General features: G+C 38.2%; 2 protein-coding genes across 5 annotated transcripts; both read right to left on the reverse strand.

Moving 5' to 3' along the window:
* Positions 1 to 565: 565 nt before the first annotated feature.
* GCG (glucagon) lies at positions 566 to 20,693 on the reverse strand. Of its 4 annotated transcripts, none has more exons than XM_025172600.2 (7): positions 20,574 to 20,691; positions 15,836 to 15,939; positions 15,312 to 15,473; positions 9,365 to 9,418; positions 5,828 to 5,938; positions 2,751 to 2,894; positions 566 to 1,114 (listed from the first exon to the last, which is right to left on the reverse strand). In XM_025172600.2, exons 2-7 carry the CDS (start codon positions 15,928 to 15,930, stop codon positions 1,090 to 1,092), a joined length of 591 nt encoding a protein of 196 aa, XP_025028368.1. In that variant the 5' UTR covers positions 15,931 to 15,939; positions 20,574 to 20,691; the 3' UTR covers positions 566 to 1,089. The 4 variants fall into 4 exon arrangements, with proteins under 4 accessions (XP_025028368.1, XP_025028363.1, XP_025028356.1 ...); XM_025172595.2 differs by having other exon boundaries at positions 5,801 to 5,938; positions 20,567 to 20,688; XM_025172588.2 differs by having other exon boundaries at positions 5,801 to 5,938; positions 20,574 to 20,686.
* An 11,488-nt stretch (positions 20,694 to 32,181) lies between these two features.
* LOC103051238 (prolyl endopeptidase FAP) lies at positions 32,182 to 90,165 on the reverse strand. The gene is made up of 26 exons (XM_007421524.4): positions 89,943 to 90,165; positions 89,598 to 89,682; positions 77,396 to 77,491; positions 75,927 to 76,018; positions 75,763 to 75,837; positions 74,421 to 74,473; positions 71,622 to 71,694; positions 69,722 to 69,842; positions 67,456 to 67,610; positions 66,377 to 66,480; positions 65,785 to 65,920; positions 63,264 to 63,308; positions 61,163 to 61,267; positions 60,997 to 61,067; positions 59,268 to 59,321; positions 58,654 to 58,778; positions 54,544 to 54,591; positions 52,624 to 52,722; positions 48,671 to 48,740; positions 47,539 to 47,733; positions 40,277 to 40,331; positions 37,433 to 37,532; positions 36,349 to 36,413; positions 34,415 to 34,487; positions 34,035 to 34,108; positions 32,182 to 32,481 (listed from the first exon to the last, which is right to left on the reverse strand). The coding sequence occupies exons 1-26, from the start codon at positions 89,946 to 89,948 to the stop codon at positions 32,383 to 32,385; spliced, it is 2,274 nt and encodes a 757-aa protein (XP_007421586.1). The 5' UTR covers positions 89,949 to 90,165; the 3' UTR covers positions 32,182 to 32,382.
* Positions 90,166 to 103,155: the final 12,990 nt, after the last annotated feature.

Here is a 103,155-nt window from a genome sequence, read left to right on the forward strand (position 1 = left end):
TAGCTAGGCACTAAGTCTTGATCACTCAAATGTCTGAGACTATATCATTAAAAAAGGCCCTTTTCACTAGTTGTAGCATGTGTGGGTCTTTCATACTGTGGCCTACAAAATGGAAGAAAACTATTAGTGAATTTCCAACAATGAAGGCTTTAAAAGTTCATTATAATTTAATGTAAATGCAATCTGACTTAAGATGTGTGTTGGGGTGTGTGTATGCGCGTGCGCACATATAAAAATATCTATATCTAAATATCTAAAACATCAGCCAAATACAAGAGTAGATTTCCCTCTTTTTAGGCTGTTGGATTTCAACTCCCATAATTCCCAGTCTGCTCGTGGTTGGAAATTATGGGAGTTGATTCAACTCTTTCGTAGGGTACCAGGGTGGAAAAGTGCTAGCAACAATAAGTTGTTCTTGAAAGAAGGGTCAGTTGATTGTTCTTGAAAATAAGAATGGTGAACTGAATAGATTTTGAGAAGAGTTTTTATTATTCATGTGATGTTCTTATGAGACTTTTAAAAGAAGCAGCAAAAGTTCAGTTAAAAAAAAGTTGGACACCAAAAAAGCAGTGTAATTTGTTTTATTTATTCATTTATTTATTCAAGACTATTCACTGATGGTCTGGAAAATGGAGCCTTTTTATAACAAAGGTTTCAAGAAGGAAATTTCCCCACAATTTTAGCTGTCAGCCTTGTTGATAATGGTTCATACTAGTTGGGTGCATTGTTTTTTATATACATATTATCTTCATAGAAAAAAAATAAAAGAATGGTCTTGTGAACACATTTGCTTGGGGCCTTTTTGAGAGCTTCCTTAAAGATCTTTCAGAAAGATCTGAAAACATAGAACAAACATTTTGACCAGTAATATTGTGATTTTAGCTATTTCCAGCTGACAAGGGAACACTCATTTTAAAATCCCTCCATAGTAGGATAAAATAGTGAAATTCATTTCCTTGCATGTCAAGATCTGTGGTTTTAGAATACAGAGAAAAAATATTAAAATTCAAAAATAAAAAATAAAAAATAAATTCCAGTGGCTGAGAGTGGATATAGAGAAGACCTTGATGCCATGCTTTTTTCTGCATCTTATTGGTACTCTCCCTGAAGGTCCCTAGAATCAAAAGAAAACAAAAAGTTAAGGACAAATATATTGTTAAGAACATTGATATAATTGCTGTGGAGGGATAGATACAGCTTTTCGATTAAAATCTAGTAGTTCATATAACTTTTTATTATAAGATTGTAGTGGTTTCTTCAATTTTGTATGCCTACAATTGCCCAACCTTATTTGAATTCTAAAAATAATGTGTGCAATCCAGCCAAAGTTAAGTCCTACTTACAGCTGTTAGGCTGTAATCTTGTATAATTTTTATCCATAGTTATGTTGCTGGTGGTAGTAGCAAATAATTAGGACCGAGCAAATTCCAGTTTGAAGTACCAACTGAAATTGATCACCGCAAGGTTCAAAACAGCAAAAAAAAAAAAAAAAAACTTAATCAAAAAGCATGTAGCAAATGTAAAGAATCCTCTGCTATCAGGGTGATTCCTTTAAAAGGATAATTAAAAAGTCACAGAAAATAAGTTTATTAACAGCCCCAAGGCTCTGGCAGCGTGGCTCTAGTTACAAGGGAACAATAACAAAAATAGCTATTGTTTGGAAGCCTAGCTGTGGACTTCCAGAGGCATTTGATTGGTTACCCGCTCCTGCTCTATACGTGAGGCTAAATGAGTGGACTAAGGGATGCATGCGTTCGGCGTGTAAAAATGTAGATTGGTGGATGGATGTGAATGCAGTCTTGGTCCCCCTACTGATGACATATCTTCCCTGAAAGATAAACCATGAGGAAAAGCTTCTCTTGGCTGAAAAAGGAGTGTACTCTGGTTCTACCTAATGATAAGACTGGTATTATCATCTTCTAGGAATCTGAGATCAAATATCTATTCAGGCCAAATTTCCATTCAGTGATGAAGATCACTCTGTGACTTTGGGCCACTTAGTAGCTTTCAGCCTAACCTATATACAGGACTGTTGTGAAGATAATATGGGGAGTGGGAAATATAGGCCACCATGACTTAATAGGAAAAAAATGAGATATCAGTATAATAAATATGCACAGAATATCTGGGAGCATTCTTGATGGTTTCTTCGTTGTTTTCTTTCTGCCAGAAACTCTTACCACAGCCTTTTCATGAAAAAATAAGAAAACTGCTTTTTTATGTACATTTAAAAAAATGGTTGGTTTGCATAAACCAGACTGTAGCTTGGAGCTACTGATAGAAGAAAACACACGGAGTCCAGATGAGGTTCTGGAGAATAGCTGTGCTCTTCTTAAAATAGCAATTTTAAAGAATAAGAGCCATCAGTTCAGGGGTATCGGGATGGGAGTGAGAACAGGATAAAAAAAAGAAATCAAGATGGGAACTTCAATAGTGCTGTTGTGGCTACCATGCTGAGGTTTTTTTTTTCTTCCCTCGTGGATGCCCCTGCCCCTGGGATCACAACTTTCTAATGCAATACAGGTACATGGGAGTGGATCCTATTTTATTATTTATTTATTTAAATGATTTATATGGCCACCCATCTTACAAACATGATTCTGGATAGGGTAACTATACTATATTCGCTAACAGTACTAAGAAAGTATTATAAAGCAATACTAGCGAAGTGGAAACAAGTGACGTTTTTCTCTCCACCATGAGGCAACCTAAGAACAGCTATTAGCCAAAATTAGCCAAAATTCAGGCACCTCTGGGTCACTTTTTGGTTAATCAGCCACTTCAAGAATTCTTGGGTAGCCATGTCATCCAGGAGTTTGTTGTAATCACTGGTGAAAGTGCCATCTGCATGTCTTCGACCAAGATCTTCACCTGTATGAGCTCCTTCTGAGAAACTTAAGAGGGAAAAATGGACAAATAATATCTTTACAGGTTATAAAAAAATAGATGTCAACGGTCCACAGCAGAAGTATATAGGACTGGGTTTTGTATCTTCTTAACGACCACCCTCCAGTAAAATAATCCCTGGATTACTATTTCATGTATCAAAATCTGTTTCTTTTTAAAATGTATAACGAATAAAGAGAAATGTTGCATGCACTTCAATCAAAATTAAGCTCTTTTAAAGTCCAGCTGATTTCACAGTACAGATTAAAGCTCATGCCCAGCTATTTCATCCAAATGAAAATATTTTTGCTTCAACTAAATCACATTCAGAAGAACTGCTAAATTATATCAAATCCCCCCTGTGGAGATTTGTATTCCCATTCTTAACTAGAGAAAGAGATCAGTGACATTGTTAACTCCAATGCATCCCACGTTCTTCTTCCTGTTGGCTGACCTGGGGAACACTCAGCCCATAGGCCCTCCTTTAAATTGGAATAAATAGTTTATAGATTGTGCTCTGTGCTCAAGACATAATCATTGAGAGAGGACATTCTGTACTAATCCATTAACACCTAGGGAAATTTGTTGCTGAATACTTTAAAAAATGTTGCTGCATTCTCTGAGATCTGTCTTCCCAGAGGACAAGGTTATTGTTCTTATCAGTGAAGACCTTCTATGTGATATAAGAAAGCTTGAACTTTTTAATTATCATTGCACAATAATATTTCTCAGAATCATATGTCCCATGTGATACCAGGAATTGCACCAGAATTAATATTTTATGACAAAAGTTCCAAATTCCTTGCTTATACTTTTAATCAAGGTCAGTAACAGAAAAGATACTTTATCAGTCTGACAGTTTCAGCGTTACTATTGGAAGTGGTAATTATAGTAAACAAGCTGTGACCAAAATACTCTAATCAAATATTCTTCCATCTGAGCCAAAGATTCCATTCATCAACGTATTTTCCAACTCCAGATTAAAAACAGAAGATGGGGAAGGAGGAAAGATGTAGATCTATCTTGCTATTAGCAAAATCAGAAGGTGCTAATACCTTTGCTGAGAATTTGTAATATGCTGCTATATTGTTTCCTAAATACTTTTGAAGATTTGTAAGATAAATATAAGAAGAAAAAACCTGATTCTCTTTTATGAGCCTGGAGAGTTTCTTTTAACAGGCATATAAATGGAATACACAGCTATTTGTGTATTCATCAGATTTATATCTTAGATTTCATTAATGCAGAGGAACGAAATTAATTTCAGAGATTTGCCAAGCTGTCTTGAACTTATGTGAATTAAGCATATTGTATACATACAAATAGTGCAAAAGAAGCCAATACTAGTAATAGTAGTACTAGTAATAATACATGTGGCAGAGATCAAACTCTTTCCCCCTAGGACAAGGAGTGAGGAAAGCTTTGTATTCCCAGTGTTCTCTTAGTTCCTCTGTTAAAAATCACTACTTTCTTTTAACAAAAAAGGTTCATTATAATCATTTATGTGCAACACTTAGTTGTTCTCTCAGGGATGTGTCCCTAAGGAAGATCAAAAGTAACGAAGTGCAAAGAAGGGTGTACTGTAATTGCCTTCCAGTTCTTTATTAGATCAAGGGGATTGATTTCTCATATCTAGCCAAATAAAGCAACAAAATGTCTAACCTTTGCTGATGCTTACAAAACTGCTTCTTCGCTTTTAATAAAAAACAAAGGCATTTGGAGCCACTATCCTTCTCCTCCAACCTTATTCTAAGAAATGTTCTCAAAGGATGCCCACTGGGGTATCCTAACCAGATGTTTCAGAAATATCTTTTCTCGGCTTTACTCCTTAATTTCCACACACATAGTTGACTCTCAGAACTTATTTTATTATGATGATGATGGCAATAATAATAAAAATTTATAGAGTGCCAATGACATACATGGTACTTTTACAGTTGGCAATGTAGAAATGGAGAACTGAGTTCAAGGGAGAAAGAACGTGAAGCCTTGCTCCAGAGAGCTCACAGTCTAAAGGTGTAAAGTACAATGATGAGTTGACCTTCAATGGCCAGGTCCTTTAAGCAAGGGTGTATGTATGTGTGCGAGGACTGTGGTGAGTGAGATTGGTGGGGTGCAGGGATTGAAGCCAGAAAAATGTTGTTCCAAATGTACAGTTGCCAAGAAAGATCGATTAAAGTCAGCAGTGGGTATAACAATCCAAGGAGCAAAAAGAAGGGGAGGTTGTTTTCATGAAAATGGTGAGAACAGGATGTAGGTGGTTACTGATGGAGTACAGGTTACTGACAGAGGTGTTGGCAGTCTAAAGTTATGGGATGCTTTGAGGCTGGGTAGGGGTAAATATTCAATATATTGCAGAATGAGAGTGGGAAGGTAAAAAGAAAACATTAAAAGGAGTGGAAAGAGACTGACAGTGTGCTAATGAGCTTAACAGCAACTTCTTGAGGGTATTGGGGGGAAAGAAGAAGCAGCTCAGGGAGGAGGAATCTGCACAAACTTTGGGAAACAAACAAAAAACATTGGGAAAAGCAGAATGCTGGAAAGTAAATAAAGATCTTGGGAGAGATTTGTGGGAACAGATCTGGTAATCAGGAAGAATAAGTAGAGCATGCACGAGCAGAGGAAGAAATCAGACAAAAGATGAGAACTTAACTGGTCTTCCGTACGACTTGGCCTTATGGAGAAATTTGACCTATTCACGTTTGTAACAGCACAGTAAACCGGCAAAGAGCTACATTTTAATGGGCACTTAAATCATTTCACGCCTGCAGAACATCTTTGGTTTCAAAAGTGAAATATGAAATACAGCAAGCAAAGGAGGGAAAATACATTGCAGTTCCATTGGGTTTTGATTTGCAAAAACTCCCAAAAGCTAAGAAAATTTTAACAATAGTAGCAACAGATGGTTTCTTACTCTCTTCTTCCTCGCCCATTCACTAACCAAGCAATGAACTCCTTAGCAGCTTGACCTTCCAAGTAAGAGCTGATGTCACTGGTATAGGTGCCGTCAGCATGTCTCTCATATTCAGCATGACGCCGGGCAAGTCCATTACTAAAAGAAGAAGAGTTATTTGTTTAGACTCTTACCTCATTCCCGCTTTTCTTTCCCAGCATCTTCCCTCCCTCCCTTTATAATTAGTTTGAATATGTCCTTGCAATGTAGCATGATGAAGATATAGGAGAAAGGAAGAAGAAATGAGATATGCCTGTTGGACCACACATTTCCCAATGGCTGATGTTCCTGAGCAATCACTAAAGACTAGGAACAGGTTTAGCCCATACCTTACCAAAGGACAGTGGCAAAAGTGAGAGAAAAAAAGAAGTGAGATGCTCAGGCTGGGTGTCTTTCTGGAAAAAAAATGGGATTGTAGGTCTGTTAGAGAAGATGGGGGATAGCATCATATTTTGTCTTTTATGTATTGTCCCAAGACAATCTCCATGGGTACTCTTTCTTTGCAACCTACATAAAAAGTTATTTCCATTCTATGTAGAAAAGAGAAATGGTACCATTAGCAAGCTTACAGCAATGACAGCAGAACCTGCTCCCTGCATCTCTTGACAAGTTCTTAGATGCCTTAGATGACAAGGTTCCTGAAATGGGTTTCACTCCTTCCAGAAATTTTGCAGTACATAATTCCATGCTCAATATACACTACAGCAAGTATTCTGCTGGTATTCTTATAGCAGGACTTAAAAAAATTAGTACTCTAGTTATTTTTCTAAACAGACACATAGTAAAGGGATCATGCAATTACTTCCTGGTGAAATGATATATGACTCTCTGCCAAATCACATTCCATTTGCTTTCTCAAGTTTGTTTGGCTGCCCAAAATATCATGAGGTGATTGCCTGGCAAAAATTTTTCCTGGTATGTGAAAGGAAGATCCATTACAGGTCAAGAGCTCACTTGAAGGTCTCTAATAAAGAAAACCCAAGCACATTATTCGTAAGTCATAGTAGGTTCATATTATATACTGTAGGTGTTCACTAATACCTAACTTGGTAAACTTGTCATGGGAGCAATGAATCAATAACTTGTTAAGAGTTCATGTGTGTTTATGAGACATTGTTTATGCCTCAAGTATATATCCGCTTTGATCTCTTTGCAGACTCTGACTTAGGCTAATTTATGGCCATGGTGCACAGTTGTCCAGAATAAGATGTCTTTCTCAAGAGACAAATAGCTCTTGATGAAGATTAATGAGGCTTCAGATTAGAGAACAACTTACATGGCGGAAGGTTCATATGGTAAATGTAATACATAAAGTTCTGGTTTGGTGTTAGCTTTTTGAAAGTTTCTGTTTTCCAATCCATCCTCCAGATGACCTTCTGCTGAGTCAAAGGTGTTATAGATTCAGTGCCTCTCACCCCTTCATTTGACTTTGGATTTGATAGTTGAGGAAAAGACCAGGAGAGGGAGGTGGTTAGGGAAGCATTATTCCCAAGGAGTTGAATTAGCTGTAAGGCTGCTCTTTCCTAAGACATCAGAAATGCCTTGTATGTACTATGTGGTTCACACAAAATCTCCTTTCCCTCTTTGTCTTGTCCTCTTTCAATTCTCGATAAAGTTATTTGCATTGCAAATAACTGTATTTGTGTCCTTTTGGAATTTTATTAGTAAAGTAATTACTGCCCCAACTGTGTGGATTATATATATAAAAAAAAAGCTGGATGATGATGCCAGGTTTCACTCCATGTGTTTTAGAATCCTGTTTTTTTACTTTGTCAGTGACATATATACACAAATTTTCTTTCTTTCTTTCTTTCTTTCTTTCTTTCTTTCTTTCTTTCTTTCTTTCTTTCTTTCTTTCTTTCTTTCTTTCAGCAGGGACAGACAGAGTTGATGAGTATGTATGCATTTAATTCATACATAGCATATTAGTTTCTGTTTTGTGTGTATTCCATTTGGAATTGTTGATGTAAACCTGTATAAAATTCTGTAAAACTTTTGACAAAGGATTCCTTTACACATTATGTGTTTATCAAATACAACAAGTATAAATGTAAAGAAGTGCTCATGGCAAACATATTATACAGATACACATTGGGGTCCTGGCAATAGTTCTCTGCAGCACGTACACAGTGGATGAGAAGCACTGTGCAACATTCCAGCATTTGTCTCTCCATCATGTGTCATGTAGCAATACATTGTGATCATCTGAGAGAACATATTTGCAAAACGAAGGTGTAGATGGTTGTTGAAGCCAATTTAACTTGTACATGCCCAAAGTATAATACTTGGTAACCTGGGCTATGTGCTAGGAAAGGAGTTACCTCAGGGGTGGCGTATATACTTGACTGCAGGAGGTTAAAGATTCAGAGCACTTCCAAACGGGGTTGGGCGTCACTCCCAGATCAAAGCTGTGATTGTACACCTTCCTTGACATTGGGCAACTGAAATGATTTATATCCAGCTGACGTATGGCTCAAATGCCAATGGCAAAACTTCTGTTCTGCAAGTTACAACACTGGTGTTCTGCAGAGCTTGGTGGGTGGGAGTGGGGGAGGTACCATTCTCTCATTGGCAGCGGCTCCCACCAATCTCTGCTTTCTGGCTTTCTTTCCTCTCCACAACCTTAATGCCACCATGTCCTTGCACTGGACTTCAGCAGAGCACTGGGGTGGATTTTCAACTAATGAATGTTTTTTGTTTCATTTTCTTGCATCACAAGAATAAATGTGGCAAGGGAAGAATTGGGGGCAGGGGGAGGGCTCGATCTAGATACCAGCTTTTGCACTTTCCTATTGCTTGGCTGGAGAAAGTCTTAGTTGGGTCATCTAGAATTCTCAGTGGCGGTAGAGAGGACTATCTTTATTAAATAAATAGGCAAGCAAGCAGAATATAGACCATAAAGCTGTTTTCCACTACCTAGGACCACTGAGATGTGGAATTCAGCTCCTAACATCTACTTGCTAATACTTGCTAGAAACTGGGAGTTAGTCCAACTCATCTGGAGGGCATCTTGTTGACGAACGCCACCCTAGGGAGCCACTGCTGATCAGAATACATTATGCTGTGCTAGATTGAATAAGGTAATTTCCACTATAAGAATCGTGTTTCTAGACTGAAGTATGACTGATTGGAATTTGTTTATTTGATCTCCCCCCCCCCAGATTCACTTGACTGAAGTAGCATAAAAATGCAATAAATGAATAAAATGAATAAATGTTCATCATCAGTGTCACCAACTTAGGCAGTGCCATCAACCATTGAGATAATTTTTGTCCAGATGCCCCTTTTCCCCCACTACATAATCAGACAGCCACCGTCAGGGCTGGCAAAGGCAGGTCTTTATGTGCACCTGTATGCTGCAAACATCTCTGGAATAAAGCCAGAAGTTTTAGGAATGTGCCAATATAGTTGCAGTTAAGGCATCAGCTTTTCCCAGGCTTTAAAAAAACTGGCCCAGTCAAGTCAGCTTATGATCTATTTTTGTTCCATCCCCTGCATTACACAATGTATCTTAACTTAAAATACCTTGAGAGCTGGTCCAGGAAGTTTTCTTTCTCTCTGTCTTCAAGTCCTTGTTGTCTGTGGCAGAGACCCATCGCAATTATTAAAATGGCATTTACACAAGTAGAAAAAGACATACTATATCCTTAATTAAACATTTCTGTGATATTTAAATGACAAGAATAATTTTTGGATAAGAATCCCATATATGAATCCTATCACTTCTGCATTTTATTCCAGACAGACTGTAAACATTTTGTGTTTTATTAGCTACAATATTTATGCTTGGAGTAAACTTAATTGATCAATCAATCTATCCTGTAGTTAGGAATATTCAGGCTTATAATGTTTTTTCTAGATTAGAACAGCTACCAAAAAACAAACAAAACAAAAATAAAAAAACAAAAAAACCCACAATACATAAGAGCTTTAATTCCCCTTCTCTGACACATAGTTTACTCTCTATAATAAAATGAATATCCAAGGAAAATGTCAAAACTGACAAAAATGTTATAACCTAAACTTGGAATTAAAGAATGAAATCATTTTCTGACTGAAGACATACTTGTTTCCATTTTCAAACCGTTGTTCAGTTGCTCATATGTAACTTATTATTGAGTTATTCATTATTTCACAATTTAGTCCCTCCTGCAATACATTTGAATAAACTGACTTATTATTAACCAAGTCATATAATTGCTTAATCTGTACTTAATCAACCACTTTTCCAGCCTGGTGGTGGTGACCAAGTCTTGAATGAACTTTTGTGAACTGTTTGCCATGATCATAGGTTGAAAGTTTGTTCGCAACCATTTCCTCTATATTGTAGATTTCTTATGAGAAGTAATTGTTCCAAATGATTGAATGATCCATATTCAATGAACATGGAATGCTGGAAAATACCAAAAAACAGCCAACCAGAAGATGTTGGTTCTGTGAATCAGTTTGAACAAAGCTTCTCCCCTAGAATTGTTCCGACTTCTTCTCTTATTGATCCTTAAAACCAAATAATGGTTCTAAAGCAGACACTCATCTTGTAGTGGATTTGTCCAAATAACATATTGAGGATAAGACTATTACTTACTTATTTCATGAACCACTCAAAAGGGACAGTATAATCCCATCTCTGCTAAATATATATTGAAAATGTCAGAGTGTAGAGGTTCTGATACAACCATGGACACTAGGAGCCAGCTTGGGCCGATAGTGTGCATTTGTACCTCATTAGGAAATCCCTACCATCAAACCACAGTTATTCCATACTCAGGGATTTGGCACTCCCAATTTCATGTGTTTTTTACTTATTTGCAGAAGAAATAAGAGACCAGGGATCAAGTCAGCAATCTAAATTAAGAGAAGGCAACTCACTACAATTCCCAGTTCTCTTATCATTGGCCATCTGACTGGGGCAAATATGAACTGAAGTCCAAAACATCTGAAAGGCAACAGATTTGATGCACTGGTCTGCATACATGGGGCTGTGATCTATTCAGGAGGAATCCTTTCAATCTTTCACCAAGAACATGCTGGGAACTGGGAACTATTTACTGGGAATCTGTCCCCACTTGCCACTGGACATGCTGCTGGGGACTATGGTCCCACATACCTGGAGGGCACTAGGTTGGAGAAATAATGATGCAGAATGATGGCAGGGAGGTCCCAATAATCAACTCAGCCACAATGACAACCTTTTATTAATTCAGCTTTATTTAATTAATTGATAATGGCCAATCACTTCCCTCCTGTTGCCAAGAAAAATGCATGGACAAGTCCATGTGGTCAACAGGACAACTATAAGGAATTTGACTTAGGGAAACTCAAAGAAGATTTTTAAACCAACATCTAATTAAGGCATTGAGATGAAACAATTGTGTTGCTGAAACTGAGAGAAGACATAAAAGAAGCAAAATAATATACACGATAGTGGAAAAACAATGGAGGATGAAGTATTTGGACAACAATGAACCAAATACTGATGAGTGAAACAGCAAAGTACCAAATTACTTTGACTGGCAGCATTAGAAATGATGAATGAAACAAACATCTGAAGAGGTGGGAAAGAAAATTAAAATCCACAAACTGTACATTTAATTTCAGGAGTTGCAAATAGCACGTTATTCTTAGTTCTAGTAATATAGTCTACCACAGAGGTTCCTCAGGCTATAACTTAAGGAACTTTGACATGGCCTGGAAATGTCCCTAGGATCCTCAGTTAAGATCAATAATGGCAGATCTCTATATCATATTAGTAGTTCATGCTGGGCAGTAGTGTGGCCCAAGAACCTTGTCTGGTGTCTACATGAGCAGAGAGGATGCTGGGGAACAATCCCAGGATTCTCTTGGGCAAGAACCTCGTGGAAGGAAAATTAGCTTCCTCTAATTGTGCATGGAGCTTGGTTTTAAGAGCTCTATATATATGCCAGGGCAGAAATAAGATTCAGAGGGCCCAGCAGAGTTCAGTGATAGAGCAAACACTTTTCATTCCATCCTTAATTCAGTCTAAGACATCTCTAGTTATAAAGGTCATTTAGCAGCTGATAGAAAATGCACCTGCTCAAAATCCCAAAAAGTCATTGTTAGTCTGAATGCATCATGCTGGGATGGGTGAGCCAGTTTAGTGTTCTAGTTTAATAGACCTTTCTTTTAGGAGAAAGGCCATACCATGGGGTAGACATATGTTTGACATATAAATTGGCCCCATATGAAAGACTGGAAAAACAATGCTACAATATGACAACATTCAGTGTTCTAGATTGTAACCCAAATGCTGTATTGTATTACTAAATTCCAGTATATGTTTCATACATACCTTGCTCTGCTTGAGAACGATACACAGCCAGTTCAATTGTCTTCTATTAAAACTCAAGCAGGTTATTAACTTGAGCCTACATTTGAGTTAGAACATTTGGGAAGCTTTTTCAATCAATTCTTTAAAATGATACTCTTTCAGAAATAGTTTCATTAAGACCATTTTTTTGCCATTCTTCTGATAGAACTCTGATAAAATACATTTTAGGACAGTGGTTATAAACTATTGGGGAGCATATCTGTGTGTATATACCTGCATGTATAAAATAAAGGATCATGAATATACTGAGCTCTGAAAAAAATCTACCAAATTGGAACAATAGGCATTAAAATAGCAAATACTATTTTTTTTTATACAATTATAGCACACAAGTCAGTGTGATATACGGTAAAACTCCTCACCCTATCTACATTATCCTGTTATTGACTAGGAAAAGGATGTTGTGATCAACCAGTGTGTGGACATTGTGGAAAGGATAAATTCTATGTTAAGGACCATCTGAAAATTGTAACTATGAGTCCCACAGTGCCAATATACCCATTTATGATGATGCCACCATACTTGGAATGCTGTGTACAGTTCTAGCCACTTCACCTCAAAAAGGATATTTGGGAAAAGCTGGGAAAAGGTGTTTTAATTTTATATTCTCACTCACTAGTTCTTCCCTAAACAGAATACACCCACACAGCACACTTGGCTAATTTTCATGCTCTAAGAAAAGCCATTATAGAATAGACTGGTACAGGCTAAATTATGTCTTAGCAAGCTGTGAAAAAGCTGTGAAAAATGTGAATTCTATGTTAGAGATCATTAGGAAAGGGGCTGAAAAATAAAACTGCCAATGTTATACTGCTTTCATAAAAATCTATTGTGCAGTAGTTTGGGCTGCTAGAATCCCAAAATGTCACAGTAACACTGAGGAAGTTGGAGGAAAGACTGACTAAATGATCAAGGAGGTGGAGTCCAATTCCCTAATGCAGAAAAAATGGCAGAATTTGTTTGTTTTTAAGTCACGCACAACTGAACTTTGGCCATGGTATGAGGAAATGGACTCCCCCCACCCTGCCTGCAGTATTTCAACTGCAGAACATCCAGTGAAACTGAATAGTATAAAACTTAGGAGAGATCAAAGAAATTCTTCTGTGGAATTTTTCTTTTACCAGAGATTGATAAAAATCACGGCCAACAATTTGGCTAATTGTATCAAAGAACGCTATTCATAATGGGTACACTGTATATGACTTCCAATGTTATAAACGGTCTGTTTCTAAATTCTAGGGGTGAAGGTGAACTAGAAGTCCCCAAGCTTATGAGAATTGCTAAGTCAACATGCCCAGTCTTTCCTGATAGCAGTGAAGAGAACAGCCCAATATCCATTGACTTGGAAAGATGGCAGGAAAAGCTTAGGATTTTAACCCTGGAGGACTGACCTATAAATAGGTGCACTTGCTATATTCTGAAGCAGGCAAATCTTCTCTGTATCTATAGCCTCATTCTTGTTTACAATGAAGAAACTAATCATGCCACTAGAATAAGATTTCTACCAAGAAGCCAGTTTCTGAACATGGAGTTAAAGGCCTAGAAAGATTTAGCACAAAGTCTGATATAAAGTCTGACAGTTGCTGGGTTAAAGAATCCTCTTAAAGTCTGCTTGGCCTTTGTGGGAGAAAAACATACCAGAGTAGTTAAGCCTTTACTTTGAACCAAGAGGGTTGTTATGTTTTTAATTTGCAGTTGAGTGTGTGGGTGTGTATTTGTATATGTAACTCCTAATGCAATGTTTTCTGATGTAGTATATTGTTATTTGGAGATAAAATCAGTGAAGTGGAATGTATATGTTTATATTGTTTTATATGAAAATCTGTATATATTTAGCAGTTAATATTTCAGATATACTGATTACAAAATGGTGTTAATGGGCTTACAGTATAAGCAATACACTTTGCTTCAGACCATAGGAAAACTGAACTGAATGGGAGTTTATGGCTTTAAACTAATCCCTAAATTACGTGAAATGTAACTACCTTGAAACAAACTTTAAACTCTAATAGTCAATGCCATTTTGTATAACAACGGACACTATGTCTAAGAGGAAGGCTGAATAATTTGAGCTGCTGTACCTGGTCTAAGGTATATAAAGCTGAAGAGTAAGTTCTCCATGTCCTAGCAGTGCAGTGTTCAGATTAAGAACTAGTGATGCTTATGTCAGAATTGACAACATAGCCCTCCCTCAAACAGGTAAAGCAGCCTTTACTAAGCTTCAGCCTTCTAGAAGGCTTGGACTTCAGATCCTATAACACTCCACTCCGAATGGTGGTAACAGAGGGCTATGGGAGATGAAGCTGAACACATCTGGGGAGCACCAGGTTGGGAAGGCTGTGCTACCATCACATAACTTGCACTCATGAACCACATGAAAGTCTACTTGTATAGCATTGAATTCCACCCTTTACGGCCCATGTACACTGCTGCTTTTTTACTTTTCTAAGTTTACAGCCAATAATATAAGGCCTTATTTAACCCAATCTACGTAAATCCCAACTCATGTCATCAAGGAGACACGCTATGTCCCACCAAAATGTGAGTACCTTTACTTGGGCTAGTGAACAGAGGATATGTCCATCAGAATATTTTCTTACCTACTGCCCTTTCTTATATATGGAAGTTGCACATATGGACAGTAGCCACTATTGCATAATCCCCATTTATTTTAGTGAATGCTCATAATCCTTCATTAACTAATATTTGTGTTTTTCACATTGAAATGTACCCAATATTCAAATGTTAGGCTAGAGAATGAGAAAGTGATGCACGTGAAGAAACAGTTCCTGGGGTGACTCTGTAATATATACAGATGTCACTATTTGTCCTGACTCCAGAATAGGATAGGTTGCAAAATTAGAATGAATGGATGGATGAACAGATGGATTGATGGAAGACTTTGGATGAACAGATGGATGAACGGATGGATGAATAGTGAAGCTCTTAAGTCTTGCTTAAGTTCTGTGAAGCTTGTGCAAAACTTAATAAGCTAAAGAGTATCTGTTCATATATTTCATCATGCCTTTCTTTGAGTTTATATGTTATCAAGTATTTTGTGTGAATTTATTTCCCAGTGAGGCAGTTTATAAGGGGTTGGGGTTGGGTGTCCATTTTGCTTACCCGCTTCTTTTAGTGTTCATTAACCACTGTACAAAATCTTGAGCTCGTCTCGTGTCCAAGTACTTGCTGTAATCGCTGGTGAATGTACCTTGTGAGTGGCGTTTCACTTCATTCAGCTGTCTAGGGTCATCTAATGGTTCAGCCTGGGAAGCTTTGAATGATCTATAAGTGTGGTTTGTAACAAATTAATTGCACTGAAGATTGCACATTTGAAAGGTGCTGCACTGTGCATCGACCTCCTTCAAAGATAGAGATGCATTCTAAAAATAACTGCTATTAGAAAGGGTCATTAGTCGCCTAATTACTACTCAGTAACAGGAGAAATAGATGCTGTTTAGACAACAATAAGAACTACGGAAAGAATTAATAACTTGACAGGCTCTGGACTTATCCAGTTTTCAAAGGAAGAAAAAAAAATAGCGTTAGTCTCTTAAAAGCATTTCCATTTCTGTTTGCCCTCTGATATAAGAACAATCCATTGGCCACATTTAGGTTACTACAACTTTAAGCATTCTGACATTTACCTGGATTTCTCTTCTGTATCTTGAAGGGGGCTTTGCCAGGTGCTTTGAGCGATCATTAAAAGCAATCCAGCAACGAGGTACCAAAGTCTTTTCATTTCTGTTACCTGTGGACAAGGATGGAGGAAACAGAGTCAGTGCAACTTACTTCCACCCCACTTGTATATACAGGTGATCCACCTGTAGTCTGACCTCAAGCCGTTTAAGGTTGATTCAAGCATCATGTTGTCATATTGAAGCCACCCAAGCTGCACAGGAAGCAAACTTGTAGTAGATCGCGCTATCCACTCTTCTAGCTCAATACTGCATACTCAGACAGCCAACTCTCTGGGTAGCTCTCTTTCCTATTCCATGATACCTGATCCTTTTAACTAAAGATGCTGGGAACTTGGTACTTTCCACTGGCTAAGCCATGGTGACAACAATCACAACCATATGACGAATCTTCATGCTAGGCTCTGTAGTCTTGGCAGTTATCAGCACAGAGTAAAGCCTTCCTATCCAACATCTCTAAATGCCACCTTAAGGCAACATGTTTTTTTAAAAAATTTCCAAGGACTCCTTATCAGCCAACATAGCTAACGGGGGGGGGGGGGGGGGAAGAGAGGGGAAAATCCAACTAGATTAAATATCTAACTTGACAGTGGGTTTCAAATATTATAATATCAAGAAAAAAATATCCAGTCACAATGGATGCAATGCATTATCATTACATAACCACCAAAATCAGTTAGACAAGTTTTCCTGCATTTAGGAATTCAGCACTAGCCTGCCTTTGTGTGAAATAAAGCTGCTTACCTATCAGAAAACTGTGAAGAGATGGAGAGTGTGACAGAATACAAACTATTTGGTTTCCATTTCTTCTGCCTCCAAGCAGTAAGACTCCAAACAGAATTTTCATATCCTCTTGAATGCCAAATGCTTTCTCTAGCTTGCTATAGATTACTACCAACAAGAAGCAAAACTTAGCAAGAGGTGATTGCATCAATATAAATTGCATTCATTTAAAAGAAATGAAACTGGAGTATATCACTCTTGGCTGATTTATGCTTTTTTAGTTTCAGTAGACCTTAGCTGTGACTTTTTGCTAGTTTATTTCATATACTAGGCTCTGTAATTATGCATTGCACACACTGCTATCAATGTTCACATTCTCTTTCTTCTCACCTTCAGTTATAGTGCTCAATTCTGGTTTCATTTCCTGGTGTCCTTTAGTGGTGCAATGCTGCCTCCCAGCGCTGCTTTATAAGAGGGCATTTTCTTTCTTTCTTTCTTTCTTTCTTTCTTTCTTTCTTTCTTTCTTTCTTTCTTTCTTTCTTTCTTTCCTCTCTCTCTCTCTCTCCCTCTTCTCCTTTCTCTCCCCCCCCAAAATAGTGCAAACATCTTGAACCCTTCCTATATATCACAGCAGCTCCACAGAAAAGAAAAGGATAATTTTCATAATTGTATTAAAAAATCAGACATACTGATCCAGAACAGGTGGTCTGGGAAAAAATATTGAGGTTCAGTTCTCAAGATCCACATTTACACTCTATGGTTATATCAACATTTCATGCAGGAATTCAGAATTTTCTGGAAACTGTTAATAGCTGAAGGTACAGAGTTGGCCCTGACTTGTGTTATATCCCTGCCATCATGAAGCTCAGTATCTCTTAAAGTAATCACACCCTTAGGTTGAAATGGAATGTAACTATCGTGTTTTATTGTTTTGAAGTCTATAGTGGGAAGAAAAGGGTATAAGTAGAACTGGAAAGATATATGCTGGATGGTTTCCTTACATTTAAAACACAACAAATTTAACATACATTTAAAACACAAGAAATTTAACATCTACAGTCATCCTCAGACAAGATAAGAAAAACAGGAAAGGCTTGACTGGCCTAACTAATTTAATCATATAACCTTTATAAAGAGGAAAAAAAGCCAGACGTATACAGTACCAACAGCAACCCAAAATATTTTAGTTGTACTGGTAAAGACCAGATGACATCTATTGGTTCAGGGATGAAAGAAAACCTGACCTTTTCAGAAAGAGAGTGGCCCCTGTTCAAGCAACTGTGCATGCAGCATAAGGCCTACTGAGACTACGATTCCCCAGAAAATCATGCATTGGCTTTCCTTCACAGAACAGAACCCTGTTTTTATCCATAGCTGTTTCTGCTGCTATATCTCAGAAATCTTGTTAAATCTAAGAATAGCCTAAGTGAATGAGTTAAATCAAGATGCCTTGACTGTTTCTATGAAAGTGTATATGCTTTGATCATTCTGGATTCAAATACTGGTACTGCCTTCCCCAACCTAGAAGCTCTCCAGATGTAGATTTTTAGACTTTTATTCTAGGAATTCTCACCAATGGTTATGCTGGCTGGGGGATTCTGGGAGTTGAAGTTTGCATATGAAGCAGGCATCCAAATTAGGGAAGGCTGCCCAAGCATCTCCAGACAACTGCTGCTAATCAGCAGAGATTAAAAATTCCAGATGGATCAAGGTTGCACTTAGTCCAAAGCTGTCCCTATGCTTCTATAACCATTCAGAATATCTGGACAATTAAAAACAATAATATACTTATTATATTGATTACTTTTATGTCTTTCTGGTCCTTCAAAAAGCTTGGTGTGATAATGAATTTCCAAGAATTTTTAGTCAAGGCACTGTATTATGGACAGATTGGCTTAGCTTTTACCCCAAAATCTGCCTTATCTTTTTTTTTTTTATCCATTGTTGGTAAGATCAACATTTGTAATTTCAGATTGTAATTATATTCATAATTAGTATTTCCTTCAGGTTGTGTTTTTTCATCAGAAGCACATCTTTATTTAATCCTTCACAGAGAAAAAGAAACGTTGAAAGGGCCCATTTTTAATAGGAAATGAGTTCGTACTTCTGTTTTACTTGTTAGATTTTTTTAAAAAGACAGATATCTCTATATCACAGCTAAAGTGCAAATTAAAAAAAAAACTACAAGAATCTGTTCCACTTTTTATTTTAAGAAATGGGTGCCTGCTGCTTTTGCTTAGAATCAGGATTGCAATAATTATTTATCTGGGTTCCTTTTTATTGTGATTCAAGGCTCAAATCTGAAACATATGTTTACCAAATAAGATCCAAGGACTCTAAAGTGGCTAACTTATCTAGGAATTACAGTATGGATTGCATTTCTTACTGAAATGTAGCAGCAGCAGCAGACAATCTGATGCTACCCAGAAATTTGAACTTCTCATCAGGTGCAGCTCCAAAGACTGTGGAAGTTGCACCTGGACAGTAGCAATTTGCCTATCCCTAGTATAGTACAATTATTTGCCTATCCCTAGTATAGTACAAGTATTAATTAATTATTAATTGTAATATATAATTTATCTTGATTTAAAGGTTTATGGAAAATTGACTGTGTTAGTCTGCTGCAGCAAAGTCAACCAAACCTCTTATAGTATTTCAGCAAGAATGTTTGATTCTAAGTACTTTCATCCTAAATACAACTATTTGCCATCCCCGGTGATTCCAATAGAATTTACTTTTAAATATTTTTTCCCAAATGATAGGCTCTACACTTATGTATATGTATTCAGCTGATACTGGAATTTGCAGGCATGGAACAGCTAATACACAGCAAAGGAGATGTTTCATATGATCCAGCATCCATTAATAGATCATTGTTTCCAGTGGAGCTACTATACACTCTACCAATATTCTTTAAGTATTATGTGACTTAATTGTATGAATTCATTTCTGAAAATAAACTCAGGTTAAATGATCTTCAGGAGAAATTACTACTCTGAAAAGGAAACTTTGCAAAATCAAAGCAACAATAATTGCTAGGGGGAGTATTTTCTTAGAGCAAATGCTATCAAATTGTTGTACACACATCATCATTTGGGTTCAAGGCACGTTGTAGGTGAAACTGAAGCAAAGTAACTGCTTTCTTTGCTGGGAGCCATGAACGAATACAAAAAAAGAAAAAAGTAGTTTGGATTTTACTATCGCCTTAAAGCATCCAACACAACCTTACTTAAACTAAGCATCTCTGGTTTTGATCAGTGTCTGGAGGGGAATCTCCCCTTGGAATACCGTTTTATGCAATCCTATTAATAATAATGGTGGCAGGAAACATCCTTGTTCATTTCTAGTCTGGGATTGACAGTTTGCATGCTAAGCATAAGTTGGGCTATAGTTTGGGAATAAACAAAAAATTGGATTCTTGTTACATATAACTCTTCCTGGAAGTTAATGCCATTGAATAGTGTTTGCCTTTGGCTAAAATACTGTTTTCTTCTGGTTTATAAAAACAGTATTTTAAAAATGTTTTTTTTTTAATTTAAATAGTAATTTTAGAAAATTAGGAGAGTTTTATATCTAGAGGAGCTCACATTTATTATTTTCCAATGAAATGAATAAAGTAAGTTTAACAAGTAAAATATTGGGTTTACAATGATTTTTTGTTGCAGTTATAGTTAATTTCTCTCTCTTTGTATTCTGTTTGATTACCTAGTCTTCCCACTACCTCAACAATCTCTTCCATGTGAACCATTTTCCGTTCCCATTAAATGAAACGGAATTTTAAATAATTTTGAGTCCATTGCTTGATGCAATGCTTATTATCAAGAAACGTCTACCTGATTCTCTCTAAAAACATTAATAAGGACGTGCAGATATTTAAAAGCAACCTGTTGATGCCCTGCTAAGTCTCTAAAAATGACTCTTTATTCACCAAATTAATGCTCCAGGGAACTCACCTACCTCTTACCTTTGGATGCCTGGAAGGGATATGAAGAAGCAGGAAAGGCAGCACCGTTTCTCTTCCTTTGGCAACTTCTGGAACCCTTGAGAATCCTAAAACAACTGCCTTCTAGTCTTCTTACACAGCCTCATATATAGTGTTCAGCTCCAGTAAGCACTTATGAGACTGCATCATTGCTGACAGTTTACTTACTCAATTTGAAAAAAAAAAACAACAAATGAACAAATCCTGTTGTTTGCCGTTCGACAATTTTTTACAACTGATTTCACACATTTATTCTATTTACTTTGACATCAGTGTTGACATAGGCCCTACTGTTAGAACAAAGGCAACCAAAGCTCACTGTCAAAAGAATTATCTGTCCTAGTGATATCGGAGTGATCCGTTGTGGAAGTCAAGTATCCAAGGAACAAAGTACTACTTACTGTTGCTTTTAAAATAAAGCCTATTTAAATATACTGTTCATTTCACCATATCAGTTCTAGAGGTACAATCCTGCCCCAATTTGGCTTTTAACAAGAGTTGTAATGGTGCTCATGATCCCGTGGTAGAACTTTGATATATTGAACCTTGGCTAGATTGGGGGACTAGCGGTCCTAAAAATGTAAGGACAATCCTGGCAGCTTCAGGAAGCAGGACCAATGGTGAAGGACTCTGGAGTTGCCCTTCACTGACAACAGATTGCCCCTCTCCATCCATCTGGGCTACATCATGGATTTGATTTTTAGCATTAAACATTAGTTGGGTTTCAAAGTACACATTCTCAGCTAAATTCTGAGTGAATTTCTTCATATTTGAAGTGAGAAGACTGCTAAATAGCACTTTAATCGAGTGAGCCTATTCATGCTTGGTTCAGAACAGTTCTTTTATATTTAATATTCAGGAAAGTGAGAGCAACAACTATAACCACATTTTCAATTCTTCATGATTTATGATGATTTCTCTCTGTCCCTTTCATATTCTCTCTTCCTTTCCCAGGTACATTCATGGATATGTGCCATATAACAGCTGCATATCCCACTGAATCAGCCCAAGCCCCAGAAGTTGCTCCATCTTGTATCAACTTTACAACGTGCACATTCATGTACCAAGATGGCAAATAGTTACATAGGAGATTGTTGCATTCTTTTGCCCTATCTCCACATGACCTGCTTTTTTCCACCTACGCTTCAACAACCATCCAAACCTAATGGCACAGAAGTCCAAACGGCAAAATCAGCAGCATATTTGAGTCTTAAGATTGAAACTGGAAGATACTTCCTGTTCTTTGGGCCTCTTTGTAATAACCAATCTTCAACATTCACATCTTTCATAATGATCAAATGAGCAAACTTCTCATATATTGCAAAGCTGCTTATCTAATTCCAGGGGCAAGACAAATATCAACAGGGAGAACAGGAAGTCAGTGATTGCAGTTTAGCAGCCTAAAGGAAGCTATTAAATGCGATTCTTGAATTTACAACTTTTGGAAATGTGACGATGTCTATTAGCTGGCTGTAACGTCAATGCTTTTTCCCCCTAAAAATAGTCCTTTTAATAATTATGTAAGACTATATAGCACTATTTGCTCTTGCAGTCCTAGACTATGTGGACAGCAATGATCCATGAAATGACGACATTGATAGATCCAAAGATCTATTTTATAGGCTGCACTCCACCAGATAGATTATTTGTCAAAATGATTTAGCTTACTTTTCCCATATTTTAAAATATTCCTTTCCCCATGCCTATTTAAGGGAAGGTTTCCATAATTGGGGGGGGGGGAATGCTGTGAAAAATCTATTTTTTTTACTTCACTGTCCAAACCCTGGATCCTCAATATGCACTCACAAATGTCTCCTCTGGTAACTGCCAGGTACCATATCCCAATTATTTTATTTTATTTATTTATTATTTATTTTAAATTACAAAAAAATTAAATGGGAAGCTAGCATGTGGCAAAAAAAAAAAAAAGTCAAAATTTCAAGCATGATTTTTTATTTGAAGTACTATTTTTGCATATATTCCAGTGGTATTTTCAGAAAATAAACATGATAGTTGCGGTCCAGTGTTTTATTTGGAGGTGTTCCTACCAGTCCCCCGAAAGGGGATATGCTGGAGTGATAGAGGACATCTTGAAAGTTTACAGAGGAGAAACTTCACCAGTTTGCCTTCCAGTAAGTGTTTGAGGATTGGTTATGCCCATAATAGTAGCCAACTTTGTGGGAATGCGCATAATATACTCTCAGGATTCTAGATGTGCCCACTGGAATACCACTGGAATATATGCAAAAATATATTTTTATGGGCTCAGAAAGATTGGAGATCAATCTGTCATCCAGACAATGGCTGACTGTCACAAGAATGGAAAGCAATTCCTAGTGCACTTCACTTGGTTCATATGGGAAGAAATTGTCTGAAAAATGAATTTTGCAGGCTGTGGAAGAGTTCATATGTTAAAAACATCATTTTGAATTGGGCCCAGAAGCTTAACTTCACAATATACACATGAAGTAGGTGGCAATGTACCTGGCATAAAATGAATTGAAGTGTACATATATCCCAGGATCAATGAGGACATATGTAACAATATGTTGTTATAATGGAGCATACAAGACTTTGGGGCATAAGTCCAGGAGTCTGTGTAGCAGAATCAGCAGGAAGTTCCCCAAATGCAGCAGACCTGGCTTAGCACATGCTAAAAAGCGACCACTGAAACAAGGACCACATTTAGTAAGACTATTAAGTCTGAATGAATAAATCCTATGATACAATTATGTCCATAGTCTAAAGTTATCAAATTGGAACATTGGTGACCAGCACAAATTGAAGTTTCTAATTCATCTTCCTGAGAAGACCCAGAAAAAAATACACTGTAGTGATCAAATCTAGCAGAAATCAAATTCAAAAGTTTGAGTCAGCATTGCAAGATCTGACCTCAAAACTGCCTTATGAACTGAAAAGATACTTCGAAGAGATAATCCAATTCCAGCCTGCTTCTCAAGCAGGGTCCATGTCTGGATCAATGAATAGCCTCATGATCTCCTGCTTCAATGGGATCAAAGACACTCTAGTCAAAGGCAGCTGATTGTCTTCAGGCAGAGATATGTTGTACCAACATTTGTCATGGTTCGTCCTAAATTTAATATCTTTTGAACACTCAATTATGGTACCCAAACACTAATTCAGGACACTAGAAGTGACTTCTCTCACTGAGGACAGCTATATATAAAAAATAATATTCATTAAAGCAAGGGTATGATTGACAAAAAGTACAGATAATTTGTTAGCAGATACACATATACACACACATGTGCACCTACTGAATCAGCGTTGATTCAAAACATTTTGTTACTTGATAAGGAAAGGATAATGCCATCACCCATTATAGGCAGAGAAGCTGACTAGACTTTAAGGCATATCATGCATCATAGTTTTCTGCTGTACTTGGTTACAGCAAGTCATCTTTGAGGGTGTAGGACAGGTAATGCAGAACACATTGCTCATTGGCACTTCCTACCCACTGGCATCTGCTGCCTGAGGTGGCTTCCTCCTTCCTCCTTCCTAGTGAGAACACTTAGCCTTGTAAATTCCAGCCTAAACACTCTGAAGAAGTTTTCAAAATTTCTTCTATGATTGTCTGGCTCACTAGTCAGCTACTAGAAAAACAAAAGATCCACTTAGGGATTAAAAATATTTTTTCAATGTTAGGGTAAAGTACCCCCCCTCCCCTAATGCAGTCACCATACATTTGCTTATTTTTTTAAGCTAACATCTTTTTAAGCTAAAGCTTTCCTGGATGATGACTTCTTTGTCTACTTTCCATTCCATTGCTATTTCAATCTGCAGAGTTTTCCCCATGTTTTTGTTGTATTTGTTGTATTTTGTTGTATTTGCTGTATATCCTTCTCCCCTTCCTCATTTCTAAATCATGTAGTACAATGCATCTTCATATACCTGTATTACCATCTGCTTCTCTTTAAAACATTGGGATTTAAATGTATTTAATATTTGGGAACTCACTTTGATTCCAAATATTTATATATTATTTTCAACAAAATTGATGATCTGTAAAACCAAGCTGAGTTTTATCAACATAAACATTCTAAGCAGTGTAAGTCCAAGCCTGAAACAAAAGACAGAATGATACCCTATCTTTCCCAGCACAGGAGCTGATAGATTGGCAGTTAAACCTTGTTTCAATAATAAGAAAAGGACAGCGTCTTGCAGTGAGCTCTAAGAAAACAGGCTACTGTAATTGCAAGTTTGCAAGGCAGATTGGGTGCTACATACAATTCTGTTGTCACTCACTACTCTACTTGTTTAATTCTGCAGCAGTGGTGGTATTAATACCTTTCATGTGAACATGATCTATACACGTTTGAGCAAGGCATATAAACATACAATATTTTACAACTGTGTTATTTGAATAGGTTATTTCTCTGCCCATTCACTTGGACCTTGTGCCAATGTTGGGAGTAAGTGATTAAGACAGCCATCAAGAACAAGCAAGCATCTTCACAGAGCACCAACTGAGGGGCAAGAGAACAGTGGGAGGGAAGCTGGTCCTCACATCTACCGTTTGAAGAGGTCATCTCATTCTGCTAATAGTGTGGCCAGACTACCAGCTACCTCAGGAGTTTTGAATTCTGCATGTAGCATTCCATAGTTCAGAGAAGTCCATTTTAAACTGAATAAAATTCTATGGGTCTTTCCTCACTGCTGAGTTAGAACTGAGTTGGCAGAAAACTATAACGGCATGAAATTTGCCAATCTCTATCCAGCTGTGAATATTGAGACTGATCTGGAGAGAGTGGGAATGAGAGGAAAAATAATACCTCAATACTGGTACAATAAAGTCAACGTAATGCTATCAGTCTCATTTATGGTGAGGATGAGCTAAGGCAACATCTCAGGGACAACACAGAAGAATGATGCTGGCCCATGCTTAATTACAAGTGGGAAAAGTACCATGAGCAGACAGCCAGAAATGAGATCTGGTTTGAAATGGTTATTTATTCCCTGATTTTCATAATTACTTTTTAAATGCCAAAACAGTATCATTGTGTAACTTTTAAAACTAGGAACAAGTGTATTTTTTAGCATCTTTGCAGACCTTCCTTTCTCCTTGTATATTTGTCAACAAAGATAGGACTCTGGAGTTAGACAGCAGAGGGCGTCTGGTGTGCAGACTTTTTCAGCCAGTTAGCATTTCCATGAACAGACATCCTGGTAGGAACTACTGAGGGGGGCTCTCATTGTCAAGACACAGATCTGGAAACGCACACACAAAACGCACACACCTCACACCATCCCCACTCTGTGCAACACAGTAAGGTGTGACATCGAAAATCTAGAGCTATAATTATAAAGACGTAGGCAACATTAGCAAGGTACAGTAAGTTGTGTTTAAACATTTGGATTTATAGCCCAGGCACACGTACAAGCCACACTAGAAAAGTATAGGTAGGAATGCTGCTTAGATATTGCATAAACACCAGTTGCTCAGTCCAGTATGAAATATATAGGTTCAGTTCTGAAGGTGAGTTTATCCTCCTTCAGTTTATGCGAGAAAGGAGAGAATTTTTTTTTTTACTGCAAAATACTTCTGAATGTAGTTTGAGACTGCGACATTTCTAATTGAAAGTAATGTATGATGCCATTACAGCACAATAGGAACCATTCAGCTTAACAACAAGTTATTAAACCAATTCTGCAAAATATACTAAACATCTGCACCCTGTAATTGCAACTTGTTTGGCACTGGAGAGGAAAAAAAAGAGAGATACAATTGCAATATAGATGTAATTTGTGTTTCTCTTAATGGAAAAACATGAAGTCAGTCACCACTTGTCTGGCTGAGGATTATTTTTTGCAGTTGGTATTGGAACAATGGTGTGTGTGTGTGCATGTGTGTGATGTTTGGAGCCCAACATTAAGCATGCTTATTCAGAGGTAACCTTTGCAGAGGTCAACAGAAATGCACAAGGCAGGTTTAAGAATCCAGAGTCATTGCACGAGCCTGAGCATTTAGTTGGTATATATCATGGTTTTGCTGGGGTGCTGCAAAGTTGATTTCATGGCTTTAGTTCTACTGGGGAAGAGGAGAACTATAGCTTGCTTCAGGCGTCCCTTTCACATGTTCAGTTCAAAATTTGAAGAGCACTAGTGACATAAGGGAAGTGGTGATCTCCATGCTTTCAGTGCAATTGTCTGGGGCAGGGAACCTAGCCCTCCACCAACTGCTTTCCCAAGAACTACAAATCCGGTAGGGAGGTTCCAACCTACATGCAACCATTGCAGGCAATTGTGCTAGAAGGATGATCTTCCCTTCACTTAGGTCACCGGTGTGCCTGGGGGGAGGAAGGTTTGCAGAAAAGTTGTATATACTGTAAATGAAGCCCTTAGTTGCTCAACAGAATGCAGAAAGCATGCCACTCTACCTTAAAAAAAAAACAAAACTGAAATTTGAGCATGAGTCTCTTGCTTGCTGCTGCCTTTGGTTTGCGAAATAGAGATGCTGCTGCCCAGTTATATTATAGTACACAAAATCCAGGATTTCTCTGTCGTTCCAAAAGACAGCTTCCTCTTCTTAGTGCTTGTCCTGCTTTGTTGTAAAGTCTGCTTAGTTTTGCACTGTCCTTGCCTAATTCTCACAGAAAAGCTGATGATGATACAAGGGCTTTTCTTTTTCAGGCAGCTTCCCACATGCTGATTAGGGCTGAGAGGCGGTGACTGGCCCAAGGTCAGTTATTATATCCTAGCGACTTTGAGTTCATAATTATTGTGGGGTTAAGAATTCAAATGTTCTATTATTTTATGTTCAATAATTTGACTTGTATCATGCATACAGAATGACTTTATTATAATTGCTATTACTGAGAAATAAATAATGAACTAACTTAAAAGAATACATGAGGAAGGGGCACCTTTTTCTAATTTACACAAAGGCGCTCTTTGGGCTAGCAGCAACCCTGCCCAGCTGGTTTCTGTGCCTAAAAGAAGACTAGAACCTGGGACTCCTCATTCCTAGTCTAGCATCTTAAACAGTCCATTACACTGGTTCTTCTAGGAGCCATAAGTATATGATATAAAGCAAGAATCAGGTCTCTAGGCATCCAGATATTCCTGAATTTGCTCTCATCATTCCTAATCATTAACCATGCTGGGTGGAATAGATAGGAAATGGAATTCCCCCCCGCCCAACCCCCATTGCTTAAAGGAATTTGGAAGTTGGCAATCTATATAAATCCCTACTTGCAAGTCTACGCCCTTACTCAGTTACTACCTTGTTTATAGTCATGCAACATAAACAGCTTTTGTTAGAGGCTTAATCTATTACATCACATATTACAAAGCTTCCTCATTAAATCTGCATTGTCTTATTTATACAATTCCTTCGAGCTCTCCAGGCAAGCATTTATTCATTTATACAAAAATTTGTATACCATCCATTCCAGAGACCTGTAAACAATATGGCAGTTTACCATAATAATAGACTACAATAAAACCATCCTTACAAACAAATTAAAACATCCCAATAAAAATAAAATAAGTGAAAATGAAGTCTAATAAAACTAACTTGTGCCAAAAAAGCTGCACTTTTAGCATTCAAATGCTCAGTGGATCAAGAGAGTCCTATCAGCCTTGTAAGCAAGTTGACTGAATTAAATCTACTCTGTGTGCCCAATAGCATCTTGCTCAGAACTTTGAGCAAACGTGGTCAGATGAATGCTTCTTCCTGTGTAGTGAAAACTCCAAAAGACAGCATGGACTCCAGGCAGGTTGTATTAAAGGACTTGGAATATCAGCGCCCTTCTGATAAACCCTTCCCTCTAATCCAGTTTACATTGGTACCAGAAAGTTTTGCAACCCCATTGTTCCCCCTCAGTAAGATGACCATGGCTTTATCTTGTTTCCAGATGATTTAAACAGGCTTATGCTGATCCTTCGAATAACGCAAAACAACCAACTTTTTTATTTAAGCTGTCACAGGTATTATGTGTAAACTTCGTTATACTTTTCCACCCCATCCTTCAATGAGGTAGGTTCATGTGAGCTTTGATCACTTATTGGTAGCATCCCAGAGAAGATTCTTAGATGGGAGGCTAGGAAATATATGTCATTGGCTTCACCAGTCAATCCATAGCCTCAAAATCAGCTCTCTCTCCTTTTTAATAGCTCAACAAAGGGGCCAAAAAGTGATATGGCTAATGATCATGGATGCTCGCTTCAGACTAAACAAATACCAGCACACCACAGACAACCTCAAGGAACAACTGGAACAAACCACGACCCCAGAATGCACAAAAATGCTGACAACCACCATCATGACTACATCTCTAAGACAAGCTGAAAAAAGGAAAACAAAACTCCAAATCAAACTGCTTAAGCTAAACCCCAGAAATAAAGAGGTACCTGAACCTGAATGGGTAGTCAACTTGTCCAGCCCCCCACTATCCACCACAGAACAATATCCTCCAGAAAGGCCTCAACTATAACATGGACGATGCTAATCAGTTAGAATTCTTTGCAGCCTTAGAAGCAGCATTTAAAACCCCAGGACCTGCCACAGAGACCCATGAAAACATAAGACAGACAATCATACCACAGACCAGAAGAACACAAAATCAGAACCAACTCAAAGCAGAGGACAGAACAGCCCTCAAAAACCTAAAGAAGGACCAAACCATCATCATCCTCCCAGCAGAGAAAGGCCAAACCATGGTTATCATGGACAGAACACAAAAAGCCAAAGAATTACTGGAGGACAAAGAAACCTACATCCCAGTAAACACCAACCCAGTACAGAAACTAGACAACCTGATCAACAGAACCCTTAACAACATAACCAAGAAAGGTCAAATCACAAAGGAAGAACAGTGGCAGATGAAAAATAGCGGACCATTCTCCTACGCTTCTATGGACACCGAAAAATATACAAGCCTGACATACCTCTTTGTCCAACTGTATAGTTACCAGGGACTCCAACATACAACATAGTGAAAGAACTTACAAAAAAGCTTGGACATTTCACAGAGGGGATCGAATATTCTATCAACTCCCCACTACAGTGCCTCCAGAAAATCAAAGATCTAAAAATAGATGAAGATGAAATTATGTTTTATTTGATGTCACAGCACTCTTTACATCCATAGACCCAGAACTAGCGAAAGAATCCATGGCAGCAATATTAGACAACACACCCAACCTAACCAAATACACTGAGATTGAAATACCCAGAATCATGGACCTCATCAACCTCTGCCTCACTACCTACTTTCAGTTTGATGGACAAATACACCAGCAAATCAGAGGAATAGCCATGGGATCACCACTCTTAGGACTCATAGACTGTATGAGTGTTTAGAAACTATAGCACTCCCATACATACAACCAAAAGTATGGATCTGGTATGTAGACGACACCTTTGTCTTAATAAAAAAGGAACAACTAGAGAAGACACATGAAACAATCAACAACATATTCAAAGGAATAAAATGCACAAGGGAAGAAGAAAACAACAACACATTACCCTTCCTGGATATCCTCATCAGCAGAGGAAATGATGGCAAATTAGAAACACAAGCCTGTTGAAAAACAACCCACACTAACCAAGTGCTCCATTACCAAAGTAACAACCCAACCTGTGTAAGAACATTATTCAGGCAAGCACAAATGCACTGCAGCAACCCAGAACAACAGAAAAAGGAAACAGACTGCCTATATGACATCTTCCAACAAAATGGACACCCATGCAACTTTATCAAAAAGCGTCTGACCACTCAACCCACTACAGCACAACCGACATAACTATGAAAAGGATAACACTTCCATACATCAGAAACATCTCAGAAACAACCAACAGACTATTACAACCACATGGTATCAGTGCAGCACACAAACCTACTAAAGCCCTCCAAAACGTCTTAAGTAAACCAAAAGACCCAGTAGCCCAAGAAGAAAAAAAGAAAAACAGGAGTTATCCTACAGCATACAGTGTAAGGAGTGTAACAGCCACTAAGTAGGACAGACAGGCAGAAGACTGGCAGAGCGCATCCATGAACACCAACTAGCAGTCAGAAGACATGATAAAAACTCCTTAATCACACAATACATGGACAGACTCAACCATAGTTTCAACTGGGAAACTGTGAGCATCCTAGACCAAGCTAAATCCAAAAACACTAGGGAATTCCTGGAAGCTTGGCACTCAGGCACATCAGCTATCAATAGACACATAGAGATAAACCACATTTTCACACCATTCAAACGAGGCAGTAAGAAAGCTAAGAAGGAAACAGAAAGACCAGAACACATCCTCTCTAACAACTGTACCTAGATAAGCAAGGATTAACACCAGTCAAATAATCAAGCCAAAACAATACTCTAATCAAGGAACTACCAAGAAGAAAACTCAGGCACATCAGCTATCAATAGACACATAGAGATAAACCACATTTTCACACCATTCAAACGAGGCAGTAAGAAAGCTAAGAAGGAAACAGAAAGACCAGAACACATCCTCTCTAACAACTGTACCTAGATAAGCAAGGATTAACACCAGTCAAATAATCAAGCCAAAACAATACTCTAATCAAGGAACTACCAAGAAGAAAACTACACCTGCACTAACACTGGCAGGGCAAGCTACTGTATATAAAGAGGGAGCAAAGCCGACACTCACTAGTACTGATGATGTTATTTAGTCAGGTAATGAAAAGTCTACAATCGAACAACCAAGCTCAGAAAGCACCAAGGATTCCACAGTTCAACCCTGAGCCACATATATTCTCTTCCATTAGTAAAATCTAATACAACTGAAAAAAACTAAAAGAATAAAAAGTAGAAAGTTCAGAAAACAAAGGAAAAAAAGGAAGAAAGAAAAAGAAAAAAAAGAAAAAAAATATAATAAAGAAAAAGAGGAGAAATATATAAAGAAGTGACTTCACACCTTCATCACAAGTATAAACAATTTTAGTAACTTATCACCTTCTGTTAAAATACAACAAATTATCTCTTCTTCCCATAGCCCATCTCTTATCTATAAACAAATCAACATAACCTTGTCATTTCAGTCCTGATGTCAGCAAAAGTCCATTAAAGGTTACCAGAGATAACAACATATCTATTTTAGTCTTGATCAAATAAACCAAGTTAATATTCCTTCCTTTTACTTCTAATAATCTTGATGGTTAGTCCCTTCAAATAATGTCATAGAACTTGATTTCTTTTCATTTTTTCTTTGTCCCTTCTCACAAAATTCTTCAAAACTTTAACAAGCCTCTACTGGAGATCCAAATCTTAAGGCCAGTCTTACCTTGGCCAATATCAAAACACACATTACACTTTTAACTGAAAAGAATGATCTCAGTGAGATGTAATTCTCCACTGGTAATCTGAAATAGCTGCAGCCAACAGTGTTAAACAGCAATTTTGTTGACTTTAATTTGCAGTGAAATTGTCTCTGACCCTCATGAAATATTATTTCCAGTGAATACTAGGTTGAATAGGCACCCAGATACAGGACTGTGTCCCCAGAGCACTTTTTTCAGACTCCCTCATACACTTGATTCAAAACGAATGCCTGTATTTGACATGTGAGACAAGACCGGCATTATAGGGAGAAAATAAGCAAAATATGCATTCTTTAATGTCACAGATTTATTTTTATTCATTTATTTCCTAGCTAATGAAAATTCCTAAATAATACACAGGGGTCAGTAAGAAACATTGATACCTCTTTAATTCCCATTTTTATCCTACATTTAGAATGTACATAGTTTGTGTAATTAACATTGCTTTGTCTAGGTATTGAGACAGAAGAAAGATCTCCTTAAGGCAGAGAAAAACACTGTTTCAGGAAATGTGTCATATGAATGTAGAGATGCTTTAAAGAAAGGCCTGGAATTGCATGGTTTTGGTCTGTGTACCACTGAAAAGGAAGAGAAATATTAAGTTATCTTAATCCCATGATTCTTAAGCAGATTCAGATGAACACTAAAAACCCTGATAAGATGTGTCTCGGCTGGGAGACAGAAAAAGGGATTTTGATTTCTGTATCTCATCTTATGCTCTCACCCTCCAGGGCTGCAAAGCAAGCCCCTGCTGTTCTGGCATGTTATAGGTGGGGGTCTCCTGTTCAAAGAACAAAAGTCAAAACCTGCATGATTCTCCCATCCATAACAAAAACCATTTCTGTCCTGAAAGAGCAGTGGCAGGGTTACAACAAACCTCCAAGCTGAAGGAGCCAACCTGTACTGATTGTAATGAAGACAGCTGGGATCAGCATCAGGCTGTGTCCCAAAATGAGGTCTTCAGAGTTGCAAAATCAGCCCACATTTATATCCTTTTCTGCTGCTTGTGTTTTGACAACTGGGATAAACATGCTGGTTTCCCATCAGAGGTAACCACTCCCCCTACAAAGTTTACAACAATTTTGGCATTTACAGGCACATCTTCTCCCTTTTACTCTCCACCCTCCTCTGTATTGGGAATAAGACGTTAGCAGGCTTTTGCATCTATGACTCCAGTTTATATGGAAAACTGGTTTTAAGGACACTGAAGATGCTTTAGGACAGGAGTTTCCAGTCTTGTCCTTTGTCCACTGGAGGAAGATTTGAGGCTCCCCACATAAGCGAGGGGTCAGCAGTACAGCTCCTGCAGGCACCATGGTGCACATAATACTCTGAAAAGCATTGGCTGGATCCAAAATTCAGCCTAAAATTATCTTACTTACATAACAAACAGTTTCATAAAATCAGCAAGAGTTGTGGCATTTTCATGTTCCCACATAAAATCTTGCAACGTTTTAGGTGAGGAAGTGAAAATCTTGTGACAGTGATTTCCCAAGCTTTAGGTCATTTTTAAAACAAATTCTATTGGGCACATTTTGGACTTGCAGTGTCATACCTACTAATTTTAATTAAAGGCTTATCTGAGATTAATTACATTTTATTTAATTATATTAAGTATTTGGAGGCTTGGTTTTAATTTCAGAAGCCCTCCCATTCTTTCCCAAATAATGTATTGTGTGGCTGTGCTACAGCTCCTTGTCGTCTCAGCTGCAGTATCAAATTTATTTATTATATTTATAGCCTGCTTTTCATTCAGGAGTTCAAAGCAGCATATACAGCAGTCCCTTATCCCATTTTACCATTGGAAGACCTGAAAGAGAAGTTAGGGACAGATAGCCATGGAGAAAATCTTTGTGATCACTAAGAGTTGATACTGACTTGATGGCACATAATCAAAATCAATCAATCAATCAATCAATCAATCAATCAATCATCCCATTTCTCCTCACAAGAACAACTCTGTAAAGTAGGTTGGACTGGGAGAGAATAACTTGCCCAAAATTAGCCAGTGAGCTCCTATGGCTGAGGGTGGACTTGAACCTGGGTGTCCCCACTCCTAGTTCAATACTAAACAACTATCCCAAATTATTAGGACAACCCTTTAATGCTTAAATAGCTTGATCATATCTACCATTGCTTGAAAATCCACTTGTGCATTGACTAAGGCTTTGGAGATCTGTGCCGAGTTCTGAAAATGTACATTATCTGAAACATTAAGCAAGGAAGAAAAGAAATCAAGAAAGTGAATGTGGCTGATTAAAAACAAAAATCCTACCAGTCTGACAAATACCAGAAAGCACGCAATAGTAGAACATTAGACTCATGTCATGAGTTAACAAGCTATATCGCAGAGATGATCAACAATGAGTCAGCACTGTTCAATGTGCCGGATAGAAAATGAAAATATGTCTAAACGTATTGACCCTGCTCACAGGAACAGAGAAACACTTAATGTTTCTTTAACAAAGTGGTTCTCTCTCAGGATTGGTACCAGTTTTTCATAGACCTCACCATCTGCCGTTCCATGGATGAGAAGGTAATCCACATTATGGAAATTCTGAGCCCTTGCCATCACTGTTGAATTCTATAATGGAAAATAATCAACAATTACGGAGTTGCCAAATGTAAAAATGATAGGCGCCTTCATTATCAGTTGTCCTATGGGCTTGTGACAATCATCTATCAGTCAGTAAAAAGTTCTTCTCTACTTTCTGCTAATTACTCTTAAATCACAGGCTTTGCCAGTTTTGTTTAAGGAATTACCTGCAAATATCTCACAGAAACTTTAATGTAAGTCTTACAGGAGCTAGAATTAGGAGATATAGCCATCAGCCAGATGCCGATGGTCAATAATAAATTATGATGCAAGTTTGAATCATTGCTACCTTAGGGTTAATTCAAAGAAATGACTTCCTTCTTAAATAGCCCAGAAAAGATGAGCTCAGAAGAGCCAAGAAATCAAAACAAAATGGACCAATAAACATTTCATTTCAACTTAGTTTCTCCTTTTCCTGACCACAAGCTCGGTTTGCCCTATTTCCACATCATAAACAGTCTGCATAAACAGCCCAAAATGTCCACTGTACTATGGACAAGATTCCTGCTGTTCGGTTTAAAATTAGAGGAAAAAACCCTATGGGAACAATGCGATGTAAAGTCATGCACCTCATCTTCCCAGTCAAATTAAACTATTGCCTGCCAACCCTTGAGCCATCAACAAACCATACTGGCACAGAATTGGCTGCCCTCACTGGCAATACCTATATTGCCAGGCAATGGCATTGCCTTTATTCATTGTGTACAGGGCACATTAAAAAAAAAAAGATTGGAGGATTCCTTCAACTTTGTTTCCTTCCCCACGCCCAAGCATTAGCAGTCAATGGGAAACATCTATCAATCCCTGGAACACAGGCTGAGCAGGGGAGGAGACAAGTTGTGACACAAAGACTGGCAGGCTTAGCATCTGTCAAAACTCACCCTGTTTTTGCTCAAGGGGTTTGTGTGGGTACATCTAAAGGGACTTCAACCAGCGTCAGATAGTCAAGCTCCTTTTGGACACACATCTAATGCTATTATGGAAGAGCATTAAGCTTCTTTTTGAAAGCAGATTGAATCACCATGGAGAAACCCAGAGAGAGTCACATTTTGAAGAAGCAGAGGAAGAGGCATCTCTCTCTCTCTCTCCCTTTCCTACTTTACCATGCAGCCCTTCCTCTGAATGTCCCCACTGGTCAGCTGCCTTCAGGTCAGCCCAGGTCTCTGAGCCAATCCCTGGTAGGTACAGGGGAAGAGCCTGGTTTGATTCTCCTGGATTCAACTGGATTCTCCTCCTGCCTAAAGAAAGAGCCTGGGGACCACAGGGAGTATGTCTGCACCAACTTAGTGGCTATTGTGTGCCCTGTTGACCCTACCTGACTGTAACACCAACCAACAGAATTGATGAAGCACATCAGCTTGCACCCATGGCAAAACTGCTGCAGCTTTATTGCTGCTGAAACACTGGAACTGCTCAGGGCATTTTGAGGTGTCTCAGGAATGGTTTGGGGATGAGATGAAGGCTATGTTATGAGGGCCTGGCAGAAAAAAAAAAAGGTTGTTTTTCTGATCACCATTTTCAAAAGAAGTGGAAATTGGCTGCTAAGTACAGGGAAGCCATCTCTTGGAGTAGTGGCCTAGCTTTTTTAGTTTAAAAAGAGACCTTTAATTTCCTTTGTAAAATGAACTGTTAGTCTCTGCCCAACCCCCGCCCCCCCCCAATCCAGATAGAGAAGCCTTCCAAACTACCCTCAAATATCAATTTAAGACAATGTCTGATGGAAGAACCAGCAGAGACAGGAAGAGGGCAGCCCACACACTGAGCCAAGGAGCAAAAGGCAGGAAAAGGAAAGTTGAAATTAAACTGTAAGAGTATAATTAAAACACAGGAATGTTTACACAATTCTTACTCTGTAATGCTCAAGATTGTCAGATTCAGTTGGAAGACTCATAAATCGTTCAGTGTAGATGGATGCTGTAATATACAATAAATGCTGCCATCATGATGCACAGAAACACATTAACACATATAAGAGCAAATATATTGAAAAGTATATATTTACATTAATTCATGCCGGGCATTCAGGGGGATGTTTGGGCAGTTTTCTCATAATTTCCCATAAAATGGGCAATTGATTTTAAAACTGGTTGTGACCCATTGGCACATCAAAAGAGCCACATCCAGATAGGATACTCCACTGGGGGCAGGCCTACTATTAGCCAGAGTGATGAAATTGCCTTAGACATCCGATTTTGTGTTTTAAGTGCAAAACCATTTTGCAGGCCTCCTTATTGAATTAATTATGAAAATATTTTTGGCTTTTTGCCAAGATAGCAGGGAGTTGTCAAAACAATGCTGTTTGTACCTGGATTTGATGGTTACATGGAACTATATGCTCTTCCTCTTTGATATGCATTCTATGCATCTTGATTTGTGGACAGATGACCATTTCCTGTTGTTTCTTCAGAGCAAAATCTTGCAAAGGGTCAAAAAAAGGTTGCCTGAGATGGCATAAATGGGGCAGTGAAGGTGGAGGAGTGTTCAAGAACTAGCTAGGCATGATGCCAAGCTGCCAGCTTCCTGGCCACAAGATTGCGTGCAGAACTGATTGAGATGAAGAGCAGGCCCAGCCAAAGTTTAACATTTGAAGCGACGATTGATCTTAAAAAGGGCACCTAATAATTGAAAACAGGAGGTGTTTCGTGGACAACTGTGTCTTTGAAAAGGGTTGTATTTTGCTGTGTTTTAAGGACATCTGCTTTGAAAACATAATACTCAGCAGCTCTGCAAACCATTTCAAAGCAAGCTTTGCCAAAGAGAAATTGTATGTGTTTTTAAAAGAAAGTGTTTTTTGAAGAATGTGTTTTTAGATGTAGTGTGTCTCAAACATTTTTTTCATATGAGCAAAGACCTAGCAGTGACCTAATTTTTAAAATAATCCATTTTTTTGTATCCAGCTGTCAAAACCTGGTATGTAAGTTGTTTTTCCATACCATAATATTCCCAGCTGGAAACAGGAGCCACAGCTATTCCACACTTAAACATTCCAGTACCAGACCCAAGTGCCAGCGATGTGACATATCCACCATAGGACTAGAAAGAAACAAGAGACAAGTGAATATTGGACAAGGAAAGTATTTGCTCTCTAAGAATCCAACCAATAAAATAGTGAAGCCAAAGGAAACATTTGTTTTGGCACCTAAGAATACAGACTAATCAACAGCTTCTCCTGAATAATTTTCTATGAGTCATTGGAACAAATGGGCCTTTCAATCATTTCTCTCCAAAAAGTGCCTCTCTTTATTTCCTCTAGGAGCTCAAAGTGATGCACCTGAGGATCTCATCTTATTTTAACCTCATAACAACTTTGGGAGGTGGACTGGGCTGAGAGATACCAGCTGAGCCCAAATCAGCCAGGTGAGTTCCATAGTTGAGTGGGCACCTGAATCTGCATTTTCCCTTCTGCAATGACAGAAAGAACAAAGAAACTCTGATTAGGTTCTCACATCGCATTAAGCCATATTATGATTTGGGGTTGGCTTTGCATGTTATACACACGCAGCCATTATGGTTTGCGAACCAAGATTTATGACTCAGCCTTATCTGTGAATCAATCCAATTGTGGTTTATCAAACAAACCATGGTTAATAATGTGGCATAACATGATATATGAACCTAGCCAATGTTTACTGCAGATTCAGTTACCCCTCAGAAACAGAAAGAAAAGTTGCTGTGTCACAGATGTGCATGTCGCTGAAGAGTAACCCATTTACATTACAGCTGAGCTGTGCCACCTTTCACAATTTTTCATGCCTTTCATGCTCTTTTTAGTAATTCTTCATGCCTCTTTGAAGATTGGCACACATCTTTTACATATATGAAGGAGACTAAGGAATGCACTGGTATTAGGAAGAGTTGAAAAACTAAGATATGAACTACTTTGTTCGGAAATAAATAAATGATTACATAATATAGCACCACCATCAAGGGACTGGGGTCCTCACAAAGTAATACAGGCAATAAGGGGAAAAAAAAATCCTGCCCAAGATGTTTATAGTCTGAATTTATACTAAAGGAGAAAAAAAAAATCAGGGATAGCTCTCCCACTGTATAGAGCAGTGTTTCTCAACCTTAGCAACTTTAAGATATGTGGACTTCAACTCCCATGCTGGCTAGGGAATTCTGGGAGTTGAAGTCCACATATCTTTAAGTTGTTAAGGTTGAGAAACACTGGTGTAGAGTGAGGTGACTGCCTCAGCAGCAGAATTAGCATGTCATTAAAGGGCAGCATATTATTAATTACTTCATTTGTTAAAAGGTTTTACCTTTTACTGCTCTGTCTCAAGGTGGGAACATATGCAAAGGAAAAAGAGGCAAACCAGAGAAATGGGGCCACTCAGAAGTGGGTGCCCAAAGGAATATGCACACAGGTTATGGGCTTTTATCCTGTGGTCTGACTGACAGAAGATGCAAATTCATAATGTGCTTGCTTTGGATTTAGCATGTGGTGTGAACATGTTTTTAAGGTAGGATTTATGATGTGGCAGGTTGTGAAAACCCAGGGAATTCATTCATTTAACCAATAGACTGTGATCAAATAAACCATACATTCCTTCAGTCAGGGTATGAGGCATGATTCTGCAGTTGTAGAGAAATATTTGGAGTAAAAGCTTATCTGCACTGCCTGGTTGTCCTGTCACCAGATCCAGCAGGCAGGCGTGGATGATGGTTGTCCTCTGTTAATTCCCTACTCACCTTCAGGGTGATCTCAGGGCACATTTCTCTGCTCTACTTTCTGAAGTACAATTTTTCCTGTTATGGCCCTGTGAGTGCTCCTGTCCTGAGAGAGGGAGTGCTTGTTTGTTGCAGGCTAACCTCAGAGGAAGCACCCCTTCAACTAAGCCAATGCTTATCATGCAAGTCCTTTAATATTGTTATATCTCCGTTGACCAGCACTGATTTTTTAAAAGATTAATTTAACAAGTAGGAAGCTGGAATGCTGAAAAATGAAGGGCCAACATCCAAAATCATGTTTATTGCCAAGCATGTTTTCTCATCTCAGTCTTAAAATAAGAAAGCAGATTACTTCAGTCCAGTGCTCCATTTAGAAGTGCCCATCTTCATAGGAAAAATGACAAAGATAAGCTGGGGAAGGGAAGCATGACCGGGTGAAGAGGGGTAGAACCCCAATAATTTGAATTCTGGTAAATGTGTACTTTGTGGAGACCTTCATGCACCAAGGCATCCATTTTGTGAGTGTAACCTCAACATGCTCTGGGTTTGAAGTGTTCCCACCTGCCATAAAGGTTGGGGATGTCTGGTTTAGATGATGGACAGCATTCATGTTGTTGATACGAAACATTTCAAGAGAGCTTATAGGGGAAAAGAGAAAGAGGGAAGCTTTGTCCACCAAAGGGCTTCATCAGGCATGAGGAAGGAGATGAATTGTTTTATGAGCTTCTCTAGTAATAACCATTGTGCTCTTCATGTATAATTTATTTCACCTGCCATGAACTCCTGGGATTGGGTGGGCTTAGAAAATATATCCATAATATCATTTAGTCATAGCATTCTATATATAGTTTTGTCATCACTGAAAAAAAAAATCTGCTAATACAAGAATTTAGGACAACGATGGTACCTGATCTCAAACATCAACAAATGCATTCTGTTTCAGACATTTTCACTTAAAGAAAGTATGCTATGCTGTATTTTTCAGCAAGCTGCTTTATGGGGATCCAGGCCAAGGAGGAACATAAGAAAAACAAACTGCAAGTGACAGGCTAAACAGAACATGATTATTCAAGATTTTTTTTTTCTTTTTAAAGTATACATACCCAGCCCCATATGGCTATTCGTTTTTCATCAATAAACCCCATGTCTATAAACTTTCTGTTTGGAAGAAAAATGCATACAATTAATAAAAAAACACACACATTGTAAAGTACTTTGGGGTGCTAGAAAAAATGAGAAGGGTTATGTGGCAGAAAATGATTTTAAAAATCCTCTAATTCTTGCACTGTTAATAGACATCAATTACTTAACCTAAGTTAGAATCTAGTAAAGCCAAAGACAGCTGGTCATTTGAGATATCATCTCAAGCCACAGTGTTACATGTACAAGTCTTGGTAACTTTTGCTTTTTCTTTCTTTCTTTCTTTCTTTCTTTCTTTCTTTCTTTCTTTCTTTCTTTCTTTCTTTCTTTCTCTCTCTCTCTCTCTCTCTCCCTTCCTTCCATTTTATTTTATTTTATTTTATTTTATTTTTAAATTTTTATTTTTAAATTTTTATTTTTATTTTTATTTTTATTTTTTAATTTAATTTAATTTAATGATATTTATTTTTAAAATTTCTATTTTAGAAGCAATACAAAAATTCTGCTTCTAATTTTAAATTCCCCTTTTCATCCCAAGTTTAAACAAGCCAGGATAAATTCCTCAATCTCGGGTCCTCTACCAGAGGCCTGGGAGTTTGAGGGTTCTGCGCAGTATCTGAGCTATTCCTAGCACTGCATTTTTCTGGACAGAGCGCTCTGATGTTGTTCCTGGGATCTGTTGGAGCCACTCTCCCAGCTTAGGAGTCACAGCCCCGAGTGGTCCTACCACCACTGGGACCACTTTGACCTTTACTTTCTACATCCTCTCTAGTTCCTCCTTCAGGCCCTGGTACTTCTCCAGCTTCTCATGCTCCTTCTTCCTGATGTTACTGTCACTTGGCACCACTACATCTATCACTACCGCTTTCTTTTGGTCTTTGTCTACTACCACAATGTCTGGTTGATTGGCAAGTACCTGCCTGTCTGTCTGGATGTGGAAGTCCCACAGGATCTTACCCATGTTGTTCTCCACAACTTCTGTGGAATCTCCCATCTGGACTTGGGAGGGTTTAGCCCATACACTGTGCAGATGTTCCTGTACACAGTGCCAGCTACTTGGTTGTGCCATTCAGTATATGCTGTTCCTGCCTGCATCTTACACCCTGCCTCTGAGGCCTCTTTGCACAATCTGCACCTTGGTCCTGTCTAGTGTGGTAGACCCTGCTTCTATGGATCTGGTGCTTAGTGCCTGTCCTTGTGCTGCTATGATCAGTGCTGTGTCCAGCCCTTTCCAGCCACTGATAGGATTTCCCAATGTCAGCCATCTCAGCTATCTGTCGATAGTACATCCCATGCAGGAGTTTGTCTTGCCATGGCACTTCCTCTGCTTGAACTTCCTCCCATGTCTGCTGCTTCCTCAGGCATTCTCTCACAGCTCATCTTTGGGTGCCACCTTACTGATGTACTCCTGGATGCTCTGGGTTTCATCCAGGACAGCGGCTTTGACACTCACCAGACTCCTCCTGCCCTCTTTCTGGCTGGTGTAGAGTCTCTGGATGTTGGGCTTGGAGTGGAAACCTCCGTACATTGTGAAGAGCTTCCAAGTCTTTGCATCAGCAGCCTCCATGTCCTCATTTGGCCAGCTCACTATACCAACAGGGTGTCTGATGACTGGCAGGGTGTACATGGTGATGGTGTAAATCTTGTCCTTCCCATTGAGCTTGCTTTTCAGGACCTGTCTTATGCTTTGGTGGTAATTGGATGTTGCTCTCTTCCTTGCCTCCTTATCATGGTTCCCATTGTGACTGTGGGATACCAAGGTACTTGTAACTGGTCTGTATGTTTGCTATGTGGCCCGCTGGTAATTCCACCCCATCAGTCTTAACTACCTTCCCTCTCTTTACTACCATCTGGCCACACTTCTCCAGTCCAAATGACATCCCAATGTCCTCACTGTAGATCTGTATCATGTGGATCAGTGAGTCAATGTCTCGTTCACTCTTAGCATACAGGTTGATGTCATCCATGTAGAAGAGGTGGCTGATGGTCATTCCACTCTTGAACTTGTATCCACATCCAGTCCTTGTGATTATCTGGCTATGGGGGTTCAAGCCTATGCAGAACAGCAGTACATCATCTTGGTATATGCCGCACTTGATAGCCATTTGTGTGAGCTGTCTTCAGTTGACTTCCAGTGTTGTCTTCCACAGACCTACTGAGTTCTTGGGAAAGTCCTTAGTGTCTTGTTGACTTTGTATAGTGCCAGGCATTCACAGATCCATGTGTGCAGCATTGAGTCATAGGCTTTCCTGTAGTCAGTCCAGGTTGTGCTCAGATTGATCTGCCTAGACCTTGAGCCTTGGGTGACTGCTCTATCTATGAGCAACTGGTGTTTTGAGCCTCTGGTATTGTTCCCAATGCCCTTCTGAGCTGTACTCATGTATTGACCCATATGGCCTTGCAGCTTGGTGGCTATGATGCCTGATAGAACTTTCCATATTGTGGGGAGGCAGGTTACTGGCTGGTAGTTGGATGGTGCTGTTCCCTTGTGAGAGTCTTTCATGATCAGCACTGTCCTTCCTTGTGTTAGCCAATCTGGGTGGGAGCCTCCTGCTAGCAGCTGGTTCATTTGTGCTGCTGGGCATTCATGCACTGCTGTTAGTTTCTTTAGCCAGTAGGTGTGGATCATGTTTGGGCCAGGTGCTGTCCAGCTCTTCATGTTCTTTACCCGCTATTGGATGTCTGCTACTGTGATGATGACTGGTTCCTGTACTGGGACATTGTTGTGGTTTGCTTTCAGGTCCTGTAGCCACTCTGCACTGGTATCATACGTCTTCTCTTTCTCCTGTATATTCTTCCAGTACTGTTCAGTTTCTGCTGCTGGTGGCTCTGCTGTTACTGTGTGGTTGCACTGCAGTTGGGAGTACACCTTGGATGGTTCTTTGGAGAATAGAGCATTTACCTTCTTGGCCTCTGCTTCTCTAGTGTATCTCCTTAGCCTGGCAGCCAGTGCTGTGAGCCTTTGTTTAACAGTCTCTAGAGCTTCAGATGGAGTCAGGCCCTTGTATTTTTTCAGTAGCTGAGTCTTATCCTTAATCTCCACACTGTTCTGTAGTTCCACTAGCTGACTGACTTCTCTCCATGTTCCCTTGATCTTAGCCTCCAACCTCATTTTCCAGAGGGGGTATGTACTGATGTTCTTCTTGATTGTGCAGCCAAGCATTTCCAGGATTACAGCAGCTGTAGCATATACCAGTTCATTGGTTTGAGTTACGGTGGTAGTAGAGATTGTCTCTACTGGCATCTTCTAGCATACTATCTAATGGTAGTTCTCCACTGAGCCTTGGTAATCAGTCTCGAGGTAAGTAGTTTATCCATGATCTTATGCCTCATATCAGCTGCTGTGTTCTGTAATGGAGGGGGTGGCAGTGACATTCCAGCTTCAAGTGTTGGCTGCACATCCAGTTGTTCTTCCAGGTCTGCTTGAGTTCAGGTTGTAATGTGTAGTTGGTCTATCTCAAGTTGTAAGAGCAGCTTTCTCTTCACTATGTTGAAGTGTTGGGTAACTAATTGTTTCTCTGTTAGTGTGGATGTAGGTCTTCTGTCCATCCATAGTTTCCTCATACGTTTCATATATCCCCTCTCATTAGGTCTACTGTTGTAGTAGCAGTCCATTAATTCCAGGTTCTCTTGTCTTGTCAATGTATGGTTTGTTCCAGTAGCCCACTTATCGTCAGATTGTCCTGGTTCCCCAACATCTGATGCGGACCTTGTTAATCCAAGCGATGTCCAAGCTGGTGTGACTTTCTTAGTTCGTGTCATATTTGGGGTAGGCAGGTGAAGCATTAGGGGGTCTTTGTGCAAGGACCCCTACTGGTAAGGTAGGTACCAGCTGGGATTTGAACCCCTGTCTCCTGCATCAAAGGTGGTGCTCTAACCACTACACTATTCAGCCGCTATATATACAGTATATATATTATATGTATATGTATGTGTGTGTGTGTATGCATACATGCAGATATACAGCCTCCAAAGAGTCCTGTTTTATATTACAGCCCTGGGATTTCTTGGTGGTGTCTCATCCAGCCTCCTTATCCTATTTTCAAATCAAAATTCTACTTAAAACTGTGAAGCTCCAATGGACAGGGACTACTTTCCTCCATTCCAAACTAATCCAGCTTTTAGGTCTGAACATGAGGGATCCTTTTTGATGGATACGCCCAGCCTCCAGAACAACTTTTTCAGGTGGGTCTATTTAGTACCTTACTGAAGGTCTTTTAGAGACAAGGGACACCTGTTTTTATTACCTCTTTCTAACTTGCCAATTTGATGGACTTTTTTTCTTTTAGCTGTCTGTTTTGTAAGATTATTACATTACATTACATTATATTATAATAATTGTTACCTGCCCTGAGCCCCACTGTGTGAGTAGGTGACAGAAGTACTTAATAACACTTAGCTTTTGTTTTGCACTTTCACCTATCCAGAGTACTTTCTGTGCATTTTCAAGCTGTAATCTTCACCTACAACTTGTGAGCTAAATCAGGCATGTTGCAGAATTGAGACAAATGAATCTGAGGCTGAGGCAAAGTCATTTGTCTCAACCTCACTGTGTATCTGTGGGGGAAGCAGAATGTAAACTGAGGACTTTTAAACAATGATCAAACGTCTCCTACAAAAGCCCCTTTGCTTGGTATCCAGTTGACAGCAACAGATGGAATCTGGGCTTGGATATGGGAAATCCAAATTCAAATCTCAGCTTATGAATGGGCAGCCAATCTGCTCCCAGCTAGGCTACATCACAAGGCTTCATGAGGCTATCCCACAAAGTTGTAGCTCTAAGACCTATACTGCCTGAAGGTGCCTAGACAAGAGATTGAAGAAGCAAGACATTTAGCACCTTAATGAGAGCTAACATTCTTTGGGATCTTGCCAGTGAGCTGTAAAAATTCAGACTGTATTTCCCCCAAGCAGTCACAGGAAGAAAGGAAATCAGGCACTCAAGAAGGCTAGTTTTTCACATGTACTACACTTAAAACAAGAAGCAGGTTTATGGAAAGGTAAAGATAACTCCATTATTAGAAAGTCAAATTAATGAGGATCAACAGGGGAAATAGCAACAGAAAAGCAGAAGAGAAAATGACCAAAACATCAAGTAGGTGGAAGGTTCCTCCTGTTCATGATTAAGATAATACCTCACTTTTTGGTTGGTGTATTATTATTTATGTGCAATTAAAAACTAAAACAAAGCAAATGTCTCCTTTCAATCAATCTAGACACCATGTAATTTTCTTGGCAACAATGCAGAAATGTTCTCCCATTGTCTTTTTCCAATATATATATTGGAAATATCTATCTATCTAAATATCTATTGGAAAAAGACAATGGCAAATTTCCTATTTGACTCTACAGCCCTGGGATTTCTTGGTGAGGTCTCATCCAAGTATTAACTGGGCCTAACCCTGCTGAGCCAGAGGCATGCAAATGGTAAAGAAAACAAACAGGGACAGTTTAACATCATCATCCTCAATACATTTCTTCTGATGAGGAGATCACACAGAAATCACTGGCCTTATTTTTACAAATGATCAATTTCAGTAAGGTAGGATCATGATCACAGTCAGTGGAAATATTAATTCGGACTCCAGTGCTGTTGCCAAAGTATTTTCCCCCCAAAAGTCTTGGCTTTTGATAATATTATCTCTACTTTCAAGCTTCATACAGACAACTGTACAGATTGATTCCAACAATGGCAAAATGGAAGATAACAATGTTTTTGTATACTTTTTTGCCCAAAGTCCATCCAGTTTCTACAAACTTCCATGATGGGTTGCCATGCAACTTGATGATTCCTCACAATAGCTAGATGGAGACTTAGCCAGGGCTAGGGATCCCAAGGACTTCATTCAGACCACACATTGTACAGAGGGATATGATCGAGTAACATTTATCTTTTGATTTTTGCCCTTCTCTAAATTTTGGGGGAAACTTATGGATTCAAAAATACTAATGCAAATCTTTAAATAAAATGAGTACAAAACAATACAAGTAAGACATGTTTTTGCTGGTAAAAAACTGATAGTTACAGAAAGATGAAATGCACTTATGAATGAGTATATGTAAAACTAACCTAGATCACATCCATCATCCCAGTAACTTCAGTTTATTACTTTATGACACTAATTTAAAACTTTTATGGTTACTGTAAGGCAAACAATTCTGCTATTGTGTTGTACAAAAGAAAGTAAATGATAGCAAGGTGGAAGTCAAAATGGTAAATTATACCATTTACTCGATTTTTTTTCCTTTGCATTTAAACAGCAAGGAGGAAATGGAAGCGTCAGAAAGTAGAAATAGGATGAAAGAGATAAGAGATTTGTATAGTTGCGGGTACATGCAAGCAAGATGTAGAGGTGAGAAGCTCTAGGTTCTATTCTTAGTCCTGCTGTTCATTATTTGTCAAGCCATAATAATAATCCTTGCTCAGCTTAAAAAAGGTCAGTGCAAAAAATTACTTTCACATATATGAGGCATCACATTTATATCCTTCCTAACATATTCACAACTCTTTACCTCTTAACCACTGAAAGTGCTGACTTCTGAAACAAATCCACGGGCCCTTCCAAGAATTCCACCAAATCCTGAAGAATATGATAGTTTTTCTTCGGGATTTGGTGGAATTCTTGGAAGGGCCCGTGGATTTGTTTCAGAGGTAAAGAGGGATAGGTCAATAATATTCGGATGTGCAAGAAGAAATCATAATAAAAGTTCTGTGGCATCTTAAAGACTAGCATTTACTGCCACAAATTTACTTTTTCCCCCCCCTATACGTTCAATCATGTCTGATTCTCAGAGACTACCTGGACAAGTCCATGCACTTTTCTTGGCAAGGTTTTTCAGAAGTGGTTTGCCAGTGCCTCCTTTCTAGGGCTGAGGGAAAGTGACTGGCCCAAGGTCACCCAGCTGGCTTTATGCCTAAGGCGGGACTAGAACTCTCAGTCTCCTGGTTTCTAGCCTGGTGCCTTAACCACTACACCAAACTGGCTCTCAAGTTTACTTTAAGTTTTGCCAAATTCCCAAATCCAAATAGTGTTCTAGCATGACTGTTAGAAATATTCTCATATGTACTGAATTGATAGCAAATAGTACAATTATAACAATTTCATTAATGTATATTTCTTTAGAATCAAACATGATCAGCATTGAATAAATCTCAGGTGCTATACATGGTCTTACTCCTAGAAAGCCTATAATCTATGCTATAGAATTCTCTTCTTATTCTTACCTTACAGCTGAGATTTGATCTTCAACTTCATAAATCCCAAGTTTTCGATAGACTGCATGCAACATCTTATCACCTTGGAAAGCTGTTCCTCTACCATCCACAAGTGCCACCACAATTTCTTCTTTGCTTGCAAGATAGCTTATCCAGCTAATACTAAAGGTATGTTTCACATTTTGGCTACAAGGCCCTCCATACCTACAGGAAATATTACTAGAATTTAAAATATTCTACTTTATCATAAGACAGTAAAATGTTTAATGAATAGCATAAGAAAAATGGAATGATGAAAGGCTTCCTTGTTAGAATTTGGGAATTACCTTTAAGAGACAGGATGACATAGTGGTTAAAGTTTTGGACTATGATTGAGAAGACTACCTTCAGCCAAGGAAGCTCAGAGCTGTTATGGGAAAAACTGAAAGAAGGATACTATGCATGTTACCTCAAGCTCCTGGAGGAACACAGGTGGTGGTAGTAAGTATCAGCTGAAGGCAATAACTACTGCATTACTTTGAGCTATCCTGCTTGAGAAGGGTGACCTTACATGGAGTTTTTCCCGGAGATGTGGAGGATTTCACTTGGGTCCTTCTGCATATTCAGCATGCATTCTAATCCTGATATGCTGTAGCCAACTTTGCAAGTCACTCTTTTTAAAGCTTTAGATTTTAAAGATGTCATGCAGCCAGATTCCCCAGTCCTACTTGGTAGTCTAACAACCCTACTTTGGACCAGTTGCCATTTTCAAATATATAATACATTGTAACAATCACTTCCCTTCCATTTTATCACTTTATTGTTGTATTTGAGCTTGCTCCTGAGGCTGATGTCCATCCAGGTGTTTCCCTAATCTGTTGACTATCGCACACATGAAGAGTTCGCAGTTATAGAAATAGGTAGATTGGGTAGTAGTTTATAAGCTTTTGGGGGACTCTTTTTTTGAGGATATATGTTAAAATCCATGTTAGCTATTTTCTAGGTAAGATAATTGGTGATGTAACCTATTTTACAGCAGTACCATATATTGATGTACCAGCTATTGATGTCTTTGACGGTGTACACAAGGTGATTATTAACAAAGTGAGGTGTTTGTTTTTTTTTTTAGAAAGGGAGAACAACTGAAGAAAATGTTACATACACCTGTATAAGAAGAGGATACTTCTTGGATCTATCAAACTTTGGAGGTAGAAGCATCTTGTACCATAAAGCTAGAAAGAAAGAAAGAGAGAGAATGAATGAATACATGAATGTATAGCATAAGAAATGAATGTAATATTGGTCCTTCATCTAAGAATTATAGTTAGTTTAGGTAGGCTGTTAGGTTATATGATTATTTCAAGAGCAAAAAATAGAAGTATCTTAATTTAGGGAATTAGATATGGTGTCATTATTATTTGTAGGAGCAAAGCAGCAATTATTATTGTATTAGTATGACAATTATTTATAGTATTAGCAAATGATAGTAAAAACATTGTGTTTACTTTTATAAAAAAGTAGTACAGCCCTAGGAAAAAGGAACTGGCAAACCACTTCTGAAATCTTACCAATAAAACTGCATGGACCTATCCATGTAGTCCTCAGGAGTCAAGATTGACTTGAAGGACCATAGCAATCACAACAGTTACCAAAGGAGACAGGGAATGTATGCAGCTGAAATCTGATGCTACCCTTAAATAATATGTCCCTGCAATAATGTGCAAACACAGACTTTAAAATGTACTGCTGTGTGTGTCTTCATAAAGGCTACATAGGATATTGCTTGGGAGTAAAAACTTGGTGTGGTGGTATGATTTGTGTGTGTTGAAAGGTTAATAAAAATACAATCCACAGATACTAGCTTCAATTCATTTCATTACATTATTAGCTAATGTATGTAACTTGTTATGTCCCTGCCTTTATCTCCCCTTACATTAAAATCTCCATTTCTCATTAAAGTATCTGAGTTTAAGGCAGTTTTAGTGCTGGATTGATTATAACTCTATTTGAATATATATGAGTGGGTGGGAAAGTGTTCATATTTCATATATTTGCAAGCTGATGAGACAGGAAAAAACCTTCACCCATTTGCAATTACTAAATCTTGACTAGGACAAAAAGAAGAAACTAATGCCAAGTACATGAAGGAAGGATATTCTGGATAACACCTGATGCAAGCTTAGGCAGGCATTCGGTTAATTAGATAAGTTTTTTTTAAAAAAAAAACTAGGTTCCTGAGAATTTGATGGGGTTCCATGAGAGACTAAGGAAAAAAATAAAATCACTCAAAAGCAGCCAGGCACGTCCATGACAATTTCTCTATGGCACAGCACAAAGGGGAGGGCTTGTTAACTGACATTCAGAAGCCCCACCCCCAGGGGTATTTGTGCTTTTGATAACTCATCACTCTGTGTCTGAGGAGTGCTAGGAATTTATTTTTAATTTAAAAGGTTCTGCAGCCCAAAAAGATTTGAAAACCCCTGGACCATGGTATTCATTACATATAAGATTAAATGGATTATTGGAAACCAAGTGGTAGCTAGTCCCTACTAAAATGATAGTGACTAGATTCACACATCATGTTAAATCAGCATGGATTACTTAAGCATTTTAACTGAATAAACCTGAATTATATGAGTTTGTGCAATATACTAAGCAATTAATCATGGTTGAAAAACTATAGTAGCAGGTTCACACAATGTGCTATGCCAGAATTAAATAAATTAGATTATGGTTCAGTGCAATGTGCTATACAGCCAGCTTATGCATAGCTGTGACCACTGGAGGAAATATTATCTATATCTTCTGCACAAATGCCATCTGCTCATGGGATCTAAAACATTTGACGAAGGGGATAGGATAATGCTCAGAACAGTTCAAAGCTCCATCTGGTCCAATATCCTGTTTCACACAGTGGCCAATCAGATGCTTCTGAGAAACAATGAGAAACTAGTGAAGCTAGAGCTTTCTCTGATTGGTTGTTCCCAAGCAACTAGCATTCAAGGCAAGTGTGAGATTCCATCTTGCATCCTGACTATTAACCACTGAGAAACTTCTCTCTTATTCTATTTCCTTTAAAAGCATCCACTTGCTGATTGTCACCACAATTTAACTATGTCGTGTAAACAAGTTTTTCCCAATTCCATTTTTCTGCATATGAAAAACAAATTCTCCTTCAAGTTAAATTTGACTTCTGAGTCTGAATGCTCAGAGATGTTCAGCAACAATTCTCTCTTCCTTTTTCTCTAGAGGAGCCCAGTATGGATCAGCTCCTTTGAAACTTTTTGAAGCCAAGCTGCTGGCACAGCTCCTGTATAGAGCATAGTTAAATCAAGGTATCAACTATGAGAAACTGGAGAGAGTCCAACCTGGCTTCCTAAGAAAGGATTATTTCAGGTAGCAAAATGTGTGCTGTAAAATTGAAATGAGGGCATGGCTAGGTGTATTCAGATATTGGCTAAAGCTCATGTTCTGCCCCAAGGTCTGCTACATCTTATCCTGTCAGATAAATATTATTCTTCTTGGAAACTCCAATGGCAAATTATATAAATTGGGTTTCTCAAGTGAGAAGCTAATGCACCTGAGACAACGGTAGCTCTTAAACAAAGAATTCTTGACAAAAATGACAAACAGAATACACCAAGATGTCAGTTAGCGCTCAATTGGGGCACAGCAAATTTCATGTTAAACCACATTATATCTGGCCCAACTTATAAATAATAAATTTCAGATGGATTTTACACTATTGCAATTTAATATCTTACCATCAGCAGTGCTGGAGGACAAATACCACAAAATCCCCTATGCTTCATCTTGTAAAAATGGAAGCAACGAATCATGGGATCATGTTCTGTTTCACTGTAAGTTTTAGTAAGATACAGGTGGTCTTCCACCTCTCATTCAGCGACTGTTCAAATTTGCAATGGCGCTGAACAAATGATAGTTATGACTGGTCCTTGAAGTTCTGGCCATTGCAGTGCCCCCGCAGTCATATTATTGTGATCCAGCAGCTCAGCAACTGGCCCATATTTCTGACTGTTGCAGGGTTCAGCAGTCACGTGATTGCGATTTGTGACCTTCCTTGTTGGCTTCTCACAAGCAAAGTTAATGAGGAAGCTGGCAGAAGTTGGAAGTTGGGATCATGTGATGTCTTTGCTTAATGATGGTAACCAAGGGCTGCCAGAACTGCCATCGCTAAGCAGCACGGTCACGTGATGTCGAGCTTTGCGACTGCATCACTTAGCGACAGAAATTTTGGTCCCAGTTACCACCATTAAGCGAGGACTACCTGTATTCACAATGAGTTACTAACACTGCTTCTTAGCCCACTTCCAGGTTGGACAGAAGAATTCTATGTTCAACTTTCTTTGGCAGATTAAGATCCCAAGACAACATTTGTGGCTGCAAAGTTTGTGTAGTTGATAGCAAAGTAGACTAAACATGATTGCAGGCCTTTTTATCATGCGTGCCACATTGTATTTTGGATTACATACTGTATTTTCTTTTATGAAATATGTGGTTTATGATGCTTAACAAAGTTTAATTGACTGACTGACTCCTGAGAACTTCATAGATTTGTCCATGTAGTTTTCTTGGCAACTATATAGAATTAATTTGCCATTGCTGCATTTCAGGGTGTTTTTAAACTTGCCAGTTTGGCCTATGGATCTGGGATTCCCTATCCAAGTATTAACTGGGCCTGACACTGACTAGCTCCTGAGCTGGGACAAGATCAGCTAGGTGATGCTACCTGGTATGCTGAAAGAAAAACATTCTCCCTATTCACTTTCTTCAGATCAAACATAAAGTTACACCACTCTTAACATGTCCTTTACTTCATTTTATTCTAAGCCAAAGAGCCACGGGGGAATTGCTCCAGTCTCCTCCTCATTTGGTTGCACATCTCTGTGCCTTTATAAGCTATATGGTCTCTCTTTGGGAACAGACTATTAATATATAGGATTCCAGTAACTAATTTCTTAATACACTGCTGAAGAAAACACTTTTTCTTGATCTGAACTCAGATATCACACAGTAAGTTTTTAAATAGCAACTATTTAGTTCTTGTTCATACACTGAAAAATTAGGTGTGAAAAACAACCTAAATATACTTACTTATACCATCCACTTCAAGTTTGTTAATCTTCTGTATTGGTAAGCTGATTTTTTGCAGAGCAGACTCCAAATCTGCATTGTCTTCCAAGACTTTAATTTCTGTATATAAAAGTTTGGGATTAGCAATACATTTCTCATTGATTCTCTGTTCTTGAATTATTACACAGTTGGATTCTAATACAAGATTAAATGCCAAGTCTATTAAAGTTAAATGAATAAGTGAATTTCCTAAGTTTATAATTATGCAAATACAAAAAGCTTCATGATGTAATGAAAACAGAGTTCAGATTTTTCTAAGAAATATGGAAAAATGGGGGCAGCGGAAGTGAAGTTTCTTGGAATTAAGACAGACTTTTTTGCGGGAGGTAGATTCAATTTATTAAGTAATCTGAACATACTGTAAATAATGTAATATGTGACTAATTTCTTATACTCAAGTGTTTCGTTGACTGAAGGAAGTTCATGATAAAGTATTTATATCATGGTTTTGCTGTATGTGTATTTAACCTGAGAAGTAAACAAATAAATAACAAAGCCAATATTATAATAGTTAAACAGTGTTTCTGTCTTTTTCAGCTTTATGTGGCATTTAGGCAAACTGCTGATTAGGGATACCAAATGGTTTCTAACCTAAGTAGAGTCTTGTCTTTTCTTTCTTGCAAACAGGGAAATACCAGTCAGCTTTAGACAAAGGATAAACACATTTTATCCCTCTGGCCATCAAAATTGGTGATCTTTTCCCCACGTGCATTTAACCACAGCACAAATGTGCTCTGGCAATTTTTTTTTCATAGTGTCCCATGATGTTACCTTTATCTCTTCTCCAGCCTGAGTGAGTCATGAGTAAGTTGGTCTTTGCTATACTAGTGTTTAAGTAGGACTTTTCCCCTTACGCCCACAGCACCTAAAATTAGCCTCAAGGTGTATAAAACTGGTTAGGCTTTGACACCCATTACCTTGGAGGGAAATCAAGTGACTGGCAGTGACAGGGAACAAAAGGCAGAGAATAATTTTTTTAAAAAATAAATTATTTCAAGATTTATAAGGCTAGCCAACTCGAACAGTGTGACTCTGAGTGGTGAGAGGGACATTAGAGGGACCGGAAATAGAGACAGCAAATGTCATGCCTGCAGTTTTTGCTGCCTAAAGGATGGGTGGAGAGGACTTCAGCTCAGAAGCAGAGAAAGATTCTGAGACTGATAGGCAGCTTGCTCATTAAAAAAAAAAAAAAAAAAAGTGAGGTCACACCAGGACTTTGAAAGATAAGAGATAAAAAGGAGGAAGGCAGAGCTATATTTTTTTAAAATGCAGGACTGGTGACTATCCATTGATTTTTATTTTTTTTTTGCAATATATTCAACTAGCTAGACCAGATATTAGCTTGGGATATAACAAATGTGCATTGGAGATAGTATCATCTATGGATGCTTCAATGATCCTTTTGGATCTGAACTGGCTATTCTTTAAGTCAGTGGATGTTATACTGCTATAACAATCCCTCCCCTGCTGTGTTCGTTTGGCCCTAAACATAAGTCTGAAAAGGTACTCTTTTTATTTTCTGATTGCTCTAATATTAAAAATGAGTGATCTACCTTTTGGAAAATATTTTATGAAAATTTTATGTACAGAAAAGCTGAGTGAGAGTGATTTTGGGAAACATTTGGACAGAAATGATCAAAAGGATTTCTAGGTAAAATCTGAAATTCTTTTTACTTCTTATGTATTGCCTGATCTCTGGGTACATATACTTGGATGTAAATTCCACCAATTTCAGGAGCACATATTCTTACTTAAGCGTGCACAAGGTATATTTAGACATCCATCCCAGTGATTGTAAATAGACTTATTCCTACAAAAGTGCACACAGAATTTCATACTTATGCTATCATTAAGCAAACAAGCATGCATCATAAAAGGTACCTTTGTTATGTCTGTTATCATATATAGTAGAAATGGGGATGCCTGGGCCTGTAGTAATAATTAGAATAAAAAGATAATCTACATTAAACAAAATATCTGAAACATATAATTTTCGGTAGTCCTGCAGTTTTCATGAGTAGATTTGGGAAGATGCACTCAAATGGCTACAGAGGGAAGGCGGGGAAGAGGAGAAGGTGTAGTTGTTTGAGCAAATGTATTCTAATTTCTACATGTCTTACTCTTCTAATAGGTTTAGCCTGGCCCAGAATAATAGTAGAAGACAGAAGGGACTATACTGAGCTATTATAAATCATGTAGCTATTTTGCAGCCAGGTTGTTGTCCAAGTATATAGCTTTGTCTACAGCTTAAATGTTTGTTCCTTTCAGACCAGAAGCCAAAAAACTTTGCTTCTTTCTCCATACTCCTGTGTTTCCAGCACAAAAGGCCACGACGGGAAAATGATGAAACATGTATCATAACATCACAGCACAGATGCAAGTATGTAAGTCATGTGGTTTGTCTCATGACACACATTTAACCATTTGCCTCCTTTTGCCCCTTGCAGATGCCCTAATATTTCCATGATCCTGCTTCCTTCTCCATTCCAGCTATCATCTATCTATCTATCTATCTATCTATCTATCTATCTATCTATCTATCTATCTATCTATCTATCTATCTATCTATCGTATTGCTATGCTGCCACAAAAGAAAAAAAATACCTTCAGGATGTGCTGGCGAAAGTTATTCAAGCCCTCATCATTCTGCAGATGGATTGTTAAATGTGCCCTACTTGACGCTCTTTAGGAGCTAAACGCAACAGGGATCCAACCCACAAATGTCTGAATTCATATTATAGAGAACAGTGTCCAGTTCCTTGGATTCCACAGGTACAAGAGAATCCCTGATAATATTGCATGCTGTAAGATGCAGTAAAACCTGAAAAGTAATGTCACTTTGCTGCTCTTACTGCCATGGTTTAGGCCTTACATTGGGCTTATACCCATGTTCAGAAATGTTCATTTTTTTTCTGCTACTGATGCTGTAGATGTCTCTATTGTTGCTTCATTCCTAAAGGTCCTCCATGAATCATGAGGCACCAAGGATTGCTGCACAGAAAGGGGCCACTTGGGGAAAATCTCTTCTTGAAAGCATTGTGGAACTGCTTGCCTAGTGGCTAAGAAATTCCCCAAGAGCTTTCTGAAAATCCATAGGACTCTTGGGGCAGACCATTCTAATTGGTCCTCTCTCCCTGCAGAGATTAGTAATGGTGGCAAGCTTCAGCATGACCAGGCAGTAAATCATCCATGACAAAAATCCCACAGAAATGTCTTCCACATTCAATTCACAGATTACTTCAAGGTAAAAACTAGGTCTAGGATATGTCTGTTGGTATGAGTCAGGAGATGTCCTGGGACAAGCCTATTAAATCCTGAACCACTCCTGACCTGGCCTGAAATGCATGGAGATTGAAATCCCCCAAGATCATACACCTGGGAGACTCAACCACCAGTTTGGAGAATATTGTGAGTAGCTCAAAAGGAATGCTGCTAACTTGTCCTTAATGCCCAGCTTCAAATACATGAGGAGCAGGGCATCTTGTCACTTCCAAGGTTTTCCTCAATAAGGAGGTCTTATTACAGAGACAGCTGGCATTTTTAGTAGCAGCTAGAGACCAAGGCTTCCAGCATTTTGGCATCAAGGCTCACAGGTCATGGGGTTAGGGCCAGAAGTGAAGACTTGCACCAAAATACCCATCTCTCTTCTCCTGCAACATCCATACCCAAAACCTCCCATCATATCTCTTTTCCCATCAATGTGTAAATCTACACCCCACCACTCTATGTGATTACCTGGTTACCCAGTCAGTTGTCACTATAACCAGACCCATACACAAACAGTTCCTTTTTCCTATTTGTAGTGGGAAATGTAATTCTCTCTGTGTGTTTGGGGTGGCATCTGTAGCAAGAAATGTCTATATGCGTGTGTTTGTGTGTACACCAGCAATGCTGCTGAGAATAATCCAAAATATTAACCTTTACATACTATACAGTTCTCTTCACTCTCCCAGATGCTTAGCTAATGGTTACATAACTTGAGCACAGAATTAACCATGCACAACAGAATCTGGATAAGTTGTCTTAACTCATTTCTCAAGGTAAGCACATTCCCTGTGTGACGCATCCTTGGCTCAGATGAATGATGGAAGTTATTATTTAGTTATGTTTGCATTTTTGCTAGTGATATAGTCATTATTTGCATGCTTGAATACTTGTATAAATCATAAATAGAAATGAGAAAAACAGTACAGTAACTGTATTGTCGAAGGCTTTCACGGCCAGAATACGATGGGTTATGTGGGTCTTCCGTGGCCGTGTTCTGGAAGTTTTGTTTCCTAACGTTTCACCAGCATCTGTGACTGGCAGCTGAACATGCTCTCAAGCACACTGGACACAAAATTCTATTTGAAAACACAGAGATACTGGACAACACCAACAGCCACTATACCAGGCTATACCGGGAAGCCATTGAGATTCACAAACACCAGCACAGCTTCAATAAAAAAGAGGAGAGTCTAAAAATCAACAAAACCTGGCTACCAATCCTGAAAAATACAGCCTGCAAAAGGTCAACCAACTCAGCTCAACCACCAGGACATGCGAACAGTTCACACAATGAACTTGCTAATCACCCCCAGCAGCCCCTCGTTAATAATTCAATAGAATAAAAAACCCTGCCTAATCCCCAGGAAGATACACACAGATTCTGACACCAAAACAAGCAGCCACTCAGTAACCCAACCCCCCACCCCCAATCCCCCCTCAGATCTCTATAAATACCCACAAAAGGGTCACCTCATCCTGGGCACAGAGAGAACTGCTCCTGTCTGTGCTGCTGTTCTCTGAAGATGCCAGTCACAGATGCTGGCGAAACGTTAGGAAACAAAACTTCCAGAACACGGCCACACAGCCCGGAAGACCCACACCAGCCATAGTACAGTAACTATTTTCTCCCTAATATGATCCTAGGAAAATGTACATTGCTATCCAAATGGCAGTTTTATTCATTCATATAATGTACCAATATGTATATGCCCAGATTTCTCTCTTTACATCTGATCTTCGTAATGCATTTTATAATCTATTTTATTTTTACTTTGGTTCGGATTTTAAATTCCCTAACAAGCAAAAAAAACCCTACTTCTTTGAGCTTATTTTAGAAATGCATCTAACATAGAGCATCTTGTCTGACAAAGCCTTTCTTGATTCCATAAAGTCAAAGCTCAACTGCAGACCCCTTGCACAGGGTGAAGAAAGTCCTAGGTTCAGTCTCTAGGAGTTCCAGAGCAGGGGAGAAAAGTTCCTGTCTGAAACCATGGATAGATGCTGCCTCTCATTTTCAGCAATCCGTGTTTGATGGTTCCACATTCTGACGGCATAAGCCAGCTTCCTATATTCCCAAACCTGTCCATATTGGCTTTAAACTCTCCCATGCCAAGACCTACTCATTCATGTAATCAATGGCTGTGGCCTTAATTTGTGTTAGCAGTTTGTTTCAAAGGGTGAATAATAATGCTGCCAGGTCATACTTTCAGGGTCTTTGCCATTTCATGACTAGAAAGTGACATACTGTAGATGATTTATAACCTTTAAAGGTGACATCCTAATTTTCCAAATGATTATTTAGATTATACATTAAATTACCTTTATAATAGAAAACTGAAGGACATTATTTTATAAAGGAAGTATGTATATATGCATGATTAGTTCTCTACTCACCAGGCCCAATCCAGAAAGGGAATCCGAGTCCAGATACAGGATTCCAAACATTAGAACCATCTATCAGGAAGGGGGGAAACTGTTCTCTGGTGAAAAGCCCATAGTAAACAATCCCCCCCCCCCGCCCCCAGCAGCTACTGTAACTTCTGGATGGTGCTCTCTGTATCCACATATGTAAGTACCATGATATTCACTGGGGCCTACTCACAGATAAGTGTACCTAACATTGTATGCATACATTTACTGGTATTAAGGTGCTCTGAAGTAGAAGTAGTGAATTGTGACTTGAGATAACCATTGGGATTTTATTTACCCACAAATTTGACATACCATAACAGATTAATGCATAATAGTTGGCATTATCATTGAATCTTGCTGCATAATACTGGCATCTCTCTTTTCTTAAATTGCAAGTAATGCACTGCTTTGTTACAGGATTTCTTCCAATGCTAATTCTGTAAAAGAGGCAGATTTAGAAAAAAAAAATTAAGTCTATATCTGGAAAGATCTTCCCAGTCTCAGATTTCTCCAATGTTTCCTTACTATAGGGGGTGTGGAGTTTGGATATGATGTTCATGAAGTACTTTTCATATGGACTAGCATGTTGAAAGCTTTTTTTTTTTTTTTTAACCAAAATATAACCACTTTATGTGGAGTATTGGCCAGAATGCTTCCAATATGTCCAACACTACTATACTGGATCCAACTTAATACTCTTTATGTATATGGAAAATGGGATAGTGATTATTCCTTGGAATCTGTGGCCCAAAGTAACTATAATTCTGATGATGAAGTTGAATGGTACTCACTAACAGGATTTATTTATGTTGCCAAGAAGACTACTAGGAGTTGAGGCTAACTTGAGACACTCTTTACCTTTTTTACATTTAATGGTAAGATTTAATAGTAAGGCTTCTATTGCAGAAATTTTGATGGTAACTTACTTGTAAATGTTTCTTCTTCCTGGGTAACCTTCAAATTCATTGCTTGAATAAAATCTGGAAGGCAACATCCATTAGCAAATAAACTATGCTTTCACTGAGGAACAAAAGTATGTTACTTATTATGAAGGATTCTGTAAGAAAATGCTCAAACAGCATGATATGTTCCTGTTCAAAATTCCAGCCAGCCAGGAAGTTCCCCTTCTTCCTAGGTTCTTGTCTTTCCCCAAAGAATTAGCCTTCTATGCCTACTAAGGTTTGTTTTCACTTCCCTGCCCAGTTCTTCTGTTTTCCTGTAAACCTTTGGATTTGCCAGCGCTTTGAAGTAGACCAGGTAAGGAAACAGACATCATAAGAACAAGGATGCAATAACAGAATTTTGAAAGCCTGATGGAGATTCTCTGTCTTTCCCCTCTGATATCAAAAAGAATCAAGGTAGGGCAATCTTGAGTTTCTTTCTCACTCCTTCCTCCCATTCAGGCTAAGCTTAACTAACAGCTATTGAATTCCTTCTTCAAGGCTATCTCCATATTCCCCTACAGGATTCCCTGAAGCTGCTACCTTCATCTTTTTGTGTGGGTGGCACCTTTTGGCTATAAACATTTTATTAGGTCATTGGAGAAATGGACAATGGAATTCTTAGAAACCCCAGAAACCTTAGCATGTAGCAGCATGTTGGCTGCCTGCTGTCCTTGGAACCTGTATCTTTTTGTTTTTTGACTCTGCTACAGAGGGGGAAACACAATGCAGGATTTTTTTCAATGTTCACTGAGAAAGAAGGGCTTGCAAAATCTCTCTCTCCTAGTATATCCACCTTTGCATGTCTTATATGTATGCATGTTTCGCTTTAAGGAAGATAATTGGATAATTTAAAACTCCTGAAGTTATGAGTTCATGTTATTGAAGAATTCAATACACATCTATTCAAAAATAAATTTTACTATATTATCTTGGACATATACACATACACAAACACCTGTATTCTGAATTCCTATTCATTCAGAGACTGACTTAGGTTCCTATATTGCCTTAGACCATGGCTTGATATTTTGAATAAGCCAAGATTGGCTGAATTCATATATCTTGTTAAGCCAAAAGCCAAGGCTAAGATCAAACCTTAAAGTAACTGAGGTCTCTCTGCCTTAGTTTTTAACCAGATCAATACGTGAGCACCTGATGGTATGGAGCTCCAAGTCCTTCTCCCAAACTCTTGTGCTCTGCAAAACTGATTATAAAAAAAAAAAAAATCCATGATAGTGCCAAGAGGAGGAAGAACAGGCTGAGTTTCATTCAATAAAAATGATAAATTTGATTGTTTCTTCTGTAAGGGCCTTTGTGTGCAAAAGCTTACCAACAGATTGGAATCTGCTATTATGCCCAAATATGTAAATGATGCAGGGCATAGTAATACAATATATAATTGTGATTATATTCTTGATTAAGATGATGTTAATGTTTCTAGTCATGTCCAATGTTCATGACTGGATGCACAAGATAAGGGAGGGGGAAATTCTTTTGTCTTTACTCTGCAGGCTAAATCCAACATCAAGGCCTTTCCAGGCCATAGCTGTTTAGGGGAATCCATTGTATCTTGTCATCTGGAAAGACTCTCAAAGACCTTTAAAAATGGGGTTCAGCTGCAAGGCTAATGGAAAAATCATTCTTGCATTCTTGTATATAATTTCCATTGACAGGCGACATAAGCAACATACCAAGCATGTGGGATACTTACATTGCATCATCTGTTACTCTATAAATATAGATGGCCTCCCACTCTCCACTAGTGATCTGGATTGCTTTTTCCTACAAAAACAATACATTTAAAGTCAGGTGCTTTGTTCCACAGCACATCTCTTGCAAGGGAAGAGAACTTTAGCTCAAGTCTTTGTTTGACATACCACTGAGTCAGTGATGTAGTGAATGTGTTTGTAGCCATACCGGTCACTAAAAATTTTGTAGTATGACATGGCATCTGAAGTAAAAGAGGGTGCTGAAACAAAGAACTGAGGGGGAAAAAAGGAAACCGTAGGTGAAACAGAAATTAATATCCTTTGAGACATGTCAAATTATGCAAAATACAGTAACGCTAGACTTTTTTTCCCCTTATCTCATTAAGTGGAACATCTCTCATATTGCGGTGAAAACACATTCATTAGGGATTTACAATGAAACCAACATTTCAACTTGGAGGTAAGTCCCATCAGGTTCTCAAAATGATAAGTGGATGTCTGTGACACTCCCCTCCTCAAAATAAATTAAATCTTAATAAACAAATAAATAATTACACTGCTGTGGTTGGTGGAAAGTTTTGACAGATGAATAGACCCACCATTTAGCTATCTCTATGAACTCACGGGAGCTTTTCTCTGTGTTTTACCTGTGCAAGTCTGCAGTGGGACTGCCCAAGCAAAGCTGGACTGAACTCTGACACAAAGCCAGAGCACTGTCAAAACTCACTTCTGGCTTTGCTCCCTACTTTACAATGTCAACACTTGCTCCTGACTTTGATCCCCCTCTGCCATAGGTTTAGCCATTGAGCAAAACTTGCAGATGCTTTACTCTTCACTTTGCCAAGGAAGCTGGTTGCTGGCTTGCCTAGGCAAAGTAGGGAGGGGGGCAAAGTAGGAGTGAATTCTAACACCTCTCCAGCTTTGTACAGATGGCCTTGTTCCAGTTTCTCCGAACCCTTCCTAAAGTGTGGTGCTCAGAAGTTGAAGTGATGCCTTTTCTCTAACCTGGGATTGTTTCCAAACAATTTGCCCCTACAAGCAGTGTCACAGGTAGAGGGGTCTGTGGCAGCTGTACCAAAGCCTTTGTAGCCCTGGAAGAACCAGCTGCCTTTTTTCCCCCCTTCAATCCTTTTCTCTATTCTGTTGTCAGTAATAATTTTAGCATCTGACGAAGTGGCCCACAGAAGACACCTGCTTCTCTTTAAGTTACAGAAGGTCTTTTAGTCCCTGCTCTGGAGCTGTCTGAAAGATTCTCCCCAACAGGCAGGTGGAACATAAATGGAAAAGAACAAGTACAAACAAAGTGCAAAGTGTGGCCCAAAGTGCATTTCTAGGGGAAGCAAATGGCTTTGCTGAGCACTGGAGAAAGAAGGCAGGATGATTTCCTCAGCTGGAAGTCTACCCACTCAGATGCTCCTAGCTCGGGTTTCTTCACTGCTGGTCTCCTGAGTCAACCATGTAGGATACCGAGATCACTTCTATCCATATTGCAAGACCTGAAAATTATTTTCCAGGGATAATTTAAGGGGTAATTGTTAAACTTTAGCTAAACAGACCCCCCTAATTGGTTAAAGGCCCAGCTATTAGTAGGACCCCCTTTCCCATTATGAACATGTTGAAATACTGAAATGTGCAATAGATGCCCTTTTAAAAATTCCCATTTTCAGAATTTATTTTGTCAGACATCTGGGAATAGGTCCTGTCTTTTATCATTTCATTTTATCATTGATCAAATATGGCATGCAGTCCCTAGTTACAGTTAGTTCCTGTCCTCCTTCTTTGAGAAAAGTAATTTAAGATACATCTTTTCATCCAAGGCCTCTGATACATTTAAGAGTGGTTTTAGTGTTTTGGGAGTATTGCTAAAGTATGTTTAATTGTGTTTTTATTTTAATATTTTTATTTCTGTATTTTTATTATATTGTTATTGATTGATTGGATGGAAATGCTGCTGCTTATTATTATTAACAATAATCAAAATAATTAATGGATATATTAAGTTTTTTTATGTTGAAGGCAAGGAAAAAATGGGAAAGTGTTCTATTTATATACTGTATACAATATTGTAACATTGAATACATCTCTCATTTGTTCCACGAGACTTGATTTCAATTTATGCTTTAAAGACCATCTGGACTTCTTGTCAATAAGCAAAATAAGTTTTTACTGAAATCTTACAGATGCATGGTTAAATAATCATGAAAAGTCAATAAAGAACAAAACAATTCTTATGATAACACCAAAAGTTGAAAGAGCATAGAAGCCATACTCCACCAGCCCATCCTGTATGGCTCTCTTCTATGTGCTGCCGATTCTGCCAAATTAAAAGAAAGTAACAAGGTTGGGATGTAAAACAGAAATCTGACATATTAATGCTGTAGAATTTTCAATCAGACAGAAAAATTATAAAATGAGGACCTATTCAAACCCAGGGTACTTCCTCAGTAATGATTTGTAGTATCCTCTAGTGCCATCATTAACTCAGCCCAGCAATGGCTATTGGGTAGCAAGTCTTTGCACTTATCTATCTGTATGGACCCTTTGTAAAAACCTGAACATTTGTTATTAAAAATCAGGACATTCAGTGACAGTCTAAAAGCATCTTGTGAACAATTCGCCTTCTAAATTTGTAGTGTAGCCCCAGCATTTTAAAGGCATGCATGTTTCAGTTGCTTAACATTCTGACCACTAGATGAAACTTAATTATTAGACAGCTATAGTTGACAGTGCTGCCAAACACTGATTTACACCAGTGTTTCTCAGCCTCAGCAACTTTAAGATGTGTGGACTTCAACTCCAGAATGCTGGCTGGGGAATTCTGGGAGTTGAATCCACATGTCTTAAAACTGCTGAGGCTGAGAAACACTGATTTATCCTTATACACAGGTTTACATATTCTTGATGAAACCTCTCCTGAGTTTGGAGTCCTGCATAATACTTTCATTAATTCAGTCTCTAACAAAGATACTCTGCATGTTTACATTTTATAACACTGAATCTCAACAATCAGAACTAAAAAATTTCTCCTTCAGGGGCTGAGTATTGCATCACAGTTGACAGTAACAATAGTTTTATTGAACATGGAGGTGGTTTAGGAAGCTCCATTCATTTGGGTTAGCAAATTACAGTATTAAGAAAAATACATTCAAACCAGCATTGGCAAGTAGTTGCTGCGAGGCTTCCTGAACTGCTGCTACTCCTGTCCAGGTACTCTTTTCTGGTGTTCAAATTAGCCCTCTATGGTTCCCACTGTGATTTCTTATTGTGTGACACATGATGGGTTCTACTATTACATTCACATGCCCTTCCCTATGATTGTACAGAACTATTTCAAAACTCGAGTGGGGGGAGGGGATTGCTTTCTGACCAGGGAGGCACCAGGATGTGGGCACAGGAAGACTGCATACCAGCTGCACTTCATAGAGTGTTATGGGACAGATTTTAGGATGAAAAAGTTGCAAATGTAGCTTCCTGCGTGGAACCTGTGTTAAAAATGTGACAACCCATATTGTTTCCTGGTAAGGCTAGTTAAATATTTTAGCAAAGCTTTCAAAGCAATGGTATAGGTTACTGATCCCTCTTCCTTTGATGTACTTTTTGCAAAACTCCTTCCATTCAACTAAATTAAAATAAGCTCAAGTGATAGACACATAAACTTCATTAGGATTCTATAGGTTTGCTCATGCTTGGAAACTTGAGGAAGAGTAGGACTGCCCATCAAGACTGCAAGAATCTGGATGACCATTAGATGGCAGCAAAATACCCCAACCTTGCTGCCACTGAGTGGTCATCCAGAATTTGTAACCCAGATATGGTAGCCTTAAGCAAGGTCACTATTTTAACCTGTATTCAGTTTTTATTTGTTGGATATATTTGCTGATTCAGTGATTTTAAGTATGAAGTTTAGAGTTGTTCCCTGGGTTTGCAGAAGGGATCTCCTATCATTATTTGCCCACTGCAGTTTTATTATCTCCTAGTACATGAGAAAGTCCACATTGTTTACGCCTTATTACTTCCGGTTTAATCGGAAAACAAAGTATGAAATGGAAATTTATTCCCCTGAGATCTTTTCAGCAAACACAGCTTAATGGAGTTCTCCCATCTGCTCGCACTCCTGTTAACTAACCATTGATGTGCAGATTGATATGGTAAAAGCACTTTATAAACAGAAGATAATAGTGGTTTTATCTGTATCTTTCATTAGGTAAGAACATGCTGAGGCATGCAATTTTTACTGCATTTTGGATCTTCCAGTGCAAAGTTGCTGATCATTTTGATTCCATATCTATTACAATATTTCAGAGGGACAAACTCAAAATGAAGTATTGGCCTTATAGGTTTTCAGTACAGCAACTTGAAATCTAATACTTATTCACACATCATGATAAGCCCTAATATGGTTGGTTTGGGTTTGGTTTCACATGAGGTATGATCATACTCTTTGCAGTTTGTAGCCAATGATGTATGGCTTAATATATGTATAAACCAGGCCACTGAGGATCAGTAGAGCCTCTGCCAAAGATTAAAATGAAACAGTTCAGAGCAGAGAGGAAAGGTTGTAATAGGGATGAGCCCAAACCAGCTCCCTATTCTCACCATTAATAGGTGCCAGGAATATTCTTTCTGAGAGCAGAACTTCACTCATGGCAACTTAGAATCCCACCTAAAATTTGGAAGCAACCTGTTCTCCTTCCTTTTACACAGTAGCTATACAATTACTATGAATGTTCACCAGAATGTTCACTGACAGAGTTTTTAATTTAAATGTTAGCTTGATGGAAAAATACTACCTCTGGGCAATCCCAAGTTCTGGAGTGGTAATTGTAATCACAGATTGCTGACAGGGAGAAGTTTTGGATCCTTTTCAGCCACTGCACACAGATTCTGTAATCTGTTACCCAGGTAATCCAAGTGACATAGTGATCGCTGAAGAAAAAGGGAAGAGAAGGGAATCAGTGAGTATAGGGAGAAGACAAGAAGGAAATATATCATTACGTTAATAACCTATCTATGATACGTAGTCCAGATTAATAATACAGATACTATGTTAGGCCAGATTAATAACACATCTATTGGAGGTGTACTAGGTTTTAAAGCACCACCCAAATCCTTGGAACATGTGGGTCAGGCTCATTAGCTTAGCTAGTCTTGTATTGCTACAACCAAGTGGTTGAAACGGTTTCTATCATTAATGAGAATTACACCTTAAGTTTTCTGATGGGTAACAGGAAGCTAAAAACAAGTCTTTATAGCAATCCTTGATCCAGAGGCTGTACTACAAATTCTACATAGAAAGCAATGTTTCAAAGAAAAAACTCCCAAGTCAAATAACTGAAATTCAGTTGAAAAAAAGAGGAAATGAGGATTTTAAGAAAATACTACCTTGATGCTATGACTGGTGGTGCAGGTACTTCCTTTGGTCCAAAATCTCCAGGATTTGTAGTGTCTATAATCAACACTCTAACAGTCGGGTTTTTAGCTCCAGCCTTCAAGGAAAAGTATGAACAAATTCATCAAACTAAACTCTAATGACTTTATTTACAATAACGTAAAAGAACTAAGTAAACACAGTTCTATACAAGAAAGTTATTTTTATACATTTCAGGCACACATAGGGTGCTTTTCCATCTCCCAACAATTTTGAATCCTGTTGAAAATGTGTCTTAGAAAGTTATTCTGAGAAGTTCAAAATAGACTCACACTCATTAACCAAGCCAGTTGTAAGCACTAAACAAATAATACAAAGATTATAATCTCACGGAAGTCTTCTGCCCCATTCTCTTCAAAAGTATCTGAGGATATCTAAGATCTGCTACCTCAGATTCCATCTCCTTCCTTCTGGGTCAGCTGCCATCTTGAACGTTAATATTAGGAGGGAGGCCAATAATATTCAATAGGATGTATATGTGAAGGGAATGGATTAGGCCTTTCAGAATGTTGTTTTAATAATACAGGATGCTTAAGATGGATTTCCATTTAAGATAGGCATAAGCAACACTTATGCCTATCCTAAAGGCTGTGTTTCTTTTAGATTTGTATTATTTTGTCCACCAAAAGCCACAACCAGAGGCCCGTGACATTATAGCACCAAAGGAAGAACCAGCCTTTTTCCCAATTTGTTTTCATTTTGGAGAGGTAGTGGTTACATTTTATAGGTGTGTTAGACTTACTGGGAAGGTAATGCACCTATTACATTTCATTTTCTACAGAAAATTAGCAGGAATCACATTTTGTTATTTGCTGGTTGGCTGTCATATTTCAGGAATGTAATCTTGGGTGGGGGAGGTTATATATAGGGATAAAGGCTTCAGGCTACCCACCCCCTTTTAAAAACTACTCAGCAGGGTTTTAAAAAAGTCAGTAGTTACATTTGATACATCTAAACATTTTTTTTAATGTTCAAAAATACAACAGAGCCAAGCTTAATGCTAAAAGAAAAATAAACAAACAAGCACACCTACCTTTGGATATGGAAGAGTTATTTTTCTAGGATACTGATTCTCGCCATAATATGAATACTCAATCACTGGTATTTCAGTATCATTGAATTCTATGTATGCTATGTTCTTGCCATTTGGTGACCACCACAGAGCATATTTTGTTCCAAGCATTTCCTCTAAAAGAAACCAGGTTAGAGGACACTGTTGTTCTGGTTGCAAAATTGTATAATGTATTATACGATTTAGCACTATCTTTAAAACCATGCCAGTATCTAGATCTACCTCCACACCCCTAAGATCATTGTTCTGACAAACCACCAGTCCATTTTGAGGTAATTGAGGGAGAGAAAGCAGAGTCACTGAGAAGAAACTATGAAGTTGCTGGGAGAGGAGGAAAATCAGAGCAGAGAACTATCCAGCTGGAGCAGGAAGGTAGATAAATTGTGGGAAAGCTGGTCAAAAGCCAACACCTAAGAGTTGTCTTGGAATGGATAGACAGATTTGAGGGCAAGATGTGAACAGTTTTCCATTTTTTTCTGTTTTCTAGTGCAGATCAATAATGATTGAAAGATGCAAATAACCCAGAATTAAATTATTTCACTGAACTGCTTCACAGAAATGGAGGCTGGCCTGCAATTAATGGGCACAGGGGTTAAGCAGCACCAAAATCACACTTTCCAGAGGGCTATAAGTGGGGAAATATTTCTCTTTCCTTCTCAGTGTTTGTGGCTCATGATCGTGTGGTGAATGTAACAGATAATGCACATATTCATTCTCACGAGCTCAATGAGCAATAATGGTATTCTGAATAGCTACCATCACTGTGGTGCCTTGCTGATAAAAGTGTAAATCTTATCCTAGTTTCATTAAGAGTTATTTCAGCCTTCCTGATCAGATATCCTGGGGAAGCAAGTTGAGACCATAATTTCTCATCTCTCCAGTTTCATGTAAAATTCATATGAATTCTCACTGAAAGAAAGTATGTCACATCTTACCTCCACCCTTCCACACACAGATACTGGGTGGGATTGATGGGGGGAAGAAATTCATTGGGATTGTATATGATCAGAACTAATTTCCACTTTCCAAACTAATATGCAATATGGAACATAATTATCTTTCAGTTTCCGCATTTTCCAAAACATTGTGCTGTAGTTCTTGCATGTGCGCGTGCGCACGCGTGCACACACACACACAGAGTATATATATTTGGAGAATGCCAAAAAGAAATGCATCTATTGGTAAAGGTACATACAAAATGTATGTATGAACCATTTTATTTTTCATGCAGACTTTTTAAATTTAAGCCTTCCTCATGTCCAGGGAGTTCTCTCCAGTCTCCATTCCTGGAAACCTTCAGAGATTAGGTTGAGCCAAGGCCACTAGTTGCTGATCCCTAAGACAGTTATTTTGTTCAGTAATCTAACATGTTAACATGCTACAAAATACACTGTATAGTATAAACCCATGGCCCTCCATAGACTCAAAAGGAATGAGGTCCAGCAGGGACTTGCTTTGAAGGAAGGAATGGTGGTGAGTTCTACTAACTCCCCCTTCCTTCAGTGCTCCCCTATGACTATGATGGGATTGTTCCAGGGGACCCTTCTGCTTCAGAACAGGATACCTTGCGCAAGGGGCCATGGAGCAGAAATAATCTCCTCTCCCTTCCAAAAATGGAAGCAAACAATTAGTGGATTTCCAGCCACTCCAAGTCTGGACCCATTCCACTGATTTCTCCAGATTTACAGAATTTACTCCCCATCTCTCTAATGCAAATGTACATTTAGTTCATAAATATTTATTTATTTATTTATTTATTGTTAAACTTGTATGCCGCCCATCTCCCCCAACGGGTGACTCATTTCAAAATCATTTCTTACAAACATTTGTGTCTGCACAAGGAGAACGTTCCCAATTTTATTTTCCAGGCCACAGAGAAGAACTATGCCTTTCTGTTATATTCTCCTTGATCACTGTGGTCTTTTAGAAAGAAAACTACAAGAAATTGTTTCCTAATAAGGCAGATGAACAAGATACAAGAGACTTAACATCTCATGAAACCTATTTTGAGGCAAAGTATTCTTTTACCACAAATATGAAGACAGATATGACAGAATATGGAAAATTGAAAAGACAGGATGTTGAGTAACTGCAGACTTTGTGGAAAGTATTAACACAACAAGTCATCAAGAACACATTTTGACTCTTGTCTGGGGGCACTGCATTACTTTATTGCCCAAGTCCTGCCTTGCTAAACTATTAACACTGATTTTAAAATGCAATTTACCTTCATAAACCCAGTCAGGAATTCCATTATATATTTCATTCCAGTAACCATTTGTGGTTATTTGAACAGCAGCTTCTCTGGGATCTTGTTGGAGATAGATATTATTCTGGTATACATAAGCCTAGGAGGGAGGAAAGAACCAATTTCTTTATCTGTAGAAGGTACAAATGATAGTATGTAATCCAAAAATACTGCAAACTATATGCACAGCTAAATATGGGACTCACTTCAAAATCATTTCTTACAAACATTTGTGTCTGCACAAGGAGAACGTTCCCAATCTTATTTTCCAGGCCACAGAGAAGAATCTCGGGAGAAGCATGCAGTGAGATGTAGGGAGCTATAGGCTGGAGTCCTGGGTGAAACCTAACAGCTTCCTGTGAGATTAGCAACACTTTGCATGTGTGTTGCTGGAGAAGATGGCCTATGCCACAAGAGTATACTGCTTTAGTGTACATAATGTTACCTTTGATCAGAGATGCCTGCCTTAAGTCCTTGCTAAGCTCTGAAGCTGATGGAAGAGCTACAGGAAAGTCATAGTTTCCAAGCTAAATTTGTTATATGAATAAAAAGAGATAACTGTATATTTATTATCTCTTGCTCTTATCTACTTTAGAACTTCCTCAGCAGATGCATGCAAAATGTTGGAAAAGCAATGAAATGCCTACAGCAGGCTGGATCATAAAATTAATTGAACTTGCAGAAATGGCGTAGCTGACCAGTTTGGTCAGAGAAAAAACAATAAAGACTTTTTTAAAAGACTGGTACCCTTATATGGACTTTTTGCTGAAAGAAGAAAAAAATAAATGGATGATTATGGAATTTGAGGATTAAAAATGAGATGAAGAGGTTGGGGAAAAGTTTAAGATGACAATTACAGAATCCACTGGAGTTGGGCAGCCAATAAATTTAAAATAATAATAATAATAACAATATGATGTAAATAATAATATAATATTATATATAATAATACAGTAATACGTGATAGAAAGAAAGGTGGAAGGCACAATTGTATTTTTTTTTTGCAATTTCTTTCTTGTTTCTTTATTTTTTACCTTTGTTCTTGTTTCTTTTGTATATTTTATTACATTAAAATTTTCTAATTAAAAAAAAGAATTCCCTTAGCAGAGAACAAGACACAAATATGAGAGCAGTGTTAGAGCTGCATAATGCTAGGCAACTCTGAATATGAAAGTGCTCCATTCATGGAAATAGCTAATATGGTGCCTGAGAGACCAAATCCTTCCCTATGTTTTGTAAGTCATTTGCAATGTCTGTTCTTCCTGGCAGAGAAGGAACAATCTTAATCTAATTTTGCAATATTTAATTTTTTCTTCTTGCTGGTTTTCTAAGGACAAAGGAGAAAAGATGGAAGACTGGATTAGGGGCCATGTTAGGACAGAAGTAGTATGAGCAGCTTTATCTGATAAGGAAACTGCCAAAAAGGCAACCCAAATGCAACGTGCTGGGTCAACAGTGCTTTCCACTTATTGAGGGCATTCAGCTGATATCATAGTCCCAATTGTTTGCAGCCCATCTGACCTTGGCTAGATGGAATAACTTATGACCAGTGACTTAAGGTCTGCCAGATGGAGAGAAGATGGACAGGATCTACAGGAACATAGTCAAAAGTCTAGCTTCTGGGTTCCAGTATTTCGTATATCTAACTTTGGACAAGCAAAAGTGTGCCACCCTAGAACAAACAATAACAGATCCATGCTGAAGCACATACTTTATCTTAAAGCACAGTTCTAGCTCTGCTACTAATGGTGTTATTGTCAACATTTAAAATTCTTAAGTACAGGTGATAAACAGAAATAAGTGGTGTCTGAAAAGACACCAAAGGCAGATCAAACTCAACCAAATGGAACATTATTGTGACACTGCATTAATTACTGACCAATTTGTGTCCAACAGGTGACCAGGAGATATGCTGAATATTATGTGGAAGCTCATATTCTTTGACAAAAACACTGCAATGGAAAAAAAATCATGGAATGACATAGTGTTTTCTAATTAATTATATTATATTAATTATATGTATAATATATTAATTATATGTATTTCTAATTAATTATACAGTGATTGCATGAAATTTAGGAACAGTAGTTTTAGATTAGTTGATGAATGCTCACCCAAACTATATTCATTCTTTATTGCTGAATATATCTGTTGACAATCATATTTTGGTGATGTTAATACTTAATAGTTTGGGATTATTATCCTACTCAGTAGGAAGCTGCAAAGGAAATAAAAGGTGCTACAGATGTCGATAAGAAGCCCACAAGCAAGACACAAGTTCAATAACACATTTTGTAGAAGTTTCCTAGTAACTGCTATTGACAGTTTTACCCTCCATGTTTGTCTAATCCTTGTTTGGCATCATCTAATCAGCGGCTACCATTACATCTTTGGCAGCAAATTCCAACCCTTTAACTTTCTGCTGTGTGAAGAAGTGCTTCCTTTTGTCAGTCCCCATTCAGCTTCAGGTTCTAGCATTGATGGGATTGCAACTTGAGACTTAAGGGAAGGACTGCATCTTTAGCTATTTCATTCATAAAAGGGCCCTTCATCCATTCTCAATTTTTTTCTTGCCTTTCAGCCTTCTGTATAGCAGGACAAAAGTTTTTCTCTCAATTCTTCTGAACAGATTTATACCTTTAATGAAGAAGGAAAGAGGAAAAAAGACAGCACTTCCTAACTGCTGAGTTAATGTGCTATCCACCCATCTTTGTGAGCTATCAGGAAATTATCTGAGCATGAAATGTGGTGCCCCCATTGCTGATACCTATTCTAAATCTATTATGTCTGTACTGTGCCAAATACAGTGCTGTCTGTATTATGCATGTACAGCCCATGATAAGTGAAATGATTGGTTGAGTCTGGTGGTTTTGCTATCTTTCCTCTTCAGCCTCACCAGCTGCTGGAAAAAACGTCTGTCAATCACTGCACTACAGCAGGAATGGGGTGGATAAGACTGCAACCCTTTGTCCATCACCTCCAAGCTCCAGTCCTGCCTCTCCTCCTGCTCCATCCCATTCTATCATAATGCAAGCTGAAGAAAAGTCAGAAGAATAGACTGGAATCACAGGAAGACTGGAGTCATAAGCAGCACCTTAATTTAGAATTTTCTCCCCTTTCTTTATATAGACAAGAAATGTTGATTTCCAGATCCCTCTATTTCTGTTTGTTATGTCATTTCCTTGTTGTGCCATTTCACTAATACACAAAGAGAGCTGGGCTGAAACTGACAAAACGTTTGTCACTGTTTTTCTTCAGCAGAAGCCAGCCCAGTTTTGCCTTGCCTTCCCTTCCCTTCCCTTCCCTTGGTACGATGTACAGTGTGGAGATGAAGTAATTTTTGCTGCTGCAATATCCCCAACAGCTTGAGATGAGGCACTGATTTTTGCTCCTTTTTATCATTTCAAAGAAGCAGAAGTGAAAACAATCACAGACCGCCTTTAATCTGCTTCTGAGGCTTTGGGGAGTAAAAATTCTACTGGTGTGGAAATGTCTTGAGTGTTTCACGAACAGTGCTTTGTTGATACAGACTGAAATCTGTATCACTGATTTTGAAGAAAGTTAAAAACAAAATTTAAAAATAGTCTCAAGCAAGATTTAAAGAATCAATGCCAACCATTAAAAAGAAATGCCAAGTGTTAAGAAAACCTAAATGCATTTACTATTTAACATGGTATTTATGTACCTATATGCATAGGTGTTTATATGCATATGTATTTCTTTTCTTGAAACAAAAACCTATATAAGTTTCTAACATATATACAGAAGGAAATCCTGTGGTATGGATTGAATTAGAGATAAGTAAATACTGCAATACAGTACAACACAATGAATGAAATCTGGGTAGTTTCCAACCTAAATTATTTACCCTTTGAATGATTGCAAAGTTGGGTTCTGTCAATTCATCTTTGGAAGAACAGCCCACCATTGGGTGCTCCAACCAAAAGAACCTACTTTTTTTTTTAATAAATGGAACAAAATATAGGATAAAATTTCCACAAAAGGTTTCAAAAGAATATTATTTAAGGAAAAAAATCCCACAGATCCAGCAAGATTCATACATTATAGATGAAGTAGAGGCAGATATAACAGTATACAGGCAATTCTTCAAAATACTGACCAAGTGAACTTGAATCTGCTGCTCAGGGTTGGCCTTAGGCTAAGGCTAAGTAAGTACTGGCCTAGGGTGCCAAAGCTTAGGGGGTGCCAACACTGCCCCTCCTTCCGAATTGTCCTAAAAGTTTCAGTATCGGCAGGAGGTGACACCATCAGTGAATGTGGCCTAGGGGTGCTGGCCTATTAGGGCTTCCTTAAATAGAAGGACTGGTCTCCTTGCAGCTTCCCTTTTGGTCAATGCTGGCACTGAAATATGCAAGTCTAATTGCCGCTTAACATTTTAACAAAATCATTAGTTCAGCTCATTTCAATTCTGACAAGAATGCTGGGCCCACCTAATGAAAACTGTCTGTAAGTGTCTGATAAACAGTTTAAATGGAGTCTAATATAATTAATGGAGAACAAAATGAAACACTCCAGCACACGTTTGGGAATATCACTGGAGATAACAGCTCTGTTTGAAATCTATTTTCTTACATGTCTTAGTGGGTTTCAAAAAGAACAACTTATATACTTAAACATTACTAATGTTTTACTCAACAAGAAAATAAATCTGTCTTACCCTAGTATAAGATCATAAATGTGATAGGATGCTGTGTAAGAGTACCTCCAAAACTGAAAAGGTTATAATGGAGAGAGAAAATAATTATTTTTGCTAATTGTAAAACAGGTTAATTTTCTAATGCTTTCTGTTGAGGTCTTCATTCTGCTCACTATCTCAGCTTTATTAAAGACAATGCAATCAGGTAAGCAATTTTTATGAAAACTGAGTATTCACAGTGGCACTGCCTTAGGAGCAGTCATTGCCATTTTGCAGTCATGTAGAAGCTTTTGGAAATGCTTCTTACCAATGTAAACAGTGTCTCCAAAAAACCGAGCCAGTTTCTCATCCTGTGATTGGCTAGATCAACAGATATTAACCAGCATTAAGAATATAGAACCTTGGACCCACCATGACAATGTATACGGTTAGTCAAGCTTACATGTTGGGTGGCCACTATGGAGTTTTGCCACTACTGGATATCCAGATGTGGAATATAATAGGAGATGCTGTGCCTTCTAATGTTTAATAACCCTGTGCAGGTGCCCATGCAAGGGCTAAAAGACTAAAAGTGAACACATGCACACACACGCTACTTTCACTATACCCTCCCCCTTAACACCCTGACCACCCTCTGTTGAAAGGAAAGTTCTGAAGAGGATTCTGTTTCCATTTGCTTGAACACAAATCTCAGTGCAATCAGAAATCTTGCTCCTCGCTGAAAATGCAAAGAGAAATGCCCTTTATATCTTCTCTCTTAACGTGGCCTAATTGTGGACTGATCAGTTAGGGACAGGACACTGGAGGCAAGGCTTGTGTGCGTGTGTGTATGTGCATGTGTGCACTCTGGCCCCTTCATCCTGTTAACCAACCTGAATGCTTGCACAGGGCTAATACATCTTCTGGACGAAACATAATTGTGTTTAATTTCTACAATGCTTGCTCTCTGGGTGCATAACTTGCAAGAGTAGGGCAGGGTTTTTAGTAATATTAATTTCCTTACCAGACTAGTGACTGGGCCAAGGGCCTAATGTTTCCTCTTCATTCAGCCTCTTTCCTAAGAGGTTACCTACACGTGTCCCTCAGGCCCTAGGAAATGTCCTCAAGAGTAGAGGGCAGCGCACAAGTGCCAGTCTGGCAGGGATGAAGGGCTGATTGTTTACCCGAAGCAAAATATGAGAAATTCCTACCCCCTACTTTGCAGTAACAGTTGATTTACTATGGAGGCTAAAGTTGGAAGGCTGATGAAGGAATAAATTAAGGCTTTGCTTCAACTTCTTTTCCCAAGGAATTCCTCTGAGGAATTTTCATTAATGCCTTGAAAGTAATAGGGATATCAATCCCAACTTTTAAAAAATATTACCTTAGAATAGTTGCTTTCCAATAGTATAAAATTCTGATCTGCGGACATCACATAGTTTGTGGCGTTCACTTTTTTCTGAAAGATGAAAGCATCAGATGGAATCCAAAACATAACCTTCATTTAGATAAATTAACTCATAATTTAGAAACAGCAGCCATACATACAAGGGTGCTATTTGTCAAGATAGTGATCGATTGCCCTGAATCGACATTGTGAAGGATGACATCATCTTTAGACTGATGAAGATATTCATTTCCTTAAATGGGAGGAGAAATTTGATTGTTCAGTAGGCTTCATGCAAATGTTATCTTGTTGCATATCTAAGGCAATCATGTATTTAATTACTTACTTTATAGCTATAGGCAAGGAATTTTCATGCAGGTAAATAAATGAGCTATGGGAAGAAAGGTAAAGGGATAAAAAAAAATGGCCCTTTGATCTTGGAGTTCTGAATAGGCAAAAATGACACCAAAGCTGAGAAAAATCAAGTATGTGCAGAGATAAAAAAAAAAATAATAATCTGAAACACTAGTGGTAGGAATGGGGAACAATGATTTACCTCACTACTGAAGGTAAATTTTGCATTTTTGAACCAATACCTAAACTTTTAAAATCTGATTAATATCCCATGTTTCTACTTGGGCGAGTATTTGATTATTATTGATGCTTTTTAAACATTTTGCAATGTAACTAAACATACACACACTGTATATATTAAGAAAAATTCTGCAAAAATACATATGAAAACAATGTATCATTTTATATTGTGATTTTTAAAATAAAAACTGTATATTAATCTAAATTGCAAGTCCATCAAAATACATACAAAACGCATAAAACCAAAGCTCATATCTGACAAAATGAACTTTACAGATTCACAAAAATAAAACAGAATCTATACATTGACATGTTATCTCCATTTTTGTTTTCTATAATGTGACTACTTTATAGAAATAAGCATGGAAAAAATAATTCCTTAGTACTAGCCAATTTGCTTGCACCAAGAAACCAAATTATGATAGGATTATTCAACTTGCTTATCTTTTTAAAAGCTTCAAAGATTATGAAACACCAAATTAGGAGTTTAGATTTTAGACTATTTAGGTTCTGGCCAAATTTAGAAACCCTGTGGTTTCAAATAAAATACTCCAGAGAATGGCGGATTTAGCAATTCTAGGCACTGGTAACAGCTCATAGCTATGTACATTTGTAGAAGAATCATGATTATCTAGAGAACATCATCATCATCATCATCATCATCTTCATACACAGGTCAGTTGTTCCTCGTAAAGAACTTTTGGGTTTTATACACTTGTGCTGCAATGGTTTTATCAACAATTACCTTGGAAGCAAGTCTTACAGATCTTGATCTTCAATGACTCTTTAATATCAAGGCCAATTACCTCAAGTCTTCCTATTCTTTGTACATTTTAGGCAGGTTTATTGATTTAGCCAACTGTTTGAGATAGCATGCACCCTGCCCTTCCACTGCCTTTGCATTACTCAAGGCAACAAACCATGACTGAAACCCAAACAACCCATAAAAAAACAGGTTTAGCAGATAAAAAAAACATTCTAAGTTCCATCACTGCCCTGTATTATCCTATATATCCAAATTAATTTTATCACATACCTGAAACCCAGTATGGAGAAAAGGTTTTATAATTAAAATCTCCATCCAAATACTCATCCAGTGTAAGAGGCCTGGGATTATTTTGTTTGTGTTCAACTTTAGAAACAAGACAGAGATGACAGGATTAATAACAGTTCACACAATATACAGAAATTGCACCTGGGATGCTGGATTTTTATTTTTAGAGTTGGGTAGTAATTTTAGGTTCATGGAGGCTATAATCCAAAAGAAATCAAGCAGAAAAGTATGCAAGATATAAATGATGCAAGATACACCATCCTCAGCTCATTTGAAAAATGAGCTTAGTTATTTGAGGACCACCTATGTTTGGTTGTTTGTGCCCAGTAAGATTGGCCAGAGTGGGTGGCTCCAGATCCCCTTGATTAAATAATGCCATTTATAAGGACCTAGAACACATGCATCTTCTGTTGTGGTACCTTCCCTTCTGGAATGGCATCCCGCCAGAGATCCATATGGATGAAGCTCCAAAATTCTCTGGAAGGCAGGCTGGTCTCCCAGGCCTGGGGGCAGAGTGGTTGTTAAGCCCCTGTAGGTTGTTTCTTATTGGTATGTATGATTTTCTGTTCTGGATGTCCATGATCTGTTTCTTAATTTTTATTGTTTCTTACTTTTAAACTGTAAGCCACCCAGAGATGTTTGGAGTCGGACAGACTCTAAATTAATTCTGGACTGCTGTTTCTGTAAGTTGGGTAATGTAATATATGTATAAACAGTGGGGCAAAAAAGTATTTAGTCAGCCACCAATTGTGCAAGTTCTCCCACTTAAAAAGATGAGAGAGGCCTGTAATTTTCATCATAGGTATACCTCAACTATGAGAGACAAAATGGGGGGAAAAATCCAGAAAATCACATTGTCTGATTTTTAAAGAATTTATTTGCAAATTATGGTGGAAAATAAGTATTTGGTCAATATCAAAAGTTCATCTCAATACTTTGTTATATATCCTTTGTTGGCAATGACAGAGGTCAAACGTTTTCTGAAAGTCTTCACAAGGTTTTCACACACTGTTGCTGGTATTTTGGCCCATTCCTCCATGCAGATCTCCTCTAGAGCAGTGATGTTTTGGGGCTGTCGCTGGGCAACACGGACTTTCAACTCCCTCCAAAGGTTTTCCATGGGGTTGAGATCTGGAGACTGGCTAGGCCACTCCAGGACCTTGAAATGCTTCTTACCAAGCCACTCCTTCGTTGCCCGGGCGGTGTGTTTGGGATCATTGTCATGCTGAAAGACCCAGCCACGTTTCATCTTCAATGCCCTTGCTGATGGAAGGAGGTGTTCACTCAAAATCTCATGATACATGGCCCCATTCATTCTTTCCTTTACACAGATCAGTCGTCCTGGTCCCTTTGCAGAAAAACAGCCCCAAAGCATGATGTTTCCACCCCCATGCTTCACAGTAGGCATGGTGTTCTTTGGATCCAACTCAGCATTCTCTCTCCTCCAAACACAACGAGTTGAGTTTAGACCAAAATGTTCTACTTTGGTTTCATCTGACATTCTCCCAATCCTCTTCTGGATCATCCAAATGCTCTCTAGCAAACTTCAGACAGGCCCAGACATGTACTGGCTTAAGCAGGGGGACACATCTGGCACTGCAGGATTTGAGTCCCTGGCAGCATAGTGTGTTACTGATGGTAGCCTTTGTTACTTTGGTCCCAGCTCTCTGCAGGTCATTCACTAGGTCCCCCCGTGTGGTTCTGGGATTTTTGCTCACCATTCTTGTGATCATTTTGACCCCACGGGGTAAGATCTTGCATGGAGCTCCAGATCAAGGGAGATTATCAGTGGTCTTGTATATCTTCCATTTTCTAATTATTGCTCCCACAGTTGATTTCTTCACACCAAGCTGCTTGCCTATTGCAGATTCAGTTTTCCCAGCCTGGTGCAGGTCTACAATTTTGTTTCTGGTGTCCTTCAACAGCTCTTTGGTCTTGGCCATAGTGGAGTTTGGAGTGTGACTGTTTGAGGTTGTGGACAGGTGTCTTTTATATTGATAACAAGGTCAAACAGGTGCCATTACTACAGATAACGAGTGGAGGGCAGAGGAGCCTCTTAAAGAAGTAGTTACAGGTCTGTGAGAGCCAGACATCTTGCTTGTTTGTAGGTGACCAAATACTTATTTTCCACCATGATTTGCAAATAAATTCTTTAAAAATCAGACAATGTGATTTTCTGGATTTTTTTCCTCATTTTGTCTCTCATAGTTGAGGAATACCTATGATGAAAATTACAGGCCTCTCTCATCTTTTTAAGTGGGAGAACTTGCACAATTGGTGGCTGACTAAATACTTTTTTGCCCCACTGTATATGTATATATATAGAGAGAGAGAGAGAGACAGAGAGACGAGGGGGGATTGGAACATTTAGAAAATATTATCATTTCCACAAAGCATGCTATGAATCAGAAATATTACTAATTTAATTATTTAATAATACCTTCCATGCAAACCAAATGTGCCTAGGATGTGCCTAACAGTGAAGAAAAAAAGCTGCGTATCTGATTTTCAATTTTCCATGTTCTATTTAATGTTAGAAAATGCATTTGTAAACATCCAACATTTGGTAAGGATCAGTTTTAGCATGTGAATGGCAATAACTCAAGGCTAATTTGAAAATGTGCATGCTGTTACCAACATGAAACTTTGGCTCGTGCATTTCGAAAAGGGGAGAAATGTATATAATGGACATTAACAAAGGTATTCTGGGATTGTCAACATGTATGTGTTAACATCAGAACTCAACAGATTCCAGGTGTTATAGGAACTCATGACATTCTTTTGGCATGTATTAGAAAACCAAATGGAATTCCATTTTTGTTTTCCTTTGGGGAATATATTTACTATACTGTAAACATATCTAGGAAGAACGAGGAAAGACACCACTGAAAAGTACAGCTGCAACAAACCAGTACTTGTGATTCTTGTAGTTTTGCCATGATTTCCCCGTTTCATTATTGTCCTTGGTTTACTCAATCGTAATTGCATATGTTGTTGGATGTAACTGATACAAAGATGGCATATAGCTACGCTTTGGGGTTCATCATTTTCAAATTTTTGCAAAAACCAGAATTTGTTTTTATAAAGAAGCAAACTGTTATGAGGGGGGTTTTTGGGGGGAGGGGGGGTGGCAGAAACATTGGACAGCAATCCCTCTAACCTAAAGTTTGAGCAGGATGCATTTTTTACCTTGAATTTAACCAGACTAAATACCCAAAGCAGTAATTCACCAAGAATATTAAGAAATGTTCTATTAAGAAATAGATTCCAAGAAACAGATTCTAGAAGTGTTACAATTTCCTGCAATCAATCAGGTAATTTGATACAACAGCCATTTCACTTGGAGCTCTGGCAGGAAAACAGACACAAATTAAACTCATTCTCTTCACGTTCTCCTTAAGTGGTCATGTGAGTCAGTCTTCCTTTCATAATCACAGGGTCACTTGCTAATTTCATGTTTTCGTCCTTAAGCTCTGAGTAATTTACTGAACTGCATAAATTCATGTTTTATGCTTATTTGTGGAAACTTCTGTTCTTTGCCCCTCATGTGATTAATGATTCAGATAGCTTAGAGATTTCATCATGATTGTGATAAACCCAATGGTTTGGAAGACAAAACATAAAGGGGCTGTATGCAAGCAAGGAGGGTGATGCAGTAGTATACACGGCTCAGCTACACACACACACAGACATATCCGCCATGCTATTCTCTTTCAAAATAAGCAATATTATGCAGAGCATGGAGAAGTAGTAAGAAATAGCCATCCATAGAAATTAAAGGCATGAGATAAGAAAAAGAACAGGAAATATAGTTAAAACTAGTTTACACCAACACTTTTCATAACATAACACTTCTCCATTCCTTTCTAACCTCACAAGCCCACCTTGCCTCCACCACCTCCATATACTGCTTCACATACTGCCTTCTGTTCTTTAAACTTCTTGCCTCTCTCTTTTTGAGGACCTCATCACCTCCTTCCTCCTGTGACTTCTTGTCTTCCCCTTCCTCTCAATCCATTCTTTCTTCCTCACCTATTTGTTTTATAATTTGATCATTGTTCATTCTCTCTCTGTGATCAAATCACCTCGATTTACTTCTTTTGTTCTAGGCACTCACTTCTGAATTTAATCCATATTCATGCATCACCACTTTATTCTTGATGCTGCTTCTTGTTTTACACATACACTTCTTCAAGTCTCCATTTCCATGGCCTTTAACTTGCTTTTATGTTTCTCCTAGCAAATCTGACTCTCACGTCTATATTAAAAAGTGGTAGAAGCACACTATTATGCCTAGCCATTTTTGTGTCTTTTGAAAAGGATTCATATCTTGCCACAGACCATATACTAACTTTCTGCCAGCATTTACCTATTAATCATCTATTAATAACTTATTAACTAATCATCCCCTAAAACTTTGTCATACAGAACTCATACTTTCTATTCCAGTAGTTCTAATTTAATATATTTCTTTCTCCCATGCCAATTTCCCACAAAATCCATTCTTGACATTACCAAAAAATGTCCACATTCGCCTGTCACTACTCTTGTATCTTTCACTGAATCTCTCAAATTTTCATAATAAGCAATCAAATCAATAATGCTTTTAGAATTATAGTCATTTCTTTGAATTGACTGATGTTTCTATCACATATTCAAAACAAACAGTTTTCTGAACAGATACTCACCAAAGAGTCACCATTCTCATTCATTCTTGGTCCAATAACTATTCTGTCCTCTCCAATCTTATTCCCATTGATAATTCATATCACCTAGCAGTTTTTCCCCTATGGACTATGTTAATTCTGAACACTGTACAATTTCCCCCAGAACTCATCTTTGATTCTTTCATTCCTGGAGCCTAACATGTAATTATCACCAACCTATAGATTCATCCTTTCATACCCACTCTCAACAACCTTGTTGAACACCAATTCATATATTCTGACATATATTTGAGCTCTTTCTTTCATAATGAAACCTATACTTTCACTTTCCCACATGCATTCATCAACTGCACTCCAAAGGATCAGAAACCCTAGTTCAGCTCTATTACATTTTTCTCCTAATTTTACAGATACACAACATATCTATGTTTCTTTTTTTTCATTTTGTTTGTTAATTCGTGGTGTTTAGTCCTCTTGCATTCCAAGTAACAATCTTCCATATGCCATGGTCAACACCAGATGGGTCCACCAATTCTATCCTCCTTTGTTAGGGGTTTCACATGTTACTTTTTACTACCAGCATTAGCAGCCATACATGGCTTCCTTGCTTAATGGGAAGGACAGTACCAGTCAATTTGGGCACATTTGGACACAGTTTAGCCACAAGAGCAACCAAAGCCATGATTTATCCTGAGCACGCTCAAGCTATTTTATACAATCTAGGATCTAGGATCTAAAGACTATACTGCAAGTCAGTATACTGTTATCTGCATCTCCCTAAGTAAAAAGTGTATTGCAGTGTATTGACACACATTAGGATAAACATGCTAAACAAATTGCCAGCACTTTCAGGTTAGAAACCACCCTCACCTCTTGGAGGAGCTCCATTCATGCCTATCCGTGAAAACCCAACGTGAATACTAGGCCATAGGGGCAGGAACCCACCTCAAACCTGAGGTTCTTAAGTCTACCCAAGATGCAATACTGGAAGAACAATCTGTAGCTCGTTGTTGCAGTTATTCCATGCAAGGAAACCAGATGCAAAGTGGAATGAACAGGCGATTTCCCCCCTAGTTTTGTGGATCTGTCTCCCTCCTGCTCTCACAATGTAAGAGGCATTGATCACTTGAATTTGCAGTTCCATGTGCTGCAAATCTGAAAAGTTGTGGAGTAGCAAAGCTCATTAGGTCTTTGATTAATAACTTGCCTTTATATCATAGGGCAACTAAAACTGCCAACAACCATTACAGATCAGGCGTATCCCTGGAGGGATAGGGTCAAAAAAGTCAAGATGGCAACCAGGACTGCACAATCAAAACCCTGCCCTTTTTTACATGCACTGCATGTGTGATGTCTGTAAAAAGGGCAGGGCTTCTGTTGTGTGGCTGTGGCCACCATGTTGACTTTTTGTCCCACTCTCTGGGGACACCTGTTACGGTGCTTGTTTTATTATTTTTACTTTGAAAGTACATTATTCTCTTCTGAATTAAATTAGGGATTCTTCCCAAATAAAACATAAGGTTATCTTAAGGGAAGAAGGTGTCCATAATTCCACTAAATATAGAGTTTAAACTTCTCCCTAGTGCTACAATCACTTTTAACTATTATCTTCTTCACACCTTTTTGGTTTGGTGACTGTTGCCCTCTGCAATACAAAAGCATCTTTATTTTAACAGGTGTGTGAATGTATATGTGTTTTAAATGATAATGCTTTGGGTTCTTCCTCCTCAAATAAATAACTATTAGTTACTATAGAATAAACATGTCACTTCCACTGTTGACACAGCTCCTCACCAGCACTAATGCAGAAGAAAACTGTCAAGACAAATAAACACAAAGGGGAATTTAGGTACACAAATATCACTATCATATCAAAACAAATACTGAGCTGGCAAGAAATGTTGGAGATGAAGTTTCTTAAAAAGCTGGTTCCCCCTGTCAGGAATCCAATGGCTTCAAAAAATGAGAATTAAAAGCTTATACAACACACTTGTTTCAAAGGAAGATGACATCTTCATCAGCATAAAATTATGGGTTTGCTATCAGTTCTTTACTTGCTGAGCATGCTCCATACCAAAAAAAATAAAATAAAATCCCCCCTTATTTATGTGCTTGTAGAATATATTCTGTTAATTGCATGTTTGGTATTAACACTTAATCGTTCAACAAGGTTGTGCGAGACAAGTAGTTGTATATGCTGTCTTCAGCAGCTCTATGAAAGATCTATTCAAGTAAGGATTGTGCTCATCACTTAAAATTATTTCATTTTGCTGTAACCTAAGTCCATCGTGGTTAGAAGGAGAGTGGTGTATTTCTACAGTATTGTCTATTTAGCTAGCTTTTATGTCATAGATGTCACATAAATTGCATGTTTAGACATAGATCTTTTTCAAGAATTGATATGATTTGGACTTCAAAAAATTTGGCTCCTAAGATCTCTAAAGTTGAGATTTTACCAAAGACTTTCTCTTATCATAATCCTGTGAAAACTACCCCTTTTAGATGGAGATTAACTGAAGTGCTATTACAGAAAGAGTTGATAGTGGAAGATTGCAAAAAGAAATTAATAGAATTTTTTGAAAACAACTTAAATAAAGGTACCGACTTAAGAATAGTTTGGAATACAAGTAAAGCTTTCATTAGACATTACTTCATACAACATAATAATGAACTTAAAAAGAAGGCTCAAGAGAAAATACAGGAAATTTTAGATAAGATAAAAAGAAAAGAGGAAGAACTAAAGAAATCACCAGAAAAGATAAGCATTTCATATCAAGTTAAACTTTTACAGCAAGAGTTATCTGTGTTAACAGTAAGAGAAATGGAAATCAAGATGAACTATGCAAAGCAAAAGAATTTTGAATTTGTGAATAAACCAGGGAAATGGCTAGCATATAAATTCAGAAAAGAGAAAGAAAAGAAAATGATTTTAAAACTTCAAGAGGGAAATACTGTATTAATGGCCAATGTGGCTACACGCATTTTTTTTACCAGTATTATTCTATTTTGTATAAGGGACATGACATTTCTTTGGAAAAAATAGATGAATACTTAAAAAAAAAATCTATCAAGGCTTACAGAGAACCAAAAACAGATTATGAATGGACCTACTGAGGGCCACACGGCAGAATATTGTTTAATGCTAATTTACTAGAGCATACTAATAGTTTGTGGTTAAGTTTCAAGAGGATGTGGGTTGTGCAGCAGATGTCTGAGAGTAGATGGAAAGTTGTTGTACTTTGAAAAGGGGAAGAGGACTGGTTCTGAGATATCCTGAAACCATTGAGTGACCTTGTTATGAGACCACCTGCGAACCTAGTGTAATCTAAAGCTAATTAACATAATAAAATGCACACTCCTCAGGTAGAAATGTTAGAAAACATAGAACATGTTAAGCTTATTATGGGATGTTAGTATCAAAGTAACCAATCATGTTTTTCCATACCTACTTCCCTATTTTTGAAAAGTATAAAGATTGATGTAAAACTTTACTCAGGGTTCCTCTCCTTGGAGAGAGGGGACCCTTTTTTGCTGAAGCCCTTTGATAAAAAGAATAAAAGGATTCTCTGACTCGGTGTGTTGATTGGATCTTGCATGCCGGGTAGATGAACCTGCCTCTCTTTTGTGGCCAACCCTATAACAATAAGGGAAGTTTCTGAAGCTATAAAAAAGATTAAACCAGGAAAAGTACATGGACTAGATGGAGTACCAGGTTCTTATTATAAATGTTTTGAGGATGAACTTCCACAACCCCTCCAAAATATGATGAATTCTGTATTACAGGGAGGAAAGATGCCACAGACTTAGAAAGAGGTTAATATAGCATTAATACCTAAAGAGGACAAGATCTAACTTTAACAAGAAATTATAGATCAATATTGTTATTGAATAATGATTCTAAGTTGTTCACAATGATTTTGGCATACAGATTGAAAATAATTCTGCAAGAATTTATTCATGAAGACCAATGTGGATTTTTACCTAAAAGACAGTTAAAAGACAATGTCAGAACAGTGTTGGATATTATAAAATACTTGGAACAGCATAATGAAAAATAAGCTGCATTAATTTTTTTAGTGGCAGAGAAAGCTTTTGACAATTTAAATTGGCCTTTTTATTTAAAGTTTTGGAACATACAGTATGAACTTTGGAGAGAATTTTATAAAATGGATAAAATTGATTTATACCTCACAGGAAGCACAAATTATTGTTAATGGAGATCTAGCAAAATCTTGTGAGATATAGAAAGGAACAAGACAAGGTTGCCTATTATCTCCTCTTTCTGGTTCTTGAAATTTTGAATAGAGATATAAGGCAAGATAAGAGGATAACGGGTGTAACAATTAAAAAACAGACAAGTTTAGAGCTTTTGCAGATGATTTATTTGGTGCTGGTTTTGGAAGATCCTTGATTGAATTACTAATGAGAAAACTAAAATAATTTGGTGCATATTGAGAATATGGAATAGATATAAATCCAGGTTGTTGGATTTATCTTTGTGGCTCTCTCCACAAGAAGCACATTGTAGAAGAGAAATGATAACTAAACATAAATGGTTAACTTATGGTGATATGTTCGATTTTTCCCAGGGAGAATTCAAAATAAAATCTTCTCTTGATTTTATTTTGAATTCTCCCTGGGAAAAATCTAATGTGTTTTCAGTCGAGGGTTTTCCTATGTACAATTATTAGAAAGATTTAAGGCAGATAAAAGGACTTTTGGTTTTGAATACTGTAAGACTGAATTTGAAGCAGAATTATATACAAATGATGAACATGTTATTGCTAAAATGTATCAACTTTTATTGAAATTTGAAACAGAACAAGTGAAAAAAATTATGATAAAATGGGCTAAAACCTTTGGTTATAACATACAAATGGAAGAATGGGAGAATATGTGGATGAAAGAACTGACATTTACATTATGTTATAATCTTAAAGAGAATTTTTATAAAATGATGTATCATTGGTATTTGTCACCAGAAAAAATGTCCAAAATGTATAAAGATACTTTGAATCTATGCTGGAAATGTGAACAACAAGAGTGGACTTTTTATCATGCTTGGTAGTCATGTAAAAATGCTTTAAAAATTTGGATTCAAACACATACATTAATTAAGAAGATTTTAAAGATTAATATACAACTGAAACCAGAGTTGTTTCTTTTGGGACTGATTGACATAAAATTAGAAAAAACTCATGAAACTTTGTTTTTACATACGATAACAGCAGCGAGACTTTTATGTACACAACGATGGAAAGATTTGACATTACCCACAATGGAAGAGTGGATGGTGAAGATGATGGAGCTTGCTGAGATGGCTAAATTGAGAACCTTTATTAGAGAAAAGATACTGATTCCAATACCAATTGGAAACCCCTTTTGGACTTTTTGCATGAAACAGAAAAAAATGAAATTATGATATATGGGTTTGATGATTAGAAAAAATAGCAGATGATAGAAAAAACATACAAAAGTTATGTTGTAACCATAAAGTAAGAGTTCAATCTAAATTTATACCTATAACTGCTGTAAAAGAAAATCGGAAGTGATTTCTTTATATTTCTTTTTTCTTTCTTTTTTTCTTCCTGCACTTTTGGCTTTGTTCTTACTTTCTTTGTTTCTTTACTTTTTCTCCTTCCTTCATCTTAAACACTAGTTTCTGTTAGTTTTTATTTTTCTTGCTTAAAATTCAATAAAGTTTTTCAGTTCCATTGTTTCATCTTAGAACTCATGATATGAGAAGACAAAACTACATCTGAGCTTGTTCAAAGTGTATTTCCTTTACAGCCTCCTCTTTCATTCATTACAAATACATAAATTGCAAGTTTACAATGTGCTCTATGTTAAATATAAACTATATTGTAAAGCACCAAAGAATTGTGGTGATGTTGGCAGCAACCTCTAGTATCCATTATAGTACTGTGGACCATGCATGAGTTTTGGAGCTAGATCTGTTTACTGTCATTCGGTTTTGTTTGTTGAAAAAAGATCAGCTTGGCTAAGAAAAGGCTCATGTTGGCTTAAATTTCTGTAAACTTCAGTTAGAACAGTCTTCCCCAAATTGGTGCTGTGCAGATTAATGGAAATTACAACCCCCTGAATTTCCTGCCACTATGTCAGTGGGAATAATTGGCCCAGTACATCTAAAGGAAAAAGCTAAATTAAAACCTCTTGACTTAATCCTCTGATCTACTTCCCCTTTCTCCAGGCCTTAGATGAATGAAAGAGGAGGTTGTAAAGAAAATACACTTTGAACAAGCTCAGATGTAGTTTTGTCTTCTCATATCATGAGTTCTAAGATGAAACAGTAGAACTGAAAAAAATTCAAGTGCCAAAACCATTCATGAGGGCCAGTCAAATTTGGTTCCAGCCACTAAGGACTGAACTATTAGTACTTTGAAACTGTCTGCTATTAACAGAAAGAAACTGCGCGCGCCATCGTTAACACTTAAATACTTCTTAGCCCAATATCAGCAAAGATATATGTGGTGATTCGGGAGGCATGCTTTGCGTGCCTGCCAAAGGTTCCAGATTCCCAGAAACATCAGTTAAGGGTTTCAGCCACCAAGCCTGCTGGCAGTGAGAAAAGATTAACCAGATTCTGATAGAGCTGTTCAAAGTAGCACTTAATGCTCTCCCCAGACAACACTAATTTGGTTCACAGACACCAGATTAGCTGAAAATGTTTAAGGTCTCTATGTTTTATACAAATATAGAACTACCCAAAGAGCTTTTTTCCCTTGTACTTATACTGCATATAACAATATAGTATAATTTTAAATAATAGCCTGATGAAAAAGACAGCTGCTTACGGGTGTGTGTGTACACACATGCTTCCTTAGTAAGTTTTTTTTTTTTTTTTAATTTACAGCTTTTAAGGCTCTCTAGTCTTCACAGGAGAAATGGACTGTTTTGGGATTTTATTTTAAAGAGGGATGAGCCCAGGTACCAAGGATTTGATTTGGATTTGTGCGAAAAAGGCAACTTGAGCTGTATGTGAAGGAAAATTTTGGGTAAGAAAGGTGACCCATAATAACACTCTAACACTTATATATTATAACAGATCTATTGTGCCCAGCAGAAAGCAATGCATGAAATAGGGCTGTCTAACATATAGTCTGCAACTTGACTGAAAAACATTGGCTTTCATGTGCTGGAAAGTTCATGCAGGTAAATATATCATTTGAAAATATCCCATGCACTGATATATCCAAACATTTCTCTTTTACTTGGATACAGACATGTCTGTCTAATATTTCTAAGTTTTATCAAAGCCATAGTTACAGAGTTTTACAGAGTTACAAAACTCTGTACAATTATCACCAAATACAGTAGCTGTAGCTTAAAGAAAAAAATTGGTGTATGCACAAATGCTGTCCAAGTTAGGGTGTTAGCAAGTTAGGTTAGCATGGACACATGCTAAATTCCATCAAAAAGAATATCCTCTACAAATACTTCCAATGATGCAAAATGAAGTAAATATTTTCTCCCCCCCCAAAAAAAAGTTAACGTACCTTTTGAAGGAATTAACACAATGCACATAACTAATAAGGAGAACAAAAGACAGGAGATCACTCCAACTAGGATTTTCATATGAACCTGCAAGAAAGAAATGAGCACAAATTCTCACATAGTTCATTCCCTTCCTCCCACAGCAAAGTTACAGCATTTCTGCAGCAGTTTTAGTTAAGTCCTACTAACTACAGACATCTCCTTGAAGTATGCTTTCAACTTTTATCCACTTCCTTTCCTTGCTTGAGCGTGCTTATGCATCAAATATTTGTTTACAATGGAGCAGCAAACTCAACAATTTAAATTGCCCAGATTCAGATACTTGAGTTTTGTTTTGTTCTACAGACCTTCATGCTTCCTGTTGTCTTAAAAAGTTCTAGTGCTTCTTTGCTGTTCTGAATGTTGGTCACCAGTAAATCTGCCAAAGCAGTTTGAAAAGCAGCTTGAAAAGCAGCGTCAGCTTCCTCAGATGCAGATCAAATCTGAGACTGATTTTTTTAAAAAAAATGTTCTAATAAGCCATGCCAAATTTCAAAAGTTTTGCATAAAATTGGAAACAGATTTTTAAGGGCGTTCTAAACCCTGGAATGAACTGTGGGTGGCTGCAAAGGGTCTGTGTCATAACTCAAAACTGCTTACACAAAGAATGAGTAAATTTTATGATTCAGCAAGACACGTGCTATTTACAGCATGTTTTGGAAATATGGATGATAGATTTAAATTAAGATCCATTCATAGCAGAATGACAAAGAAAATTCATATTATCTGTTGACTGACAAATAAAAATACAGTGGAATATGTCTTGTCTGTATATAGAAGCCTGGAATTTATACATTGGGAAGAGGATCACTGGCTTCCCCAGGTAAAAGGATCAGGTAGCTGATAAAAAAAACATCTATTCTTTGATGAGATTCCAGGAGAGTTGCTGGCATTTATAATAAATATTGTATTAAGGAATAACAGTTTTACCAATGTATTCCAAAATAGAATTATTCCAGTTTTTATCCAAAACTTTTAAGCTGCAATCCCATGTAGTGGAGAAGGCATGCAGAGGTGGGTGTGAGGCAGACAGAAGGCATGTATTTAATTAAAGAAATCTTATTTAATGCTTACTTGAGGATAAGATCCATTGATCATAATGAGATACTCTGCTAAGAAAACATGCTGAATGAGTTCATCAATAAGAAGAAGCTCCCATTTAATATATGAAGGGTGAAGGCGATGAGAGAAAATTCAAGTTCCATTCTAGGATATAAAGTACTACTGTAATCCAAAAGAAAGTATTTTCCTTTTTTGCACAGAGCCTAAATGTAATATTAACTTTTGTTGACGTCAAATTTCTTTTAGGCTGCAGTTCCATTCTCATGTACCTGGGAACAAGTCCAGATGAACTCAGTAATATCTACTTTTAAACAAGCTTGTTTAAGATTACACAGTTGGTCCCTTTTTTCCTCTATATATGTATTTTCATATGCAGCTGTTCAGTGCCTTCAAATATTGTGCCAAGAAACTAAAAACCTGGTATTTTCTGATTCTCTCTGCCAGTTACTTAATGGCACTCTTTCAATTTCCTAAGTCTGAATCTGATCACACCATTGAAATGTGAGTAAAATGGATACACCCAGCACACAGAATGAATTAGAGCCACTTGCTCTTTCGCAGGATTTATTCCTTTCCAATTACATTTTCAAGTAAGAGTCTTGTCCAATTCGGTGCATATCAGATACCTTGGGTCTAAAACTCCAAGAATTCCCAGCCAGCATATCAGCTGGGAACTATCAGAGCACTGCCTTGTGTTGAGCTAGGCCCCAAGCTCACTAAGGACTGCTTTCTTACACAATGCTAAGCCCTAAAACGATAGTCCACACAGATATTACATATTATGCAGCCAGGGAAATACAAATATTTAGAGTATGGTTTCTAAAGCTTATGCCAACAAGTACTGCAGTCAGTTGGAGTAGAAAGAAAAGGGAAGTCAGAAATTAAATATGTACCTATATTACATTTAGGTCTGTCTGTCTGTCTGTCTGCCTTCCTTCCTTCCTTCCTTCCTTCCTTCCTTCCTTCCTTCCTTCCTTCCTTCCTTCCTTCCTTCCTTCCTTCCTTCCTTCCTTCCTTCCATATATAAATAATAACATAGTGGAGATTTTGGCATTAAGCTCAAAAATTTATACTGCTTTTTACCATAAAAACAATACTCTGCTTGGTATCTTACTAATGTTATATTGATCAGTAATGGTATACTTCAGTAATTATCTTTTTAGATAATCTCTTTTTTGAAAACACACCTTTGTTCTGAAGAAAATAAAAGGATTATAGCAACACTAAAAAAGTAATAAAACAACAAAGAATATTGTTGCTGTACCTTTTAAAAGAGGGAAATGAATATATCTCTATTTTTATCTCTATATGCTGTATTATTGCTAAATAAAGTTTTAACTAATAAAAAAAAAGATAGCCCATCCTTCTAAGCTGCAAACAAACCATACGGTATTATGGCCCAGCAAAGGGACAGACAACCTGTGGCACTCCAGAGGTTGTTGGATTACAACCCCCAGCATCCCTCACCACTGGCCATGCAGCCTAGCAATGATGAGAGTTCAGCAATCTCTGGAGGGACCCAGGTTGCTTATCCCTCATTTAAAATGAAGCACGCTTTCCACTGATTGTCAGCAGTTGATCCCTTGTACAAAGTGAGGAGCAATAACCCAGGCGATTTTCTTCCCCTGTCAGTAGTATAGTTAGAGTCAAGGGTGTCACTTGGAAGGACTCCCCTAGTGGTCACTCAGAGAATAGCACGTGATGAGGCAGTTCCTGAGAAATCCAGGTCAACATCACTCACTGCAACACCTTTTCTTATTTTAAAATATCTTGTAGCTAGGAGGGGATAAGCATAGTTATAGATGCTTTTTCCAAGATTCCTGTTGTTGTTAATTAGGCTTTAGACAGTACTGAATGGAAGCAGGTGGTGGACCTTCCCTGGGCTCAGAATCAGGGCTGTAGGCTAGACTAGAAAGTCAAAAGCATCGCTGAAAAAGCCAATGACAAACTACTTCTGCATTGTTGCCAAGACCCTGCACAGACATATTCATGAATCTGCCAGGAGTTGAGTTCAACCCAAGAGAATGTTACTTTTGACCACTGACTATCAAGTTATCATTAAATACAGCAAATGGATGGTTATTCCCACATGAGTAAAAGCGATATGAACTCCTAGTCCTTGGGGTTCTCTGAGCCTGGTTGTTTTCTTGCAGACGCCTCATTACCCAGCTAGTAACATCTTCAGTGCTAGAAGGGAGTGATGTTTGCTCTCTGTTTATATACAGTGGCATCCCTTCTAGCACTGAAGATGTTATTAGCTGGGTAATGAGACATCTGCAAGAAGACAACCAGGCTCAGAGAACCCCAAGACTCCACAGTTCAACCCTGAGCTACACATATTCTCTTCTATTAATATGAACTCCACCCTGTGTGTACTAATGTTTGGCACTCTGTTGACATACAAAATGCAGAGCTTGTTTTGTGACACCATGATGCACATTTCATCATTCTGCCATCACTATGGTTAGGAATGGATGCTTACGAGTTTTTTATTCTTGTAGTACCAATTTCATAGAATTTAAAATGCAAAAATAAGGTAAAATCAAAACCATGCTCATGATATATTTATTCTTTAAGAAACCTAAAAAAATCTTCCTTCTCTCTCTCACTGCTCAGGAATATATATTAGTTGTAAGGCACGTAATGACCAATTGGGCAGAGCGAGGAAATTCCAACTGAAGCCATCTCAAGTTCCCCTGCCACCAATTAAATGGTTCAATCCAGAGTCTAAACTTCAATTCAATTTCAATTTATTACAATCAAAGATCAGCCAGAAATAGTACAATCCAGTACAAAATAGAAATCCAAACATAAATAATATAATAAACAATATGCACCATTAGTACAGACTAAACCCTAACATTTTATTGCTTTGTGGGTAAGCAAGATAGCAAACATTTGCAACCTGAAGTGTTATTTCATGGTGTGTATCAGCCAGTAGCAAAGAAACATACTGTAAAAGGAAGCAGAGCTACCTGGAATCGGTGTAACAAGTGATAAACATGCATCCCTATAATACAGCCAGTATAGTCTAAACCAGTGTTTCTCAACCTTGGCAGGCTGAAGTCCACACATCTTCAACCTGCCAAGGTTGAGAAACACTGGTCTAAACTCACCTAGTTGCATCGATGGACACTATGGTGGGAAACTGGAGGCAAAAGGTTTCCATAAGGGATTCAGTTTGAGAGCAGAGAATTTGGAGCAATCTTTTTTAGTGGTTCCTGTGACTTTAACAACTGCATGGATTTCCAATAGGTTATAGTTCATTCCCTCCCAAGATATTTTGGCAAGGTAAGCTTTAACTGCTGATGTTCTACATTACTGAAAACACTACAGCAGCAGCATCTGCATGGAGATGTTTGTGGGTATGGACTGAAATAAGCAAATGGCCCTACCCATGTCTTCCATCACAATGTTCCGCCTACCATTTTGCTGATTTTGATCTCCCTGAACCTACTTCACTGCAGGCTTAACAGAAATAAACAAATGAGAGCCAAATTTAAATATGGTATAATTTGTGTTCTAGAGCTGGCTTATGGTAATGGATATGTTCACCTCCACTGCCTTGGTTTTCTGCTTCTTTATCCTCTTTGCTAAGTGATCAGTGATGCTTCCCAAAAACCAGCAGTGGCCATTTTGCTGCTGAGTAGAGATACCACAAGATTTTTTCTCAGTTGCTAGATTCTAAAATGAAATAAAATGGAACCTGAGATCACAAGGATCGAAAAGAAATAGCAACATAGGCAATATTGTCTGCTGTACTGTATATTCAACAGGAACATTTGCTGTCTTCCTCTTGAAAGAGATGGATATTTACACATGTTCTGAATGATAAGAAAATGGGGGCAATGGCTCCAAAGGAAGAGCATTCCCTAGCCTGCTGCATGAATAGGGCCAGAAGTCAGCTTGGAGACATTCATGGTCATCATGGAGGACATGACAGTCTGATCTGCTTTTGAAGGGACAGTCTTAGAACTTTTCTACACTGCAGCCTTAAATGGTTTCAGTCTTCTGCATAAACTGACTGAGAATGAAGCCAGCTTGAGAAATCCTCTCCAGATTTCCACCACTTCCTTTGCTTTGGACATAGAAATGGCTTGATGTTCTATCTGCACCACGTCTACCACAACCCTGACTGGTGGATTCCCTTGCTTCTTTACCCTTCCAAGACTGGAGAAAAAAAGGAAAGGAAAAAAGACAAGAAAATAAAAAATAGAATTTTACAATTTTTCTTGTCACTTGGACTAGAAGAGAAAGTAGCAGAACTGCCAACTTTACCTGATTTTTTTTTTTAAAGGATTTTATCAAAAAACTGTTTGATCGGTGAAGCAAGAAAAGAACAAAGCCAAGCTTTTCACCATTCTCTTGGTAAACTTGTAACAATATTATGGTGGTAGTGGGCAGAGACCAGCAACTAGAGGGGAGGGAGTCTTTCTGCCACAGTGCACAGAAGCAACTAGAGTGGCCTGCCATGAAATGAAGTATGGCAGGGAACAAGACACAAGTTAAATTCAACAGGCAAAGGACAGGGTCATGCATGCCTCAAGAAGTGAACAATGGCTGATATTGGAACTGGTCGAGCTTGTCATGCAGATCAGCCCTCAGCCTCCCAGGACATGGATCCTAGGTTAATCCAAGTCACTCAGAAGATCCCCCTGGCTAGTTCAAGAAGAGATATTGTTAAGCAGTGGACTAACAGTATGTTCCAGCATGCACCCCATATTGCCAGACTGTTTATTAATAAATGTAACATCTATATTAATTATCTTATCCAACAATTAAAAGCCATGCACATTCATGCCTCTAAATTGGGAAATAGGTTTCTGCCAATGTTGCTATATGGCAGAAATGCTGTTATTCTCTCTCTAACACAAGTGGATCTAAAGAGGGCAATGAATGCCCTATTATCAAATATCTTTGATAATGATCTTCTCTAAAAGACCTGCAGCCCCTAGCTGGACTACCAATCACACAACTGAGCAAGTTAACATCTTCAAATACTTTGTAGTCATATTTAAAGCCAATGAGAGGAGGGCTACCCATGCAACTTGAGCAAAGGAGTACCTTGACCATTTTGCAATTCCATCATACAAAGGAAATCTCTTGCCTGCCGCCATCAAACTCTTGGTGTCATGGCCCAGGACTCAGACTCTTTCGCTGAAGAAGCTGCTCCAGCTGAACCTGTGGAATGTCAGCCTCAGGAGGCACCAAGCCAGGAATCACTTATAAGGCTGATCAAACACAGGTACCATTGGAACAGCTGGATGATGAGGTGCAGCCTCCAAAGCCCTTGGACATGGCGAGTAGAGTGGAGAGCAGACCAAAGATGCTCAGTGAGGCTCCTTGCCAAGCAAGGGACTAACTTACCTAATTAAAGTTAGTTGGCTGCAGCCTGATTTAAGAGGCAGCCCTGGCCCATGTTTCTCTGTTGGAAACAACTGTCTGATCTCCTGCTCTGGTGTATCATTCCTGTGAATCCTGCTTGTGAAACTCTGACCTTGGACTGGCTAACAAACCTGATTTGGCTCTCTGAACTTTGGACTGGATTTTGACTTCTCTTCTGCACACTCCTGTTAAAAACAAAATCACGCAGGCAAGCTTTCTTTCCAAGAGACTATGTTGATTTACATTCCTTCCCTTGTCTGCCATTATCTGCTCAGCCTTGAGTAAATTGTTATTCTCATTTAGTAACTCTGTGTGTGTGAGTTTGAAGCCTGAAACAGGATACTTGGGGGGTGGCACTTTCTGTTGGTGGCACTTGGCCCATATAGTAACTTCAGGCCACATGAGATGGTACAATCTAGGTTTTTTAGAACTATATTTGGCATTCCCAAAAGTGTTGCTAGAACTGTCCTTAATTTAGATTCTGGCCTTGCTTGAGTAGAAACTGGAGCTTGGATAACAGCAATTAACTACTGGCATACTCTATTCCATCTGGGCTGCCCCACCTTACTTTGGGTGATAATTTTCAGGCCAGCTGGAAGAAGGCCCTTATACATAAAATGACATATTCTGGCCTATTTCCAGCTATGTACATTAAATAAGGACCAGGCCAAGGAACTGATCGCACAATTCCTCCTGGATCTAGAGCAATAGCTCATTCTAGGTTGGTTATCTAGTTTCTGTAGAATTGCAATCGCATTTGATGGGAGAGTCATGACATCTTATTGTTACACATTAAATACCAATGAGCCTTCACAAGGGCACGCTGCAACACTTTTTCTTCTGCACTGCCACAAGACAGGTATCATAAAACTCCCATCGCTTGTTTGTGCTCTTGTGGTGGGGAAGAGGTTGAAATAATTACACATGTGGTTTTACACTGCAGATTTTATTAGAGTTTATACCAAATTTAATCTCTCCTTTTTTAATAATAATGCCAGCACTGTCGGATTATCTTATGTTCGTCTATTTTTTTTCTGGCTTTTAGCTGTAATAAAGTTTTGATTTGATTTTGCCAGATTGTTGGATGGAGGAACGTGCGTGGTGTATAGCAACCATAATTTCTATCAGAGGCTTAGTCTCAATACTTTGCACAGGACAACTATTATTTTAAATTACCCATTTGGTTAATTAACCAACGCTAATCAATCACTTTGATGACTTAAAAACTGTCCTGGACTGTCTACACATTTTAGCAAAAGAAGAGCAACTGCAAAAAGGAAAGAGTGACTGGACTCAAGAAAAGTGTCTCAGCCATATATGGGAATGAGGACTGTGGTAAGCATTGTTAAGAAGCCTTCTGAACTCTAGGCTCTTGGAATAGTTAGTAGTATTATTATATCATGCTTCCAAGAGGCTCTCTAACCCTTCAGCTTCCCATGTTTTCTGAAGCACACATACTTCAGATTTTTTTAAACTCAAAAGTCACTTTAAAAAAAAAAGTGCAGATGGGATAGGGAGTCTGTTAGATGCCAAGGAAAGTAGCCTTGGGCATTTTGATGTCTGTGGGCAGAGATTGCCTACCCTTGCATAGTATTCCTGACCAGTATTTTAGGTTTCTAATAAAAAGCAGCTATATATTAAAGAAGGAAACACTCCATTGGGCATGAACAAATTGCCCCCTGACTAAAACACTATCCTACATATGGACTTAGTTATTTTTTTCCTGAGGCAAAAGGCGGGGAAGGTGGTTTGAATGTCACAGCACACAGGGAGGGGAGGGTATTCATTTTTCTCATCTATTAAAATTTTCTTGGAAATCCCCCTTTTCACATGGCTACTTTGGAGGGAAAAAAATTCCACTGGCAGTCATGTGAGGAAGCAGCCATTTTCAGGGAGAATCACAATATATAAAGTGTCCCCGCTCCTAACTATTAGCTTAGAAAACAAGTCTGTTATTAGCATAAGTTGTTCCCCCCCCATAATTGGCACAAAAAGAGGGGGACTGAAGTTGTAGCATGTGAGAAAGAAGGGTTAGCCACCTCCAGATGCAATTCTCTTCCCCTTCCATTGCCTTCCCTATAGCAAATGTTAGAGCAAAAGAACCCCTCCCCCCGCATTTGTGTCAGGGCTCTGGGTGAGAGATTAAGGCCTTGTGAAGACACAGGTGACCAACATGCATGGACTGATTACTTTGAAGATCAACATGACAAAGCACATTCCTTCTCATATCAAGTTACATCCCTGTACAGTATTTAGAAATGAGTTTAGAAATGCATCCCAAGGAATTGAGTATTGCCAAATGATATATTTAATTATACTTATGCAGTCCTGGGTCAGCTCTGTTACAATGGTCCCCAATGTCGTCACTGTGGGGTAGCTGAGCCTCTTTTCATCTGGCTCCGCTGCAGCATTAGAGGAGTTGAAAACATTCTGTTTGAAAACTGAGAAAACTGTTCTACAGAGCTTGAGAGAAGCTGTTTTCCTATTTCCCATCTCATTCTACCCTCCAGTTCCTTGGCTTCCTCCAAGCTGCTAAGTTGCCGTAACACCGCGGCCTTTCTAAATACAGTAGAGAGGCCACCATGCAGTTTCCCCTCCCAGTGACTGTCCTTTTTCCTTGCTGAAAAAATGAATGCAGCAAGGCAAGGACAGAGTTGGTGGGCAGGGAGCGGTCTGGCTATGAGGAGCAATGCTTGGCTCATCTAAAACTGGGTGCAGCGACAGTAAGGACAATCATAGTTTGCTTGGACACTGATTGACAAGGGTCGGGGAGGGCCCTTACATCAGAAGTGGGCAACCTCACGCGCATCCCTTCAAGAACGCCATTTATGGCCTCCAGTGCTCTGAGATCATTCCTCTGAAATTCAACAGCAAAATGCCAACATTTGGCAGCATTTTGTTTTGGATTTTATTTTGCTGGGGGTGGGGGAAATAAGAGTGGGAGGCCTCTGGGAAGCAAACTGCTCCTAGTCCCCCCCCTTAGTGACCCCCCCCGGCTAAAATGGCCCTAAAACCTGTCATTTGAGCCTGAGAAACAGGACTTGGGGCCTTTAGAGGACTTTAAGGGTGGGCATGGGAACCCTTTCACTTCCATTCCTACTTTGGACATGTCTTAAAATGACTTCCAAATGAGAAAAAAAGTAAAAAAGAAAAAGAAAAAGTTCAGCTGTGCCCCCCTCCCTCATAACATCAGAGGGCCTCCTAAAGTTGGATTTATTGCAGCTCCCGATTCTTCAATGATCACACACCCTTGCCACAGATGTTTAATCCAGAGCAGTGTTTTTTAAAACTTTTTGCTCTTAGGACCTCTTCCCGCTTTTAAAAATTATGGAGGGCCCCAAAAGAACTTTTATTTGTATGGGTTATATTTATAGATATTTACTGTATTAAAAATTAAAATTGACACATTCATAGATTATTCATTTATTGAATCATGTAAAAATAAGAATATTAGACCCATTAGATATTAACATGTTTTTCATGAAAAAAAATTTTTTTTTAACAAATAAAAAATAATACTGAGAAGAGTGGCATTGATTTAGATTTTTGCTCTTTTGCCCCCAAGATCTTCAATATCTGGCAAATAATTTTGACTTTGCGAACCCCTTAGAGGATCTTGGGGGACCCCCTAGAGGTCCTCAGACCACACTTTAAGAAACACTGATCTGGAGAGCCTCTTGTACATGAGCTAAATCATTCTTCCATAGCAATACAAGGTTATCCACTGAAATTTAATTACTGCACTCAAGTCTGTCAAAGGGATGGGTCATGCACAAGTTTTATTAAACACTGTTGCGTACAGTTTATTACCAGGACTGATCTGATGCTAAGATTCTCCTAGTCAGGACTGGCTGAAATGGGCTTTAGAAGCAGCAAATTCCCTCTGCTGAAACACAACATATTAGGCCAGTAATCTTACCCACAAACTCTTCTGCAGATGAGTGGCTGAGAATGAGAACAAGCTGCTCTACTGTGTTAGTTTTACCCCATTAAAAAAAGTTGGGGCATAGAAAAAGTGTACTGTTTGTGATACATGAATTGGAGACCGGGGTAATGTAGCAGTGATATTCTTCAGAGTGGCCAAAAGGGACAGGAATTAGAACTGATCTTCTCACTCTAAACCAGTGTTTCTCAGCCTTAGCAACACTGCTCTAAACATTTAATCCTTTTTGAATATTTGAATGACTAAGGCTTGGGTATTATGCTTAAACTCCTCTAAACTGGACTGCTGCTCCACATAAATAAACAGCTGGTTTATTTCTTTTACCTCTTCCTGTTGAAGAACAGTTTCATCAAGTGTTTGCTTCCAGAGAGGTCTTAAAATAGAGGACTGCCTCCTGTCCTTCATCATCATACTAAGCAAAGCAAGAAATGAAAAACTCCTTTGTTCTGTCTCCCTCTATTGGCAAGGAGGTTTCTCAAACAATTGCTGGTGAGTCTGCCTCATGCTCTGTTTCATACATAGACACAATGGTAGATAGATGAAAGATTAATGATGTCCATCAGCCTCCCTTAGCATGTGATTATTAAAAAAACAAAACGAAACACAGTCCCTACATATTTCCAACTTGTTCCCTGTTCCATTTATTATTTTTTAAAAAATAGTGTTCCAGTTCACATAACTCTGATGAAAAACAAAGCACCAACCTTTAATGCCATCATTGATGTTGAAACTTCAGCACAGCAGCAGCTCTTGCTCCAGCCATATCACCAGAAGCCTGCTTTGCTTCTAGATCACCCACCTGAAAATTCTTTCATCTGGTCCTGGAGCCGGAGACAGGCCAAATGAGAAGAGGGTTGATCCTGGGGGGAGGGAGCCTCATTAGAAGTACATTGTATTTGGTACTTCTTTTTATGTTCTAGTTGGAGGATCTTGCAATAGCATCATGGAGAGACATCAGGAGACTCCAGCTAGAACCATAAAGGTAGAGGGAAGTATGGCCTTTGAAGAGGAACATGTCAGGTAAGAAGAATTATATGCCTGCCTCTCTTCTGGTTACAGTCCTCTACTTATGAACAGGTCATGTTCCAAGAAGCTGTTCGTAAGTCCATTTTGTTTTTAAGTCCAACCAAGTGTATGCATGTGGTACGTTGTAAACTTCTGGGCGTACATATACGGTGTGCCGTAAACTTCTAGACATATGTATGCAGTGTGCTGTAAATTTCTCGGTGTATGGATGTGGTACGCCATAAACTTCCGGGACCTTCATTGTTGGAGCTGCGGACAGGTTTGTTCATATTGGTGAAAGTTCGTAAGTAGAGGAGTGTCTGTACTCCCTTGCCCAGCTGGATCATAGTATACAGGACCAGCATCATTTTCAGCTTCCAAGACGCCTGAGATACTAGAACAACTTGTTAAATCCTTTAGAACTAAAAAATCTACTATTAGCTTTTATAGATATTTGTTATCAATAAATCAATTTGATATGGAGATGTTAAGGGATGAGTGGAATAAAGAATTAGAGGTTTCTATATTGCCTAGACAATGGGAGAGTGTCTTATCTTCTATAGCAAGAGTGTCAATGGCCCTTAAACTACAACTTATACAACAAAAAATATTTAGAATTTACTGGACTTCATTACGTTTATATAGAAAAGGATTGTCAAAAACAGCATTTTGTTGGAGATGTAATAAGGACAATGCTTCTTTAAAACATGTGTTTTCAATGTCTTATACTTACTAAGTTCTGGGAGAAAGTAGGGGACTATATAAACATGATTGTGCAACAAAAGCTAAAATTTTCAGAGAATAATATTCTTTTGAACTATATACTTAGTGCATGGAGTTTGACATCTGGACAACATAAATGGATTCTCCATGCCCTTACAATGGCCAAAAGATTGATATTGCAGCATTGGAAAGATAAATGTATGGCCCCATTCACTCAATGGGTTGGAGACCTGATTGTACTTGCCACTTATGAGTGGATTGTCTATAGATGTAGACTTTGTATGAACAAGTATGAAATATGGGACTTATTTATACAAAATACAGTAAGTTAAAAAAATGATAGTCACATAAATGTATGGGAAATATATATGTATTTGAATAATATTTGCATTAGTTAAATATATACAGATTTGTAACTATTTACTGTTACAATGGTATACTACACTAAGTTTTTTGTTGTAGTTTTGTCATTTTTGTAATAGCATCTTTTAAAGTTTTTTTCCTTCTTGTGTATTATTTTTTTTAATTTGTTATTAAAAAGCAATAAAAATTATATAAAAATAGTAGATATACTGGATTACCCTCTGACTTGGAGGTGTTATTGCTGAATGCCAGGTCAGTTAATAATACCTCTCACTCATTGATCTGATGGTGAATTAAAGGGTTGATTTACCATGTATTATTAATACCTGGTCAGAGAGCTGGTGTGTTTGTGTATTAATCTCTCCATACTTCATCCTGGATACTTAATACAGCACCAGAACAAGTCAGGAGAATTATGGAGGGGTAGTTGCTGTAGAGTGTACAAATTCAGCTTCTCTCTCCAGGCTTCCTGTTCATTCAAGTGTCAATCTTTAATGTATTTTCTGTTGGGCATTCAGAATACACTGGACATCTCACTACTCATCTGATAGAGATAATTTCAGACTTGGTATTAAGGACTCCTAGAAGGTTAGTTCTGCGGAACCTCAACATCTATAATGGAGTTGCCTTGCTTGAGCTGCTGAGGTTTTTACAGTTACCATGACAACCATGGGTCTGTCTAAAGGTGCTATTGTCCCTCTGTTGCTAGCTTTCTTGAGCTCTTTCACCCCACAGGGCAGAAGGCTGAAGATCTGGAAGTGGGGAATTTTCCATCTATTTCTTTAGATGGAAAATTCTAAAGAATTTTAGGTAGGCTCAGGTGGTTACAAAGTCCTAGGAGGAGTGACCCCAACTTCATATAATGAGACCATTCCCAAAAGCGGGGGGAGGGAAGGGATCCAGAAGATCTGTTAGTCAGTGGCCAGAATCCTCTTCCTGGGTAAGATACTCAAAATTGTGATTAAAATCACGTGACAATGCAGAGAACTTTTCCCTGTGCAATCCAGGGAAAAGATGTGGCTGCTTTAGAAGAATTGTAG

Source organism: Python bivittatus, unplaced genomic scaffold, assembly GCF_059951505.1.
Source record: "Python bivittatus isolate LINGU-HERP-01145 unplaced genomic scaffold, Pbiv_v1 ctg000480_np1212, whole genome shotgun sequence".
Taxonomy (NCBI): Eukaryota; Metazoa; Chordata; class Lepidosauria; order Squamata; family Pythonidae; genus Python; species Python bivittatus.

Coding starts and splice junctions, on each gene's coding strand:
- LOC103051238 (XM_007421524.4), bottom strand. Junction 66,481..67,455: donor TAACTCTTCCATATCCAAAG/GTAGGTGTGCTT, acceptor TTTTCCTTGAAG/GCTGGAGCTAAAAACCCGAC. Junction 52,723..54,543: donor TGATAACAGACATAACAAAG/GTACCTTTTATG, acceptor TTTTATATACAG/AAATTAAAGTCTTGGAAGAC.
- GCG (XM_025172595.2), bottom strand. CDS start 15,930: ATGAAAAGACTTTGGTACCTCGTTGCTGGATTGCTTTTAATGATCGCT. Junction 15,474..15,835: donor GATACAGAAGAGAAATCCAG/GTAAATGTCAGA, acceptor CCACACTTATAG/ATCATTCAAAGCTTCCCAGG. Junction 1,115..2,750: donor AACCAAAAAGTGACCCAGAG/GTGCCTGAATTT, acceptor TTTTGATTCTAG/GGACCTTCAGGGAGAGTACC.